The 144,179-nt window shown below is 37.6% G+C and overlaps 9 protein-coding genes across 14 annotated transcripts in view; 6 read left to right on the top strand and 3 right to left on the bottom strand.

The window, feature by feature from the left end:
* Positions 1-2,059: 2,059 nt before the first annotated feature.
* LOC125256985 (inter-alpha-trypsin inhibitor heavy chain H3-like) lies at positions 2,060-20,337 on the top strand. The gene is made up of 22 exons (XM_048173367.1): positions 2,060-2,218; positions 2,411-2,443; positions 3,418-3,441; positions 4,798-4,952; positions 5,094-5,198; positions 5,281-5,443; positions 6,048-6,158; positions 6,300-6,428; positions 9,089-9,205; positions 9,300-9,468; positions 12,266-12,391; positions 12,643-12,824; positions 13,523-13,711; positions 14,228-14,367; positions 14,547-14,704; positions 14,858-14,884; positions 15,198-15,254; positions 15,352-15,465; positions 17,095-17,296; positions 17,811-17,983; positions 19,498-19,609; positions 19,695-20,337. The coding sequence occupies exons 1-22, from the start codon at positions 2,099-2,101 to the stop codon at positions 19,831-19,833; spliced, it is 2,745 nt and encodes a 914-aa protein (XP_048029324.1). The 5' UTR covers positions 2,060-2,098; the 3' UTR covers positions 19,834-20,337.
* A 5,000-nt stretch (positions 20,338-25,337) lies between these two features.
* dnajc16l (DnaJ (Hsp40) homolog, subfamily C, member 16 like) lies at positions 25,338-40,042 on the top strand. 3 transcript variants are annotated; one of them, XM_048172303.1, is made up of 16 exons: positions 25,359-25,494; positions 25,977-26,085; positions 26,192-26,391; positions 26,585-26,651; positions 30,149-30,470; positions 30,852-31,036; positions 31,880-31,984; positions 32,068-32,226; positions 32,336-32,466; positions 32,558-32,735; positions 32,834-33,016; positions 33,187-33,263; positions 35,544-35,624; positions 35,725-35,814; positions 35,948-36,118; positions 38,670-40,042. In XM_048172303.1, exons 4-16 carry the CDS (start codon positions 26,622-26,624, stop codon positions 39,112-39,114), a joined length of 2,157 nt encoding a protein of 718 aa, XP_048028260.1. In that variant the 5' UTR covers positions 25,359-25,494; positions 25,977-26,085; positions 26,192-26,391; positions 26,585-26,621; the 3' UTR covers positions 39,115-40,042. The 3 variants fall into 3 exon arrangements, with proteins under 3 accessions (XP_048028259.1, XP_048028260.1, XP_048028261.1); XM_048172304.1 differs by having other exon boundaries at positions 25,977-26,050; XM_048172302.1 differs by lacking the exon at positions 25,977-26,085 and having other exon boundaries at positions 25,338-25,494.
* Positions 40,043-40,056: 14 nt separating this feature from the next.
* Positions 40,057-44,788, bottom strand: cdab (cytidine deaminase b). The gene is made up of 4 exons (XM_048172306.1): positions 44,547-44,788; positions 40,657-40,768; positions 40,467-40,524; positions 40,057-40,377 (listed from the first exon to the last, which is right to left on the bottom strand). Exons 1-4 carry the CDS (start codon positions 44,716-44,718, stop codon positions 40,240-40,242), a joined length of 480 nt encoding a protein of 159 aa, XP_048028263.1. The 5' UTR covers positions 44,719-44,788; the 3' UTR covers positions 40,057-40,239.
* A 262-nt stretch (positions 44,789-45,050) lies between these two features.
* si:dkey-33m11.8 (trypsin-3) lies at positions 45,051-52,639 on the bottom strand. The gene is given in 8 exon segments (XM_048172305.1): positions 45,051-45,559; positions 45,704-45,958; positions 51,061-51,183; positions 51,185-51,203; positions 51,340-51,419; positions 51,421-51,490; positions 51,666-51,729; positions 52,532-52,639. Coding segments are annotated over 7 exon segments (756 nt in total). The 5' UTR covers positions 51,719-51,729; positions 52,532-52,639; the 3' UTR covers positions 45,051-45,403.
* Positions 52,640-55,920: 3,281 nt separating this feature from the next.
* si:dkey-33m11.7 (trypsin) lies at positions 55,921-67,620 on the top strand. The gene is made up of 5 exons (XM_048173683.1): positions 55,921-55,969; positions 57,084-57,282; positions 58,465-58,606; positions 66,589-66,855; positions 66,939-67,620. Exons 1-5 carry the CDS (start codon positions 55,921-55,923, stop codon positions 67,131-67,133), a joined length of 852 nt encoding a protein of 283 aa, XP_048029640.1. The 3' UTR covers positions 67,134-67,620.
* A 6,911-nt stretch (positions 67,621-74,531) lies between these two features.
* Positions 74,532-76,471, top strand: camk2n1 (calcium/calmodulin dependent protein kinase II inhibitor 1). Its single transcript, XM_048173588.1, has 2 exons — positions 74,532-75,135; positions 75,472-76,471. The coding sequence occupies exons 1-2, from the start codon at positions 74,967-74,969 to the stop codon at positions 75,534-75,536; spliced, it is 234 nt and encodes a 77-aa protein (XP_048029545.1). The 5' UTR covers positions 74,532-74,966; the 3' UTR covers positions 75,537-76,471.
* Positions 76,472-90,450: 13,979 nt separating this feature from the next.
* ddx19b (DEAD-box helicase 19b) lies at positions 90,451-105,604 on the top strand. The gene is given in 13 exon segments (XM_048172480.1): positions 90,451-90,710; positions 90,915-90,969; positions 91,095-91,142; positions 91,267-91,402; positions 96,518-96,610; positions 96,699-96,801; positions 96,891-97,005; positions 97,479-97,656; positions 101,481-101,613; positions 101,615-101,719; positions 102,874-103,036; positions 103,140-103,331; positions 104,081-105,604. Coding segments are annotated over 13 exon segments (1,440 nt in total). The 5' UTR covers positions 90,451-90,653; the 3' UTR covers positions 104,143-105,604.
* Positions 105,605-109,423: 3,819 nt separating this feature from the next.
* On the bottom strand, positions 109,424-140,111 carry pusl1 (pseudouridine synthase like 1). The gene is given in 9 exon segments (XM_048173281.1): positions 109,424-109,492; positions 110,700-110,863; positions 111,019-111,073; positions 122,635-122,805; positions 126,836-126,864; positions 126,866-126,986; positions 133,994-134,181; positions 139,497-139,554; positions 139,658-140,111. Coding segments are annotated over 9 exon segments (867 nt in total). The 5' UTR covers positions 139,717-140,111; the 3' UTR covers positions 109,424-109,470.
* A 3,450-nt stretch (positions 140,112-143,561) lies between these two features.
* The window catches only part of acap3b (ArfGAP with coiled-coil, ankyrin repeat and PH domains 3b), a 117,843-nt gene continuing 117,225 nt past the window's right edge, over positions 143,562-144,179 (top strand). For all 4 annotated transcript variants that reach the window (XM_048171726.1, XM_048171727.1, XM_048171729.1 and 1 more), the window contains exon 1: positions 143,562-143,800. In XM_048171726.1, the coding sequence (XP_048027683.1) occupies positions 143,754-143,800 (47 nt within the window). In that variant the 5' untranslated portion in view covers positions 143,562-143,753. The remainder of the gene's footprint in view (positions 143,801-144,179) is intronic.

Raw genomic sequence — 144,179 nt, forward strand, 5'->3', positions numbered from 1 at the left:
TACCGATTCACATTAAATCAGGTATTCTCGGTACCTGAGAACACAAGAGGTATGTTAGATAAAGAGAGAGAGAGACATGCGACTCCTCCCCAGCAACACAGGGCAATGGCTAAATGTTCTGAAGTGTGGTTATAATTCAAAAAACTATATGCAAACTGAGACAACGCAATTTGCATTATGTCCATAAAAACTTGAAATCCAGTCCGTATATTATCTATGATCCGCGTTGTGAGCATTGTTAATCTCATCGCGGCATTCCGCTCAGAAACCGCTGTCATGTGCACTCCGCATGTTGTTATTACATAATGTCACAGTCATATTTCCATGCGTTGTTAGTGAAACTCCAGCTCTGACAGCATCATGGGGAAAATAAAACAACACTTTTGTGCTACTGTGCTGAGGAAACATACGGAACGTATCCGGACGCAATGAACAGCAGAGGTGAAGAACAGCACAAGAAACTTTCTTTCATGACATTTGAATTCTTCCCTGTTATGCGATCTCATGCAAACTACAGTGCACACATAACAGTTTATTTTGTCTGGTTTGTAAAATTTCTAAATAAATAAAAATGTTGAAATTGAGCTTATGTTTTTTTCACTGAAATAAATACTTAAATATTAAGTTCTGAGAAAAGGTACCGTTGGGTACCGGCACCGAATTTCAGGTACAGATACTGGTACCAGTATCGATTCAAATGTGAATGGTACCCAACCCTATCTACAACAGAAACAGCGTATGAGAATGACAGGGAAGAGAAGAAATTGTTGAATAAGGTATTTTTGCGCACAAAAAGTATTCTCGTCGCTTCATAACATTAAGGTTAAACCACTGCAGTCACGTGGACTATTTTAACGATGACTTTACTACCTTCTGGGTCTTGAAAGTGGTAATTAAATTGCTATGGAGGAGTCGGAGAGCTCTCGGATTTCATCAAAAATATCTTTATCTATAATTTGTGTTCTGAAGATGAATGAAGGTCTTACGGGTTTGGAATGACATAATTAATGACAGAAATTTCCTTTTTGGAGGAAATAACCTTTTAAGAGAACACCAACATGGCCACTAACTCTAAAGTGATGACTTCACTGTGCAAACGATCCAAAAAGAGTTGGCACGGGGCAACAAATGGCTGAAAAAGCAAGAAATTTTGAAAAGATTTAGCTGGGAGAACATCTAGCAACTAATTAAGTTAATTGATATCAGGTTTATTACATGATTAGCTATAAAAAGGATGTCTTAGAGAGGCAGAGTCTCTCAGAAATAAAGATGGGCAAAGCTGTGAAAGTGATTGTGGAATACTTCCAGAAACCACTGTCGGTAAACACAATCCGCCGTGCCATCTGCAGATGCCAACTAAAGCTCTATCATGCAAAAAGGAAGCCATATGTGAATATGGTCCAGAAGCGCCGTCGTGTCCTGTGGGCAAAGTCTCATTTAAAATGGACTGTTTCAAAGTGGAAAAGTGTTCTATGGTCAGACGAGTCCAAATTTGACATTCTTGTTGGAATTCACGCATACCGTGTCCTCCGGGCTAAAGAGGAGGGAGACCTTTCAGCATTTCATCAGTGTTCAGTTCAAAAGCCAGCATCTCTGATGGTATCGAGATGCATAAGTGCATATGGTATGGGCAGCTTGCATGTTTTGGAAGGCACTACGAATGCTGAAAGATATATAAAGGTTTTAGAGCATCATTAAATGAAAAATACATCAAAGACGACCACAAACTCTTCAGCAGCTGGAAACCTATATCAGGCAAGAATGGGACCAGACCTGTAACAGGCATCAAATTTGAAACGAGCTCATTTTGTGCATAAAATTGTAAAATTTCTCAGTTTAAACATTTATGTTATCTATGTTCTATTAAGAATAAAGTATTGGCTCATGTAATTTGAAAGTCTTTTAGTTTTCATTTTATTCAAATTTAAAAAATGTCCCAACTTTTCCCTAATTCGGGCTGTAATACAAAAATACCAAATGATCAATACTGCACTCAATTCAAGAATTTAGGAACAAAGATCACAACTTCCCCACTCCCACTCAGCTATTTGCTCTGGTACAAAGCATACACAAGGGTTCAGAGTGTTTAAAGTCCTGAATGCGATTGAGCAGACGGTGCACCATGTATGCAGGGTGGATATTTTGTGTGTTTGTGTGCGTATGTTTTACTTCAGGGTCTTTTGAGACGCTGGTCATCACAAAGGGCACTGAGCAATGGGTAGGTCTGCTTTTGTTAACCTAATGTATGTTTTATTGCACTAATGAAGTGCCTTATAATCATTAACACGTTAGCGATGATCAAAAACATTCTACAGTATGTCTTCAAAATCAATACAGTATCAAATATGGAAAAAAAGTTCAGCCGTCATAGTTTATCTGTACAGTAATGCATCCACTTATTCCCCTCCAGGACAGCGAAACCAGCATGACCAGGCTCTTAAAGGTATTGCAACGATGTTGCTACAAGACAAGTCTACTATGCCAATACATTACATACAACAGTGGTTCTCAACCAGGAGGCTGGGGCCAACTGGAAGGCCTCAGCAATCTTCATTTCAATTCATTTAATTTCATTTCAAATATATATTCAATCATGACAACTCTCAGAATTGTTTTAGTATGTCAATGTTTAGTCTGCTACGTACATTGCTGCCGCTGCTGCTACAGAGCAAATACAGACTTGCTATTGCCAATAGACACACAGACACGCTGCTTTGAACATGTAAGATATGCTGCTGCTGCATGAATAGGCATACATAAATCCTATAGCAGATATGGATGGAGCTGGGGCAGGTCAAGGTTTTCAGAGAAACTCTTTGGCCAGCTTACAGCAACACTAAACCAAAATGTTGAGCAAGCAATGGCTGCAGAATCAGCAGATGCCAATTAACTGGTTCTATGTAGTAAATGATGTGACTGCTAGCAGACTGCATGTAAAGGACCTATCAGCCTGCGCCCTCTAGAGTTTCATGACTAGATATAAAAAATAATTAAAATTTTACTGAAAAACTCCAAAAATGAATCAAGATGTAAATATAAATAATATTTTACACTATTTTTCATTAAAAAAAACACACACCAAATTAGAATCTTATAGAAATCACAAAATGTTTAATTAATGTAAAATATCAACAATGTCAATGTCAGTTTCTGTTCAAAAACAAGCAGCACTGAGATAATTACAGCAGAATACCAGATGAAATATCCAAGCCAATAATGAAAAGCCTTTGAGTACAAAAGTTTGAGAACCATTGATGTGCAGTATCATGTTACAGTAAGAATTAGGAAGGAGCCAAATAATTCACAATGCATGATGTAGGCTGTTTTTTGTGTTTAGCTTGACTATATAAATCTTTTACAACTACACACTGTATATTGTTGCCATACAAAATAAATTTTCCAATTGCCTCCTAACAGAAACGAAGTGTGAGCAGTGCTGAGGTGGGAACTTTTCATTATATCTCACACAAGTTTATCAAAACTTTGAAATGAATGTGAGAAGTTAATGAGTTATCATTACCTGATCTGACTCTTAAAAAAAATACTTTTGTTGGCTAATAATACAGTTAATTTATATAATTTAAAGAATTACATTTTATAACATGGTATTTAATTAATTTATTATTTAAACATTTAAATATATTTCAGTCATTAAAGGGTTAGTTCACCCAAAAATGAAAAAAAATCACTCACCCTCATGTCGTTCCAAACAGACTTTTGTTCATCTTCGGAACACAAATAAAGATATTTAAATGAAATCTGAGAGATTTCTGTCCCTCCATTGACAGTCTACGCAACTACCACTTTGACGCTTCAAAAAGTTCATAAAGAGAATGTAAAACTAATCCATATGAATTGAGATGTCTTCAAATTTTCTGAAGAGACTTGGTCACTTTTTATGATCAACAGATTGGATTTAGGCTTTTATTCACAAATGATGATCAGCAAAAATGAACAGAAGCTCAACCACACATGCTTGATGTGTGAGAATAACCTTGAGAACGAACCTCATTGGTTTCGCATGTCAAGCAAGCATTCTTGAGCTTCTGTTTACCACAACTGATGTGTGAGCTGATGAATGTTTATATGTGAATAAAAGCCTAAATTAAATCTGTTCAGCTTATAAAGCGATCGTGTCTCCTCAGAAAATTTGGACTAAAACACTCAATTCATAATTGACAATATTTTTATTGACTTTCTGAAGCGTCAAAGTGGTAGTTGTGTGTACTGTCAAAGAAGAGACAGAAATCTCTAAATTTTATTAAAAATGTTTTCATTTGTGTTACAAAGATGAATAAAAGTCTTATGGCTATGGAACGACATGAGAGTGAGTAAATGATGATAGCATTTTCTTTTTTGGGTGAACTAACCCTTTAATATCACTGTGTCCATGTTTCTGCATGCAATTTTACTGTGGTTATTCATAATATTTGACTTGACTAAAATTCATTTACAATAAAGGATATATTTGTCATATTTTGTAGTGTAGCTGACACTGACATCAACAAGCTCAACCTTTGTCCTGAAATGACCACAGTCTAAATAAATAGACATAATCGCGGTTGCAACATGTGTTTGCAGTTCTGTGATTTGTGGAGTTCAGCTAAATTTTGGAAAGGTTTTTTAAAAAGGACTCCTTAAACTAATTCAGAAATAAAATACTTTTGTTGTAAAAAGAAGTTTAAATAACAGTTGCCAAGCAATGTATACCAAAGATAAGTGACATTGTTGAAATGACAAAGTATATCACTCTTTCTTTTAATGCGTTTTTATTCTTCGTATTTATATTCTTTTCAGATAGAGATACAGAGCGTGAAGGTGGACTGTAAGGTGACATCACGTTTCGCCCACACTGTCATGACCACGAAAGCTCTCAATAAGGCCAACATCTCAAAGGAAGTGTCTTTTGAGGTGGAGTTACCAAAGACCTCCTTCATCACCAACTTCAGCATGTCAGTCTTTTCCCATTTGATTTAGTTAAAAATCCAAGCAACTCAGAATGAGCCAAAAGATCCAATGCATTTCAGTTTTATACATGTTTGCATTTTGAAAAATTATTGCTACATTATTGCTATAATTTTTGGGATTTTCAGGGAGATTGATGGCAAGACATATACAGGTGTGGTGAAGGAAAAAGAGAAGGCCAAGCAGCAGTATGAGAAGGCTGTGTCATCTGGTCAGACTGCTGGTTTAGTCAAGTGAGAAGAAGAAAACAGAAAGTCAATCTGAACTTGCTTGTTGCTCACATAATTCGAACTAACTGGTGTTCTGGTATTCCAGGGCTTCAGGTAGAAAAACTGAGAAGTTTTCTGTTTCGGTGAACATCGCAGCAGACAGCAGTGTCATATTTATTCTCACCCATGAGGAACTTCTTCAGCGAAAGTTTGGCAAATATGAGCTCATGATCAGAGTCAAACCCAAACAGCTGGTCCAGCACTTTGAGGTTCATTATTAACTAACTGCAGCAGATTTTAAAACAGCCATATAGTATACTTTTAAAAAATTACTTAGTCAGTAAGTGAACTGGTGGTATTTTAAAAGTAAAAATGTAAACTTAAAATCTTGATGTTGAAAAACTTTGAAAAATGTTGAAAGTCCATGGCCATGTTACTTGGCATTTACCTGCCTACAAATATGATTACGTAGATCTATTATGCATGGTATTGTCTTCCAATCTAACAATCAAAAACATCTTATAATGAACAATTTTACAGCATTTATTAGCTTTTGTTAATGTTGGGTAATAAAAATGTTCATGTTAGTTCACAGTTTACTAATGTTAACAAATACAACTTTTGATTTTAAAAATGTATTAGTAAATGCTGAGATTTACATTAAGATTAATAAATGATTGTTCGTTGTTAGTTCATGTTAACAAATGTAGTTAACTAGAGTTACAAATGAAACCGTACTGTAAAATGTTACCACAATTTTAGTAGTAATATTTCCTCTCTTAATATGAACACCTTGCATTTGACTGAATTCATAGTATGTAATTAATTAAATGCAAAAATAAATGAGTAATCAGTCCTGTCTCTCATTCACAGATTGTGGCAGATATCTATGAGCCTCAGGGAATTGCATTTGTGGACGCCTATGGTACATTCATGACCAACGAGCTGCTCCCTCTAGTGGAGAAAACTGTAACTGATAAGAAGGTGACTATTCAAAGATTTTCAGTGGATGGATGCCACATAGCATACAGCAAAATACTAATAAAATAATACTAAAAGAATCTCTATTAGACAATAATAATGGTAGTAATAATAATAATGATATCAATTTTAATCTTTGTTCAGGCCCATGTGTCTTTCTCTCCAACACTGGATCAACAGAGGAAATGCTCAGAGTGCGACGGCACACTCATTGATGGAGATTTCTTCATTAAGTATGATGTCAACCGTCCTCATGACATTGGTGACATTCAGGTCAGATATCTTTTTTCAAGACATGCATGAAAAAAAGTCAAAATGACAAATGACAATAACATCAAACAGTTAACACGCATGCTCTCATACAGTTAAGGTGTAGTAAGCGATTTCTGAGAAACAGGGCTCAAAAATTAACTTTTCTACTTGGTAGCACTGGTGCTCCCAACTTCAAAACGTTAGGAGCACCAGCAAAAATGTAGGAGCACTCACCAAAAATTAAGGAGCACAACAACAACAGTTTATATATTAAATAAATTAACAGAAAATTTCACATTCAGCTTTGCCAGTCCTGTCATTTCTTGTGCTTAGCACTCTCCCCATATTTATTCAAGCTCTCATACCTTAAAATGTGTAGATTCAGTGGCGAACGCAGTGTTACCTGCAAACTCTGTCCCACAGGCTTTACAGTGAATTATACTGTATGTATAATGTATAAGCATTATGGCTTTGTAAAAATATTGATTTCTCGATTTTAATCATTCTTATTTTTACGAGGCAATATCGATTCTTCAATCCCAAGAATCATTAGTCTAGTCTGTTTTCAGTTGATGAATGAACAGAACATGTAGCGCACCTCCCATCCAATAAATCACAATAATCTTTACGCTTGCTTTTATATGAAGCAAAGTCTCAGATTTCAAATCACGTCCATTATGAAATTCAAAAAATAAATACTGTTTTGGAACTGTTAAATGTGGCATGACAGATCACTGTAGTGCCTCAGTTAAAGAGAAGCGGCAGCACGAGCGCATGTGAACATCCTCTCCACCACTTTAATACCAGTTACAGCGTGAAATAAACATGAATAAACATCTGAAGGTATGTTGAAAGATACAGTACAACTTACCGAAATCCATATCATGTCTCGTGTAATAGCTCAATCAGTGTTTTAATCGTGGAAAGACGTCAATAAAACAGCTTGTAAACATGTCAGGTGAAATGTCACGTAACGTCACATTTACCTCAGAACAAATATATTCAGTGACCATTCAGAGAGAGAGCATTCTGATAAATATATGCACCGTTACATATTCATTATAATTTTAAATGTTCTTCAATATTTTATGCATGTTTGAATAAATCAGTTATGACAGCCACTATTTAAATGTTTATATTTAAAAAAAAAAAAAAAACTATTGGAGTTGAAATATGATTATGTAATTCTAAACTTTATTTATTATAAATAAAACATAATTTAGTGTAATTTAAGTGTTTATACTATAAATAAGTAAAATTTTAACCTTCAATATTATAGTAGCCTAATGTAGTACCAACTTTGCCAACAAAAATTTGTCATGTACTGTATCTGATATACATCCAAAATAATCGATATTGAATTGAACCGAAATCGGAATCGAAGCACACAAGCATGTGAATAGAAATCGAATCAAATCGTGAAAATTGTGTCAATACCCAGCCCTAATAGGCATTACATTCAGCCATTTTCATAGCGGAGCCACTCGAAGACTTTCAGCCACACTCTCCAAAAACTATAAGCCTTCTTTTCCACTGGTAGATCCACATTCACCACATGATCGCCATCACCAACTCCAGAAGTTACATCATCTGTAACTTTACACTGCTACAAAAGAAATCTCTCAGTGTTCTTTTCATCTTCTCTCTTCAGCTCCTTACATTTTGTGCAGTAGTTCTCTCCCCGTCATGTGACAACAGAGCGCAGTGAAAGCAATGATTGACAGCTAATATTAAGCAATCTAAAATCTGAATTAAAGTTAAGAATGTAAAGATGAAGTTTAATTGGTTATGTAACACTGGATAGAACGGTGGATCGGTCACTGTATGAACGTTTTGTAGAGAAATAAAAACAAGTTGCACCACAACAATCATTTGCTTCCAAATATATTTTGAAGTTGCACAGATAAAATTTTAAGCCTTGAGAAACACTGTTGATATTTGAAATCAACCCAAACACACCCCTCCCTTCATTCCTCCCCCAAAGTGCACAAACACACAATGCAAGAGTTGATGTTTCTTTAGCTGAAGCGAAGCAAAACAACGCTTCACAAAAAATAAAGTGAAGATGACGAATGAACAACAAGGAAGAACAAAAAATGAACATACAGTAGCCTACACTAGTATATACAAGCTAGAGATGACACAAAAAATGACACTTAAAACTGTCCTGTTACTACAGCTAACAACAGCATCTTGGTTCTGTGAAACACAGCAAAACCATTGTTACTCACAAACGGAACAGAAACAATGCAACCTCAGCGTCTGGAAAGCTTTTCTAACATTAATACGTGTCCTAAAGCTCTTACCTGATCATAACCCTTCTTTATCAAGTGATATTCCTCTGACCTTTTCTCTTTTGTAATGTCTCTCAGCCATCTCTCTTTCAACAGTCTTTCTTTAAATCTCCCTCTTGCTCTCTCTCTCTTCCCAAATTATGAGTGCTTACACCCCCTACTGCTGCTTGGCTACAAGTGTGTCGTGGCACTCGGTCCGATCGACTTTCAAGAACTTTTTTTTTTTGAAATTGCTTACTGCACCTTTAAAGTTTGAATCCTAATTATGTCATTAGTCCATTCTCCCTTCCATTTCCTTTACTCATTGTACTTTTCTTATAAATAAAAATGGCCACATATATATATATATATATATATATATATATATAATAAATGTATCATCTACAGATTGTGAATGGATACTTTGTGCATTTTTTTGCACCAGCCAGTCTTCCAAGAGTACCAAAGATGGTTGTTTTTGTGATAGACAACAGCGGCTCTATGGTGGGAAATAAAATGAGACAGGTGAGTTGATGTCAGGTAAATGAGAAAAAACTGTTTTCAATAGATTGTCAGTACTTGGGACAGTTAATTTGTCTGTGTTTGTTGCCGGAACAAGACCAAAGAGGCCCTAGTGACCATTCTGGGTGAACTCCCAGAGGACGACTACTTTGCGATCATCGTCTTTTCATCCACTTTCGTTGTATGGCGGCCACATTTAAGTAAAGCAACAAAGGAAAATGTGCATGCAGCCCAGGAATACGTCAAAACAATTGAAGTTATTGGTAGTAAGTAATATGAAATATACATGAAATTAAAATAATCACTGAACAAATTATAAACATGATTATTGGGTGCAAACCAAAACATTAAATAAAGCACAACAGTACAATGGACAGTGACACTCGGAGCCTTTTGAGGTTTAAAAGCAGAAATTGAAGCTTTTCTTTGTTAAAGCACATTAATTCTTCCTTTATAAATATGCTAAATGAATTGCAAAGGGGTAGAACTACTGTTTTAGGCAGATTACTTTAATAATTTGTCACCAATGTGGTTCATGTATTATGTAATTCATGTACATTCTCAATAATAACAGAGCTGTATTCATATTGAACCTGGATTATTGCTTTAATTTTGCTCTTCCATGTCATATTAACCTGTGGGAATGTCGATATATATGATGTGATGACATAGAATTTCATAATATTTATTTAAATTGGTGAAAGACTTCCTTAAGTTGTCAATGCACTGAGAACAGCAAAACTCACTCAATGAAATTTACCTTACATTAAAGGATATGTCAGTGTTGGCAAAATGGGCTTTCAATAAAACTTGGCTGTCTATGCAGTAGAAAAAAATTGAAATTTGTGCTACCTGATTAGAGAAAAAATAAAAATGGGTGTTGTCTTCACTTTTGCCAAATAGGTAGGAGAACGTCAACACCCATATTGCACTGGGCATGTTGCCATCCAAGGCCACTCCCACCAGTCTGCTATAGATAAGCTTGACCAGAGTCCAATACCGCCTTGCTTTAGTAGGAAATACTTCTTAGCAAACTTTTAGTCATAATGGTGTTGACTTGCATTGTTTCCGGGTGCAAGACTTTAAAGAGTAAACATTTAGCGGGAGTGAGTTACTTTCAGTTTCCACTTTCCAGTGAAGGATCCAGTGAGTTGTAGGCAGCGGCTAAAGCCTGCAAAGTATCGTAAATACGGAGAGAACTCCGCAATGAACAATCTGAAAAACCTGTTTGTAGTCAACATTTCAAACTGGATAGCAACAAACACAGTGTTTTCCCCTCCAAACGGAAAAACTAAAACTAAAAAGAAATTAACGTTTCATCAGTTCTGCGAAACCCCTCAAAGCAAAACACAGTCGCTGCTGCCATAGTGTTCCATTTTTATCATAATGCTGTTTAAAGAGTAGACAAAGCAAAACATGATACAATTTTCAATGATAAACCTACCCTTACAATGTTTTGTTAATAATAGGGATGTCCAGATCCGATCACGCGATCGGAAATCGGGCCCGATCACGTGGTTTCAGACTCGATCGGAATCGGACGTTACCTCCCTATCAGGACTCGGATATATATGTATTAGGGGTGCAACGGTTCTCGGTAAAAAAATCGAACCGTACGGTTCGGTACGCACTTGCACCGCGGTCCATCTCGAATGACGACGCATCTATTGGTTAATATGGTTTGTTTAAAATAGCAACGTGGAAAACAGACAGACAGGGTTCAGATAACTTATGTTTCAGTCGATGGATGCGCAAAACGTTACAACAACGATAATCAGAAAGCGTGGACAAAACAGTTACTCTTTGTAAACTGTTAACTGCGAGTGCCGTCTGCTCTAATGTCCAGTCATTTACGCCATCATCGCCGTTGATAGCGCGAGCGCAGGTGAGACCTGAACAGCACACGCTGCTATCTTTGTTTAAACTAACTCATTTAAGCCTTGCTGATTTAAACCTTCAAGAACAAAACGCGAAAGAGAGCTCGCGCGCTGTGAGAAGATTTGTGTGCGCTCATCCGAAGCGCGCACACGCTTATTTCAGTCAGCGCGCAAATACTGAGTTCTCTTTCAAGTCTTGCGCTTCAGCAGACAAATTCATACAAAAATTATGTCAACATGCCCGTCTTAGCGAGTCGGTTATGTCTTAAGTGAACGTATATTAGTCGAGAAAGAAAGGCGCATGTGTAACAGTATATGTACTGGATCGTGCATGTCTTATAGGGAAAAAAACTATTGCTGCTGCCTGTTTTTAATGTTAAATCAAACAACAAATAACAAAGAAATCACTCACTGCTCTTGACTGAATAGTTTTTGTAACTTCAATAATGATTAATCTTTGCATATTATCTTTACTGTATAAAATAAATAGTGATATTTTATATTAGATTACTTTATCCATTTTCTGTACGTGAAAACTACTGTTAGATACCTGAAAAACCTGAAAAGCACTGTTCCTGGATCCTGGATCTGTTTTTTCGCTCTTCTTTATTCTTTTTTATGTATTATAGCAGTATCGGATCGGGACTCGGTATCGGTAGATACTCAAAATCAAATGACTCGGACTCGAGGGCAAAAAAACGTGATTGGGACATCCCTAGTTAATAACCCTCTGTTGATCCGACCGTCCATGGGCAGGGATACAAAAATGTGGAAGTATAATCTGTAGTTTTCACAAAAGCCAAAAATCCGCCGGGTGATGCGTTTTGTGTCATCCAGCGGACTTTTACTGACAAATAAAAATGAATTTCTCGGTCCAGATAATGCGGAGAATGAGTAAACATTGTTCATTTACATACTGACACTGTAACAATGCTAAGCGGGTTGAAAATCTGCAGCTAAAAAGTGCTAGTCATTTTTTAGACCTGCAAACGCAAACATCCACACTGAAAATCTAGGTTTCAATGTAAAAAAGATAAAGACAAAAACGTTAGTTCCAGATTTAAAGTTATGACATAAAATAAAAATACACTTAATATTTTAAAAACAAAATATAGTTTGCACCCTTTCCACATCACTAATCAATTAGAAAATTGTGTGAGATTAGCACCTTTTGTTTTTGTCTCAGGTACAGAATTGCATGATGCTGTCATTCATGGTGTGGAGATGCTGTATGAAGAACAGCGTAACGGGACAGCCCCAAAGAATATGGTACTGATGATCATTTTGCTGACTGATGGGGCACCAAACACGTGTATGTATGCAAATACCATCAACCATTCACTATTTCCATGATTTTCCTTGAGGAACAACACTGACTAAGAGTACCCCTTAAGAAACATACAGTAAACAGCCCTAGTGTCATTTCCATTATCTATTCTGAGAACAACTCAAAAAAGCACGGCTCAAGAGCAGAATAGATTAACCAATCAGTTATTTGTAGTTGTTGTCATTTTTGTAACTTGTGATGGTAAATTTTATTCATAAATTTTACTCATTTTTTAGGGCCAAGAGGTCTTCCTGAGATCCAAGAGAGCATTCGTAATACAATTAATGGGACTATCACCCTGTTCAGTTTGGCCTTCGGTAACGATGCAGACTATGGATTTTTGGATACTTTGAGCAAGCAGAACAACGGCATAGTTCGCAGGATTTACGAGGACTCAGATGCTCCGCTTCAGCTAAAGGTATCAAAACTGAGGTCTTTGCAAAATATTGATTCTTTTTAAATGATTAAAGTATTTTTTTCATTTAATAGCTATCTTCATTCAAACAATCTCATAAATCGCTTTAAGAATGATAGAGTCCTAAAAACGTAAATAACGTCTTTCACACATTAGCAATACTTTCAGTTATGGAATATTTTAATATATTACCATTATTATTAGTAGTAGTAGTAGTAGTAGTAGTAGTAATAATAATAATAAATATGTTATTAATAAAAAATTTACATCAGATTTGCACAAGAAATTTAACCTTATATTTCGGTTATGTTGATTATTATTATTTCTGCTAAATAAATAGTATTTGAACTGCATATTTTGGACCATGTCATTATTTTGATATCTAATTATTTGTTTAACTAATTACTGTATTTTAATTAATTTGTAATTATTTTTGTAATATACCAAGTTAGAGGTTTCTTGAATAATTAACAGAATAGCAGATGATTTAAAAAAGTAAAATGAACATTATAACTAAAATATACCTATTAACTGGAATCTAATCAAAACCTTAGTATGAATAGTATGAAATGTACATCAATACCCAACCCTAGTAACAATACAGTATATTGTAATTGTAATTATACTTTAAATGTTGATTACTAGTAATGCTGACCTTCGAGAAAATACTACTAATGGTTTGCTAATGATTTGCTACCCAGGGATTTTATGAAGAAGTGTCAAGTCCTCTACTTTCAGAGGTGAATTTTCACTATCCGGACAACACTGTCAACTCATTGACAAGAAGCCATTTTAAACAGCTATTCAACGGCTCAGAGATCATGGTCGCTGGCCGACTTAACGACTTAAATGACATTAACGACTTTGCAATTGAAGTGTCCGCACAAGGGGTGAGTAAATAATCTATAGTTCCAATCACACATATACATAGTCCATAGCTTCAGTACTTTCTAAAAACTGTATAAATCTGTTATAAATGTGGACATTGGTTGTTGAATGTATATGAGCTTAAAAGCATAATATCTCCTTGCAAGTGTGGAAAAAAATGCCTTTCTGATGCAGATAATTAAGGGGGAGTGTGTAATTTCTGTGCCTCTAGAAAAACCATCTCAAAAGGGTTTTGAGAACACTACCCCTGTCAGCCATTGGTTGGACAAACAGATAGCTCCGCTCCAAACTCACACCACTGGTTGAGCCATTGTTGCTATGTCAGGCTTACTTAAAGTTGCTGCTGCATATTAAGCTGGATAGGAGAAAGTATTTTAACAACTGAAAAAAATTGCACACACTACCAATGAATCCAAAGATTGTAGCCACATTAATATCTATTATCTTAGTGAACATACATCATTATCAGTCATGAGCTAGTTTGGAGGACTAATCCTGCTTTGTATGTTTTGCAACAGTTTGAAAATAATTTTGAGTTGAAAGGTCAGGCGAATGCTCAGAAGTGGGATACCATATTTCCTGATGAAGAGTATATCTTTGGGGACTTCACTGAGCGTCTCTGGGCGTATCTGACCATCCAGGGGCTTCTGGATAAGAAGTCAGTTTGAGAAAACAAGTCCTCTTACATAGCTAACCCAATGTGACCTAAAATGACTAGTATAAATGTAATTTGACAGAATTATTTCCACTGATTTTAATTGGGTCTTACTTCATTCATTAATCTTTTAACAAGAAGATTTGAATCAAATCCAATAATACAAAAATATTTTCTAACAGAGACAAAGGTACACCAGAGGAGAAAGGAAATGCCACTGCTGATGCTTTGAGCCTTTCATTAAAGTACAACTTTGTTACACCGCTTACCTCCATGGTCGTCACTAAACCTGTAGATGTGGCCAAAAACGACACGTTCATTGCAGACAAGCTGACTGAAGGTATTACTAAACTGTCAAACAGAAGTTTGCAAAAAGTCATGGAAATGGTACATAAATCTCAGAGGAGAAGGCCATACATTTAAATACAAACTTGTTGCAGTGTTCTTGATGATTTTGTTAATATGACACTTTTTTCTCAACACTGATTCACAGAGGAACGAGGAAAAGCTGGAAGATATGGTAAGCCATTACACAAGAACTTATTAAATCTGGTTAAGACTGACATCACTATCACAGTTTCCGCTCGTTTCGATTCCAAACCACAATCACAGTGCAGCTGTACTACAGGAAAATCATGATCCTACACTTTATCTCCATAGCGAAATCTATGATTAATGATCCAGTGATTAATTTTTAATGAATAATTAAAATATTGGTGCCTGGGACACTGTGAGCATGGAGACTGTAGTGTGCTAACGCACTTTCTTTTATATTTGACATTATGTGAAACCAAGTGAACTATTCTGATGCATTTATTTTATCTTATTTGCAGGTTACTCAGCAATACCGGCCAGCTACTCCCATAAGAGCTATGCACCTACATATTATGGTAAATGTAATAAACATGCACTGGCCATGTGAAATGCAGGTAAGGATTCATAAGTCACATTAGCTGTGTTATTCTTACAATTTCTCAAATGTAACAGTTGATGGAGATCCACACTTCATTATTGAGCTGCCAGACCAGAATGATGCTCTGTGCTTCAACATTGATGACAAACCTGGAACCATCTTCAACCTGGTTAGAGACCCACTTACAGGTAAGAACAACTTGCTATGTTAGCAGAAATGTGCATTAACATTCCACAAGGGGCATAGTTCACAAGAACACAGGTTTTCTAAATGGTTCCCCCTCCTGGCATTATTGATTCATGTAAAATCTAACAGGTGTAAACTATTCAACATTTTTATTAGAATTGTGAAAAGCTGTCAGCTTTGCAAGCTCCATTCTTCAGCAAAATGGTGACAACAAAAACTCCAACATAACAGAAACTCTTCTAATTATCCAACATAACAGTACATTATACACTAACACGCCTTTCCCTTTACTCTAATCAAGTAACCCATGCAAAGCATGTTGGGACTGATTCATGTAGGTTTTTTTTGTTTTTTGTTGTTTTTTTGTCTTGCCCTCAATCCCTGTTTAAAACCGCTAGCACAGGGTTATATATTTTGTTGACTAGTGTACTTACATTATCCCAAATGTTTCCAACAATGTTTATATCCAGAGAAATCAGCTGTTTTAACCAGTGTAACATCCCTTCTCATTGCGTCGCCTGTCAATGACATCATATCCGTGTTACTTCCATAGAAACCATGGAAAAACCAAAGACGCTTTAATATATTGTGTTTTATTAGAAAGGTGAGCAACTGTTTGGATACCTTTATCGGCAGAAAACTAATCGTTGTTATATAGTTCAACACGGTTAGTCTTATTGTTTGAATTTCTTGTTTTCGTTATTTACCGCGAGTCACATGTTAGTTCCATGTATCAAGTGGCTAACAGCATAATCAGAATGAGCTTCATTTATAGTAACAGTAATACAACATTTTCTCCACCATACGTTTTAAAATTATTGTTTTGACCAGTTAACATCACTGTGTTACCCCACAATTTTAATTTGCCAAATAAACTGTATGAGTAACCTGTATGAGAAGTAATTCAGCACTCACAGCTGTTTCATTAGAATGAAATAGAATAATGTGAATTTATGACACAAAATACATCAGTAATACCCCCTTCATCAGTAATACCCCCTGTGACTTTTTAAAAGCTTTTACTTGTTAAACTCACAACTTTGCCACGAAATCTAGTGAGAAGCGTTCAAATTTGGTAATGAATTCTCTGTTATAAACCACAGATGTCAGAGAATGAATTTCAAGCACTTTTCAAGGATTTGCACACGCTTCACTCTTTTTCTAGCACTTCAAAGCTCTACATATTGTCCAATTTAAATGTTATTTTTAATGTAATTATCAAAAACATTATTTGTTCATCATTCAAAGATTGTCTTCTTTTGTAAAACTAAAATTTGGTGGCAAACACTTGATGGCAAACAAACACTTTTATTTAAAAAAAAAAAAAAAAAAATGAAATTACCATTATAGCCAGTAGATGGTGGCAGATGAGCACTTACTGCACTTCCATCAACATTAGGCTAGGGCAAACAAAGCGCACAAATTTGTATTAAAATCTTTATTTTTTGACGTTATATGAAATTTCAAAAAGTTTACAGGCTTTTGGACAATAAATCAGAGGCTTGAGCTCCCCAAAGTAGCTACTCACCAATGATAGTTTACAAGAAGACAATACGTCTGTTGTTATCTTCTGAGCTATTTTGAAGTTGAACATTTTAGTGTTTTTTATTTGGTTCCTTGGTGCTCTACAGGTATTGTGGTCAATGGCCAAACCATTGGCGATAAGAAGGTCATCCCTGGGGAAAAAGTAAACACCTATTTTGGGCGCTTTGGAATCGTTCACGAGAAGTTTGGTATCAGATTGATGGTGAGCACAAAAGAGATCTCAGTATCTGATGAGGGAAAACAAGCAAAATTCTTCTGGACTGATACTGCCACGGTTAAAGGGCCCAAGTAAGATGCAGGATCTTCAACGCTTCTCAATCGAAAGGCTGCATCCTAGTAAGGCTGCGTATCTCGGCTGTCATCAAGCTCAGTCAAAGAATTTGAAGGACCCTTAGAAGGCAGCCTTCGTTCTGCGTCCTTCATTCAGCTCATTTTTGAAGGATGCATCAAATGTATCATTCACATACTTAAATCACGCACAATCCTTTGCATACATATTTTAATAGTATTTTCGTGCCATGCCTGTGGGGGGCAGAAACATGTGTGGTGTAGCCATGCAGACTTACTTGACCATCTCATTCTAGTGTTTAATGCTGAGGAGGACTCTAGTCTACAAGTCTCCAAAGGACTGGACTAGGAAGGACACAGCCTCACTAGGATACATCCTTCCGTTTGAGAAGCACACATCATCTTTTCACTTCATTCATGTCAAGTCATTGTGAGCTAACTAAAATGTGTACTCTTCAAAAGGAATTGGAGAAAGACCAATCCTCCTGACACAACTTTGTCTTTCTTTCTCCAGCATGGATCTGCAGGTGATCAAAGATCGCAGTTTAACAGTGACTTTGAGGAACTCAGTCAAGTTTCTTATTATCCTGCACAAAGTCTGGCAGAAGCACCCGTATCATCAAGACTACCTCGGGTTCTACACTGTGGACAGTCACCTCTTTTCAAGCAATGTCCACGGCCTGCTTGGTAAAACATCTAAAGAACTTACTACAATATATATAGAACGAAAGAAAGAAAGATAAGGCACTAACAATGGAAGTGAAAGGTGGAAGATTTTGGAAGATTTAAATATATCGTGTCACAATATATCGCAATACAAAATTGCAACAATATGTATCTTGGATAGTGACAATATCTATTGTGTATAGTTCACCCAAAATGAAAATTACTGTGCGAGGAAAAAAAATCACGTTTACAGAGTTATAGTGTCAGTACTACATTAAACTACTTTAATGTTGAATATAACGTATAATAATGCAATGGGGGAATATTTATGTTATGTTACCAGTCTTATGTTACCAGTAAAAAGTGGCCTACATTATTTTAAATATATCTAGTCAGTGACAGAGTGCAAGCGTATTCATCTAAAATAAATCTGTGTTTCAGCTTCAGAATCATGAATATTTTTATTCTGTTGTCACCATCGTCCCGTGCAATGGGTTACCAACACCAAGTACAGGCCTATTCATTTCCACCCCCAATGCAATACCAAATTTAGCATTTTAATCAACAGTACATTTTTTGTTAATCTTTTACCATATGCCTTGGAGTATCGCAATAATATTGTATCGTGAGTTCAGTATCGTGATATGTATCGAATCTTGACATGTGGGTATCGTTACACACCCTTTGGTAACAAAGCTGTAAAATTGGATTTAACTTTACACAGAAAAGTTTTTTTCACACCAAAATAACAGGTTTACATCATGTGGCTATACTATTGAAACACTGAATATTTTTTAAAGGTGCAGTGTGTAAATTTTAGCGGCATCTAGCAGTGAGGTTGCGAACTGCAACCAACGGCTCAGCACCGTGCTCACCCCTCCCTTTTGAAGCACTTTAGAGAAGCTACGGTGACCGACACAAATACAAAGAAGGTGTTGTCTGAGACAGCAGATAGCCAGTCAAGCAATGAGGTTTCTTCTTACTTCTAACAAAGAACGATCTCTGCTTCTAATAAACCAGACGACTACTACTACTACTACATCTTCTTTGTGTGTATTCAATGCAGTGACGATGCTAGCTGCATCTAAAAACACCAATGAACATAGTGACGAAATGCGCTCTGTTGAGCAGTTTGTTCGTTTAGGGTTACTGTAAAAACATGCCAGCACAAAATGATGACTTGACATGGAGGGGACCTGTGGTGTATGGCTTATTCTAAGGTAATAAATACATAACAGTACATTATGTAAGGTCTTTATACACCACTCAAAACATATATATCATATTGCATTTCTGTCAATAGATCCTCCTAAATTTTACACACTGCACCTTTAACATTAATAAAATTGGCCCAAAAAAAAAAAGGATGGACAAGAGGAAATCAATTTCTGTGGCAACCGACATTATTCCACAAATGCTGTCAACTTAGCTTAACTTCTACTGAAACATAGTCTGAAACATACCTTTCTATAGTGCATTATCAAGCAACACAGTCTGTGACAGCTGCACTCTGATCTGTGTTCACGACTCTTTAGGTCAGTTCTACCATGGATTGGAGTTTGAAGTGGGTGAACCGTTTCCAGGAAAGGATCCAAACAAACCAGATGCCATCATGTTTGTGAAGGGACGAGAGCTTGTAGTTACCAGGTGAATTTAAGACACTGTACAGTTTCCACATGTATTGAACATGGAAGGGTCGATGTTATTACACTGCATTATTCTGTGTCAACAGGGGTTGGCAGAGAGATTTCAGACAAGATGTGAAGAACGGAGAACAAGTGCCCTGTTGGTTCATTCACAATAACGGCACCGGACTGCTTGATGGAGTTCACTCAGACTATATCGTCTCTGGCCTCTTCAAGACAATCTAACAATGAGCCTCTAAACCAGACAAAACGATGATTAACAACCGTTACCAAACAGATGATTTAAGAGCTCAAAAATGTCATCATCAAAATTATCAGGCCATCAGCCTTTAAATGTAACGTTAACAGATAATTTGTACTTGAAACTAGTGTTTCAAAATATTGATTTTTTCAATATATATCTGTAACGAAATACTCATAAATACTCATTTTTGATACACTAATACTGCCAGGTGAGCTTTCTCACTCTTTCTTCTCTCGGACAGCAAGTTGATACACACTGCAGTGTGTGTATTTTAAAGGACAAGTTTGCCAATTTTCAATCAGCTTTGTAGCAAAATCCATGCTGTGAGTTTAACAAGAGTTTGGGATATTTCACTTTTCTATTTTCACTTTGGCATTATTTCCAATATTTTGTGTTGATTTGTATTGTATCAAAGTTAGAAATTCCAGTATCATGACAACACTGAAATATGTGTAAATTAGAAAATAAAAGATTGAAATGTGAAATTTACTGCTCATTAAAGTGCCCCTATTATGCTTTTTTGAATATTACCTTTTATGCAGTATGTAATACAGTAATGTAAAAGTTCTGCAAAGTTTCAAATATCAAAGTGTACATGACAAATAAAGTTAATGTCTCCTAAAAGAAAAAAATCAAATCTAAACTAGAAAAAGTATTCCCTACGCTGTTTACGTTGTAGACGCAGTGCAGCGCTTCCAGGTTCTACGTCAGAACGCCGATTCATTATTGGCCGGCTCCTGCGCCAGCATCACATGCATGCGTCGAGGTGCTCATGTGAACAGTGTCGGCCAATAATGAGCGGGCATTCTGACGTACAACATGGAAGCGCTTCAATGCATCTACAACTAGGGTTGGGTAATGAACTATGTACTTTTAAGGGCACCGTCCGAATTATGTCGGTACTACCGAGTACCGATTCACATCAATCGGTACCTGAGAACACAAGAGGTATGTTAGATAAAGAGAGCGAGAGACATGCGACTCCTCCCCAGCAACACAGGGCAATGGCTAAACGTTCTGAAGTGCGGTTATAATTCAAAAAACTATATGCAAACTGAGACAACGCAATTTGCAATATGTCCATAAAAACTTGAAATGCGCTTACTCTGCGCTTACTCTTATTGTTAATCTCATCGTGGCATTCCGCTCAGAAACCGCTGTCATGCGCACTCCGCATGTTGTTATTACATAATATCACAGTCATATTTCCATGCGTTGTTAGTGAAACTCCAGGGGCCTGTACCATGATGGTAGTTGAACAAACTCAGGGTTATAGGATTAGTTTCGAGTTGACAAAACCAAACCACTCCTATCTGGCTTTGTTGGTACCATGATGCTGATCATCAACTTTCTCTGTCAACTCAGGCTTTGATCCTGAGTTTGTGGAGCGCGTGCACATGAATCTGTGACATCAGTGCCAAACAGCCAATCACATGCCTTGCAACAGAGATAAACTGTGATTCACTTCTCGCGAGAGAGCCAGCGTGATTCAAAACTCTTTTGCTGAAAATGAAGAATTTAAACGCATTTACACTAATGGAAAATACTTGTCTGTGAAAGAGGACAAATAAAAGAAATGATCTTTCTCTATCAGTGCAAGTGAAAGTTGTGAAGTTAGTTTATATAGTTGATCATATATAGCAATAGAGACTCAAATATACAAGTTCACATGTAGTCATATTTAAAGAGTATATTTACTTATTTATATTACATAAGATCTATATATATATTAATATTCATTGAAACTAAATGCTTACTAACAACTGTTAAACTAAACTTGTGTGCATGTAATGGATTAATAAAAATATAGATAATTATACAAATCATATATAAATCATAAAATAATTCTAAGTAATTATCATTAAAACCAGACAATTTTATCATTAAATATTTGTTTTTACTATATTGTGACATTTAATTTGGAGGAAGAGAAACTGAGGGATGGACTTTATTGTGTTGGGTGTGTCAGTGTCACTTAGCTTACGTCTGATTGGTCCAATTTCAGTTTGAGATCTCTAACCTAGAACATAACCTGCCCCGGAGCAGGTTAGCCATGGAGCGTAAGTTACTATGGCGATGAACACCGCTAAAAGCCAAGTCACTTTCATGGTACCTAAAACCCAGGATTGGCACAAACTAATCTGAAACTTACCTGGTTAGCCAGCTAATCCAGCTTCATGGTACAGGCCCCAGCTCTGACAGCATCGTGGGGAAACGAAACAACACTTAAAACAACACTTTTGTGCTACTGTGCTGAGGAAACATACGGCACGTGTCCGGACGCAATGAACAGCAGAGGTGAAGAACAGCGCAAGAAACTTTCTTTCATGACATTTGAATTCTTCCCTGTTATACGATCTCATGCAAACTACAGTGCACACATAACAGTTGATTTTGTCTGGTTTGTAAAATTTCTAAATAAATAAAAATGTTGAAATTGAGAGGTTTGGGCTTATTTTTTTCACTGAAATAAATACTTTTGTTATTTCACAGAGAGTAAAGTTCTGAAAAAAGGTACCGTTGGGTACCGGCACCGAATTTCAGGTACAGATACTGGTACCATTATCGATTCAAATGTGAATGGTACCCAACCCTATCTACAACAGAAACAGCGTATGAGAATGACAGGGAAGAGAAGAAATTGTTGAATAAGGTATTTTTGTTTTATTTTTGCGCACAAAAAGTATTCTCGTCGCTTCATAACATTAAGGTTAAACCACTGCAGTCACATGGACTACAGTATTTTAACGATGACTTTACTACCTTCTGGGTCTTGAAAGTGGTAATTAAATTGCTATGGAGGAGTCGGAGAGCTCTCGGATTTCATCAAAAATATCTTAATTTGTGTTCTGAAGATGAATGAAGGTCTTACGGGTTTGGAATGACATGAGGGCGAGTAATTAATGACAGAAATTTCATTTTTGGAGGATATAACCTTTTAAGAGAACACCAACATGGCCACTAACTCTAAAGTGATGACTACACTGTGGCAAAACGATCCAAAGAAAACTTGGTTTGAATGGTTTATACGAATCACTCCTTTCACAAACGTCAGATCTCATCCAGTAAACTTTTTCTTGGCCAAATTAATGAGCAGATGTTCATGTTAGAGAGTGCTTGAACTGTCTGTCGCCAATGGAACGATTCATTCTCTCAACCACATCTGGTTTACAAGCGTGTTAAATCACTGGCTCCCTGTGCTTATATTGACCACAGCTTCTCATTAGATAGTCATAATACTACACAGCCTACGATTTTAGAATTTTTAAATTCTTTGATTGATTAGTCTTTAAATGTCAAAATATTCCATGTACATTAATATGAACTGTGAAAATCTGTGCGCATAATAATCATGACAAAATAAATAAATAAAAGAAGAGACAGTGTGACATTTCACAACTACAATGCTCGAGAATTTGATTTGTTGAACAATGTTATAGTACAACTGGCACATGAAAATGCTGACCTTGTGTGTCAGAAAATATTTAAATATAATTTATTTATAGATAAAAATGATTATTGCCACTTACCTTCTCTTGGTGAAATGGAAATGGGTGGTCTTTTTTCACAATTTCGACAAAACTGAGAACGAAGGACAATCTTAAATCGTAGCCTATTTATCCAAGTCTGTAATGTTACTTCAGTTATTGTGAACTGTAAACGACGAGTGGAGCTATCTGAGGGTGGTTTGAGATGAAAAGATTTACATAAAAGTACAATAAATGAGTTCAGACTGAACTGTTCCTTGATATCCATCCCAGCAGTTGTATTTTGCTCCTTAGTTGCTGAGCGAATGATTCAATGACTCCTTTTCGCCGCCACTTGTATCCGGTTGTTAAGTCTGACGTCACACGGCAGCGCTTCCGGGTCCTAACGCTCTATCTCATACCACAAGAAAACAACAAATGGTGGTAATATACACACACGATGTGGTGTAATACTAGAAAAAAATATATCATTATAACCTTTATCTCCATACCAAAATTCCAGATGGCCAGACAATGATTCATCTTTTATAAATCGTTAAAATATTAATATCTGTGACGCTGTGAGCACGGAGACTGTTGTATAGACTGTAAGTATTTAAAATGTTTACGTTTTTAAAATGATTGATGTTTAAAATGAATAAATAGCGCTCATAAACGGCCGTTGATGGCATTCTCAAGTGAAACGAGTCGAGGCTTGGACCCGGAAACGGCGTTCCTTACGTCACGACTTAACAAGCGGATAGCGATGTAACAGGCAGAAAGAGTCAATGAAAATCCACACCATGTCCAAAAAGGCCTTTGATGTGGTCCGAAACCGGTCACGTATTACCTCCTTCACTATGTCCTAGTAGCAGGAGGTGTTTAAAACACAACTTTACTAAGCTTCGTAAACATTTCGACTGTTTTGTGTCAAACCTCTGAGTCGGAGAGCGCCGCTATCAAACTGGCCAAGTCACGTGATTTCAGCAAACATGAAATTTCGAAAGTTCGACGCTAGGGGGTGTTGATCTCAAGGTGAACCCACCAGTTTCTTAAACGTTTTACATTTACATTTAGTCATTTAGCAGACGCTTTTATCCAAAGCGACTTACAAATGAGAGTAGTAGAATCAATCAAATCAACATGAGAACAACAGTATGTAAGTTCTGTGTGAAGTCACAGTTATGTCAGTAAAGGGCTCGTGGCAAGGATTTTTTTTTTTTTTAATAAAATAAATACACAAATAGAAGAAGAATAGAAATCAAGGTAAGTGCTGCTATTACTGGGTCAAGTGCTGACGAAAAAGATACGTCTTTAGCATTTTTTTTAAAAATGGCTAAAGACTCAGTTTTAACTGATCTCTGATCAGTTTTATAATTATATACATTTAAGTGTCATGTCTAAATAGTTTTAAATATGATTATGTAGATTAAGTTTAACGGAAATACTTTCATGAAAACATTTGGTTTGTAAAAGTTCTCATCTTATTATGTTAAGACTGTGTTCTCGTTGCATTTACACGGATTTAAACAGCAGGTGCGATGTTCCGAGAGTTTCAAAACAGTTTTGCGAAGAAAAAACTCATTCCACTCATGCTTTGCTTACACTTGATACTTTCTTTGCTTTGCTTTTTTTTTTTTTTTTTTTTTTTTTTTGGCTGAGAAAATATTAAATCAAATTTTGATTTAAAACTAATAACAGTGAACTGGTATTAGCTGTAAAATAATACATTGAAGTAGCGTACTGTTATATTACTGTAATATTACTTTATGAGGATATTGCTCATAAACCATCTTTATCTCTTCCATCGAGGTTAATGTACTTTCATCATAAAGATATTGAAGATCATTTATTTTGTTCATCCTTTTCCCTCTCCCTCTCTAAACAAAAAAAAAAAACTGACCTCTTAAATAAAAAAAAAAATACATTCCTTTATTAAATATGATTTGAATAATATCAGAAATTAGATGTGTACTGTTAGAATGCGGTAGAAGAAAAAAAAAAGGATGAAATCTGTCGGACTTTTATCATAGAAAGTGTTTATCCAGAATCCTTCACTACCGGAAGTGCCGGGCAGGTGAAGGCTTTGGAAACGATCCACCCAATTCCATCAGGAGAACATGGATTGCTGCTAAATTGTGGATAAATACGATTAGAGCAAGAGTCGGGCCTTCGGTATTACCATTATTCTGGATTCACGTGTTTAATGAAGTGTTTGCATTACTGCTGTGATAGCGTCATTCCGCTGTAGGGCGTGCAGCTCGCGCCTCTGCTCACTGAATACATTAAGGGGAAATGATTTTTTCCCCAATATATCTGTGTTATCAGACGCTGACAGTGTATTTGTCTGCTGCAAATAGTTGCAGTCGTATGCATTTGAACTGCACTGATCATATGATCACACCACGCAGCTGATTTACTTGCATTGATCGTTTTGCTGTGCTGGTTCCCATAGAAACGATTAAATGTATTGTAATACTAGCATGAAAATGATAATAGAGATGTGTTTACTGTTTATTGATAGACTGACTGAGATTTTATTGTCACAGACGTGATCTCCACAAAAAAACATATTGTGTTGGCCAAAACAATGGTTTGACATCTTTTACGTTTTTGCTCTTGCATGACTTATTTTATGTTTCATAATTGTTTTACAGTTTACATTTAGTCTAAAACGCTGTATTGGCAGTTTAATGCTGTGACAACATGCCCCGCTATTGGATTCAATGAAGTGCGTGTTTTTTCCTGGGCAGTAACGATTGAAATGTTAAGTAGCCAAGATGATTTTAAGATTTGTGTCTATGAAGAATAGACTCATTTTTCCTGGAGTATAATGTGTGACAACTAGCCCCTGTCTCCTCTCTTTATTTAGCCTGTCAGTTCATAAACCAGAAGATGGGAGGCTGGAGTGTGTTTGTGACCGGCTGTGTGTGGGCGATTCTTCTCCTGGCTCTGTTTGGAGATTCACTTGGCATCTGCGCCCGAGTTTGATCCCTACAAAGTTCTTGGAGTGTCCAGACACGCCAGTCAGGCCGAAATCAAGAAAGTGTACAAGAGACTCGCAAGGGAATGGTGAGTGTTCATTGCGGCTCCCTGAATAAGAATATGTTTGCTGTGAATGTTTCATTTGTTCCATCCACCATGAGTAGCATTCCTTCTCTTTGACTCATAGTGTCCTGTAAAAGACATATTGTGTAATAATTTTGTAACTCATGAAGGTGTCTGAATGAAAACAGTCACATTTGTTTTTGTACTTTATTTATAGGCATCCAGACAAGAACAAAAGTCCAGGGGCAGAGGACATGTTTATCAAGATCACTAAATCTTATGAGGTATGATGATTGCATTGTGTATATATGAAATAATATAAAGTAAGAACAACAACACTCAGGGTTTTATTATTTTTGCCATTTTGTCCTAATATATATGTTTCTGTCCAAAGTTTGAGGTCCATAAGAAATTGTAATATTTTTGAAAGAAGTCTCTTATGCTCACCAAGGCTGATTAATTATTTTTTGTATTTAACACAGATTAAAATATTAATATTATTACAATTTTAAATAACTGTTTTCTATTTAATATATATATTTTTAAATGTAATTTTAATTAATGGTAAAGCTGAATTTTCAGCAAAAATTCTCCAGTTTTCAGTGTCACATGATCTTTCACAAATCATTCTAATATGCTGATTGGGTGCTTTTCTTATTAACATTTCTCATTATTATCAATGTTGAAAACAGTTGTGCTGCTTAATATTTTTGTGGAAACAGTGATACAGTTTTTCAGGATTCTTTGATGAACAAAAAGTTAGAGAAATGTTTTTTGTAAAATTATAAACGTCTTTTAATTTTTAATTAAAATGCATCTGTGCACTTGCTGAATAAAAGTATTAATTTCTTAAAAAAATCTTATTGAAACTTTTAAATGGTAGACATTTTATTTTATTTTACATTTATTTATACATACACATTTTTTACATATAATTATATTGCATTATACCAGTATTATGTTTCTTTTATTTTATTTTTATATTTCTTTTTATTTTATTTTTTATTTTATTTTTCCAAAGATTTTTTATATGCAATGTTTATCTGAAATTTATAGCATTTTTTTATTTAATTAATGTGGCAAATCAGTAGTGTTTTCTGTAGTGTTTGCACTAACAACACAACCAAAAGTAGTTCTTGAGGTTTTCTTCCTTTTTTACCTAAAATGTACACATAATTTAAAGGTGCTACAGAGGATGTTTTGTTTTATACATTTTTGCAATATTACTTGAAGTTGTCTTTACTAACTGATAAAAGACTATTTATTAGGTGCACTGAAAGGAATAATATTAATATACATCATCTGTGCACGAGGTAGGGCCTTAAAAACATCAGCCAATCGTTTACGCGATCATCGTGTAAACCAGGGGTCATCAACTATATTTGTCCAAGGGCCAGAATTTTTCACTGCAGACACTGTAAGGGCCAGATACTCGTAATATAAAATAAAATTCGAATTGTATCCTAATACTGTATGTTATTATTTGATATACTAATTCTAATTCCAAATTTATGTTATTTTTTACATATTACCTGTACTGTAGCAAGCCACCAGGGGCGATAGCGATATTTTAGGCTTCATATTTGTGAGGCTTTCAAGCTGTCCATCACTGTCACGCAATTGTGCGCAAATCCCAGGCAAGGAAAATTTTGACATTTGTGAAAAAATGAGCACGTGAAACAATAAAAGATGTTCAATGAGAGAACGCGTTTATCGTCATTCTTGACTGAAGGCAGGCTATGGCACAAGCTACTTTTCAGAAGGCTTTTTGTTTCGTTAGATTAAAAATAAAAAACGGTTCTCATTCCCCCTTGAATAAGGCCGGCGACACACTGGCTGCGTGAGCGACTCAGCTGCGTGGCGTGTCCGTTTTTATTTCGGCTCCCATATTTAACAGGTTGGAGTTTGCACACTGAGACACGCGTCTCAGGCGCGCTCGAGCCACGCAGAAAACGCGTGCATGCTAGAAATAGAACCGACGCGTGTTCCAGCAACGGGAGTGTTCTCTGGCTAGAGCGCAGAACAGCGGAGTTTGTGCATGTCTGAGCTTGTGTTTTGTTGCTTTGACATTGTGGAAAATAGAATAATAGACAAAATGTATTAGCATTTTTACCCGTTATTGTCAATCTAAATTAATCTCGTTTTTAATTTAACTTAATTTCGTTTTTCTTTGTTTACATTTCTGTGTCAATTTGTTAGTCAGAAAATTATTAGACTACCTTAAAAGTATTGCTTAATTTAACAGACCTGTGTGTGTGCGTTTTATATCACTAGTGCAGTGTCCGTTCTCGGAGCATAAGCCCTGCCCGTGTGAGGTGCGCCGCTTCCCGCTCGCGCTGCTCTAACTGTAGTTTACTAAAGTTTATTAATTCTGAATGTGTCGCGTCTCGCGTGTCCATCTATATTGCACCAAATGCGACACTGCACTCCCCTGTGAAGTCGATTGGATGAACGGTTCTCGAAATAATAAAAATGCAAACGGATATACAGACACAGATTCCTGCCTTTATTAGAGAGAAAAATATGTTCAGCCCCTCTCTCCGAAGCTTCGAATAGTCGATGTTCATCAAAAAATGGTATTCGGACCAGCCCTAAACTTTTTCCTCTTACAAGGCTATCCCTGAATTCAGTATTATTCTGGGGGCCGGATGGAAATCTCTGGCGGGCCGGATTTGGCCCGCGGGCCGCCAGTTGACGTTGCATGGTGTAAACGATTGGCCCTCTGGCTTGTCAATCACTGCCATGACGTTCCTTGTGAGAGACGAGCGCGGCTGCGCGCTCCAGTAACTTTCCACACTCCACAGGCGCTGCATGCAATGTTTTTTGTCAGGAGACAGGAGTAACAACTGCAGATTATGAGTTACCTGCGGTGAGTCCGACATAATGAATCCACTAACACGACGCAGCGAATGCCGGTGGTAAACACTCGTGTTCCAATACGCGTGGCACAAGTTTTAGGAGGCGTTCCCTTCGAAATGAGCTGTGAAGGAGGGGGGTTGTTCTTACGCATGCGCTCATTTCAAAAACTCAGTAACAGTCTTTGGATTCTCAGTGGACGAAAAGATCCTCTGTAGCACCTTTAAGCAGGAGATTACAAAACCTTAATTTTTTTGTGTTAAAGTCCCTTAAAACTCAACTTTAATCACCAAATTTACATATTTAAATGTTTTTGTTCCTGTGGAAAAAAATGTCTTCGTACCTTAAAATAGCTTGAATGTAACTGTACACCCTTGCTTCATTTAGTATATGCAGATCTATGAATATGCTAATTAGCCCCGCCTCCAGTCACTCGCATGAGCTCAGAGATCCACTCGGTCAAATTACTGAGGTAAACGCTGCACAATGGTATCGCTTTTTACAACGTCGGACACATAATGGTAATTAATATAATTAGCCTTTTGCTTTACTACATTATCAAACAGCTAATAATGTGCTGCACGACTCCCCTGCTTCAGAGCAGTCATAGTTAATGATAAGCTAAAGCCCGCCGGCACATTGACGTGATTGGTTACAAGATACTTTGTGACGTCACAAACACCGTTTTTGAAACTGTCTTTAGATCACTGCAGTTTTAAAGAGAAAATACTCAGCAATGGTGTTGACTGATGAATTTGCACATGGTTTGTCTTTAAAGCACATTAAAACACCACATAGACATATAAACAACATTAAAAACTTGATTTTCACCATAGGGGGACTGGTTTAAGATTCATGTAAACATTTAAAATATGCCTTCAGCAATAATCATGCATATTGAATTGTATACTTTTACTTTACATAGATTCTGTCCAATGAGGAACGAAGGGCAAACTACGACCGTTTTGGTCAAATGGACGAGAATCAAAACTTCGCACGAGCGCCCCAGGGATTCAGACACTTTCATGACAGTTTCTACTTCGATGAATCTTTCTTTCACTTTCCCCGGACCAGTCGAGATTTCACCGAGAGCAAGCACCTCCTTCACTACAACCAATACATGAATGAGGTGCTGCCAGATAGTTTCAAGAGGCCCTACCTGATCAAGATCACATCAGAGTGGTGCTTCACCTGCATTCACATTGAGCCCGTATGGAAGGACACTGTGCTGGAGCTGGAGCCATTAGGTAGGTTCTTCAGGATCGTCACCCTCACAGTTGATTCCAGTAGAGATGGATGACATTCTAATACACATGAAGGCTAATTCCTTGATTGCCAGCCATTACAGATTACAGTACTTTTCAGACAATCAATGAGCCATCATTCCACATGTTCAGTCTGAGAAAACAAGGGCCGACCAAAGCCAACAGATGTAGACAGCAGGAATAACGCACTGATCAGACACGCGTGTCTGTTGCCGTTGGTCAGCGTTCTGTCGGTGCAGTGTGAATTAGCCTTAAGAATGCATAGCACACAAGTATTGGGTAGAATAGTCCATTGTAGATGGTAATTTTTTCAATGAAATCACATCACGTATACTCAATATAATGTCTTGTTTTGATTTTAAGGGGTTGGTATTGGTGTGGTGGACATTGGATATGAAAGACAGTTGGCTAACCATCTTGGTGCCCACCGCACACCTTCCATACTTGGTGTAATCAATGGCAAAATCACTTTCTTCCACTACTCTGTGGTCAGGGAACACTTGAGACAGTTTGTGGAAAGTCTTCTGCCCCAGAAGCTAGTGGAGAAGGTAGGATTGTACTTTGTTCTATATTTTTAATTCTTAATACAAGCATTGGCTCTTGTTGCTACAAATATGGACTGTAAATATCCTTATCCCTCACTTTTAATTTATCATTTCCTTTTTCTTTCCTTTTTCCCTTCCCTTTCCTTTGCTTCCTTTTGTTCCTTTTTTTTCCCCTTCTATTTCATTTGCCTTTCCCTATTTCCTTTCCATTTCCCTTTTCCTTCCCTCTTTTTCTTTTCATGTACCTGTCCCCCTCTTCCCCTTTGAAACTTTTTTCTTTGACCCAATTTTCTTATCTTTTCCTCTTTTTTCTCAAATCTGTTTGTTCCATTTCCTTTTCTTTCATTTTCCCTTTCTCTTCCCTTTCTTTTCCCTTTCCTTCCTTTTCCTTTTGTCCCTTTTCTTTTCCTTTCTATTTCCTTTGCCATTTCCTTCCTTCTCATTTTCCTTTATTTTTCCCTTTTTCTATTTCCCTTTCCTTTTCCTATTCCTTTTTCATTTCCCATTCTCTTCCTTTTCCTCTCCATATCTCCTTTTTCCTTCCCTTTTTTACTTTTCCCTTCATGTTCCTTTTCCTCCCTTTCCCTTTCCTTTTCCTTTTCCTGTTCCTTTTCTATTCTCTTTCCCAACTTTCTTTCATCTCTTTGCACTTTCCTTTTTGCCTTGCTTTCTTTTCCTCCCTTTCCATTTCCCTTTTCTTCCCACTTTTCCTTAACTTTTTTCCTTTTCCCTTCCCTTTCTTTTCCCCTCCTTTTGTCTGTTTCCTTTCCTTGCTTTCCTGTTTTTATTTCTTCTCCTAAACCTCTATCCGTTCCATTTATTTCTTTTTCTATTCTTCTGTTTAAGGTGACGGATAACAGCTACCTCGAGTTTTTAAACAGTTGGCATGAGGAGAATAAACCAAGAGTAATAATGTTTGATGTAGCATCTAATATCCCTATTTTGTATAAGGTGAGTGTTTATTATATTGACTGTTCTTCTAAATCAATTTTCTTGACACCTTCTTGACACAAGTTATATACTCTTGTTCACAGCTCACTGCGTTTGCCTATAAAGACTACATGAGGTTTGGCTATGTGGATATGGGCCTGACCGAGACCTCCCAAGTTGTGCAGAGGTTCAACATCAACACATACGCTCCCACCATGCTCCTGTTCAAAGAGAATACAGAGAAACCGGCTGATGTTATACAGGTGAAGCCCTGCTGCCCATTTGCTAACAGCCAATCGCAAGCTTTCTCACAAACTATGTACCAGTTGTTGTTTTTGTGCTAGACAAGTCCTCTTCTGTTTTTATCCCTAGGCAAGAGGGATGAAAAAGCAAATAATTGATGAGTTTGTGTCCAACAATCGTTTTCTGCTGGTGCCGCGCCTGGTGAATCAGAAACTCTTTGATGAGCTGTGTCCAGTTAAACAGTTCCACCGTCGCAGGAAGTAAGAAATCTGACCTCTAATTGTAGTGTTATGTTGGTGGACTTATGACTCTGGGAAAACTTCATTATTTCCCTGTCTTTCTGATTGACAGATACTGTGTTCTTCTCGTTACTGGTGAAGGAGAGCAGTTTGTGTCAGTGAATGAGGCGTTCTTTGACTTTGCTTCCTCCAACACTAAAGAAGTTCTCAGGTTTGCCTATGTTTATCAGAGAAAACAGCAGACTCTCTGTGACACCCTGCTCAAAAAGGACGACACAACCCCTCCACAGGTCAGTGACATTAATGTGCTTATACGCACGTAGTAGGCCCGTTTAGTCACCTTGTTTGATGCCATATGAATGTCGAGTTTTTGTGCGTATGACTTCAGGTGATTCTTCTGGAGAGACGCAGCGCTTCCGGAAGGGTGTTGTATCGGACAGTGACGGGTGGATGGAATGGAAGTGATGATGATAAGCACCGTCTCCATGAGCAGCTTGAGCTCCTGCAAAGAGACCCCTCCTACCTTACCCATGATGCCATGCTGCCTGAACTAAACAATGAGTTTGCGTCTGTAAGTCATACAGAGTTAATGAGGGGATAAGATTGTCTTTGACTTTGCAGTTTTGAGATTTAAGTATTTTAATATTGCTTTTGAATATTGTTGAACTTCAAGATCTAATCGCTAGAAATGATGAGAGAAGATAATCAATGCAATAATATTTTTTTCTTTTTTTATTCCAGATGTTTCTGATTCAGTGGATAAACACTGCATATGATTACCTTTCTCAATTTTACTTTGATCTTCTGTACTCTAACTGGTGAGTACAATCGAAGAATTCACTGTCTTGTTTAGATGCAGTTTCTTACCTCTTTTCTAGGCAAACTTAAAGGGATAGTTTACCCAAAAATGAGAATTCTGTCATCATTTAATCACCCTCAAGTTGTTCCAAACCTGTATGAATTGCTTTCTTCTGATGAACACAAAAGAAGATATTTTTGTGTCTCTTCAGAAAATTTGGACTAAACAGCTCATATGGATTAGTTTTACGATCTATGAACTTCAGCGTCAAAGTGGTAGTTTACTCAGATTTGCCCAAGGTGCCCAAGAATGGTTTTTCACAAGATGTAATATAAGTCTAAGGTGTCTCCTGAATGTGTCTGTGAAGTTTCAGCTCAAAATACCCCATAGATTTTTTTTAATTAATTTTTTTAACTGCCTATTTTGGGGCATCATTAACTATGCACTGATTTTTTCAGCGCGCCGCCCCTTTAATTCGTGTGCTCCCTGCCACACGAGCTCTCGATTATATTACAGCACATTTACAAAGTTCACACAGCTAATATAACCCTCAAATGGATCATTACAAGATGTTCGTCATGCATGCTGCATGCATGCTTCGAATCATGTGAGTAAAGTATTTATTTTGATGTTTATATTTGATTCTCTATGAGTTTGAGGCTATGCTCTGTGGCTAACAGAGCATGTGGCTATTTAGATAGACAATTTACACATATCACTAAAAATATCATGCTATCATGGATCATATCAGTTATTATTGCTCCATCTGCCATTTTCGCTGTTGTTCTTGCTTACCTAGTCTGTTGATTCACCTGTGCAGATCCAGACGTTACTGGCTGCCCTTGTCTAATGCCTTTCATAATCTTGGGAACATGGGCTGGCATATGCAAATATTGGGGCGTACACCCCGACTGTTACGTAACAGTCGGTGTTATGTTGAGATCCGCGTGTTTTCCGGAAGTCTTTTAAACAAATGAGATTTACGTAAGAAAGAGAAAGCAATGGAGTTTGAAACTCAATGTATGTCTTTTCCATGTACTGAACTCTTGTTATTTAACTATGCCAAGGTAAATTCAAATTTTGAATCTAGGGCACCTTTAAAATATCTTCATTTGTGTTCCAAAGATGAACAAAAGTCTTGCGGGTGTTGAACGACATGAGGGTGAGCAATTAATGACAGAATTTTCATTTTGGGATGAACTAACCCTTTACGGGAATTTCTTGACTTAATTTTTTAGTAGAAGATTCAAGCATTTACTTGAAATGCAAATTGAAGACGCTTAACACAGGAAAAAAAGTGAAGTTATACATTGCATGCAAAAATGTTTTTAAATACAAATGTTACAACAAATAAGAGCAGACTCAACTAACTGATTGACATTTTTCTAGTCGACTGGTATTCGTGGGGGTATGGGGGTGGAGTTGTCATCGCCTATAGAGAGAATTTCATGTTAAGTTAAATGTCATGCAGTAAACGCAGTACTAATTTAGCTTCTGCACAAACAGATAATCGCCTAACAACAGCAGCCATGTAAAGTGGCTAAAGTTAGGCTACTACATACATGTTTCAAATGATTAGCCATGTTTGAGATAGTTGAATAACAGGCAAACTCCCGCCATCTGCGGGAGCGTCAAAGTAACCGACAACCAATCAGAATGTAGAAGTCCTCTGCTTGAGAGGATTCCAGAGAACGCAGAGAACAAATTGCTTAGCTGAAGAAAATAATGATAAATGTCATTAGGCTTAAATATATTGTGCATACAGCTGTATATTTATAATAGTAAATATATAGGACATACAGCAATGCCATTTCAGACATAGCATGCAAACAGTGTCAGACACCTTGGTCCACTCATCATTTTTCTTATTTATGCCCCTGTACACATACAGGGACACATGTCGTATATTATTGGGAAATGCCGCCAATGGTAATTATCCACCTCTCCTCCATTTTACTTGGGAACTAAGGTTTGGTCTGAACCAAAGTTTACACGACTGTGTTCTCTGGAATCCTTTCAAGCAGAGGACCTCTACATTCCGATTGGTTACCGCCGAACCGCGTCATAGCTTATTATCATAAAGCTGACCTGACTTTAACTCTTCCTCGATGCCCACAATGTCCAAGATGTGCAGCAGTGTGAACGCACAGTAACGTTTGGTCGATTATTAGGGGGCAGCCCTGCTATTTTCATTGTTTTTTAAATTGAATTAAGTCATTTATTAGTTGTTGCAGCCCTCCTATTTTTTTTTTTATAAATGAGAAACTCAAGAGCTTACATCTAGTTCTTCTTCCCCCAGGCGTGAGATGATGCCCGTACTGTCTCTGATCTTCTCCGCTCTTTTCATCCTCTTTGGCACTGTAATCATTCAGGCTTTCAGGTAGGACTTCAGATTTGGTTAGTTATATCCCAGTGCCTTTTGTAAAGACATATATATTATGTTTGTTTATTTATTTATTTATTTTTTTTTGGATGAATAGTGACTCTGGGGAAGACAAACCAGCCAAACAAAAGGCCACTGATTCACCAAAGACAGCGGAGAGCTCTCCAGGACCAGAGAGCACTTCAAGGTGAAACTGCTTGTTTGAGAATGGCAAAATTGCACAGTGACATTACATAACAGCATGTTAAATATAGATTTTGAGATCACAGATGTGTTTAGCTGCTCAGACAAATCGCTAAGAGTTGGTTTTCCTGTTACAGTCGTCCACCTAAGAAGAATTTTGTGGAGGTGACGGAGCTGACGGACATCACCTACATGAGTAACCTAGTCAGGTTAAAGCCTGGTCACATCAACGTAGTGCTGATCCTCACTGATGCTTCTAAGCAAGTGCTGCTCAGAAAGTTTGCCAAAGAAGTATATTCATTCTCAGGGTGAGGCCTGTGTATGTATGTGTGTGTGTGTGTTTGAGAGAATGCTAAAACCAATTTCTGGAGATCAACCTTCTTGCAGAGTTTATGTTGGGATCCATTCAACACTAACTTCCCAACTTGATGTTTAGCACATCTGCAGAATGAATGCTAGCATTTGTCATCATCTCTCGAGCTTTAGACAACTGAGCTGAAGTTCGAAAATCAAAGTCACAACATAGGAATATTCCAAATCTGAATTTGAATTTGAATTCAGCATTAATTTCTGACCCTGCTCTTGCACACTTTGACTGTATTTTTTTTAATTAAGGGCTGCACACTAGAAAAATCTCTGCAGCATTTGACGAGTAGGAATGCATAGGGTCCGATTTGAAGGTGTAGAAATAGCCAGGGCTGTATTTCCCAAAAGCATCATAGGCCTTAGTAGATCTTGGAGAACATTGGTGTCAGTGGTTTCTACAGTCTACTTAGGCTTGCGATGTTGTTGGGAAATACAGCACAGGTCATTTTGAAATCACTTGGATTTTGAAAAATTACGACTGGACCCATTATTCCAAAATTTAAATTTGTCAACGTATGACCAATCAAAAGGTGCATTACTTTTGCATTTTTCCTCTGCAACGCACAGATACCATCGTAATTATGGATTTGCAGCATTCACTAAAGTATCATAAACTATAGGTCTTTGCAAGGTTGATCAATTATAGTCATGCTCCTGCAAGATTTGTATCTTGCTCCCACAAAGTTTTATATTTTGTCCCGCTCCCATCCACATCTTTCACACTTCGTACCACTTTCAGCCCTCAGGGTGAGGTTTACATTACACCCCCTCTCCTGTATGATTTTGTCTCGTTCCAGTACCAAAGGCAGTTTTTTACAATACCCCCTTTCCGACACATATACACACACACACAATGGTTTAGACCTCACATTGTTGTCTTTGTAATCTCTCAACCAGTGTTTAAACCGCAGAAAGACATCAATAAAACAGCTTGAGAATAATATCTCACATAGCGTTACATTTACCTCAGGCAAGTCATTTAGTGTCCACAGCATGTTAGTTCACTAACTCTAGAGGGGAGCATTTTATTAAATATAAGCACTATATTAGCTTATATATTCATTATATTTACTTTATCTATTGGTAATGTCTTATTTAATATATGTTTAAATACATTTGTCATGAAAACAAGTTAGGAAAGTAACTGTATAAATGATTATATTTCAAAAATGAATTGGAGTATTGGATTTTTTATTTTTATTATTTGAATGTAGATTACTATATCTAAAAAATAAGTAGCAACTGAATTTTATAGTTTAGGCTCTGTTGTTAATTTTATGTTTAGTTTTCTCTCCCCTGCTGTACTGAACCCATACCGAACCGTGACTTCAATACCGAGGTATGTACCAAACCGTCACGTTTGTGTACCGTTACCCCTAATACTTCCCTCCTGTATTCAGCATTCCTGTTCCGCACTCTGTTGCATCGGGTCCAACAGATCCTGTGATAGTCTCACGGGATTGCAGACCTCAACCATAAACCCTAGTTAAGTAGTTAGGCATCCCGGACAAAATCTGAAATTTTGTTTCAATTACCCATTAAAAATTGACATTAAAAATATTTCAGTCATACTTTGATCCGAACAACTCTTCCAAACAACAATTCTTCCACCTCCACTTGAAATAACCAATGAAACATCATTTAGATATATCAAATTACACTTGTTACTTTACAAGTCAGATGTCTGACCTTGAGTGTCATTCCAGTGGTCATTTTCAAGTACAAAATTGGAGAATTCCAATTTCCAGTCATGCTGCATTTCAGACAACTTAACCTGGAATTCTCTTAGCTCCACTTGGAACAACCAATAGAATGACATTTAGAAATTGTCAAATGATGCTACCCACTTCACAAAATCAATGTCCAAACTTGAGTAGCGTTCCAGTGGTCGATTTTCAAGTACAGCCCAAAGTATACTTCATTGTTTACGCATATGCGAGGGTCAGTGTACAGTGCGTGATGCAAATTTTGTCATCAGAAGAGTATGCACAGGTCGCACATGCACATTGTTTTTGCAATAATTAGTTTATCCACAAGGTGGCAACCGTGCCCTTGAGTAACCTGCATAAACAGAACATACCGGAACGCATGCAAGCTACAGCAACAATCGAGGCCTACGTAGATGAGAGATTGTGTGAAGAGGTTATAAAGTACCCTCATTTGTACAACTCTAGCATGAATAAATACAAATATATTTACATTGTTTGTAACTCGTGGCAGGAGATTGCTCTAAACTGTGCATGAGCAACGCCTGTGTATACGTACGAGACGAATAAGGTATACTTTTTGCAAGGTTGTGCGTTCGACAGGGCTTAAAAAGTCTGGAAAGTCCAAGTCTTTTCCAAGTCTAGAAAGTAGCAATAAATACATTACATGGAACTAAATGCTGAAAGAAAGTAGATCTCCAGAATCTGTATTAAGCACCCCTACTCTAAACCTTAATTATTTGCAACAAACAAATCCAAAGAAAACTATCCCTACTTCCTCCCGCAGGTCACAGACTCTTCACTACTCCTTTTTAAACGTGGACAAGCACAGTCAATGGATGGATTCACTCATGGAGTCGGCTCCTGATGCCAGGCCGTCAGACTGCTTGGACGAAGAGGAAGAGGAGGAGGACACCACCTCCAACAAATCAGACTACACTGGACACGTCCTGGCGCTCAACGGCCACAAGAAGTACTTCTGCTTATTCAGACCTGTGTTTACAGGGGAGGAAGCCGAATGTAGCAGGTGGTCCGACGAGGACGCGGCGACGGCCGGGCCAAGCAAAGCCTCGAGGTCCCGGTCAAGTTCCCGACAGAAGGCCACCACTCTGGAGATCCACCACAAACTGGACCGGCTGGGTCTGTGGATGGAGAGGCTTATGGAGGGAACTCTACCAAGACACTATGTTCCGGCCTGGCCCGGTCTGGACACTATAACGCCACAGAAATAAGACTCCCGTTGGTCTTCAGGCCTATTGCAGGAGGCATGCTGTAGTGACGTGAAAGATGTTGAATTCTAGCTTTCAGCATCTTCTCTATCCAAATTACTTGGTTATTTTGTAAGATATTAAGTTATTCTGTTAAACGCACTGGTTATGAGTAGAGGTGTTCTTCGTTTAGAGCACCATGTGCTCGTCTGCTGCTTTAGGGGCAAAACTCCTTTCCATCTGCAACGTACACTGTCTTTTTGCTAGTATGGTTGTTTCATTACTGTATGGAGGCCAATATCCAGATAAAGCCACTTTGTGTAGCTTCCAACAGGGCTAATGTGTCTCAACACGGCTGGGTATATGGCGGCTACGGCCCAACCTTATGATTTTGTCCAGGGCCCTGTGAATTCAAGCGATGGCCCTGGCTTCAGAAGCAGTTTGTAGTAAGGTAACCTTTCTGCCTTTTTTCCAGTCACTATTTGGATTATAGAAATTAGAAATTGTGTGTATGTTTGTGTGTGGGGGAAAGGTTTAGTCAACCCATTCTCCTTATGCAAAATCTCTAACTAAAAATTTACTAAACTGTGGTGCATGAAAGGTCACTATGTTATGTTTTGAAAACTTGAGAAGATGCTTAGGTTTTACTGCCATTTGTGCATGTGCTGCCTTTCCTCAAACCGCATACTTTAATTTCATTTGTTTCATGTTTTGCACTTTGATGACTTGCTTAGGATTCTTTAATTCATAAACTTAATAATATTTAAATAGAGGTTCTAACTGTATCTGAAATATCATAACCAGTTGAATCAGGTTAAGAATGTCTCTAGATCAACAGTTGGCATTTTCTTTTAAGAAAATGACTTCTTTTTTATGTTGCACTTTTTTGTGGTTAATTTGCATATCATGTGCATTGTTTAAAAATAATAATAAAGTTTGTACTGTAGCAACATGGGTACACTCCTATTTGTAACTGTATTCACTGTATTTATTCAAAAATAATAATTTCAAACTTTAATGTATATACATTACAAATGTACATTCAGCATTCCCTAATACATTATTAAACACCATTAATCCTCTTTCTAACTACACAGTAAAACTCTCATGTACAAAGACTTTTTTTTTTTTTTTCGAGTCGTCAGCTCCTCAAAACTCATTCCGTATATTCACTTTTTTCATTCTCAAGTCCTCGGGACCAAAAGACGCAGGCAGCAGTTCCTCAACGGTCATCTCCACATAGGAACCATCCGGTTTGGACAAATACACGTCCCAGTTTGCACCAAACTAGGTGAAAACAAAAATAACACGTTTAATGAAATCTGAGTAAGCTGCTTGTTTAATTGATGTGAAATACTTTGGTAAATGACACTTGCCTCCCTCATGAACTGCCTGCAGCCTCCACAGGGGGAAATGAAGTGCTCACACATATCACTGAAAGAGCAGAAGACACTTACACTAATGCTGTATATTATACTAAGAGAGTCATCTTCCAAATATGGTTACAAATGTTATAGCACTTCTATGCAGCCACTAGAGGGCCTGCTGAATACAGAAGAAGTTTACCTCGCAATAGCAATGGCTTTGAAATCCCTGTAGCCCTCTGATACAGCTTTTGAGATGGCAATTCTCTCAGCACAGATTCCCAAGTTGAAGCATGCGTTTTCCACATTACAGCCTTAATAAAATTTCATAATTGATTTCAGTTATTATTAACATACTGTGGCCCCTGTTTAAAACTGTATGAATCCAAGAGTCCAAATATGTTACATCACACTGTAAACAGACATGACAAATAAACGTGATATAAGGTACATCTTGTATGTGTTTTGTACAGAGTGTTATTTCTATTGGCTGGTCAGAAAGGGGGCCTGTCAGATCAGGGGCCAAGGTTTTTATTTACTTTCTGTGACGACAACAACGTCCTCTCACTGTGTTGCTGCACATGGTCATTAAACAACACTAAAAGTGCTGTTTCACAGCAGTTCAAGGCTGTGAGAGAGCGATCAACTGTAATACTTAATTGTATTAACGGATTAGTTCACTTTCAAATTAAAATTTCCTGATAATTTACTCACCCCCATGTCATCCAAGATGTCCATGTCTTTCTTTCTTCAGTCGAAAAGAAATTAAGGTTTTTGATGTAAACATTCCAGGATTTTTCTCCATATAGTGGACTTCAATGGCCTCCAAATGGTTGAAGGTCAAAATGACAGTTTCAGTGCAGCTTCAAAGCGTTCTACACGATCCCAGACGAGGAATAAGAGTCTTATCTAGAGAAACCATCGCTCATTTTCTAAAAAAATTTATACATTTTAACCATAAATGCTTTAACCATAAAATTTTATACATTTTGACCATTATGCTCATCTTCAACTAGCTCTCTTCTTCTCTATTAGAATTATTAGTGTTATTAATATTAGTGTGGACACTGCTAAGTGTATTACTGCCCTCCACAGGTCAAAGTTTGAACTAAATTGTCTTATTCAATATGCTAGTGCAAGTATATAACAATTAGTTCAAACTTTGACCTGTGGAGGGCAGTAATACACTTAGCAGCGTCTACACTGCTGGAATTCTAATAGAGAAGAAGAAGAGAGCTAGTTCAAGATGAGCATTTATGGTTAAACCGTATATACATTTTTATTTTTATTTTCAGAAAATGAGTGATGGTTTCTCTAGATAAGACCCTTATTCTCATCTGGTATCGTTTAAAGCCCTTTGAAGCTGCAATGAAACTGTAATTTTGACCTTCAACCGTCTGGAGGCCATTGAAGTCCACTATAAAGAGATATATCCTGGAATGTTTTCATCAAAAACCTTAATTTCTTTTCAACTGAAGAGAGAAAGACATGAACATCTTGGATGACATGGGGGTGAGTAAATTATCAGGAAATTTTAATTTTCCTTTCAGAGTTTCTTTAGTTAGTGAGAGCATTAGCCTTTTGAGACCAACAGAAATCAACATCCGGAACATGTATGCTAAATAACCGTGCACTCAATTTTAAATTACTCTAAAAACTGACAATATTTTTGATCATACAGCACAATTTAATACGTCACTCAGTCATTATCATATGGGGACATGGTGATGGAAAAAAATAATTTCAGTGCTTTTGCATTTGTTCACAAAATGTTTGCATTCTCTCGCAAAAATATTGTGTTTCCCCCGTTACGTTTGCTTGCAAAAGCATTGAAATGGAAGCTGTGTTCGAAATCGCCCTCTATATACCTCAATCACTATTCACTACATAACTCCACTAATATAGTCCACTTAAATTAATGAATGAAATCGACTTTGAAAGGTAAATTCGGACACTGAGTGTGCAGAAGGCCTTGCCGCTTTTTCATAGTTTGAACTAAAGGGTTAGTTCACCCAAAAATGAAAATTCTGTCATTAATTACTCACCCTTATATCATTCCAGAACCTCAGAACACAAATTAAGAAATTTGATGAAATCCAGGAGCTCCATAGACAGCGATATAATTACCACTTTCAAGGCCCAGAAAAGTAGTAAAAAATTTTAAAATAGTCAACATGACTACAGTGGTTCAACCTAAATTTTATGACGCTACGAGAATACTTTATTCGTCTCTTCCCTGTCATTCTCCTATGCTTTTTACATTCAGCGCTCATCAGAATGCCAAGTCATTATTGGCCGGCTCCTGCGGCAGCATCACACGCATGCGTCGTGCTGCTCACATGAACAGCGTCGGCCAATAGTGAGTTGGCGTTCTGACGTAGAACCTGGAAGCTCTGAATGTAAACAGCGTAGGAGAATGACAGGGAAGAGACAAATCACAAGTCATTATTTTTTTGTTTTTGCTCACAAAAAGCATTCTAGCTTCATAATATTAAGGTTGAACCACTGTAGTCACATGGGTAATTATAATGATGTTTTACTACTTTTCTGGGCCTTGAATGTGGTAATTATGTTGCTCTTGGATTTCATCAAAAATATCTTAATTTGTGTTCCGAAAATGAACAAAGGTCTTACGGGTTTAGAATGACATGAGGGTGAGTAATTAATGACAGAAATTTCATTTTTAGGTGAACTAATCAATTAAAAATGAATTTACACCTGTATGATATGACGCTGTACCCACGGTACAGTTTGGTAAATGATGGATGGATTAGCTACATAACTCCATCTCTTCAAGATGTGGGAATTCATTCGGCACGACCATCACACAGTGCATTATGGGTACTCTAGCAGAGTCGGTTGTACACTCGTTATTGCAGTGAATTGAATGAGTGCACTCGATAACATCCACTGTGGTATTTCGACATCACTACAACTGGCTGTCCCTCAAATAGTGCCGTATTTAAGGGTATAGGGGCGATTTCGGACATAGCCATTTCACGAGTTCACATATATACATATAATTAGATAGAGAAAGTAATGCGTATTTGGCGTGCTGTCCAGGGGGAGGGCTCCGAGCTCGGAATTTTGGCCCGAACCCAGAGTACTCCCCCCGGATGTGGTTATGAGCGGTAGAATGTAGATGCGAGGAGATGGGGTGGTGGAGGGATGCTGATAAACTGTCAATCGAACGTTGGTAAGTCTGCAGTATATATACCTCCGTTGGTTGATTAGCTGAATGCTTTCCTCCGGTGATAATTAGTCTAATTATCTGCACCTGCTCCTCCCGAATTTTGTTAATGAAACATCATATATTTTTTCCAGCCACCTCATATTATTTCTACGGAGCCCCTAAAGAGATATGATGAAGAAGAAGAAAATATGAAATGGGAGGAAAATTTTCATTTTGCGTTCCCCCAAGAAACTTTGCATTTCAATCACAAAGAACACAAGGTTTTGCAAGCGAATGCAAAGGTTCTTGGGGGAACGAAAAACATTTTGCGTGAGAACACAAGTTCTTATTTTTTCTCCTATCTTATAATTTTTCCCACCACCATGTCCCCTGATGGCCTTTGCGAACAGTCTCTTCAGGGGATGAGAGCGAATGCAAAAAAGCATTGAAAATTTTCCTCCCATTTCATTTTTTTCCCATCTTTGTGCCTCTTTACTGCCTAAAAATCTTCAGAACCCCCATGCAGACATGACATCATAGGCCTATAGTTTAATTTCACCTGCATAATATCTTAAAGGATCCGCCAAGAAAAAATATTCCATTACAATGTAGGCTACAAAACAATCAGAATCAGTCCTCTGAGGTATTGTTTACTACAATCAATAACTGAGGGGCTAGACAGCAAAAATTAGGAAATATCTGACCGCTGAATGTCGCAATTGACCAATCAAATTCAAGAACTGGGTAATATTGACTCAAATAAAACGTGTGTATTAGGTTTCATTCACGTGTCAGTGTTATCTGCCATTAGCTGTCCTTCTCTTGCCATGTAATGGTAAAAAAAACATAAAAATACACAACCAGCACTGGTCTGATATTTGTACAACTTAATGACTTTTATATTTCAGGCATTCCCTCACCTGTGAAAACCGTCCCGTCGTGTGTCAGGAGTGCCGCCCCGACTCGGAACTTGCTGTAGGGGCAGTAGGCAAACTTCTTGGCCTCTAGAGACTTCCGAATCAACTCTTTTATTTCCAACAAGTGCCCATTCAACCCATTAATAAGCTCATGTCTCATCTTTTGGTCTCCCATGTTGCTATGCTGTGTATGTATAGTCTTTCTGTGGCTCAGCAGACTTGATTGTGAGTTTGTTTTCCCAGATCCGACATCCAATCCCCTTTTCCCAGATTTCCCACCTCCCTGATTTTCTGTGTTTGATGTGTGTGATGCTGTCATGCTGAAATGTTATGTAATTTCCACTGAGAGTCGACAGCAACCTTTCCCTTAGCCACACCGAGAGACAGTGAGGATGAGGTATAAAGGTCACTGCGCAATAATACAGTGACATTCCCAATGGAATAACGATGAAAAAGCATTGGCTTTTTACAACAGACTGCAGGAGATAAATAGGCCAACAGTGATAGTAAGCTGAGAAAATACTTGATTTATTTATTTTATGGTTCCCTGCCTTGAAATAACATTTAAAAATAGAATAAAAAGAATTTAAGTAACCATTTAAGTTTGTTGGAATTTGATTTTGCGCCAATACAATCATGAAATTAACCACAGTTTAACCATAAATGAAAGTCTCTGATATCCAAAACCTGTTCTATTTTGTTCATTCATAAATTGAGCCGTTTTCAAACAACAAATAAAACAAATAAAACAACTTTTAATGCTGGTATTCATCTTATCTAATAGACATTGACCGGTGTACTCAGTATACTTGGTCTTTTTGATGGCGTGGCAGTTCAACAACCTTTGGAAAAAGAACATTCTAGCTGTTGTCATTGTCGATTATCCAGTTGATCCAGGAGATGTAGTTGCGGACTTTGGTGTAGACTCCTGGGAAATAAGGGTTGGCACAGCTGATGCCCCAGGACACGATCCCCTCAAAATAACCGTTACAGATGAGAGGCCCACCAGAGTCGCCCTGCAGCCAAACACAGCAGGATGTCACCACAGATCACACAGTGTTAAGCATTATACAAAGCTGTTTGTTTTAGCGAAAATGTATTTTGTATGCGTATTCTCCTCCTTTCTCTCAGAGAGAAAAACCCCTACTGCTCGGATTCACCTGGCAGGAGTCTTTGCCGCCCAGTGGGGAGCCGGCGCACACCATGTTGTCTGTGATTCGGTAGTAGTAGTAGTATTGACACTGAGGGATGATCTGGACATCCACAGCACGCAAGACGGGGGACAGGTAATAACTGTAGACCTGAGTGACGCCCCAGCCGCTCACCGTGCAAATTGTGCCCCCTGTTATAGGAGCGAGTGAGGTTGGCAGCATGGCTGGCTGAACGTTGGCATTGAGCTCTGCGGGCTTCTCCAACTGATGCACAGATCCAAATGAAAATGAAAATTGCATATTTAAAGGATTAGTTCACTTTAAAATTAAAATTACCCCAAGATTTACTCACTCTCAAGTCATCCTAGGTGTATATGACTCTCTTCTTTCAGATGAACACAACTGGAAGTTATATTAATAAATATCCTGACGCATCTGAGCTTTATAATGGCAGTGAACGGGACCAATGAGTTTGAAGCTCAAGAAGGTGCTTCCATCCATCATAAACGTACTCCACACGGCTCCGGGGGGTTAACAAAGGCTTTCTGAAGCGAAGCGATGCATTTGTGTAAAAAAAATATCCATATTTCACACGTTATAAAGTAAAATATCTAGCTTCTGCTAGACCGCTTTCTGTATTCAACTTACAAAAAAAGTGTAAAACTCTTGCAGTTTAAAACGCTACGTCCTCCTATGCCTTCCATGTTCAACTTACGAAATAAGTTGAATATGGAAGTTGAATATTTTACTTTATAACTTGTTAAATATGGATATTTTTCTTACACAAATGCATCGCATCGCTTCAGAAGGCCTTTATTTACGGAGCCCCGCACATGACATGCAAAAAATGCGCATGATTTATAAATCGAGGGAACAAAATAGTAAATCGTGCACACGTTTTAGTAAATCGAGGGAGCGAAATAGTAAATCGTGCGCACGTTGTAGTAAATCGAGGGAGCGAAATAGTAAATCGTGCGCACGTTTTAGTAAATCGAGAGAACGAAATAGTAAATCGTGCGCACGTTTTAGTAAATTGAGAGAACGAAATAGTAAATCGTGCGCACGTTTTAGTAAATCGAGGGAGCGAAATAGTAAATCGTGTGCACGTTTTAGTAAATCGAGGGAGCGAAATAGTAAATCGTGGGAGCGAAATAGTAAATCGTGCGCACGTTTTAGTAAATCGATAGAACAAAATATAGTAAATCGTGAGCACATTTTAGTAAATTGAGAGAACGAAATAGTAAATCGTGCGCACGTGTTAGTAAATCGAGAGAACGAAATAGTAAATCGTGCGCACGTTTTAGTAAATCGAGGGAGCGAAATAGTAAATCGTGCGCACGTTTTAGTAAATCGAGGGAGCGAAATAGTAAATCGTGCGCACGTTTTAGTAAATCGAGAGAACGAAATAGTAAATCGTGCGCACGTTTAGTAAATCGAGGGAGCGAAATAGTAAATCGTGCGCACGTTTTAGTAAATTGAGAGAACGAAATAGTAAATCGTGCGCATGTTGTAGTAAATCGAGGGAGCGAAATAGTAAATCGTGTGCACGTTTTAGTAAATCGAGGAGCGAAATAGTAAATCGTGGGAGCGAAATAGTAAATCGTGCGCACGTTTTAGTAAATCGATAGAACGAAATATAGTAAATCGTGAGCACATTTTAGTAAATTGAGAGAACGAAATAGTAAATCGTGCGCACGTTTTAGTAAATCGAGGGAACGAAATAGTAAATTGTGCGCATGTTTTAGTAAATCGAGGGAACGAAATAGTAAATGTGCGCACATTTTAGTAAATCGATAGAACGAAATATAGTAAATCGTGTGCACGTTTTAGTAAATCAAGGGAACGAAATAATAAATCGTGCGCACGTTTTAGTAAATCGAGAGAACGAAATAGTAAATCGTGCGCACGTTTTAGTAAATCGAGGGAACGAAATAGTAAATCGTGCGCACGTTTTAGTAAATCGAGGGAACGAAATAGTAAATCGTGCGCACGTTTTAGTAAATCGATAGAACGAAATATAGTAAATCGTGTGCACGTTTTAGTAAATCAAGGGAATGAAATAGTAAATCGTGTGCACGTTTTAGTAAATCGAGAGAACGAAATATAGTAAATCATGAGCACATTTTAGTAAATCGAGGGAACGAAATAGTAAATCGTGCGCACGTTTTAGTAAATCGAGAGAACGAAATAGTAAATCATGCACACGTTTTAGTAAATCGATAGAACGAAATATAGTAAATCGTGAGCACGTTTTAGTAAATCGAGGGAACGAAATAGTAAATCGTGCGCACGTTTTAGTAAATCAAGGGAACGAAATAGTAAATCATGCACATGTTTTAGTAAATCGATAGAACGAAATATAGTAAATCGTGAGCACGTTTTAGTAAATCGAGGGAACTAAATAGTAAATCATGGGAACTAAATAGTAAATCATGCACACGTTTTAGTAAATCGAGGGAACGAAATAGTAAATCGTGCGCACGTTTTAGTAAATCAAGGGAACGAAATAGTAAATCATGCACACGTTTTAGTAAATCGATAGAACGAAATATAGTAAATCGTGAGCACGTTTTAGTAAATCGAGGGAACGAAATAGTAAATCGTGCACACGTTTTAGTAAATCGAGGGAACGAAATAGTAAATCGTGCGCACGTTTTAGTAAATCGAGAGAACGAAATAGTAAATCGTGCGCACGTTTTAGTAAATCGAGGGAACGAAATAGTAAATCATGCACACGTTTTAGTAAATCGATAGAACGAAATATAGTAAATCGTGCGCACGTTTTAGTAAACCGAGAGAACGAAATAGTAAATCATGTGCACGTTTTAGTAAATCGAGGGAATGAAATAGTAAATCGTGCGCACGTTTTAGTAAATCGAGAGAAAGAAATAGTAAATCGTGCGCATGTTTTAGTAAATCGAGGGAACGAATTAATAAATCGCACGCACGATTTAGCCGACTTAGCCTTTTTTCCTGCATGTCCGGGGCTCCATATTTATTAACCGCTGGAGCCGTGTGGACTACGATTATAATGGATGGATGCACTTTCTTGAGCTTCATACTCGTTGGTCCCATTCACTGCCATTATAAAACTTGGATGCATAAGGATATTTATTAATATAACTCAGATTGTGTTCATCAGAAAGAAGAAAGTCATATATCTAGGATGGCTTGAGGGTGAGTAAATCTTGGGGTAATTTTCATTTTAAAGTGAACTAATCCTTTAACACCTACAAACATATAACATATAATAATAATAAATGTTTCTTGAGCAGCAAATCAGCATATTAGAATGATTTCTGAAGGATCATGTGACACTGAAGACTGGAGTAATGATGCTGAAAATTCAGCTTTGCATCACAGGAATAAATTAAATTTTTAAATATATTACAGTTTTTCTCCATTGGTTTGGCTCATTTCTTGAAACAGAAATTACATTCTCAAAACTCTAAGATCATTTGGCAAAACAGTCTTACAGTTCAGCACAACACTATAGCTCACTTGCAAAAGCTCGTATCCCAAAACTGTTCACTCATGCTTCAAAACTAAATTCCTTTCCCATATAAAGAGTCAGTGCCACAGAAATGGCAAAGATCCTTCTCAATTGCTTTGGCTCATTTCTTGAAAGAGACTGGATATTCTCAACAAAGTAACGTGGATGGTTCGGCACAACACCATGGTTCACCTGCAAAAGCTCATACCTCTCCTAAAACAGTTCACTCATGTGTCAAAACTAAATTTCCTTCTCATTTAAACAGTCAGTGCCCCCAAAATGCTTCGTCCCTTTGGCATTGCGAGTCAAAATGTTTAGATGTTTTGTCACTATAGCAGAGGACCATTGAAATATCCCTCATGTCCACCTTTCAGTCTTAGCCCAGTCCTTCATTGACAATGTTTACTGTACTGTAGTGTACTTTTTGTCTAGCTAACAGAATACAATTGTAGATAAAACTGAAAAAAGAAATAGGATTTTAGGGTAAGAGTAGCCTCCAAGGTTTGACATCACACATTGCACTCATACTGCCAAGGAAATTGTAACCATTATCATTCACACAAAAAAGAAAATCTATACAGCATAATATACTGTAATATAAACACACAAACAAAAAACAATGAAAATTATATGTAGCCTACAGTGCTGTAAATAAAGCTGGAGTTTCACAACTAACAGTTCTTCACTGGTCGCTCGTTTCCTTCCAATGCCATTATTCTCTACAAATGCGTAAAACAAGAAAACATCAAATCAGTCATACAGAAGAGTTTACAGACCAGGAATGTTCTATGTTCTCCACAAGTTCAATATACTACTGGCCATACTCCAGTGGTTCCAAACCTGGGGTACATGTACCCCTATGCAGAGGCACTACAGGGGGTATTTGACAGAAAGGGGAGGGGGAAAATTATCAATGACTAGACTTACTGAAATGTTACAGAAAAACCCACAGTATTAGATAGATTTACATGGGAGGCACTAATTGCAGCTCTTTGACCCTTTTTCTTATTGTATGTTATATTCTTCAAAATAAGGATTATAATGATAATTGCATCATACAGTAAGCTGCAGTTTTTAGGTAAAATGTTGAAGTCAGATAAATCAAATACTTTCATACCTGGATTACCTGGATACACCAATCAGGTAAAGTGGGTACTGAAGCCAAAAAAGGTTGGGAACAACTGCTTAATTGTAAAAAAGTTAGAATGATGGACAACCAGTAACTGACTTGTTACATATTAGTCAAGTTCTAGTTTCACCTGACTGTCAATTGCTTTGAAAAAATTTATCAAATTTTCCAAGGATTCATATATGGTATTCATGGTATTATGTTCTTGACTAATTTTGACAATTGAACGGACTATTGTGCATGTGATGACTCATACAATGAAATGACACTGACACGTTTTGGAGCGAACGACCTTTAGACTGAGAATCAACAATCAGTTTAGATCAACAAGATCTATTCACTTGGAAATTGTGCTAAATGTAGGCTACCTGTACTTAATCATTTGCAAAGATGTACTGAGACATTGAGACATGTACTTAGACATTTGCAATTTGATGAATTGAATGAGAAAATCAGTTCTGTTGTGGTTTGGAGGTTTGTCCATGTTGTTTTGAGAATGTAATTTCTGTTTCAAGAAATGAGCCAAACCAATGGAGAAAAACTGTAAATTAGAAAACAATTAGTAATAGTAGTGTGTGTGTGTGTGTGTGTGTGTATATATATATATATATATATATATATATATCATATATATTATCCCCAGGCTTATATATGATATTATCCAAACAAGTAACCCAAACCAATGATTAGGATAAACAAACAGACTTTTGCAGTATTTTTTTAAAAGATGCTTAATGAACTTACTTTCAAGAGCATAATGTCACTGTCAAATGTCCTGTAATTGTACATGTAATACACCAGGACTCTGGACACATTGAACACCTGCTCAAAGCCCTCTTTTTTGGAGAGGTCATGTTCACTCAGAACCAACTTTGATTAAATAGCTCCTGCGAACAGATAAGACAGCATAACCCAACAATATCACATCAAGTAAATGAGTTGTAGATGTGCTGTAGCATGTTTAGTGTGTTTAGTTCCTTATCTAACTTGTCAATAAAGGTGAATTGTGATTGAAATACTCACGGCCTCCAGCAGTGGGCAGCAGTAACCACCCACTGCTTGTGTATGAGTGTTCCTCCGCAGTAATGATAGTTGTTGTACTGGCACAGAGGCCTGGTACTTTATGGAATAGGGCTCAACCTCCTGTCCTCCAATGATTCTCTGCTGCAGTGAAGCCTGTGGATGAGGAGAATAATGCTAAAGTGAGACCTCATGTGTGCAAGAGAAACACTAAATGTGACCATCGACGTCTTTCGATAATGTATGCGCAGAAAGCAGCATCCTGTTACATATGCATTAGTATATTTAGATGAGACCGCTGTGAGTTACTCAGGTAATGCAGTGCTTTACCGTGAAGCGTCGAGATGATGAGGAGCAAGGTGTATTCAAGGCATTTCTTCATGTTTGAGGGGTCTAAAACACAAGAGGACGTTTGGAGATCGGAAACAAATACAAATGAAGCACAATGCAGCTGTTGTATGGAAAAAGCATCACGTTTTACAGAATGTCAAAGCAAATGTCAAAAAATGATAAACTAAAAGGTTTAGTTCAGGTTGTCTAAACTGGTTTAGCTCATCTCTGAGCCTGGCTAAGGTGTGGTTTAGCTGGTTTAACTAAACTTTTTTAACAATTCATAAAACTCTCTTTCAAAGCAGAAAAGTAATTAAAGAGTAAACATTTTCATTCAATCAATCATCATTTTAAAATGTCTAGAACTGTTAATATGACATTATGTGTGATATAGGCACTCATTTTATTTAGCAAGGATGCATTAAATTGATCAAAAGTTGACAGTAAAGGCATTTCTATTTAAATAAATGCTGTTCTTTTGAACTTTGTGAATCCTGAACAAAATGTATCACGGTTTTCAGAAATGTTTCTTGAGCAAGCAAATCAGCACACTGAAGACTGGAGTAATGATGCTGAAAACTGACATGAATAAATTACATTTTAACATATATTCAAATAGAAAACCCGTTATTTTAAATTGTAACAATATTCCACAATATTACTGTTTTTACTTTATTTTTAATTAAATAAATGCAGTCTTGGTGAGCAGAAGAGACTTCTTATGCATAAAAGACTTCAAGAACATTCAAAAAAAGACATCAATACCAACCCCAACTTTTGAATGGTATAATATATGACAGATATATATATATGATATTCATGACGTTTCCTTCCTAAAACAGAAATGGACAGCATAAAAACTCACCCCGAGCACCGAAAGCTCAATCCTGAGCAGCTAAATCCCACTAACTTCCTCCCACACTACCTCATGTGAATATTGTCTTTGCTTTTATAGTGTAACCACATCTGTCCCTTAGGTTTATGGTCTTGTTTGTACACTAACTATTCTCGAGAACAAAAACAGTAACACAGCAGGACTTGGGCTGACCCAAAAGCTCTCAGTATCTGTGATCGCCTCCTCTTGTTTGATGCTATCACGTCTAAGACCTTGCTTTTAATTCATACACATTGTGCTGCTCTCTAAGGGGAAATCAAATATCTATAGAATCTCTCATTTGACAAAATGGTTTGTCAGAGAATAGGATATCAGGTGACGGCAAAATTGGGTGGAAAGGGCAATAGGGTGGTGGTAACTAAAGCATCTGCGAACAAGGTCTTTCCAATATCCCTTGACTGTATAAATGCACGTCTGTATCCTCAGGGGAGAAGCTCCACCTAGAAGGGAGAGTTTGCCATTTATCTGAAGTCCCTCCTTGGATGTAATAATATGTATTCTGATAGTGCCTCATGAGATTTGATCAGAAAAATAATGTTGATTTCTCTCCTCTCATTGTGTGAAAGCCTAATGAGATACCAAATATGAAATTCTTATTATTGGTGCTACATTCTCTTTTATTGCACGTAACACATAACCTGTTCAGAGCATGTTATTGTTACTCTCTTTCCCTTGAGATGCGTAGTTACAGAAACATGGTGTGTATTTCTGAAACAAAATGCTCTTGTCGGGGACTGTGTGCACTGCATCCTAAATAAAAACCGAACGAAAATAGACATCTGCATGGGTAAATCTTTCGCCCTCATGCGACATTCCTGTTTGCATGGATTCCCATTGAAAGACTGGATCACGACAGACGACAGAAAATTTGCAGAACAACGATAAATGTGATTGCTACTTTAGACTCTCATATGTAGACTGAAATGTAAGTTAAGACCCTTGCCCCTGGTTTCAAAGCTTAAGCTAGTCCTAGACTAAAATGCATGTTTCAGCTGTTTTAACTGAAAGCAACTTGCATTAGCATATCTTAAAGGGTTAGTTCACCCAAAAATGAAAATTCTGTCATTTATTACTTACCCTCATGCCGTTCCACACCCGTAAGACCTTCGATAATCTTTAGAACACAAATTAAGATATTTTAGTTGAAATCCGATGGCTCAGTGAGGCCTGCATAGGAAGCAATGACACTTCCTCTCTCAAGATCCATAAAGGTACTAAAAACATATTTAAATCAGTTCATGTGAGTACAGTGGTTCAATATTAATATTATAAAGCGACGAGAATATTTTTGGAGCGCCAAAAAAACAAAATAACGACTTATAAAGTGATGGCCGATTTCAAAACACTGCTTCAGGAAGATTCGGAGCATAAATGAATCAGTGTATCGAATCTGCGGTTCGGAGCGCCAAAGTCACGTGATTTCAGCCGTTGGCAGTTTGACACGCGATCTGAATCATGATTCGACACACTGATTCATCTGTGCTCCGATGCTTCATGAAGCAGTGTTTTGAAATCGGCCATCACTAAATAAGTCGTTATTTTGTTTTTTTGGCGCTTCAAAAATATTCTCATCGCTTTATAATATTAATATTTACCCAAAAATGAAAATTCTGTCATTAATTACTCCCCCTCATGTCGTTCCACACCCGTAAGACCTTCGTTCATCTTCAGAACACAAATTAAGATATTTTTGATAATATCCGATGGCTCAGTGAGGCCTGCATCGGCAGCAATAACACTCCCTTTTTCAATGCCCAGAAAGCTACTAAAAACATGTTTAAAACAGTTCATGTGAGTACAGTGTTTCAACCTTAATGTTATGAAGTGACAAAAAAACAAAATAACGACTTTATTCAGCAATATCTAGTAATGGGTGATTTCAAAACACTGCTTCATGAAGCTTCAAAGCTTTACGAATCATTTGTTTCAAATCAGTGCTTCAGAGCGCCAAAATCACATGATTTCAGTAAACGAGGCTTCCTTACGTCATCAGTGTTTTGAAACTTCAATAGTTCACGTGACTTTGGCAGTTTGATACATGCTCCGAACCACTGATTTGAAACGAAAGATTCATAAAGCTTCATGAAGCAGTGTTTTAATATCGCTCATCATTAGATATTGTTGAATAAAGTCGTTATTTAGTTTTTTTGCGCACAAAAAGTATTCTCGTCGCTTCATAACATTAAGGTTGAACCACTGTAGTCACATGAACTGTTTTAAATATGTTTTTTGTAGCTTTTTGGGTATTTGAAAGTGTTAATTATCTTGCTCTCAATACAGGCCTCACTGAGCCATCAGATTTTATCAAAAATATCAGAATTTGTGTTCCAAAGATGAACGAATGTCGTACGGGTGTGGAACGACATGAGAGTGAGTATTTAATGACAGAAATTTCATTTTTGGGTGAACTAACCCTTTTAATGTCCTAATTGAACTAAGTCTTAATCCTGGCTTAATTTAAGTCCTGTCTGTGAAACCAGGACTTAAAGTTGTAGTGATTAAGGGATTAACAACCAAACACTGTAGTTGAAGACTGGAAGAGTTGGTTTGTGTTGTCGACATGTCTAGAAGACGCTGTTTTCTGCTCTGTGAATCCACGTTGACACGCTTTCAAAGGATGAGGCCTTGTGCTGGAACTTCTATGGTAAAACCTACACCATCGTTACTGTTGGTATAATCACTGTGTATCAAGTGCTGATGAAGACCTGGAGCTGAAACTCAGATATGGTTATAGGTGTTTCGTTTCCAACACGCGCTGTAAACAGTCGACCAAACAAAGCAGACTAGGCCATCTCGTCTGACCAATCAGAGTAGACCAATCACAACAGACTGGGCCGCCTGACCAATCAGAGCAGAGTAGGCTCTTAGAAAGGAGGGGTTTAGAGAGACTGTAACTTTGAACAAACCATTTTCAGACTCTTTGAGAAATGAGGTGATGTACAATGTATATTATGAGAAAAAGTGTTATCTTTATAATTATCCGGGCCTTTAGATTATTATTATTTGAGGCCTAAAGGATTGGATTCATGACATTAGCAACACATTTGCATTTTTAACAAGGGTCTGACTAATTATCACATACAGAGTTGGGGAGATTTACCAGACGTGTTTGAACTCGTCTTAATACATGTCCATTATTCTGTGATCCAGTGAGTCCACATTATGTGTTAGGAGAAGGTTAGAAAGGGCAACGTTGCTGAAAGCCCAACAATGTTTGAATTATAGTCCCCCATGAAAACTGAAATCAGAACTTGGGAAACCTGAGGAACAGTGTTGATGTGATCCCCTCACCCTATGTGGAGGGGTTTGGTAGATATAGAGTAGCCGTGTCCATAGCGCTTCGCGAGCTCACATTAGCCATGGCCATCCTGCTCTTTCTGGTTCTGTTGAAAGTCGTCCCAGCCAACTGTAAGTACTGAACACTATCAGGAGCTGACCTTCTTCTTTTTGCCTGCAGCTTTAGGTTTCTAACAAGGCAATATTATGACTCTTACAGTGTTTAAACTTAACTTTTACTATTTTAGCATTTAGGTCAATGACATGATGCTCATTTTTGTTTCGAATTGAATACAGCTTTGTTATGATAAGCATGTTTTTACTTTCTGAATTAAATTTCACTTTGATACAGGGGGCATTAAGTAAACAATGTCAGGCTGATAGAGTGACCTAATATTACAATAAAAAGGGTCTCTCTAAATAATGACATTTTTGATATATAGGAGGCAATATTTCCTAGAAAAACAAAACTGCTTCACTGCTTATTAATATATGGCATACTTTTGTAATATTGGAGGATCATGTGACACTGAGAACTGAAGTAATGAAGCTGAAAATCAAATCAAAGGAATAAATTACATTTTAAAATGTAATTTAAAATTTTAAATTGCAATAATATTTCACAATATTACTGATTTTACTGTATGTTTGATCAATAATGCAGCCTTGATGAGCAGAAGAGACTTCTTTCAAAAACATCAAGGTCTTAAGTCTCTTAAAATATCAGATAATTTTACGTTTTTATATATAAAGGACAAACATCTTATATTTTAAGAGAAGTATTTAAGTATAAAATATATTTAAATTTTTTAATTTTTTTTTTTTTTTTTAAATGAAAAAAAATAATGCTTTTGTTTAAGGAAATAGTTTGTACGTTACACCACATGACATCATTAGAGTCATTAATAATTAAATACAATTAAACTTTTTTTTGAAAATGGTATAAAAGATTTTCAAAATTACATTTTTTTCTTTTCTTTATCATTCTTGACCCATTTGATATGCATTCATGCATCTTATCAAATTCTGACTGTTTGAATCAAACATCTTACATCATAAACCAACATTAGATGACTTATTAGACTTCATAGAATATCAGGCTGTATATCCTTTCTTGGAACGAAACTTGACCTTTGTTTAACAGGGATACACAGGGTGTCAAGCTTGATTTTGTCAGCTGTCAATTTGAACTCGATGTAAATGAGATTAGAGTTTTATTTCATTGTCCTTTCGCTGTCACCTTGAGTTCTGTGCTATTTTAAATCTTTGTTGTATTGTTTTCCAGGTCTGGACTTTGTTCAGGGGCGCATTGTTGGTGGATATACCCCCTCGCCAAATTCGATCAAATACATAGTGTCGTTACAGAGCTCAAAAGGACAGCACTTCTGTGGAGGATCTCTGGTCCATAAGTACTGGGTGCTTACAGCCGCACATTGCAATATTGGGTGCGTGATTTTTCACCTTTTCTTTAAACAGATTCTCTGCCTAAACAGGCTGTTTATGAGACTTACAGGATGTGTAACAGCAGAGCTGATGGCCAAGTCTGTGGGTGAGTTGAAATGCACAGTAAAGCAGACAGGCAGGATGTGCGGTAACCTTGACCCGTCATCACTGTGTGGTACTTAATGAATGCTGGCTTATCTGCTGCTTGGCACGACTGAGCCTGCTAACAGGGAGAAATACTGTCATTCAACTCATGTCCTCTACAAAGAGTCACTGTGTATAACAAGTCATGTCAAGAAATCAGATTTCAAGCATATGTCTGGTATCTGTTTTATAGCTATAATGTTGCTTTAGTATGCAGTGGTTTTATTACCTATATAACTTATTACCTCAAAACATTTAACTAACTTGATTTTCTTAAATTAGTAGAACTTAAAATTTTTGTGACAAGTGGGGCGGGACCGAGAGCCTTGGAAGTGGAGCAATCCCACAGTTCCTTGCAGCCCAACCACAACACTGTTAGCCCGGATAAGTTGAATTTACTTAAAAAATTTGAGGAAACTAAAAAAATTAAGTAATGATTAAGTAATGTGAACTCGCCCAACTCATCATAATGTTAATTACATACAGTTAATTTACATAAGCATCACATTCAGATCTTGGTTAAATGTTAGATAGCAAATAACACATGCTATTATAACTATCAAAGAGACTGTCATTATATACTTGCATGTATATAATCAAACAACATACAGTACATATGGTCTTAAAAGTTTTGCAGTCCATCCACAACCTAACCATGGGCTCTCTTCACTACAAGGGTAACCCTAAAACTAACATAACAGAACCCCCTGTAAATCCCAACATAACACAACACAAAACACTAACGTATGTCTCCCTATGTTATATATCTTGTGCCAAAACACAAAATAACACTTTATTTCAGCATTTATTTATACAGTCTAACTGCTGGGAATTAGAAATCTGCTGCAACTCAACTCAATCATATTAAGTTTAGCTTACTACAATGACATTTTGAGTTCACGCAACTTTTTTCTGTTAAGTACAATGAACTTTCATTGTTATTTGAGTGAAACAAACTAATTTCATTTAATTAATTTCACTGTTCAGTTTTACAGTGTGTTTTTCAGAGGGTCGCGACTGTATTTTTGCTTGTCTTTAAGGAAGGATCAGATGATGGTGGTGGCTGGAGACTATACTCTGGGTGTTTATGAGGGGACAGAGCAGTACTCCAAGCCTCGGTCGCTCATCCTGCACCCTCTGTACAACAGGAGCACCAATAATGCAGATATTATGCTCATAAAGGTACATTCTCTTTGCCTCTGTATTGAATACATCACTCTTAAGTGAATGCATTTATGAGAGTAGAGTTACTCGACACTCAAATGAGAACAAAACTCAAATTTGCTTTGTAATGGACAAATTTTGCAACATCGACACTGTTATTGAACTGGATTGAATCAAATTGTACTGACTCGAGCTGAATAACGACACTATCATCTTTTGTAGAGCTGCTTGTTGCTGAACTAACTGTAATGAATCAACACTGAACTGACTTGAGCTGAATAATGACACTTGTCTTGAAGAGCTGCTTTACAGCAGAATTTGAGGTTACACTTTATTTTAAGGTGACGTATTAATTATCTACATGTACTTACTGTAGAGTTACAGTTATGGTCTGGTTTAGGGTTAGTTACTTGCAATTAGAAATAATTTACTGTTATTACTATAGTAAGGACATGTAGTAACGTGTAACTATGCCACCTTAAAATAAAGTGTTACTGAATTTGTCCCATATTTGATGATGTTTACATCATTAATTTGATTATTTTCCTGTTTATTACTGTGAAGCTCGTTTGCAACAATCTGTATTGTATGAAGTGCTATATAAATTAAGGTGACTTGGCTTGAATCTGTTACGTGAAATAAGGATAGATGCAATCGCAAGTCAGAAAATCTCATTTATTGAGCTTCACACCAGGTAAACAAAAGCAACAGGTAACCAGCAGCAGGGAGACGGCGACACAGGGACTTTGATGGGCCTGAAGTGAAGACGGAAGTGCCAGAAAGTCCAAGTGCTAGATGATCGTGCTGGGGTCCGTGGTAGTGAGTGAAGACGTGAAGAATCCAACGAAGAACAACAACTGGAACATGAACACGAAGACTCTTAATCCAATGGAAGCACACACGAAGAAACAGCAGGACATAAACCGGAGACTCCAAGCAACGATCTGACAAACATGAAACGAAAGACAAGGCGTTATATAGGCTGACAGAGATAGGAAACAGCTGCCGCTGATCACACAATCAGCGGCGACGCCCACATGAAACAATTAACGTGACAGCACAACGTAAACACAGACGACAGAATGAGACTGCGGATCTACAACCGTGACAGTACCCCCCCTCCTAGGAACGCCTCTCGGCGTTCCCAGGAGCACCTACCTGTCGATTGTAATCATCGATAAGGGAGTGATCCAGGATGTCCCTAGCAGGAACCCAACTTCTCTCCTCCGGACCGTAACCTTCCCAGTCCACCAAGTACTGAAATCCGCATCCCCTCCTTCTCGAGTCCAAAATACGATTCACCGAATAAGTGGGTTCCCCCATCTACGAGACGCGGCGGTGGAGGAACCGGGGTAGGCGGGTTAATGTGTGAATGAAACACAGGTTTGATTTTAGACACGTGGAAGGCGGGATGAATTCTCCTGTACGCCGGAGGAAGTTTGAGTCGGACTGCCACCGGATTAATGATCTTGGTGACAGGAAACGGGCCAATGAATTTGGGAGCAAGCTTATTAGAGACGGAGCGGAGAGGAATGTTCTTGGTAGAAAGCCACACTTTTTGACCCACGCCGTATACGGGAGGCTTCGACCGGTGGCGATCAGTCTTAGCCTTGGTGCGCGCCCCACTTGGAGAAGAGTCTCGCGGGCTCTAGTCCAAGTGCGGTGACACCTCTGGACAAAGGCGTGAGCGGAGGGGACCGCAACTTCGGATTCCAGACTGGGAAAAATAGGTGGCTGGTAACCTAAACTACATTCGAACGGTGAGAGGCCCGTAGAAGACACTGGTAATGAGTTATGAGCGTACTCAATCATAGAGAGTTGCTGACTCCAGGAGGAAGGATTCTTGGAAACCAAACATCGCAACATTCTCTCTAAATCTTGGTTGGCTCCCTTGGTTTGACCATTGGTCTGGGGATGGAACCCAGATGAAAGACTAACGGTCGCCCCCAGCAACTTACAAAACTCTTGCCAAAATTTGGACACAAATTGGGGCCCCCTGTCGGAGACCACATCCATCGGGAGGCCATGTAACCGAAAGACGTGATCTACGACAGTTACCGCTGTCTCCTTAGCAGAGGGTAATTTAGGCAAAGGGATGAAATGAGTCGCCTTCGAGAACCGGTCCACTACGGTCAAAACAACCGTGTTCCCCTGGGAGGGTGGGAGGGTGGTGACAAAATCTAGCGCAATGTGGGACCAGGGTCTCGAAGGGACAGACAGCGGTTGGAGCAACCCATCTGGGGGACGATTGGAAGTCTTACCAGTGGCACAAATCGCGCAAGCCAAAACAAAACTGCGAATGTCACGAGCCATAGCAGGCCACCAGAATCGTTGCTTGACCAAAAAACTGGTTCGATTAACCCCTGGGTGACAGGCTACGTTGGAACAATGCCCCCATTTGATAACACTGGACCTTAACCTCTCCGGCACAAATAAACGATTCGGTGGGCATCCGGGCGGAGGCGTTACCCCTTCTAAGGCCGACTTGACCTTCGATTCGACCTCCCATGTCAGAGTGGAGACCACTAATGTCTCAGGAAGAATACACTCGGGAGTAGACGGGCGTTCGGAAGGATCAAAAATACGAGAAAGAGAATCGGGTTTGATGTTTTTAGAACCCGGGCGGTACGAGAGAGAAAAATCAAAACGTCCGAAAAAAAGTGCCCACTGAGCCTGCCTGGAGTTTAGTCTTTTAGCCGTTCTGATATACTCTAAGTTCTTATGATCAGTCCAAACGATGAAAGGTACCCCCGAACCCTCCAACCAATGACGCCATTCTTCCAACGCTAACTTGACTGCCAGCAACTCTTTGTTACCAATGTCATAATTGCGTTCGGCCGGAGATAAACGATGAGAAAAAAATGCGCAGGGATGGATCTTATCGTCTGAGGGAGAACGCTGGGACAGAACTGCACCTACCCCCACCTCTGACCCATCGACCTCCACCACGAACTGACGTAAAGGATCAGGGGCTATGAGGATGGGAGCCGAAACAAAGTGACTTTTGAGTTTGGCGAATGCAGCCTCAGCTGCATCGGACCACCTGAACGCCGTTCTGGGGGAGGTCAAGGCGGTCAGAGGTGCGGCTAGTTGGCTGAAGTTGCAAATGAACCGCCGGTAAAAATTGGCGAAGCCCAGAAACCTCTGTAGGGCCTTACGGGAATCTGGGTTTGGCCAATCCACCACAGCCTTAACCTTGTCAGGATCCATGCAAATTCCCTCAGACGAGACGATGTACCCTAGGAAGGAAACAGACTGTGCATGAAAATCGCATTTCTCCGCCTTGACAAAAAGCCCATTCTCTAGCAGCCGCTGAAGCACTCGCCTGACGTGTTGAACATGTTCCTGGAGAGACGAGGAGAAAATCAATATGTCGTCCAGGTAGACATATATGAACTGGTCTACCATGTCTCTCAACACATCATTGACGAGTGCCTGGAAGACCGCCGGGGAGTTGGAAAGCCCGAAGGGCATGACCAAGTATTCAAAGTGCCCCCTGGGGGTGTTAAAGGCGGTCTTCCATTCATCCCCCTCCCTGATGCGGACCAAATGATAAGCGTTCCTTAAATCCAACTTTGTGAAAATGGATGCTCCCTGCAACCTCTCGAAAGCTGAAGACATCAACGGTAAAGGATAGGTATTCTTCACCGTGATGTTATTCAACCCTCGGTAATCAATGCAAGGTTGCAAGGAACCATCCTTCTTTCCAACAAAAAAGAACCCCGCCCCGCTGGAGAAGAGGAAGGGCGAATGAACTTAGCTGCTAGAGAATCAGAAATGTATTTCTCCATGGCCTCCCTCTCGGGAACAGACAGAGAGTAAAGTTTGCCTTTAGGCGGAGACTTACCGGGAACTAAATCTATGGCACAGTCATAGGGACGATGCGGAGGAAGAGAAGCAGCTCGGCACTTACTGAACACTTCCTTCAGGTCCAGATACTCCGTGGGCACGTTTGACAGATCCGCTGCCTTTTCCTGTAATACAGAGACAGAAGAACAAGCAGACACAAGACAAGACTCATGACACTGAGTGCTCCATCCCAACACGGAGTGCTGCCGCCAATCCACCCTAGGGTTGTGTTGTGTGAGCCAGGGATGTCCAAGTACAATGGGGGCCAGAGGGGAGTCCATGAGGAGAAATGATGGATTCTGTGTGATTACCGGAGGTGATAAGAGTAACAGAGTCGGTGGTGAAGGAAATGTTGGGAAGGTCTTGTCCATTGAGTGCGTTGACGGAAATCTGCCGGGTGAGAGGGATGATGGGCAGATGAAACCTTTGCGCGAACTGTGTGTCAATGAAATTGCCCTCCGCTCCGGAATCCAGTAAAGCTTGACAGTCCAGTGAGTGAGTGGCCCATCTCAGTCTTACCGGAAGGAGAGTGGATGGTGAGGACTTTTCGGCGGAGACCCCACCCGATAGTAGCCTCAGTTTTACTATCGGGCTCGATCTTTTACTGGACACGAGTTCAGGAAATGTCCAGCCCCTCCGCAGTAAATACAAAGTCCTTGGGATCTCCGCCTCTCTCTCTCCTCCCGGGAAAGCCGAGCCCTCCCTACCTGCATGGGTTCTGGATCGTAGGTGGGACCGACCGTGTCACCTGCGTAGACTCCTCGTGCTTCTGCACCCCGAAGTCCGAGGTCAGGACGAGGAAGATTCTCCAATCGATTGAGGCGGGTATCCACCCGTAGGGCCAGATCAATCAGACCATTAAGACTCTGAGGTAAATCCAAGACGTAAATCTCTCATTGGACACGGTCGGCCAACCCATGCAGGAAGACGTCCCACTGCGCCTCCTCGTTCCATTTGCAATCAGCCGCCAGCGTCCGAAACTCTATGGAGTAATCTGCCACCGTGCGGTTTCCTTGTCTCAGTCCCGTGAGACGTCGGGCTGCATCTCTCCCCGTGACCGCACGGTCAAACACCCACTTCATTTCGGCGGCGAGTGCTTGGAACGAGGCACAGCATGGGTCCTGGTTCTCCCACACCGCCGTTCCCCACAGTGCAGCCTGCCCGGTGAGCAGCGTGAGGATGAACGCCACCTTAGACTCCTCCCTCTCGAAGGTGCGTGGCTGAAGGGAAAAATACAATGAACATTTGTTCAGGAACGCTCTGCAAAAGTTAGGCTCACCAGCATAGGTCTGCGGCGTGGGAAGGCGTGGCTCCGGCTGATCTCCTTGCGCCGGTGATGGAGGAGGAACAGGCGGTGTGGGTGGCGCAGCGGGACTGCGGAGTTGTTGCAGCTGTTGGGAGAGCTCAGACACCTGTGTCACCAACGCCTGTACGGCGCGCCCGGTGGAAGAAATGCTCTCCTGCTGCTGGTCCATGCGAGCAATACTATGGTTGATGAACTCCGTCAAGGCCGCTGTACTTGCTGCATCCATGTTGATGGTCAGATCGTTCTGTTACGTGAAATAAGGATAGATGCAATCGCAAGTCAGAAATCTCATTTATTGAGCTTCACACCAGGTAAACAAAAGCAACAGGTAACCAGCAGCAGGGAGACGGCGACACAGGGACTTTGATGGGCCTGAAGTGAAGACGGAAGTGCCAGAAAGTCCAAGTGCTAGATGATCGTGCTGGGGTCCGTGGTAGTGAGTGAAGACGTGAAGAATCCAACGAAGAACAACAACTGGAACATGAACACGAAGACTCTTAATCCAATGGAAGCACAACGTAAACACAGACGATAGAATGAGACTGCGGATCTACAACCGTGACAGAATCTGATTGGTCAGTTATGGCATTGTGAATATATATATTATTTTTTATTTGTTTTTTATTTTAATAGTCATAATAATTATACAACAGTTAGTTCTGGTCCTTGAATTTGTCTAAGAGGCTTTTTTCATATGAGCTTTTCCACAAGTGCTCATATGAGTCCAACAGCACTGGGACTGTTTGTTTCTCTCCGCTTGTCTGTGTTTGCATGTTGCATTTGGTGGTGGGGATATTTCAGATGTTTTTTCACCAAGTTCCACTAGCAGGTGGCCACAGGTGACGTCATTGAGACATTAACTGAGGCTGAGTGTGAAATCGCAGAGTAGGTAATTCTTTAAAATAAGTAATTACTTTGTGTCCAATAAAAAAGTGAGTTCTATAAACTATGAATATGTGTAGTGTGAATGAGATCTGGACATTCTCTACATTCGTTACTAACCCCTCCTGTTCGAACCACCTGCTCTTAGTGGGACTCGAACCCGGGTCCACTGGCATGGGAGTCAGCACTCTAACAAAGAGGCTAAAGACCATAGTCTCTAATGTCAATTGCACCTCTTAAGATCAGGGGAGTGAGGTTTACATGCACAGTTCTTACCGGCCTACGTCCGTTACATAGGCATCAGTTACGTCGCTTCTCTGTCATTCACAAATCATCTCCAGTGGCCTCATGGGATACAATCAGTATGTTTAGAATCTTGGCAAAAGAGGTAGTGTCACAGTCACCGTCTCATCCCGTTTGTTTTGATTGTCATGTGCTTTTTCAGTTCTCAGTTCCCGCCACTCATCATTCACCATGGACACTAATCACCCTCACAGCTGTTTGTCATTTACATTGTGTATTTAAGTTCCTTCCTGCCTTCAGTTTATTGTCCGGTATTGTTAGTGTTACATGTGTTTGTTGTCGCCTGTTCTTCCATTCCTTGAGATTAAACTTCATTGTGTTACTTGTATCTACTGTCTTCATCTTCCTTGGAGCCAACCCGTAGCAAGTAGGTCATCCAGGTACTTTTTTCATCTACTGTTTTATGAATGCTGTGAATTTAGACATACTACTTTTTCACATATTGTTTTTCACCTACGGAAGTATGCGATTTTGGGTGCAGAATCTTGATTCATCGCATCATCCATTCAACCAATTTGTTCAAAATCACTGATTCATTCAGGAATAAAACTGGCTGCATTTGAATATGTCTACTTTATGTGAAAAGAGTATTATTTCCAAATTTGTAGTATTAATAAAACATTAAGCAAAAACTACCCAGATGACCTCTTACTTCCATTGAGATTCTGAAGGAGCATCTGATAGACACTTTACTATCCCATGAGGCCACGGAGGTGAGATTTGAATGTGAAGCAACACAACTGATGCTGTGAGGTTACATAACAATGGCAACATGAAGAATCTATTACGTCTAGATCATATTCATACAACACTCATTCATATTATATAAAACATACTTTTTTTAAGGGTTGTGAAGTAAGAATTAAGTCATAAGAAGTAACTACTCACAGAGTACGCAATTTCTTTAAAATCGGCATGAAATGGAAGTCTTTTCTCCCCTATTGTGACATATATATATATATATATATATATATATATATATATATATATATATATACAAGTGAAATGGCTTCTCAAACCAGAAAAAATGTAGGGCGGGGCTTGATTTTGTCCATGGGGAATTGATTTTGATGGATGGATGGTTTGCTATTAGCCGATCTCATGTGAGTGACAGATTGTCCCGCCCTCGTGCCAGTAAAAACATCAGAGAAGAGAAGAGATCTCGCTGAACGAGGGAGGGGAAGTTATTTTGATTAAAGATTACGAGGTACATGAATTAAAAAAAATAATGATGTGCACAGATAAATCATTTATAGTAATATTCAATTTAAAAAGATACATTTTGATTTCATGGTGACTTTAAGAAACTTTAAGAGTCACTGAATTATTCACTTAACCAAATTGTTCAAAATAACAGATTCATTCAGGAATTAAATGCCACTATTGCTGTGTGTTGCGGACAAATACTGTAGATGTATTCTGCTTCAACATTGTTTGGAAAGATATTCTTTGACAGATCAAAAATAGATATTATGTCTAAAATCTTACTTAATGTTGAGTTCTTGTTTAATGAATTGAAAAAAGTTCAATATTTACATTACTACCAAGCTGGTCACCTTTGTTATGCTTTCTGATATATGGTAAACAGTTTGACGGTGTAAGTTGTGCTTTTATACCAACTCTGATCTGTATATCGGTCTCTGGATGTGGGTTTTTTCAGCTTAGTGCGCCTATAGAGCTGAACAGGTACGTGTCGCTCGCCCCACTCCCCAAACAGAACACAGGGCTGTTGGCGGGCAGGATGTGCCGGGTGTCTGGATGGGGCTCCACCAGCCACAGTGGAGGTCTGAACCCTCTCACCCTGCGTACGGTCAAACTCCCCATCGTCTCCAACTCCAAGTGCAACAGCAGTGACTCCTTCAGTGGAAACATCACAACAAACATGATCTGCGCGGGGTCCAGAATGGGAGGAAAAGATGCGTGTAAGGTACTTGCTATAACGACCAGCTGACGTACTTCATTATCCATGATTCAATGCTTTACAGAGATGTTGGCATTGTGATGTTCCAGGGGGACTCCGGAGGGCCGCTGGTGTGTGATGGACGTGTCTACGGCCTGGTCTCTTGGGGAAATGGCTGTGGAGATCCAAGGTTTCCAGGGGTGTATACGGCCGTGTCCCGGTTCCGCCGGTGGATTGACCAGACCATATACAGCCCATACTCACGGTGCCTTAAGTCAGCTGGTCTTTTCAGCAGGGAAGACTAGACTTCCGTGTATTTGCATTCATGCAATGTGAAAACAATATTCTTTAATTATAGGCACCTTTATCCCTGTCGACTTTTTGAAAATAAAGTCTCCTAAAACATGCATCACATTCTCACTATAGGTTAATCTGTTCCACAATTTTTTGTCATAAACATTTCCTCTATATCTGAAATTAGTGTTTTTACAGCTTTCTGGAAATTATATTTTAACTTTTTTTTTTTTTTAGAATATTGTCTTGCTAAAACTAAATTCTAGCATTCATGTATCCTTAATACCTATATAGTTTTTGCATAATTTGACAAAATAACAGCTTGCTTGGAAATGATGAACAATAGATGCACACAGTTTATAAATTTTAATTATCTTGGATTTTCATTCTTTATTAGAGAAAGAATTGTTAATTGCAGTGGTAATGCTGGAACTGCATTAATTTTTATTGAAAAATATTTATAATTAATTTACACACACAATATATATATACAGTACAGTTCAAAAGTTTGGAACCACTAAGATTTTTAATGTTTTTAAAAGAAGTTTCGTCTGCTCACCAAGGCTACATTTATTTAATTAAAAATACAGTAAAAAACAGTAATATTGTGAAATATTATTACAATTTAAAATAACTGTTTTCTATTTGAATATATTTCACAAAGTAATTTATTCCTGTGATGGCAAAGCTGAATTTTCAGCATCATTACTCCAGTCTTCAGTGTCACATGATCCTTCAGAAATCATTCTAATATGCTGATCTGCTGCTCAAGAAACATTTAATGTGTACAATTGTACAAAATATTTGTGTACAATATTTTTTTTCAGGATTATTTGATGAATAGAAAGTTCAAAAGAACAGTGTTTATCTGAAATCTAATCTTTTGTAACATTATAAATGTCTTTACTGCCACTTTTGATTGATTTAATGCATCCTTGCTGAATAAAAGTATTTATTTCTTTAATTTCTTTTCAAAAAAATAAAAATAAAAATTCTTACTGACCCCAAACTTTTGAACGGTAGTGTATAATGCTACAGAAGCTTTGTATTTCAGATAAATGCTGTTCTTTTGAACTTTCTATTCATCAAGGAATCCTGAAAAAAAAAGTACACAACTGTTTTCAACATTGAAAATAATCATAAATGTTTCTTGAGCAGCAAATCAGCATATTAGAATGATTTCTGAAGGATCACGTGACACTGAAGACTGGAGTAACGATGCTGAAAATTCAGCTTTGCATCACAGGAATAAATTACTTTATCAAATATATTTAAATAGTACACAGTTATTTTAAATTGTAATAATATTTCACAATATTACTGTTTTTACTGTATTTTTAATTAAATAAATGTAGCCTTGGTGAGCAGACGAAACTTCTTTTAAAAACATTAAAAATCTTAGTGGTTCCAAACTTTTGAACTGTACTGTATATATATATATATATATATATATATATATATATATATATATATATATATATATATTGATATAGTTTGGTTTTTTTTTACTGTTTGTTCAGTTTAAAACATGTAATAATTAATGTTTTTTTAATGGATTTACAAATTTTAATATTGAACGAATAGGGCTGGGACAAGAGTCAAATAAATCATTACATAAAAGGCATTTGGAAAAAAAAAACTTTATATTCATCAAATAATCCTAAATAAAACATATCACAATTTCCACAAAAGTATTAAGCAGCAAAACTGTTTTCAACATTGATAATAATCAGAAATGTTTCTTTGGCAGTAAATGAAAATTAAATTAGAATGATTTCTGAAGGATCATGTGACACTGAAGACTGGAGTAATGATGCTGAAAATTCAGCTTTGATCAGTAATAAATTACATTTTATACAATATATTCAAATACAAAACAGTAATTGATGTAACGGTAATTTAACTTGTAATAATATTTCACTGTATTTTTGATAAAACACTCAAAAAAATAATTGTTGGATTTTCTTAAAAAAGCAGTGTCATGTAGTTTCACACAGCTATATTGAGTAATTTGTACAAATAACAATTTAGTTGTATGAACAAAAGAAATTCAAGTAAAGCTGACAAAGTTTATTTGAATAAATACAAATCATTTGAATTTGTCACTGTTACATAATATTTATATGTGCAGTTTACTTAATACATAAGATGAACACATTTATTATTTTAATTTATATATATTAACTATTTGCTCTACAAAATGCACTCAAATATGACTCATCGAACAAACTCAATTTAATTGAGAGCAGAAATTTCAATGTCCAACATAACAACATCTTTCCCTTTACTGAAAAACACATAAAATAACTTTTTAATCCCTAAATTTACTCTCCTAATGCAAAGCATGCTGGGAACTATGGATCCACTGCCCAGTTATGTCAACATTAATTTGTGCGTTTCACTCAGCAATGTTAAGTTGACTGAACAAACACTTAAGTAAAGCTGACAATACTCATTTTTAGTAGAAACAACTCAAGTTAAATTAAGTTCATGTAGTTACATGAGTTTTTAAGTAATGTGAACAAGAATTGTTTGAGTGAAACTAAAAACATTTTTTGAGTGAATAAATGGTGCTTTAGTGAGCAGAGACTTCTTTCAAAAACAATAACAAATCTTACCAACCCCAAACTTTTAAATAGTAGTATAAAGTTGAAAAAACACTCATAAGTGGAAGCGAATTAATCTAAATGTAATGCGAATGCCTCTTAAAACTACTACAAGCACAGTTCCTATCATTATAAGTGTTGTAAAAAAACTTAGACAGTGATGTTGTGAAAACTGATCAGTACCTTTGAATATCAGTTAGTCCCTCTTTAAAATGCTTATTTGCTTGGGAATTATCCCAGAAGGTTTCACCAAAGGATATTAAATGCAGAAAAATTGCCTTTGTTTAGCTCAAATGTTGTGAACAGGAAGCTATAAAAGGTTTTGACGTTGTACTGTACACGCAACAAAGGATGTTTGCACATTTAATAGGACCGGGTGTGTCCGCAATTTCTCTTCTCTGGAGGTTGCATTAGTTCCAGGAGCTTTTGGTTTCACTGCCTGCACATGACACCACATGTAAGATGATCACTGCATGACAGGCCCCATGTGAACCACACACAATCATTCACAGCAGTTATCTGTGTATCATATGAATGCATTCAAATGCTCAGTTTCATAATAATAACTTTTATGGAGCTGGGGGCATCATTCATTACTTACATAATTAAAAACAATAGGTAACATTAAGCGTAAAGGTTAAACCAACCAACAATAAGGTCATATGGGAAGAGTGATGTTATTGAAGGGGCTGCTAACATGTTTGGCATAAAATGAATAGTGTTTCATGGGAAATAACGTGCAGAACAGCACGTTCCCACAGGGGAAAGCATATGCCACACAAAAATGAGCAAATACTAAAGAACAATGGGTAATTTCACGTGTCAGACTCCATCTGATAAAATATTCAGTATGTGCAGAACTTGTGACTGATGTGATAATTATTGAATATGACTTTTTCTTATAAGCTGAGCGATATTAATTTTATTATGTGCAATGTACCATAAAAATATTTTGGGTCTACGGTTGTGATGTTTTTTTTTTTTTTATCATTATAAAGTTATTTGAAATCTTTCTGTGATGGACTGGCCATCTGTCCAGGGTGCTTTCCTCTGCTTTTGGCCTAGGAAACTGGGATAGGCTCCAGCCCTATGACTTAAAAGGTTGTATAAGGAATAAAGAGAGAAGATAGAGAGATATTTAAAATCTTAATGTGGTTATTGAGGTTTACAACGGTAACACTTCATTTCGATAGTCCACTTTAGACATTCTAACTACAAGTAACTTTACTACTACATTTATAAATACATTAGAGTATTAGTTGACTGTCTGCTTAAAGTGTTAATTCACCCAAAAATGAAAATTCGGTAACACTTTAGAATACTGGTCCTTCATTAATGAATAACTACACAGGAACAAATAAGTAATGCATTATTAACACTCTAGTAAACTACTATTAACTAACAAGAAACTCTAATTAATGAATTAGTAAGTAATAGTGCTCAGTTGAACATGGCAGTTCATTATTAACTACTGTTTTTTCATACCTCCCAGAGAACTACTACTATATACAGGTTCATAATTAATGTGAATAATGCATAATGTATAATTAATTCTTAAGAAAAGGTCATGGTTACCCACTAGTAATGACTGAAGTATTACCAAATACTTAAGAAGGAATTACTAATTATTTGGATCAGTATTCTGAAGTGAGAAACATGATAACTCTCTAATAACTGCTGGAGTCATTGTAAACCTTTGAGGTTTTTGTACAGTTTTGTACAGTAATTCCTTATGTTATATTTAGTAACACTTAAGTAATTACTAATGGGTTACCACGATCTTCACTTTAGAATACTGATCCAAATAATTAGTGGTTCCTTTAGAATGATGTAGTAGCACTTGAGTCATTACTATCCAATACTTTACAAAAACCTCAAAAGTTTACAATGACTCCAGCAGTTACTAGAGAGTTGTTATGTTTCTCACTTCTGAATACTGATCCAAATAATTAGTAATTCCTTCTGAAAGATTTGATAATACTTCAGTCATTACTAGTGGGTTAGTGGGTTACCATTATCTTCACTTTAGAATTAATTATACATTATGCATTATTCACATTAATTATGAACCTGTAGTTCTTAGTAGTTCTCTGGGAGGTATGAAAAACAGTAGTTCCTGATTAGCTAATAGTGAACTACCACATTCAACTGAAGCACTATTATTTACTAATTCAGTAATCAGAGTTTCTTGTTAGTTAATAGCAGTTACTAGAATGTTAATAATGTATTACTCATTTGTTCTTGTGTAGTTATTCATTAATGAAGGATCAGTATTCTAAAGAGTATTCACCCTCATGTCGTTCCACACCCATAACACCTTCATTCATCTTCAGAACACAAATTAAGATATTTTTGCTAAAATCTGATGGCTCAGTGAGGCCTTCATTGCCAACACTTTCAATGCCCAGAAAGCTACTAAAGACATATTTAAAACAGTTCATGTGACCACAGTGGTTCAACTTTTTGTGCACCACAAAAACAAAATAACGACTTTATTCAGCAATATCTAGTGATGGTTGATTTCAAAACACTGCTTCATGAAGCTTCAAAGCTTTACAAATCTTTTGTTTCGATTCAGTGGTTCAGAGCACCAAAATCACATGATTTCAGTAAACGAGGGTTCGTTACATCATAAGTTTTTTGAAACTTCAATAGTTTACATGACTTTGATACACGCTCCGAACCACTGATTCGAAACAAAAGATTCGTAAAGCTTCGGAGCTTCATGAAGCAGTGTTTTGAAATCGCCCATCACTAGATAAAGTCGTTATTTTGTTTTTGAAGATGTTCATCAAGGTCTTACGGGTGTGGAACGACATGAGGGTGAGTAATTAATGACAGAATTTTCATTTTTATGTAACCTAAAACACTTTAATATCTGCTAACACTTTATTTTGATGCTTCCCAACAGACATTATACTGACTATAAGTAACTTTCTAACTACATGTCAACTTATTCTACTAACCCTAACAGTCTACTAATACCCTGAGAGTTAGTTGACATGTAGTTACTGCAGTACTAAGGATATTGCAGTATTTCTTCTAAATGATTTATCCATGTACATCAATATTGTTTTTAAATGAATGTGCCTCGTAATCTTTAATCAAAGTAACTTCCCTTCCCTCTTGCTGCGTCATCTCTTCTGTTCTCTGATGATGTGTTTACTGGCATGAGGGCGGGGCAACCTGTCACTCACATCAGATCCACCAATACCACAACCATCCAATCAATTCCCCTTGAACAAAATCAAGTCCCTACATTTTTCGTGTTCGAGAAGGCGTTTCACTTACAATAGGGAAGAAAAGACTAGCGCAACTTCCGTTTCATGCCGACTTTAAAAGGGAATATGAGATGCATCCTGCATCTTTTGATATTGATGTCAGACTGCGATTCCAGTCACAATCTAAGAACCAGTTGAGAATCACAGCTGTAGTCTGTCAACACATCATTTCCAAGCACACTAAGCCTGCCTTCTTCATCTTTCCTCTTGATATTGAACTGTCTGAAGCCTAAGCATTCAAATGACCTCTCTGGAAAGAAATAGGCTGGTTTTTGAAAACCGAGACGAAGCACCAACTGAACTGAACTGTGTTCACCATTTCAGCTATTCAGATCAGACAGAACAGAACAAAATGGCCTCTCATTCACAGATGGGAGGAAGCAGTGCATCTCGCTTCCATCCTGCTGGATGGATATTTCTGCAGTGGTCTGACAATGAAGCTGCTCAATCCTGGAAAGGTTATGACTGTGCCCAGTGCAGAAGATTATACTCTCAAAATCTTGGACAGAGGAACAAACCCCCTCAGCTCATATCCAGATTGTGCCAGTATGACTGCAGCATCATTCCAGCTTCTGATATTACAAAATAAAAACCTATGCACAGAGGGGAAAAAACATCCCATATTGCTTTCTCTCGTGATTTGCAGACGTTTTAATATTATATTCTGTTTATTCAGGCTTTGACCGAAAAGCATGTAATAAGGATGAAATAAGAACAGGCTCTTTTTACAACTAAGATATGAGGTCTTATAAAATGTAGATGGCTCGCAATGTTATTAAACGGAGTCATTTAATCCCACTGGTGATTGATTTACACAATCATGTGCCTTAACCCTTTAACGGATTTCTTAACATTTTGGTAGCAGATTGAAAGTGTGAAACACTGTGAATCAGGCCTATCAGTTTCACAGATAGATAGATAGATAGAATAGATAGATAGATAGATAGATAGATAGATAGATAGATAGATAGAAAGACAGACATACAGATAGATAGATAGATAGACAGACAGACAGACAGACAGAAAGACAGACAGACAGACAGACATATAGATAGATAGATAGATAGATAGATAGATAGATAGATAGATAGATAGATAGATAGATAGATAGATAGATAGATAGATAGATAGATAGATAGATAGATAGTTATTTTTCACTGGATTTTTTTCTCTAATCTTGGTGGCTCTTGACTCTATTCTGAGGGAGTTTTTTGTCCATGATATATTAAGTTTTTGTTTTTGCAATATTGTTATTCTATTCAAAATTCATTCATAAAAACATTATATTTGGGAAACATATGTTTAAAAACTTGATGATGATGATTTTGGTATTCAAGGTGAGAGTTATTTGATGGCATGACATTTTTAGAGTCATTATTACATCAGCAATTTTGAAAAGATCATTTTATATAAACTTTGTCTCAAAATGTAAAATCAACATAGAAATATTCTAGTAAACTAGAATGAAATAATAAAAGATCATCTTTATTTGTCAGTGACACGTTGGAGGCATCTTGTTCCATGGACAAATAGCTTGGAAATTTCCCAAGATTAACATTGGCGATAGCTGCACTGAAAGAGCTGGAGAGGAAGCCCGCGCCTCAGTGACGTTCATTCTCCATCAGGGATCTTTGTTTTGCATCGCTTCCCAATTTGCATTTGTTTCTCAGGTTTTCCATACGACGCTCCAGCCGCCGAAAAGCCCCGAGCGCGCAAAGGCGCATTCCTCCGCGAGCGTCCACTCACATTTCGAGAATTCCAACATTGGGAAATTTGGAATAGTTGAAGCGGGCGCGAGCTGAAAGGAGGAAATTACATGTATTCGCCCCGCGTCCCAGACATCCACTCGCGGAGACACGTGCGATAGAGGTAAACAGCCGAGAGATTCGCTCGACAAAATTCACCTCGCGCTATCGATTCAGCTGAACATACAGTAGCCGCGGTTAGTTCATACAGCATGTCGGATGTATTACCGTATAACGAGGATAAAATGACTCATTATGGCAACGACGGGGACGAGGAACACCTTTCCTTCACCTGCCGCCTTCAAGACACCAACAACTTTTTCGGTGGCAACCAGAATAAACGACCACCAAAGCTCGGGCAGATCGGGAGAAGCAAAAGAGGTAACGGACAAAGCCTTTGTTTATTACACAAACAAATGGCGCAGATGATGCGAAATTCCATGTTGCGCTTCTCGATTATGCCTTTACGCACGAAATGTGGCGAAAATGATGCGTCAGATGATTTCACGTGCAGTATAATCAGTTTTCTGGCGCTTAAACGCTTCGGTTCTCGATAGACAGCGATTCTGATACAGTGATGTATTGCGCCATTTCTGTTGTATTAAAATTCATGGCAACATGGAATCTCCATCTTTGTGCCAGTGCATAGCGTGAGACAATAGCTGATCTGTGAGTTGGTCTCTCATCATCAACCCTTGTGTCTCTGTTCACTAACAGTCATTGAAGAAGAAAACGATGGCGAAGCACTGGACAAGAGCACAGAGAAATCCTCGTCGGCGTGAACGGACCCAAAGACTCTTAACCTCTCTGATGTGTTTATCCAAAGACATTGTGAAGAGGCTCTCTCTCCCATCTGGCGACAAGCACTCCACACATTCTCCTCTCCCTAACTCCATTGTCCAGGGTTTACAGTGTGACGGGGCAGCGGACTGACCCGGTGGTCCGGAAGAATGGCCCAGGGGGGGCTTGAAGGAATACTGTGTTTTCCAAACTATACTCCGAGATATGTGCAATGACAGGGTTCGGTCTCATTAAAGAGATCGGGCTCTACTTCTTTCTTTCTTTTTGATTCTAATGAAGCAATTCGATAGACTGAGCAAATGGTACCATTAACATCAAACCAGTATCTTCCCGCTTAACCCAGTAGCCTACTGGTGGTGTTAATGGTATACTAGCAATGTCAACCTCTTCTTCCACAGTGGACCTCCAAAGAGGTTTCACTATGTATGTAAAAAAAAAAAAAAAAAAAAAAAAGAGAAGCTATTTATTAAATCTTTGGATACATATTTTGCAGTGTTGAAGGTTGAGCAAACGTTTTATATAGTAGACCGATGACGAGAAGTGACTTTTGCTTTGGATAAATGTTTTGTATGTAGCTTAACTGTGATTCTCGTGATCTGCTTCGTTTCATTTCATTCACTTGTTCAATCTGGAATGTCAGTTTCAAGACAGTAACCTTATTATCGTAAAGTATATTTACTGTAGATGTGCCAAATTATCCTGAGAGAAACATATATTTCTGTGCTTTCTTCACGTGCACAGGTTTATTAATATTCGGTGGTCATGTTTACAGGGCTCTTTCATACTTGTGATGTATTCTAGTCATGCATGACGAACCTCAAGACCTTAAGAACGTCTTCTTGAATATAACGTATTTATCTCACAAAACATTTCTACAAAATATCTGTTATAATAAAGATTTTGAGAAACATTCAAAGAGACACCCTTTTTTTCCCCCCTGACACATATCTAATGCTCCGTTTAGCACACTGAAATTTGTGCGTGTGCACAAATCCAGGGGACGTGACATTTCCGCCTCTGTCACAAGCTTTAAATGATTCATGGTTTGGGATTAGCATTGTCAAAGCGCACCATCTAAAAATCCAGTCCGCTGAGATCGGGAGGAATCACGTGGCGTGTCAGAGCAAATATTATCTGCAAACTGTACGAGTGAGTTTCCCAGAGCTTCTCCTGCCAGTCTGGAGGTAACGCTGTTAAAAACACTGGCTGGATGGGCTGCCATGGCAACTGATTCACCTCCCCTGAAATTTCCATTGTGTCCACTAGGGAAACCACAGCAGAGGATCTGACAATGTGGATGAATATTACATCAGTCCACATGAATTGTTTGGCTGCATTAAGTTGTTTTGTATGTGGCACGATTTAAAAAAAAAAGTAAGTTACCTGGTTGCCTTAAAATTTTGAGTTCATTGAAATTAAAAAATAGAGTCAATACAATGAAGGCGATTGGTTTAATCGACAGAAACTCAAAATATTATGTTATCTGAACTACATTAACTAGTTGATTTGACAAAAGAAAATCATTTATGCACTGGCCGAAACAAGTGCCTATTCAGCACTATATGCCAAAATTATAAACCATCCTAAAAAGGCATTCCAAGACAGCTGGAGATAAAGAGACAGTTCCTCAAAAGCAAACAGCAGTCTGAGGTTCTGCTATGAATTGGCGTGTTCAGATTATGACATCATCATGCGTTCAAAAAAAATGTCCCAAGCACCAGGGAACACCATAGCATGAGGATCTCAGCTGAATAACGTTAGCTCACGTCAGAACGCATTATGTAATTCACAAGGGATGTTGGCAGTGTGCGGTGGCACAGTCTGCTGGTGCTGTTTTTGGTAGAGACATGCAAATAATCTGGCTCCTGCTGCAATTTGCATTTGGCTTCTATGTTTTGCTTTTGTTTCAACGGGGGCTTCGGCTTTAGGTTTCATGGGAGCGCCCCGGCTGAAGACAGTATGACTGCAGAGGGCTACATGATCAGAACAGGGAAATTTTGTGGTGGGATTGGAAATGAACTACGGAAGGTTTCTGGAATTCCAAGACTCGGTTGCTGTAATTAGTCGAGCATGAAAATAACTATTTGGAATGTTTGTTTTGCTGACGTAGTTTTTTCTGAGGCTGAAACCGAATTCTCTTTTTTTTTTTCATGCTAATGGAAGTATTTTATTTACCTTGTTTGTTGTCCATTGCCGTGGTGCTGACCAGTGCTAATCAGTCAGTGTCTAACCACTACAGTCAAAGTCCTCAAAATAAAATAATGAAATTAATAAATAATTTATTAAAACAATAATTTAATAAACCAACTCATTTGGAAATAATTAAATGAATAAATGATAAAATAAGTGAATAATTGCACTTAATTTCACACACACATATACAGATATATATACAGTGCTCAGTGTAAATGAGTACACCCCCTTTGAAAAGTAACATTTTAAACTATATCTCAATGAACACAAAAACAATTTCCAAAATGTTGACAAGACTAAGTTTAATATCTATTTATATAACATCTGTTTAACTTATAACATGAAAGTAAGCTTAATAATATAACTTAGATTACACATTTGTCAGTTTTACTCAAATTAGGGTGATGCAAAAATGAGTACACCCCACTACAAAAACTACTACATCTAGTACTTTGTATGGCCTCCATGATTTTTAATGACAGCACCGAGTCTTCTAGGCATGGAATGAACAAGTTGGCGACATTTTGCAACATCTATCTTTTCCATTCTTCAAGAATGACCTCTTTTAGAGACTGGATGATGGATGGAGAGGGATGCTCAACTTGTCTCTTCCCCATAGGTGTTCAATTGGGTTCAGATCAGGAGCCACTGAATCACTTTCACCCTGTTCTTCTTCTTCAGAAATCCAACAGTGGCCTAAGATGTGTGTTTAGGATCACTGTCATGTTGGAAAAGTGCATGACGACCAAGGGCATGGAGTGATGATAGCATCTTCTCTTTCAGTATAGAGCAGTACATCTGTGAATTCATGATGCCATCAATGAAGTGCAGATCTTCAACACCAGCAGCACTCATGCAGCCCCACATAAGGACACTGACACCACCATGTTTCACTGTAGGCACCATGCATTTTTCCTTGTATTCCTCACTTTTGTGACGCCATACAGTTTTTGAAGCCATCAGTTCCAAAAACATTTATCTCGGTCCCATCACTCCAGAGTATAGAGTCCCAGTAGTCTTCATCTTTGTCAGCATGGGCCCTGGCAAACTCTAGGCGGGCTTTTTAGTGCCTGGGCTTTAGGAGAGGCTTCTTTCGTGGACGGCACCCATGCATGCCATTCCTCTGCAGTGTACGGCGTATTGTGTCACGGGAAATAGTCACCCCAGTTTGGCTTTCTACTACTTTAGATAATTGCAGTGAACTTGCATGCTGATTTTCTTCAACCCTTCTCATCAGAAGACGCTCCTGTCGAGGTGTTAACTTCCATGGACGACCTGGAGGTCTCTGTGAGATGGTTGCAGTTCCTTCCTTCTTAAATTTTTGTACCACTTTTGCTGCAGTATTCTGACTGATAAGTAAAGCTTTGCTGATCTTCTTGTAGCCTTCACCTTTCTGGTGTAAAGAAATTTTTTTCTTTCTCAGGTCTTGTGACATTTCTCTTCCATGTGGTGCCATTGCTGACAGCATGAAATGGGAAGGGGTTTTAACACCCTTTTATAGTCAACTGTCTGCTGGACACCTGTGTAATGAATAATTAGACTCACATGTGGTTGAATTCTTGTTAAATTAGACATTTGTAGTCTAACATTTAGCTTTGCTTCAGAGACTTTCAGTGGGGTGTATTCATTTTTGCATCACCCTAATTTGAGTAAAACTGAAAATTTTGTTCTCTAAGTTATATTATTAACCTTACTTTCATGTTATAAGTTGAACAGATGTAATATATGGAAATTGTTTTTGTGTTCATTGAAATATTGTTTAAAATGTTACTTTTCAATAGGGGTGTACTCATTTACGCTGAGCGCTGAATGTGTATGTGTGTGTGGTACATATATGCTGTTTTAACCATTTCATGTTTTAACCATTTCATAATATTACCTAATACTGCATTTACATCATTGTTATATCATTAAATCATACAGTATATCATACTTGTTAAATGATTGACGTCATTAGAAGTGTGCAGTCTGTCACACTTCTCTTATCAAACTGATCAAGACGATCTGCTGGTTTTAACTGTAGATCAGTGATACTGGAAGTTGCAGTGGATTGTTTAGAGGATGGTTGTTATTTTGTTGGGAGTCTGAGTCAGAGAGGCTCACTCAGTATGTACACCATGAACACCAGAAGGCTACATACAGTGTTGGCTGACTGGACTGTTTCCATGGTTACCATTACAGGTTTTTGCTCTCTTTGCTACTGCAAAGTCGTCAGTGGGAAGTGTACGAGAATGTTTCAGAGAGTGATTTTTGGTGCAGAGGCTTCAAAAGAAAGCATTCGGATGGCTTTGTAACAATTGAAGTACGCAGTTTTTTCGAATATGAATAAAGCCCTCTGTGGAAATCTTTCGGCCTTGGCAACCGGCAGTCTCTGGAAATGAAAATATGATGGCTAATATGATGTAACGGAGCTACAGCTGCTAATTAAAATATCAAAAATCATACTGCGTTCCACTGATTGGCTTTCCGTGGAGGATGATGTAACCCTATAGTTCAGAGGTTCTGAGGGAAACAATTTCAAATGCACCAGCTAAACGCACACCATTAACATACAGAAGCAGAAGCAAAGCCTCTCGATAGGAGAGGTCACTTCACAAGCTATTACATGGAGATCGTTTTCAGGATGGAACAGAGTGGCTGCTTTGTCTCTGGGTGGCATGGAACGACTGTGTAAAAGCCCTGGGCAACATGGCTGGTAACTGTGTAAGTCAAGCTCTTGAATAAAATATGTTGGCCCAGATGGAAATCCACCATTGGTCACTGGATTAGACCAACAAGTCTAAAAGACTTTGTCCCAAACAAACTGTTAGGACATTGATTAATTCACGTCCTGATGGCAGGATTTGAAATAAAGCACCTGAAGCATTAAAACTTCATTTAGGATGGTGAATCAAAGCACAAAGCCCCTTCTAATGTATTACTTCCCCTCATATTGAGTTCTTCAAATAAAAAAACATTTCAGATTATCATGTTTATACTGTAGATAAGGTAAATCTAAAAGCCAATCATTCCCGTACATCTTTTTTTTCCAGATGAAAGGGCACCAAATAGCTATTGAGTATCAGTAGGCCTATTATAAAGAAACTAATGTATTATTAAGAATGTAATAAGGCAGTACTGGGAACATGTTATTGGAGAATGATTGCCTGTCTACAAACACAATAAAGTACTCACCTTTGGTCATTCCAGTCAGAGTTCTGTACACGATGTTTGCCTCACTTACACTGGCAAAACGAGTCAATGTCTGCATATCAATGTTCTTTTTGCAGTTTTATTCAACTAGCACGGCTGTTAGACATGTTTTTGCGGAGCCCGGTGATGGAAAAATATGAGATGGGAGGAATTATATTTGGATGTATGTGTTGGCTGTTTATATAGTGGTAGTGCCAAGTTAAGGCCTGTTCACACCAAGAACGATAATTATAAAGATAACTATATTAGCGTCCACACCAATGCACAATAACTTTCGTGATTATTATGAGATTGCGCAGCGGTTATGTCATCTGTCACTTTAATTGCTCAAGCTCAGCAAAGCAGGACGGATTCTGATTGGCTGTCAGTATTTCTATCGTTCATCAGCTGTAAAAGATTTCTGTGAAAGCGATGCAACGATATCTTTCCTATGTGTCATTATCATTGTAGACATCCATATTCTCATAGAATTGGCCCTTCTCCAGGAGTTTGATTGACAGGCGATCTAACCAGTCATAACGCAGAATCCGCCATTTTGTCTGACAAAGCAGTCAGGGGAGTTAGCAGATTAACGTAGGTGGACTTCAACTTGAAAAATGGTGTGTACTGATGTTTTTTTCGTGATTGAAACAACATTCCTTATGATGTTCATTCATGTTTATTTGATGCTATAAATGAACTAGTAGGAAGAGATGATCGGTTCACGAGCCGCCTGAACTGATCTGTCACAAGCCACAAAACGGTATTTATTGTTTAAATTTCTTTAAAAATGCCAAAATTTGAAATTTGAGACATTGTTTCATATTAAAAGTAACCTGCTCTGTCTTGTCTGTCGACGCGTTGTCAGTGTCCTCTTTGCTCCGCGATGTATTTTTCACTACGTGAGAACATGATGTGTGGCGAGATATCGGCATGGCTTGTCGGACGTAGTAACAGTAACTAAGGGGGCGGGTTTTTGCGAACGGTCAATTAGAACGATTAGTAATCTTTATTATAGTTGTTGTAGACATGAAAGAGTTAATGGGTTTTTGCTTATGTCACGTGATAATGGTGGGGGGGTCACGGGATTTTGTAGGAACGGGAATATTATGCTGCGTCCCAATTCACCAACTTATACTATGCCCTAAAAGTGTACTGTTTTTGTGATTCAATAAGTACATACTTTTGAGTGTGTAGCAGAAGATTAGGCAAGCTTTGGGACATACTACTTGCGTCTGTCACCATTTAAACTGCCCTGTCAATCATCTTGTCACAGTTAAAATCCTCCACATTCAATTTAATTTAATTTCCTACCATTTCCGAGAGAAATGTATGTTGATCTGCCAGTCGTGGGTCTTTCATGCTCTCCTCATGTGTTTGCAATTTGCATAATGATGCATTTAAAAGTTGTTACTTTTGACTAAAGTTGACTAACGCATCTTTACATAAGTTTACAATGTTGTTGCAGATGAAATATAATGTGGATAACATTAACTAAATATCTATTCACCAGGTTAGATACTGACTATTAACAAAGTCCCTTTCAGGTAAGTCATTTCACTCAGCGGCCATCTTTGAAACGCCTCTCCGGCAGCTATTCTCCAAAGCTCCTCACCAAGCTTAAGATTAAAAAATTGAAATCACCAATGAAATGTGACAACTGTATTATAAATGTGGTTTCTTATGCTTAAATACAGATTTTTCAGACTGGAGCAGCCAATGCGCAGTCCTAAGCGTGCGTCTCAGAATAGTTTCTATAGCAACCGAAGCTTCTAAGGGCAGCTGCAGTGATGCGATGACTTTACCAAACAGCAATTGGCTCTTTTATTTAAAAGGCGGTACTTATTCCGCCATATTGCATGCTGCACTTTCTTCCATTCATAGTAATACGAGTGCACCGTTTTTAAAATACTCATTTCAACATACTTTGATTTGGGACATACTAATTCTAATTTTGAATACTATTTAGGACGGCTAGCATGCGAATTGGGATGCAGCATTAGTCACCTGTTCACTGATTGAAGATAGGGAGATGGGGTGAGCAGGGATGATGTTTTTTTTGTTGTTGTTGACCACAAAACCTTATAACATCAAGAAATATCAGTCTGTGCAATAAAGGAAAGCAATCAAAGTCTCTGTCTTAGTCTTTCAGCGGCTTTTAGCAAGGACAGCTTAGCTATAATTGTTTATCGTTAAAGTTACCGTCCTTGTTGTGAAAGGGTCTTTCATGTGCGAACACACCATCTACGGGGAGATGATGGATTCCACCAAATCATTTTTATCTTTATCCACACAATAATAATCTTTTACATTGTAATCCTTTTATTTTTAATATTTGGCATGTTTGTGTGCTGCTGCGCGTTCCTGTGTGTGTAACAGCAGAGTGTACACGTGTTGTGCACCCACCTCAAGGCGCATATTACTAACACATTTTTGTTGGTCAATGGCGCAGTCGTTTTCAGTTGCCTCAAAATAGCAACACGCCAACAATGCGCCTGAACACACCTCGTTTTCAGATCAGCACACCCATGGGTGCACAGATGGGCGTGAGTGCATTTGCTATTTAAACAATGTGGTGCAGGACATGAAAATGATAACTGCCTCAGGCTGAAACTAGCAAAAAACACTTGCATCGCGCCTGGCGCCGCATTGCACCAGGTGTATGATAGGGCACTATCTGTTGAGGTAAATTCACATCTAAATATGTGGGGGGAAACATCACTTGTGACAAAAGTAATGGACACCACCTGCAGTTGTATTGTTGCATTCATACCATGTCTTAATTACCGTAATTTCAAGAAGACAACACATGACGTTCTGCTCGGAGCTGTTCATGCCCTTGGACTTAGAATTATGCATTTCTATGGCAACACTATCAATGCCTAAATGAACCTGCAGTGGTCAGGTGGTATACGTCAGTGCTTTCAGAAATTTCCCAGTTTACAAGTTGTAATTACGAATTCTATGAGGGCGTGAACACTTTGTTGGAACACAAGTTGGAATCTCGTAAATAGGACATGGCATGAGTGCACCTTATGTTTCAGTTACTCAGATAAGCGAATTGATATACAGCACAACTATGAACATACATGTAGGCGAATATCAGGAATTATCTGTATAAACAAATAAAAAATCTATAAAGTTATAAACAAATATAAAACATTCCATGTTATCTTAGGTTGTTTTAACAAGTTTGTTTGCCCATATAATCTTTAGGGTATTAGGTTAGCTAATTTGGCTTGCTGTCCACAGAGGAGGGGCTCGATGAAGCATCTTCAACTCGAGCTCTGATACACCCCCCCAGTGAATAAATATAGGATGTGATTACATAGGGCAAGGTACCTGAGATGAAGGTGGAGTTTGGGGAGGTGGAGGGATGCTGAAATAGCTGAGACTGAAGAGAGGTAAGCAGCTGCTTATATACTCTGGCTGTTGATTGGAAGATTAGATGGGCTCGCTCCTCCCTAAATTACGTTTAGGAACTTCACTTAATGTGGATGTCACCGTGGAAAATGGTTGAGCATGTCAGCTTGCTAGGAAGAAAAGGTGAAAATAGTAACTTAAAGATTGTGTATTGCTGTTGTAGCGTATGTTCAGTTTTCTGTTCCTGTTTTACCTGCATGAGTTCTTATTTAGTTTCCTTGATTGTTAATTAGCCCCTCACACCTCTTTCTGTTCAGTTTGATTACGTTCCCCATGTATTTAAGCCCTATGTTTCATTCCGTTCCTTTGTCCGGTATCGTTGGTGTTTATGTGGTTGTGTATCTTTACTCCTTGTTGATTAAAGACTGTGGATATTCCTTTCATTGTGCACTTCATTACAGCCACATCCATGACAGCTGTATTGCATATACATGTTGTCAACTGTATCTGAGAACAGATATATTTTTGGTGAACTGAATACTGTGTCTGTAGTGAAGGTGCATTTTGTAATCTTTCTATCTTTAGTTGCCATGGACACTTGCAAAGTTCGTCATTATGAATAGCAAAGATGAAAAGACAAGGTTTTCCCTCTTTCCTACAGTTCCGAATACTTTTGGGAGGAAAAAGATGCCTCGCGACACAAACTGATGTAATCTTCAGACACAAGCAGAGCAGCCCTCAGTCAGCCTATTCAACAAGAGAACAAACCAGAATCAATTACTCATTAAACTAACAAGAGATCCAGACCATAATTAAAAGCTGACGGTCACAGTCTTGATAGTGAAACAGTGAAATAGCCAATAATCAATATGAGAGCTTGTATGTGTAGATCCAGATAAATAAATAAAATGACATATTTTTAAAATTGCATCACAGTAATAACGCTGCATAAACTTGGTTTCAATTATTAGATGATCAGTGGTTTCCATTTATTTGAGTGAAAAAAATATTAAATTTTAAATAAAATTTACATTTTTTGTGCTTTTTAGTAATATTTTACAACAATGTTAGCAATAAATGTTTAAATACAGTAAATGGAGTGAATAAATAGCCTATATTTTTGTTTCTCATGAAATGTTTGAACACATAATTACACTGAAGAAATGAATTTTGCTGCTTGTTCAAATTACTTGATTAAAATGAGCTAAAGCAACACAACACAATTGTCCTACTTTGATTGTGTTCAATCCTCTTTACTTGTAAAAGTTTACTTAATCTGTTTGTGTTGGGATTACATGAATAATTTGTGTTGCATTAACTGAAACTGTGCTTGTTAGTTACCAGCATGCTTTGCATATGACTGAATCAAGAGAGAGTAAATGTTGAAATTAAGTGTTATTTTGTGTTTTTGAGCAAGATGAGAAAAGGGGAGACTTGATAATGTGTAATCGTGTTTAATGTTCAATTATGTTGTAATTATTAGAACCATTTCAATTACAATTATATTGTGGAGAAGAGTGGAGCATTTGCTTAGGCTGTGGACTGCACAGCTCCTGTCATGACTGCTTTGTTGAGGCAGCATTAAATTCTTAGCATTTAAAATGATAATGTGTGCTAATATTAACTAAAAGTTTGTTACTAGCTAGTACAGTCCTAAAATTTGTCTCATTTTGTACTTTTCTTCTGTCACTGAGAACTGTCTGTCTGTGAGAATGTTTCAGAGGTGTGGGGCAGCATCTACAGGCAACACAGAGAATTACTGATATCAAAACTTGCTCTTGTATTGTAACATTTGGGAGACGGATCTAAAGAACACACTGTAATTTAAATTTAAATATAAAATAAAATATTAAAATAGTGAATTTTCATATTGCACTTATGGATTTGTTTAGGTAGCTCTAGCATATACAATTATAGAATTACATGTTGTATTGCATTCAGAGGAGATGTTGTATTGACAAGAGACTTTGTGAGGGAGATGGCTGAAAGGACAAATGTTTGATTACTACACTCAGAAAGTGATAGTGACATGTGAGGGCCAAGCATGGTAACCCATACTTGGAATGTTTTCTCTGCTTTTTAACCCTTCCAGGTTAGTGCACACACAATAGGAGTGGTGAGTATTGAACACACACACACACACACACCATGACCATGAGCAGTAGGCAGCCATTTTGCGGATGGGGGTTGGGTGCCTTGCTCAAGGGAACCTCAGTAATTTCCTGCTATTGAGAATCAAACCCGCAACCTTCAGGTTACCAGTCTGACTCTCTAACCATTAGGCCACAACTTCCCCCAAAGGGGGGGTATACTGCTATTTCATGCATTCTGACTTATTTACACTGTTAAAGAGTTGCATTCTCATGCTAAACCTGGCCAAAGTTTCAAAGTGTTGGATGTATGACGGAGTATTTCTGTGCCAAATACACTCCTTCCAGATTTGGATAAGTTTTGGAAAGTTTTTTCCGAGTATGGCCCTTTATTACGTAATAAAGGGTGGAACTCCTTGTATGGGCACTTCTCCCTGATAAGCGTGCACACACACATCACCCAGACAAGAGCAAGAGCACGCCCATCAACGCGCTTCGTTTGGGTTATGGAAGCCAAGAGATTTTTCAACAATGTTTTTGGTTGTTAGGAAAAAATGAAAATGAAAATTCTTTATTCATTAATTACTCACCCTAATGTCGTTCCACACCCGTAAGACCTTCGTTCATCTTCAGAACACAAATTAAGATATTTTTGATGAAATCCGATGGCTCTGTGAGGCCTGCATAGGGAGCAATGACATTTCCTCTCTCAAGATTCATAAAGGTACTAAAAACATATTTAAATCAGTTCATGTGAGTTCAGTGGTTCAATATTAATATAAAGTGACGAGAATATTTTTGGTGCGCCAAAAAAAACAAAATAACGACTTATTTAGTGATGGCCGATTTCAAAACACTGCTTCAGGAAGCTTCGGAGCGTTATGAATCAGCATGTCGAATCAGCTGTTCGCAGTGGCGGCTGGCCAATAGAGGGCGCTAGGGCGCCGCCCTCCCTGAACCACACACGCAAAATAATAATCATATAAATTATTTAAATGTATATTTGTATGATGTAATATATTAGAAAATCATCTGTGGAAAATATTTTTTTTCACAATCACCATATGTCCTCTCTGTGTGCACCACTCAATTTCAGCTGAGGGGCAATCGAGAAATCGCCCAAAGGAGGCGGGTCTTTGTAGAATTTAGTCAAATACCTATTCAATATATAAATATATTCAAGATGTGACATAAAATTTAGCCAATCAGCGTCCTCAATTCTTATCTGCAATGGGCGATTTTTTTGTCGCCCCCAAACTGCTCAAATGAGGGCTTGGCCAGTAGTGGCGCGATTCAATGCATTCTCTTTGGGTTCCGGGAGGGCTCGCACTAACGTGCTTTCGTCATCATACGTAACCTTAACTTGTGCTGCGATTGGTGGACACAAACATACTTCTATTAATATTTTTTTTTTATGCTGAAGTGACATCCAGTAATTTCCTCAGTGCATTATTTACACTTCACAGATATATTCTCCATCTGCAAATGTTAGAAAGTCGAGAAAATATTTCCATTTTGCAGTCAGTCGTGGACGAGCCTTCAGCAAGCACAACCTTTCGTGGACGAGCGCCGCTGCGCGCATGCGCGCCAAACAGACGGAGTTCAATATGAGTAAAACACATTTTGCTAAAAATATTTGTAGTTGAAAATTCGTTTTTGTTGGCGAACATAATTATGCCATATGTAGAATTTTGAAAATACAACTAAGTGTATTTGTACGATAGCAGTAACTGTGTAAAGTGACTGTTGTAGGGTATTTAAATAGACTGTTTAGTGTATTTAACTTCTGCTTTAAAAAACATTTTGTTTTTAGATTGTAAAGTTACAATTTTAGAATATAGCCTAGGCCTAATGTGATTTGATCCCTTTTTTGCACATAATATAGCATGTACTACACAGTTACATTCATGTTTGTTTTTATAGCCTTCAATATGAACATTGTTTCTAGGACAATATTGGGCAGGATGTAATTTTTTTTTTTAAATTAAATACAGAATTTTTTTTTTAGATCCCAGCCCTATGGCATGCTTTAAATAATGAATTTTCCATGTTTTAGATAAGCGGTAATGATACATTATTATATCACTTGTTAAATGATTATTTAACAATTAGCCTATTCATTCCTGCATTTCTAAAACAAAAAATGTTTGCGCCCCACCAAAAATTTTTTGCACCAGCCGCCACTGGCTGTTCGGAGGTTGTGTTTCTATACACAGCAAAATCCCCAGAGTTAAATCAACTCTGCTCAGAGTACATATGGTCCCTCTCTAAGTAGTGTTAAAATAACATTGAAGCAGAGTTAAAGTAATGAGATAATTAAGCAGTTAATAAGGCTGTGACTTAAGTCACTTGTAGTTCTTGTGTTTTTTCTTATTTCTTCAGTGATTCTGCTTGTTAACAGCAGGTGTTCATCACTAATGCACAATCATTACTTAATTGCTTAATTATCTCATTAAATTTAACTCTGCTTCAGTGTTATTTTAACACTATTTAGAGAGGGACCATATGTACTCTGAGCAGAGTTGATTTAACTCTGGAGATTTTGCTGTGTAGAAGCTTCTAACGGCTGCTGCAGTGGCTCAGTGACTTTACCAATCAGTGATTGGCTCTTATTTAGAAGGCGGGACTTATTCAAAACAATACGAGTGACGCGTCTTGTGTTATTCTATAGTCTTTGACGGACCCTAAAACATGTCAAAACTCCACAAAGTACAACAAGCGTATCGATGAGAACACTAGTTTGAACAACATACACACTGGGGCATTTGACTTTTATCACATTTTTGACATTGCTTGCAATTGTAATGCAACAAGCCGGTCTACAGGACATAGATTAAGCCTTAAATAAAAGGGTTATTGAGCTGTTTCTGTCATTTACAATAAAAGATCCCACACAGTGACAGGAAATAAAAATGAATAAAAAATCATTTACAATAAATCATTAATCATTTATAATAAATACTGCATTTTTTATTAGAAAAAAAAAAAGAATTGTCCATTTTGATTTCATAGTGACTTTAAAGGTACAATATGTAATAATTTTGTCCACTACAGGTCGCTAGATGCCTATTCAAAAGAAAGGCATAGCTTGATGACGCCATGTTTGAGCGTGGAATCTTGGGACATGTGGTCGCCATCTCAACGGACGGTGCAAAAGAATCGGGATAGTACTCGGGAAGAAATCATGTTCATGGATGAGATTATTAATGTTACTGTAGTATGAAGTAGAGTGTTGTGGGAGCTGAATGAGGCCGCTGGAGCGATTGTGCAACACACGCCTCACGAGCAGCGGAACTTTTATTATGACACAGTCGCCGATGCCGCTTCCGCTTTTCCAGTCATGAGTATGAGGTAACGCAGCTCTGTTTATCATATTAGATACATTTGAGAGTGTTGAAAATAACGTTACTCTGTGCGTTCGCTTGGTGGCTGCTGTGAGACACTTGTTTGAGACACACTGCAGTAAGAAAGATCGATTTTAGAATATCATATTAAATACTGGATGGCTTGTATTGATAAATGGCATGCAATTAATTTTAAAACGTATTGTATGATGGAATTTTGTATTACTGTTAATAAAAATAAAGCTGCATCTGATTATGCTATGTTAGCTACTTGACAAAATAGTGTTTTTCTCTGAGGCATGGTAAAGCATGGTACTCGCAAAAAATCAAGAAAATTGATTTAAACAATAAGATTAAACGTGTTGAGATATAACAACAATTCGTTTTCTGTCTAGAAACATATCAAAACAGTTGTTCCCTTGTCTATTAAAACGTGTAATATTTTAAGGCGTCTTTGGTGTTTCCATGGTTTCTACAAAATAAAACCGGAAACCGAGGGTAAGGCGGGTGTGACGCAATTGACAGACGACTCCTCTCCTCACACGTCCCGGAGCCTTGGTTAAAATTGCAATTTTCTCACCATTTTCAAATAATTAGAAACATTTGGGATATTGTAAGTACTCAAGTGAACAAAATATATAACACTGGCCTAGTGGTTTTTGGAAATTTTACTGCCTAAATATTACATATTACACCTTTAACCGTACAAGCGGAACGTTTAATAGGAACCAAGTACACACGAGCCAGTTTCCGCCCGGAGGTGTGAGTGTCGCACCCCATAAGAAGCAAGTACCGCCACACGCCATTGTATGAATTTGTTGCTTTCAATACTTTTCGTTTAATTTTATAAAGGATTTATATAGGTAGATTTAACAGTCCACTGTTAAATCATTAGCTCCCGCTTTTAAGAAAAAACATTTTATTTACAAGTAAGGACATGGCAACAGATTCGTGGGCCCAGGCTGTCGATGAACAAGAAGCCGCAGCGGAGTCGGTGGGTTTAAACCTCAAACTGACAGACTAATGATAAGAAACTGAATACTTTAATCGAAGATTTTACGAAGCACAATAATTCACTCGGTTCCTTAACATTGACGTTATATTTTTGATCATTCAACTTTATATCTGTTGTGTCGCAGTAACAGTTCAAAGCTTGCTAACTTGCTATTCTAAAAAGTCATATCACTTTCATTTACAGATAAGCACCTTGCAAATAAATGAAAAAGATGAAAAGCCGAAAGCTGAAGCAAATGGTGAGAATATTTAAAGTCTTGTATACATTAAGTGAGATTTGTATTAATTTTTTTGTGTGTATTGCGGTTGCTGATTCCTATGATGAATGTTGTTGTTGAATTCCACCTTTTCCTTTATTAATAAGGGGCAAAGACAGAAGGAAATGGCAATAAGACAGAGGAGGATGATAAAGGTGAGGATTTACGACATAGACACGTCTCATAGCCACAGTCTGTTTTCACAATCTGAGTTCAGTCTGGTTTGAGTATGTATGTATTCTCTGCATGAGAGTTGACTGAAACTGATCTGAATTGCAGAGGACAAGGCAGCACAGTCACTGCTGAATAAATTGATCCGCAGTAATCTAGTCAACACGACCAATCAAGTTGAAGTCCTCCAGAGGGATCCGAGCTCTCCGCTATACTCCGTCAAGTCATTTGAAGAGCTACGATTGTGAGTTTCACAGTTTTTACACCTTCCTGATTGTATTATAGCAGTGTTTCTCAACCCTGGTCCTGGAGGACCCCCAACACTGCACATTTTGAAAGTCTCCTCTGTCTGACATACTCATTTCAGGTAGTGGAGTTTCTTCTAATGAGCTGATGAGTTGAATCAGGTGTGTTTAATTAGGGAGAAAGACAAAACCTGCAGTGTTGGGGGTCCTTCAGGACCAGGGTTGAGAAACACTGTATTATAGCTTTAATGTGTGTCAGACTCAGTTAATATAATAACTATATATAATATTTATTGAACAACTAAGATATTTTTGGAAAAACACAGGTCTACTCTAAGGGTGTGTACACACTTGTAGTTCGCCTCTCTTGATTATTTTGGTCCGGTCCAAAAACAGAAAATTGATACATTTTAGGGATACTAATGGTTAATTGACGATCGATTAAAGGGTTCACCCAAAAATGAAATTCTGTTATTAATTACTCACACCTGTAAGACCTTCATTCATCTTTAGAACACAAATTAAGATATTTTTGATGAAATCCGAGAGCTCTCGGTCTCCTCCATAGACAGCAATTTAAAGGGTTAACTTACCCAAAAATGAATTTGTCATTAATTACTCACCCTCATGTCGTTCCAGACCTTCATAAGACCTTTGTTCATCTTCGAAATACAAATTAAGATATTTTTGATGAAATCCAAGTTGTTGTTTTTTTATCCCCATAGAAAGCACTGTAATTACCAAATTCAAGGTCCAGAAAGGTAGAAAAGACTAGGGCTGCACTATTAATAAATAAAGAAAAAAAATCACAATATCTATTCATATACACATGCGATCTTTCTAAATGATGGTGATTCCCTTGCATGTATTTCCCTATGTTCAGATCATGCTGCTTAATTACTTTACAACAATCCAAGATGCTATATCAGTCAAATTTCACAATCACACTCACACAGTGTAAAACAAAACACTTATTAATTCACCAATCAGGTCAGAGATTAGCGAATGATTCAGTCATAAATCCCGATCACTTCTTTCCTCTTTCTCATTTACTGCGTTACGCTGTTACTCACATCCTTGTTTCCTTTTGTTTTGAAAAGCTGAGGTAAATTATCCATTGTTGCTTTCAGTACGGCTATAAAAGGCATAGAAAATTATATTTCAAACTCACATTAGATGCATTTAACATTAAATAAAGCACATAAACAGTACCTGAGATTATCATTGTCTTACTTTGTGTTGTTGTTCCAGCCGTGACGTCGAAGAAAAATAGAAAACGTTTCTAAAATAGAATCGTGTCGCGCTGGCGCGTCTTGTTAGGACATGGTGTAAGGTAACGCCACCAATCTCTACACCCACCTCAAACGTCACCACAAAATACAGTACGAGTTAGCCATGAAAGACAAGGGAGCCTCAGCCACGCATACAAATACTAGCCGAAATAAATAATAAATAAATAAAATAGAGACTATTTTTTGTAGTTGTTACTTTTAAGTCTTTTTGTTACTTTATTATAAATGAACGTCTTGTGTAAACAACACTACTTTTTTCTGCAATAAATGTTTTGGTTGAAAATTTGAGAATCGTGTGAGAGAGAGGATCTCAATTAGCCTGGTAATACCAGACTCTGCTACTTCACTTTGCTTCGTAGACAGAGTCTGGAATGGCATAATAGAGAAGTTTTTTCTCTCTCGCTAGGGGACGCTTGTCTGAAGTTTAAAATCATTGGTTACCCGTAAGCCAATCAGATACGTTTAGTTATGACGTATGTTATCCGCCTGTACAGCCGCATCGAAGCACAGACATCATGCATCGAACTCAAATCTATGATTGAACTTCCACTGTAAACCTGTTGTAAACACATGATGATGTGAGCGAAATACCGGAGTGAACATGGCTGTAAACGACTTTTGCAGATTATGCGAAGTTAATGCATCCCGAAGTTTGCATCCCGTGTCTCGTTTCCCATTTCCGCGGTCGTTTCGATTTTCGATTTCTCTAACCTACAATGTAAAACTCGGCGCTTAGCATCTACGTCACGGCTCTCAGCCCGCCCTCTGTTCGTTGATTGGCCCGGCTGTTTCCAGACCGGTGGCAAACACAAAGCTCTGACGCTGTATCAGACTGAGTACAGAAGCGAAATGAAATTGAGCGGAAGTAGGAAGTCTGACGTAGTCAGGCTAGATCTCAATTCCCATGGAGAAAAATCGTGATTCACATTTTAGCATGAATCGTGCAGCCCTAGAAAAGACATCTTTAAAATAGTCCAACATGACTACAAGTGGTTCAACCTTAATGTTAGATGAGACGAGAATACTTTTTGTGCGCAAAAACAAAACAAAAATAACGACTTTATTCAATGATTTCTTTCTCTACCCTGTCAGTCTCCTACGCAGTTGACGCAATGCAGCACTTCTGTGTTTACGTCTGAACGCAGGCTCAACATTGGCCGACGTTGTTCACATGAGCAGCACGACACGTGTGTGTGTGTGATGGTGAAGCAGGAGCCGGCCAATAATGAGCCAGCGTTCTTTGTAGAACACAGAAGCGCTGAACTGCGTTCACTACGTCAACTGCGTAGGAGACTGACAGGGTAGAGAAGAAATTGTTGAATAAACTCCTTATATTTTTGTTTTTGTGCACAAAACATATTTTCGTCACTTCATAAAATTAAGGTTGAACCACTGCAGTCACGTGGACTATTTTAACTATGTCTTTAGTACCTTTCTGGACCTTGACAGTGGTGGTTGAATTGCTGTCTATGGAGGAGTCAGACAGAAGAGACCAAAACCATGCACATACTCCAAATGGTTCAAGAACAGCATGCAGTTTACTTTGGGTTAGGGCTGGGCGATATATCGCATGCGATTCTCACGCGCATTTCGTCAGTAAAGCCGGTTCCCTGATTACCGCTAAATTGCCATCACCTGCTTTCAAATGGAGCGCCTTTTAATAGACAGAGCCGTAGTTCACGGACAAGCCACGCAAAATCGCGTTCAGTATCGAAGATGAATCGACTTCGCGCGCGTGAGAATCGCATGCGATATATCGCCCAGCCCTGCTTTGGGTATTATGCCTTTATGCCTTTATGCGTTTTAGGCTAATGGATGTTGCGCTGCCGGGAAAAGCAAAACCAAATACCGGCACGTGAAAAAAATATATTGAAATATAATACAGTGAAAAAATAATAAAAATAAATGATAATTCATTCCTGTCACTTAATTTCTTTTGTCCATGTTTCATTAATTTGTTCCCTCGTTAAATTAAAACTTAAGGTTACTACAATCATGGCCATAATTTAACTAAGTTGAACTGAATTCTTAATTCGTGGCCACAATCTATCTTCCCCTGTGAAAATGGACGGTAAGATTGTATGGATTTGGGTAAAAGAAACAAGATTAAATATCCAGTGGAATACCTCACGGAATATTGTTAAATTCATGAAAATTCCAGTGAGCATCCCACAAAACAGAACACACAGGCGCTTATGACTTAATTCAAATTTTCGGGTTCACGTACCTCTCTGATTCAACATGAATCCAAATGTTCCATGGTTGTGATGTAACATTTGCCTGCTAACCATTTAGTTCTCTTGTAAACAAAACTTTGTACTTCACTTGTATCAAAAGTATTCACATAAAAACAAATCATATGTGCATAAATGTGTTTTGTTGTACCACAGCTGGTGGTAGCAGTTAGTCACGCTGACCAGTATGACCAGTACAGCACCTATGCACCGTAGTTACGTTTTTGAACATTTTACTTTAGTTGACAATAATGTTAATTGCAAGATTTGTGTTTTAAAATACAATACAACAAAGAGCACCATTTATCAAATGATCATAATCACACTGATTCGTTTTATAATCCCACTAGCCTTTTATTCACATGTAAACTAAAAAAAAAACCTTTTCATTCGGATGAGAAAGCTGGTGTTTTGAGCATTTGCACATACTGTCATACTGGTGACTGTCATTGCAGTATACGCATCTTGCAATATTAAGGTTAATGATTAATCGATAACATTTATTGTTAATTAAAACAACAATCGTTCATGGGAATGATCGTAAATTGAAATCCCTAATACATTTAATCCTGATTCGCATTACACCATGCCTAAAGATACAAAAAAAGACTTGATGTATATTTTGCGATTAAAGGCAGGAACACACCAAGCTGACTGTTGGCCGGCAGGCAGTTTTCTCAGTGTGTTCTGCACCGTCGGCTGAAGTTGGTCCTCGTCTGCTTTTTTTGGGCCGATGCGACGTTGAATTGGTGTCGGAGCTCATCGGTCCGTAGGGCCATCTGATCATTCTGATTGGCTGTTCAGCTGCTGCCACCTGCTGGTACGGAAAGGCATTTCATCTTATGCAGGCGCAGAACGGACGTGCTACTTGGCCGTCGGCTGTCGAGTGTCAGTTTGGTGTGTCAGGGCAACTTTGGACCCAGACCTTGCAGACGTGAGCCAACCCCACAGTCTGCTTTCGTCGCCATTCATTCGTCGGCATCGGCTTGGTGTGTTCCTGCCTTAACATCCAAAGCAATGCTGTGCTCGGTTAAATTTGCGTACATATGATCGTATTTTTACCAGCTGAGAATTCATGAAGAGCTTAGAAAATTGTGTAAAGGACAGAGTCAAAATTGGCCGATCGGCTGCAAGATGATTGTGTTTCCAATGCCTGTACTGTACTGTAATAGGCAATGTAACTCCTGTGATAAGAACCAGGTATACTCGGGCATTCTGTCCTTTTTAGGGTTCACATCTTGTGACATCACGTCATGTTTTTAGTTTGTTTTGATGTCTTTGGTACGTGTTGTTCATATTTCAGTCAAACCTCACCAGAGTTTGCTTGAAAGAGGACAGAAACCCACTTTTTCAGGGTTCTCAGTCCACTTGTTGGTGCACAGCAGGGTTTCGGATGACAGTGTTCACACTGGTTCAAATGAATCGCACTAACAGAGTAATTACATCAGAGTTTGTTTTATTCAAATCAAACCAAACCTTCCAAGTGTGAACACACCCTAACATCTATGGGTGGTGCGTTTGTCTTGTTTGGCCTGCCCGTTCAATTTATTATTGTATTTTTAATGTTTCCCTTGCTTCTGTTTCCCAGGAAACCTCAGCTGTTGCAAGGAGTGTATGCCATGGGTTTCAACAGACCCTCCAAAATCCAGGAGACCGCATTGCCCATGATGCTTGCAGAACCGTAAGTTCTTCATTTAATCTCTCTTCCTTCCATGTAAATCCATCCTAATGAGAGCAGAGATTGAACACAACACATTCATCTCCTCCAGTCCACAGAATCTCATCGCTCAGTCTCAGTCAGGCACGGGTAAAACGGCTGCCTTTGTGCTGGCAATGTTAAGTCACGTGGACCCTGAAAACAAATGGCCTCAGGTATGAAATGCAACAGAATCCGTGGATGAAATGCATGCAAATAATTGCGCTGTTTTAGTGTTAATGTCACTGTGTTTCTCTTTGCCCAGTGTCTGTGTGTGTCCCCCACATATGAGCTGGCCCTGCAGACCGGCAAGGTCATTGAGCAGATGGGGAAATTTTACCCTGAAGTCCAACTAGTGTATGCCATCAGAGGAAACAAATGTAAGTGCTTTTATTTTAGGAATTAAGGTTTTCTTCATGACTCTTTAATAACACATTATCTGGATTATGTACACTACTGCATATTTTCTACAAATCATTGTCCTACAAGGATTTTGCGCTCACAAGTCCTCAATGTAAAAGTAATATTATTTAAAAAAAGTTATGCAAATGTTTCCCCCTCAAAAAAACGCCCCATTCACTCCATGATTCATTCTTTCCAAATATATTCAAGTCATTTAGCTGAAAAGTCCTGTATCTTTTATATATATATATATATATATATATATATATATATATATATATATATATAATATATTGCATTTTTCTTCAATATCATGCAGCCCTACTCCATGATGTCACTGTCAAAGGATAACTACATATTTATTACTTTAGATTAGCATGTAATGGTTGATATTGGCAGGTGTGACTGTGTAATTGTGCATGTTGTTGGGCCGTGTGTTTGTTTGGTCCAGTGGAGCGGGGAACAAAACTACAGGAACAGATCGTGATTGGCACGCCTGGTACTGTTTTGGATTGGTGCCAAAAGCTTAAATTCATCGACCCCAAGAAGATCAAGGTTTTTGTCCTGGATGAGGCTGATGTCATGATTGCTACACAGGGCCATCAAGACCAGAGCATTCGTATCCAGAGGTACGTGATTTCCCTCCAGCACGTTGCAGGAGCAGAGGAAGCAGTGCCACATTGTTGTCGGCGCTGGGTCTATTTTTGCTGCGCGGCTAACGCTCAATTAAAGTGAAAGTACACTTTTGGTAAACAAACAAAATAAATGATTTCACACAAAAAGTGCTCAAATTGTACAGAATAAGCATGTCTAGTGTGTTTTAACAAGAATTTGAGTATGTCAGAAAAGAAAATTAAGAATCAAAAATATTTATAGAACATTTAAAGGTGCTAAAGAGGATGTTTTGTTTTATACATTTTTGCAATATTACTTGAAACTGTCTTTACTAACTGATAAAAGACTATTTATTAGGTGCACTGAAAGGAAGATGTAGTATTAATATACTACATCTGTGCACGAGGTAGGGCCTTAAAAATATCAGCCAATCGCGTAAACGATTGGCCCTCTGGCTTGTCAATCACTGCCATTACGTTCCATGTGAGACGTGCGCGGATTGGCCCTCTGGCTTGTCAATCACTGCCATTACATTCCATGTGAGACGTGCGCGGATTGGCTGTCTGGCTTGTCAGTCACTGCCGTGACGTTCCTTGTGTGAGACGTGCGTGGCTGTGCGCTCCAGTAACTTTCCACACTCTACAGGCGCCTGCATGCAATGTTTTTGTCAGGAGACAGGAGTAACAACTGCAGATTATGAGTTACCTGCAGTGAGTCCGACATAATGAATCCACTAACACGATACAGCGAATGCCGGTGGTAAACACTCGTGTTCCAATATTTGTGCACGAGTTTTGGGAGGCGTTCCTTCGAAATGAGCTGTGAAGGAGGGGGCTGTTCTTACGCATGCGCTCATTTAAAAAATTCACTAACAGTCTTTGGTTTCTCTGTCGACGAAAAGATCCTCTTTAGCACCTTTAAGCATTTAACTGGTATAATTATTCAGTTTGGTTTGAAGTATGGTGTATTATAAAAAAACTAAAGAAAACTAGCCAGAAAATATGATACATAAATAAAAAAATTTTTTTTTAGTTACAGAGACAGGTAGGCTATATAGGCAGCGATACCCAAATCAAACACAAGTTTGTGGTCTTTTTTTCGCCGAGTTTGCCATCTTGTAAACGTGTACACGCGGCAGATGTAAACCCAAAGCTTACCTCATTCATGTGCAGAAATATGACACAAGGCTTCTTGATTGTTTGTTTTATTTACGTTTACATGAGAATGTTGTACACCTCCCCATGTTAATAAACTTTCAAGACTACCAAGTTTATAAATGACCAACTTATAAATACATATTTATTGCTGTCTTTGTAAAGAAATGCTCACTTTGTTGCTTGGAGCCGCTGCTGTGGCGCTGTACAAACGCTTCCAGTGTGAATACTCGTGCGTCTCTGTAGTTTTGTAGCGCTCATGCACCGCTCACACATGCGGTGTGAAATCGGCGTGAGACCACACTGACTTTCTTCAACCCTCTACGCACACTTCAGCAATATAATCACCATTGGCTGATAAGATTGAACTGACGTACTGAAATCAAAACGCAAAAGTCTAAAATGATGAATAATTCCAAAAGAACATCATTATGCTAACGCATTGTGCATTAAGCCTGTGTATTCCGTCCAGTCAAATGGTCGTGTTCTAGTGTAAAGCAATTAAAGTGTTAGAAACATTCTTAGCTTCTACTTTAGTCACTGGTGAGTGAAATCTAACAATTTATTAGCCAATGGCTAATGACATTTAGTTGCAAATGCAGGTGATTTACTCACAATACATTTTATTTTCAGCCAATTTGTAATTTTTAAAGATGATGTATGCTGTTTCTGTGATACTAGTGGCATCTAGCACAATCACAAAAACAATATTTTCAAACAACTTTGCAAATGTCCCTTAAACTCATCATGACCTTTCACGCATCACGCCTCTTCCAACTCAAACATCAGCATGTCTCAACAGGCTACTTCCAATAAAAGGTCCAAATATCAGGAATACTTTTAGCTGTGTTGCTACACGTCATGAGTAAGCAACTGAGTAACTAATGCTGTATAGAGTGAACACGACCATCCAACGTATCTGCACCGGATGCATTTTTTGACATGATGTGCCACAACTGTTTGAGTCTGTCTACACTGGACACATCAAAGTAAACTCTATAAACGGATACATTTGTTTTATCTGAATGGGTGCATGATGACGATGATGTTGAAGTGTCCATTGTAGTGCGTTGCCCCCCAATGCCCGTTTGCTTTGACGTGTTTGACTTGTTTGATCTGTGAAGGTCTAAATGCAGTGAATTTTGGCTCGCACTAAACCTGAATGTCTTTTCCCATATATCATGTCAGTCATTTCTCACAGTAGCTAAACACCCTCTGGCTCCACTTGCTACGGTAGCCACTCCCCAAACTTGCTATCCACCTTACGGTGTTTTGAATTATGGCTGGCACTTCCGGTTTGGGCAACTTCCATTCAAAACAAATTAAATTAATCAATTCAAATCATAAGGTTGCAAATAAAGCTTATCTGTCAGTTTGACTGAATGATCTGTCAATTTTCCTTTGTTTTATTTTCAGACGTCATGAGAATAATGTAACGCTTGGTGTTTTAACGTGACGAGCTCTTTTCAGTCGCTGCATTCTTTTCTTCATGATTTTTTTTCCCCTTTGCATTCTGCTATAATAGTATGAAAAAGGACAACATACTGCACATTTGTGGTCTGTTCTCCCAATTTAATTTACGATTATCCCATTAATAATTAAATGGAATGCACAAAGAATCTCAATTTTTTTTTTTCCTCAAATCCTTGTGTCTCTTTCTAGGTTTGTTTTCACGGGTAAATAAAATATTATCTGTCAAAATAATGGAAAATACTTTGTAATCGTATCTCGCAATGCTGAAGTTAATGAACATTTTTGACTGAGGCAACGTATGTTACATAATACAGATATGTATATATTATATATGTTATTGCTGTGGAAAGAATCGTGCTTTTGGGGTTATTCGTGGTCTGTTGAAAGTACCTTGTTGATGCTTTTACACTTTTAAATGTACTTTTTAATGTTCGATGGTTGAAGGGTGAGCAGAAGATTGTCATCTCATTGTACCCAGTTTGAAAAAACCCATTGCATTCATAGAGCGAGCCTTTCACTGATTGTAACAGAAGTTACACCCATAATTTGCCCAAAGCATCCTGGGTAGTGCTGCTAATTTAGCGATTTTTGTCACTAGATTTAGCGACTTCCCTGCCCCTTTTTGAGGGTTTTTTTTTTTTTTTTTTTTTTTTTTTCCAAAAGCCTAGTGACAAATCAAGTAACTTCTTAAACAAACCTTATCTAGTTTCCACGACTCGCCAGTATGACGTCATCTAGCAACATTTAGCGACCAGTTTTAGCTACTTCCAGCTGAAAGCAATTGGCAGCACTGGTCAGGGGGCGTAGGAATAAGGTGGATTGGTTGAAAGAGATTGATGGATCGGAGTGGGCTGCTTTCAGTGTTTATATGGTGCCTTGGAGGCTCAGTGTTTACACTTTTGGGGAGATAAACCCATGATTGGCATACTAATAGTCAATGAACAATAAACTGGGTAAAAAGAATGTATTTTTACATTTTATTTTTTACAAATGTCACCTTTTTAATTCATAGTATTTCATAAGGTGCCTGACTTCTGGTCTCCGCTGTAAATATTATTTAACAGATTGAATTTGTCAACTAAGGATGTTATTTTTCCTATATATATTTTTCATTTTCTACACTTTATCTTCCAATTGTTCAGAGCATTAGATAAGAAATTTGTCTTTTAAACTGCATTAAGTGTTATAACCTTTTGTTTTTATTTTTATAGGATGCTTCCTAAAACTTGCCAGATGCTCCTGTTCTCTGCTACATTTGAAGAAACTGTGTGGAATTTTGCGAAGAGGATCGTTCCCGACCCCAACATCATTAAACTTAAGCGTGAAGAGGAGACTCTGGACACCTATCAAGCAGTACTATGTCATCTGCAACAGCAAGGAGGAGAAATTCCAGGCTTTGTGCAACATCTACGGAGCCATTACTATCGCACAGGCCATGATCTTCTGCCACGTAAGTACAATATCATTTGCAGATATTGAGGCTTTAAAGCACAGAAAGCAGGCCTAACTAAAGTACTACATAGTAGGGGTGTGACGAGATTTCTCGTCGAGGCGAAAAGTAGTCTCGTGATGTTGCCATGACAGTGTTAGGATGATTAGGAAAGAATATGCCACCGCTACGTTTACATTACGCCTCCACTGTCGTTTTGCTTTGTATTTAAATCATTTAATTCAGTTGGATAACAGTCGTCGCCGCTCCATATTTACAGAGTACGCGCGATCGCTGAAAGTAAACGCGAGCGCGCATTCAAACATTGAAAGCGGCTCCCTGATGAATACAAATATCTCTCAATATGAAAGCTATTTTAGGCTGGGCAGTGTAGTTGTAACCGTCTCTTAGCTCTGTATCAAAGAAAAATTTGGTCTTATTTGCACTTTGAATATTGAGAGAGTGCGATTATGGTTGCACATATTGTAAAGTTTTACCATAAAAATGAATAACAGTTTTCTCTTAATCTTATTAAGCGCAAACAATAAGGTTTCATTTGTTAACATTAGTTAATGCACTGTGAACTATCATGAACTGACAATGAATGACTATGTTTATTAACTAACATAAACAAAGATTAATAAATACTGTAGCACATATATTGCTCATTGTTAGTTGATGTTGATTAATACATTAATGTTAATAAATGAGACCTTATTGTAAAGTGTTAACATTTTCATTTATACTGTTTTTATTTTGTGGAAAAGAGTTCAGTTAGGAGGTCAAAAGTTGTAGAAGCTCATAAATCATGTACAGTAAGGTCTGAAGAGACTGAAATCATACAGAAGAGAAGTCAGTCAGTTGAGTTTGTCAAAACCTTTTACAGTACTTGAGTATTGTTGTCTTTTACTGCATATGATAATTCATACTCAGAAAGGAGAACTGAAATGACATTCATTACAAGATGATTAGTTAAAACATTTCAAATACACCTGCAGAATATTTTTTTCTAGTCATGTATTTCGCCATTGAGGATTTCTTAAAAATGGTGTGTAAAATCTTGTCTCGTCTCGTGAACTCAATCTCGAGTCTCGTCTCGTCTCGTGAGATACCGGTCTCGTCACACCCCTACTACATAGTATTTCCGAGTTTAACCATGTGATTTGCCATCACAGACCAGGAAAACAGCCGGATGGCTGGCAGGAGAACTGTCCAGAGAAGGCCACCAGGTGGCGCTGCTCAGCGGAGAGATGCAGGTGGAACAGAGGGCAGCGGTCATCGAACGTTTCCGTGATGGCAAGGAGAAAGTCCTTGTTACCACTAATGTCTGTGCTAGAGGTGAATGTCGTTTTACCCATTATACAATGCCTAGCTCATCTTTAGTTCAAGTTTAGCAGATTTTGCCTAATTTCTTCTTTTCCCAACATTTTTTTTCTACTAGGTATTGACGTGGAGCAAGTTTCAGTTGTCATCAACTTCGATCTGCCAGTGGACAAGGATGGCAACCCTGACAATGAAACATATTTGCACAGAATCGGGCGTACTGGGAGATTCGGCAAGAGGGGGTTGGCGATCAACATGGTGGACAGCAGGTTTAGCATGAACATCCTCAACCGCATCCAGGAGCACTTCAGTAAGTCGAACCTTCATTTCCCATGAGTAACAAATCCAAGAAACGTCCAGGACTAAGTGTTATCGGCAGAGTCTGGGACATTCGGTTGATGTCCCTCACTTTGTAAAATACAAAAATCATGTTTTTAATAATTCATAATGGTTAGTCCAACTGTGTATGAGGCAAGCCAGTGGAATAAATTAAAATAGTACTTGTTTTTGAAAGTATAGCCAAAAGACATTCTACACATTAACACAAGCCCGATATCATAGTCCCTTACTAACCTGACGTTGTATCCAATTTTTTTGTAAATATTTTCTTTATGAAATAAATACGTGTTTTAATATTAATATAACAGTATCGATTAACAAAAATGAGCTGCAAAGTTGTTGTTTTTAGAAGCTGTTAAGCAAGGACACATTACATTGATCAGAAGTGACAGATGATTTATTGTATTATAAAAGATTTCTATGTCAAATAAATGCTGTTCTTTTGAACCAAAAATCACTTGTTCCCCCCCCCCCCCCCCCCAACATTGATTATGATAAATGTTTCTTGAGCACCAAATCAGTATTTTAGAATGATTTCAGCTTTGCCATCACATGAATAAAATACATTTTTAAAATATATTCAAATAGAAAAGTTTGCATTCATATTCATTTGTATGCTGATAAAACTTACCATTTGCCCCAGGACCTTTCCATTCATGAATTTATATCCGTGCTTTTATATATTGCCATGTTCTCATGGTTGACTTCTTTTTATTACAGATAAGAAAATCGAGAAGCTGGACACAGATGATTTGGATGAAATTGAGAAAATCGCTAACTGAGCGGCCGTCTTTGTTCTTCTAATAGGACTCTGCTCACGCTACATTTTAATTCAGAGGCTGGAATCAGAGCTGTGCCAGAGAGGATGTTTACATGTGCAGCAGTTTTATCTCAGATGGTGTTTTTAATTGTTTCACTCTTTGTACTTCTTAATAAAGTCTGAATGTGTAGTCTTAACGTCACGTGTAGGAGAATGCTACAGCAGCGATCTGGGATTGACACATGGAATATGCCTTTCAATATTAACAATTTCATCATGCACCTTTTAAATTGACTTTTAAACAGCTTGCCTTCACACCAAGTGTGCAAGAAATTACATTGACTGTTATATTGATTTTTAATAGGGGATTCCAAACCAAGGACTCATTTGCTGATGGATTTTTTTTTTTTTTTAATTTGTTTGCTTTAAAATTAAAGTATGCATGGTTCTATATGTCATGAAAGATTTTCGGTCAAGTATATTTGTGTTTTATGAAACTGGGTGCAGCTACATTTGATTTTGTGACACTCCAAACTAGGAGTGAAAATGCAGGGTTTATTTAATAATATGAGAGATTGCTGTTATTGTGTTGTTCATCAATACTCAATACCTCACGAAGTAAAACATTTCTACTGAAAGGATGCTGGCTGTTATTGGCTTTGAATTAAAAAGAAATAGTTGCCAAAGTCCTTTTATTAGTATAAAAATCATGTAAAAGCCAAAGATTTGTGCCTCCATTGGATTCGTCAGTACTCGATTTAACGTGGAATAATGCAAAATGGTCTATTCGTTGTATTGAAATAATGCCATGTATATTTAATAAGTACAAAGAGTGAAATAGTATATTCAACAGATGCAGTGTAATGAAAGCAGATATGTCATGGCAGAAGCGTTATTTGTGTCCCCAGTAACAGACTGTACTGAATTGTAAAAACGATCAGGTTTAAGTACACAAATGCAACTGAATTTGTAACCGCAGAAGGCTGTGCCACATTCCCATTTGCAGCCGCCTTAAAAATGTAAAAGGCAGATGTGAACGCATCTACAATCTCACTGTATTCTTCAGGGTATCCATAGCAAATGATTATTTTATATTATGGAACATTTTAATTCAACCACTCTAAACTCAACCGACACTGCACTCAGCTCCATTATATATGCATTATATACGTATAGTTTATTCATTGGCATAAGGTTGGGGTAAAGTGTGTCAGTCGAACCCTATCTTTGAAGGGAAGACGTTTAGATGATGAAATACTGGATCAATCAATACATCTTCTGATGCCTTGTTCATTTGTCTGTTTGGTTCAAGCTGTCAATCATACCTGTTACAATGATGTTAAATAGAGGATTTTATTTTTTTGGCATTTGTTCTTGTAAACGTTGATGTGAAGTCTATGATTAAATGAAAGGACTGTGTAGAAAACCATAATTGATCTGGTGTTGCATCAGATAATAAATGGACATGTCTATTATCAAACACATTCCTGCATAATCATTGCTACACTTTTTTTTAAAGTAACTGAAATACCCATAATGCTTGAGGACAATTAATTGATGATGTTTCCAACCTCATCACCATGAGGCTGGTCATAGTGATTTGTGTCGTTCACCTCAATGAAGATGTTTTTGTAACATTAATTTAGCATCATTTGTCATTCTGTCTGTTATTACATGAAAAATGTTTCTAAGATATTTTTGGTTTTCAACAAACATGCACTTACAGCTGACAAATCAGCCATTTGAAATTATTAATTTCCATATTTCACCTTAACTGAATGTTGATGACAAAAAAGTATGTATCGCTTTGAAAGTTTAGGAACTCTGTGTGTTTGGAGCAGATCAGTGACTGTCTGGATGTTACAGGATGAGGAATGCTTGCTGCAGATCTTGATAAAACTGTTTAACAAATCCAGCAACACTCGGGTTTGCTGCATTTGTGCTGATACTGATGTCTGAATGATGTGTGGTAGAATAAAAATATCAATCTAAGCATCTCTGACTTTTTGTAATTTGTTTTATATATATATATATATATATATATATATATATATATATATATATATATATATATATAAAGGATAACATTTGTTATATATTCATAACATAGAGCCATAAAGATATATTGAAGAAGAAAATAAACTGTTTTGGTTGCCATCAACTTTGTATGAACAAAAAAAATACAGAGACATTTCTCAAATTATCTTTTATGTTCCACAGAAGAAAGTCAGTCATATAGGTTTGACACAACATGAGGTAGAGTAAATGATGACATTATTTAAATGTAGAGTAAATTATGACATAATTTTCCTTTTTGTGTGAACGTACCATTTAATACCCATTTAAAACACATTAATCTCATGGCATTATTTAATTGTAATTGCAGTGTAAATGCATTGATGCCTCTGAGCTGCAATAAATGGTCTGTAAAAATATCAATATATCAATACAAATACCCAATCAGATGCAACTTATGAAAAAAAACAAAAAACAATTTTGGCAATTTTGAAAGCCAAATTTGATGCAATATATATATACATACACACACACACACACACACACTGATTAGGCATAACATTATGACCACTAACAGGTAAAGTGATTATTCAGCAAGTGAACATTTTGTCCTCAAAGTTGATGTGTTAGAAGCAGGAAAAATGGGCACGAGTAAAGATTTGAGTGAGTTTGACAAGGACCAGATTGTGATGGCTAGACGACTGGGTCAGAGCATCTCCAAAACTGCAGCTCTTGTGGGGTGTTCCCGGTCTGCAGTGGTCAGTATTTATCAAAAGTGCTCCAAGGAAGGAACAGTGGTGAACCGGCGACAGGGTCATGGGCGGCACATTGGGAGTGAAGGCTGGCCCATGTGGTCCGATCCAACACATGAGCTACTGTAGCTCAAATTGTTGTTAATGCTGGTTCTGATAGAAAGGTGTCAGAATACACAGAGCATCTCAGTTTGTTGTGTATGGGGCTGCATAGCTGCAGACCAGTCAGGGTGCCCATGCTGACCCCTGTCCACCGCCGAAAGCACCTGGCCTGGTCTGATGAATCACCTTTTCTTTTACATCATGTGGATGACCAGGTGCATGTGCGTCGCTTACCTGGGGAACACATGGCACCAGGATGCACTCTGGGAAGAAGGCAAGCCGGCGGAGGCAGTGCGATGCTTTGGGCAATGTTCTGCTGGGAAACCTTGGGTCCTGCCATCCATGTGGATGTTACTTTGACACGTACCACCTACCTAAGCATTGTTGCAGACCATGTGCAGCCTTTCATGGAAACGGTATTTCCTGGTGGCTGTGGCCTCTTTCAGCAGGATAATGTGTCCTGCCACAAAGCAAAAATGGTTCAGGAATGGTTTGAGGAGCACAACAACAAGTTTGAGGTGTTGACTTGGCCTCCAAATTCCCCAGATCTCAATCCAATGGAGCTTCTGTGGGATGTGCTGAACAAACAAGTCCGATCCATGGAGGCTCCACCTCACAACTTACAGGACTTAAAGGATCTGCTGCTAACATCTTGGTGTCAGATACCACAGCACACCTTCAGGGGTCTAGTGGAGTCCATGCCTTGACGGGTCAGGGCTGTTTTGGCATCAAAAGGGGGACCAACACAATATTAGGAAGGTGGTCATAATGTTATGCCTGATCGGTGTATACAGTATCTCACAGAAGTGATTACACCCCTCACATTTTTGTAAATATTTTATTATATCTTTTCATGTGGCAACACTGAAGAAATGACACTTTGCTACAATGTAAAGTAGTGAGTGTACAGCTTGTATTACAGTGTAAATTAGCTGTCCCCTCAAAATAAATCAACACACAGCCATTAATGTCTAAACCACTGGTCACAAAAGTGAGTACACCCCTAAGTGAAAATGTCCCCAAATTGGGCCCAAATAGCCATTTTCTCTCCCCGGTGTCATGTGACTCATTAGTGTTACAAGGTCTCAGGTGTGAATGGGGAGCAGGTGTGTTAAATTTGGTGTTATCGCTCTCACTCTCTCATACTGGTCACTGGAAGTTCAACATGGCACCTCATGGCAAAGAACCCTCTGAGGATCAGAAAAAAAGAATTGTTGCTCTACATAAAGATGGCGTAGGCTATAAGAAGATTGCCAAGACCCTGAAACTGAGCTGAGACCAAGACCATACAGTGGTTTAACAGGACAGGTTCCACTCAGAACAGGCCTCGCCATGGTCGACCAAAGAAGTTGAGTGCGCGTGCTCAGCGTCATATCCAGAGGTTGTGTTTGGGAAATAGACGTATGAGTGCTGCCAGCATTGCTGCAGAGGTTGAAGGGGTGGGGGGTCAGCCAGTCAGTGCTCAGACCATATGCCGCACACTGCATGGTTGTCGTCCCAGAAGGAAGCCTCTTCTAAAGATGATGCGCAAGAAAGGCCACAAACAGTTTGCTGAAGACAAGCAGGCTAAGGACATGGATTACTGGATGAGATCAAGATAAACTTATTTGGTTCAGATGGTGTCAAGCGTGTGTGGCGGCAACCAGGTGAGGAGAACAAAGACAAGTGTGTCTTGCCTACAGTCAAGCATGGTGGTGGGAGTGTCATGGTCTGGGCCTGCATGAGTGCTGCCGGCACTGGGAGCTACAGTTCATTGAGGGAACCATGAATGCCAACATGTACTGTGACATACTGAAGCAGAGCATGATCCCCTGCCTTCGGAGACTGGGCCGCAGGGCAGTGTTCCAACATGATAATGACCCCAAACACACCTCCAAGACGATCACTGCCTTGCTAAAGAAGCTGAGGGTAAAAGTGATGGACTGGCCAAGCATGTCTCCAGACCTAAACCCTATTGAGGGTGAACTCCATGCCCAAGAGGGTTAAGGCAGTGCTGGAAAATAATGGTGGCCACACAAAATATTGACACTTTGAGCCCAATATGGACATTTTCACTTAGGGGTGTACTCACTTTTGTGACCAGTAGTTTAGACATTAATGGCTGTGTGTTGAGTTATTTTGAGGGGACAGCAAATTTACACTGTAATACAAGCTGTACACTCACTACTTTCACATTGTAGCAAAGTGTCATTTCTTCAGTGTACTCACTTCTGTGAGATACTGTATATATATATATATATATATATATATATATATATATGTGTGTGTGTGTGTGTGTGTGTGTGTGTGTGTGTGTGTGTTTCATATCTTTCCATCACTCACATCATATATGTTTCACTTCAGTCCCTTCATCCAGGAATGTATAACTATGTATGTATGTATAACTTTAACAGGTTTTAAACAGGCAAGTGTTGGAGAAAAGTAATAAAAACAATCCTTTAATACTTTTATTAATTTTTTAAAAAATTTAAATAATTATATTACAGTTCAGCCAGCCAAGATCTGTAAGAAAAAAAGTATACACACATTTAATACTGATGTACTTTACTGTCCCTTAGCAGGACAACATATTTCCCACTGTACAATACAGGATCTTGTGGAGGAAATTGAATACTGTCAGAATGCGTGTGGTGCATACTGCACGCTATACACTGTATACTGTTTAAAAATAGTACTAAATATATTAATATTATACTACTATTTATATATGATATATAAAAAAGCATGCAACAATATACACTTCAAACAGCAGTATGCTACACTGGTCACATGACATCATGTTGCATGTTTAATTTAGAGAGTGCAGTCCACATATCTTCACTGAATAAAATAAAAACATTATTTCGCATTTTTAATTCAATTTTATGTAAAAATGTCTTAACTTTCTTCAGTTTGATCAAATCATGAGTCACAAAAGATATTGAAAAGAGATTAAAAAAAGTGCATTAGTGACCATTGACTTTTTCAACACCCTTGGTTCCAGAAGTATTTTTCCCATAGGGATTTAAAAAAAACTTTGTTAATAAGCAGTGAAACAAGCCAATCATCTACTAGGTGAATCATAGCATTACAAAGTATTCTGACAAAAAGATGCAGAAAAACAAAACTATTAATTTAAATTTGTTGATTATATCTAGATAAACAATATATTTTAAGTTTATTGCAAAATGTGAATATATGTACAAATACTTAAATATTTTGAGAGTGTATCAACTCATTTATCTAATTTGCAGTGCTTCATGGGAGTGGGCGGAGCTAAAAAGCTCTTTTGGCACAATTTACTTTGTGCCTAATTTACTCTCTGATTGGTGGAATTTTCTCTACAGCATCATGAGTAATGTAGTTTTTTTACCACGGATTCCAAAGTTAAACATGATTATTTTAAAAATAAGTTGAAATATTGCTGGATGGTGGCTTCAACAGAAGTAAATACCATTGAATAACATCAAGTTACAAGTAAAAAAGAAAAATGGAGACACAAAGCAAACGTCATCCTTTCTATGGAGAAAATGAATGGAGCTTTCCAGAACCTGACTGTTGCACTCTAATTCAGGTCAATTCGAGAGGAATCTGTGCAGTGTGCACTGGTTGAATAGTTCCCGGTAGTCTAAAATTTGCATACTAAGCTCAATTTACATATATACATACTACACAAAGAATGAGTAGTGTGGTTGTCCAAACATTATATATGTATAATGCCAGTTCTTACCCTGTTTCTCTGTACTGTACATTGGTCAGAAACAGGCCGTGGGCTGGGGCGGTCAGGTTATTTGGGAATGCCAATGAATCACGTGCCTTTAGAAGCTCTTGAATCTGACTAACAGACAGTCTACCCTGACCAACAGCAACCAGCGCCCCAGTCATCCTCCGCACCTGTGAGAGGAAACGTCACATTTTTCATCATCAGACACATTCTTTCAAACTGGTTAAATAAAATAGTGCAGACTCACACATTTAACACTAGGAGGCAGACATCCCATAAAGCAACATAACCATCGTGTTCATAGGGAAACAAAGCCTGTACTTACTTGTCTGTATAAAAAAGACCTACTTTTAAAGGTGAGCTCCCAGAACTGAATATCTCTGAAAGAAAACAGACAAAAATAAAAAAGGACCTATTATGTTTTGCATTTTCAACTTTCTTTGGTGTGTAATGTTGCTGTTTCATTATGAAAAAGGTCTGTGATTTTACAAAGCACAAAATCCTTCTTATATATCAGTAAGCTCTTTCACTTTAAGCTTTTTTAAACCACTCTATCTACATATGGCTGAACAACAGATTCATGGGTGAAGACTAAAGACGTGACCTCTTTTGGGTTGTCTCCCTCACTCAAGGAATTATTTCTGTCTAGTTGGTACAGTATTTCTCCCATTTAATGTGACTGCTATTTTGCTAAGCTGCCTGCATTAAATAAACAACTGGAGATGCAGCAGGAGCACTGGAGCGGTCAGGCTAGATAACATCTCAAGCAGAGCAGCCAATATTTACTGCTGGAGAGGTTAAATGTTACATACTGCCTTTTTTAACAGGGAAAAAAAAAATGATGGTGGAAAAATCACGATGAGATTTGTTTGGAATGACTTCATAGAAATGCTGAATGAGATCGTCTGGCTCTCATTTAATCACGGCTTTGAATGAACAAACAGGCAGCGTGCGTTACATGAACAGAGATAAGCATACGACACCAACGCAAACCTCAAAGGAAGCACATGTGAGTCTAATATATAAGCTTGCATTTCTAGAACAAGGACTGTGCTCAGTAGAATAAAAGCTAACTGATTACTGTACTGCACTACATTTTAAAATGATGTATGTGAAACAGTATGCAATGATAAACATGGCATCACATTTTAAAGAATTTCCATTGACTTTTCCAGTTGTGTGATGACTGAACGATTTAAAAAATTACACTCATAAAAAATGAGTTCAGAACTGAAATTAACTGAATAACGCCCACCTATAATCTGCACTGGCTGAAAATGAACCACGTCTTCTTTAATACTGTAGTTGTAGCTGAGGCCTGGAAGTAGGGATGGGAGAAAACAAGCTTTTCAAAGCTTTGAATCAACTGAACCAATTGCTTTGCAAAATGACTTACTGGGCCCTATCATACACCCGGCGCAATCCGGCACCAGGCGCGACGCAAGTGTTCTTTGCTAGTTTTGGCCTGACGCAGTTATCATTTTCACGTTCTGCGCCACATTGTTTAAATAGCAAATGCATTTGCACCAATTTGTGTGGCCATGGGTGTGCTGGTCTGGAAACGAGGTGTGTTCAGGTGCATTGTTGGCATGTTGCTATTTTGAGACAACTGAAAACGACTGCGAATACTATGTACTATGGTACTATACATAGGTACTATGCACCTATAGGCGGGTGCATAACGCGCGTACACTCTGCTTGTTACACACACAGGGATGCGCAGCAGCACACAAACATGCCAAATATTAAAAATAAAAGGAAATGTAAAAGATTATTATTGTGTGCATAAAGATAAAAATGCTTTGGTGGAATCCGGCTTGTCCCGTAGATGGTCTGCTCGCACGGTTTAACCTCGCGCACGAGCAGATCCGTTTCCTCGCTAGAGAAGCTTTCAGTTTTTCCGCTTGCAAATTCCGCCATGTAAAAAAACACTGCAAATATTTTATTTAAAGTATAATCTATCTGATGCAATTAATTAATCATCTAATACCATTAAATATTAAGTGTCTGTATAATATGTATTTTATCAATTTTCAGGGGTTGTTTTATGGATGGTTCAGCTATTAACTAATAACTATTAACTAAGTTTTTAACTACTATTATTCCTTTTAATTCTACAAATACCTTATAAAAACATCTACAAATGTATAAAACTAATCAGAGATCAGATAACAGACACTTAAAACACTTAATACTCATGTGATAGACACTTGTTCAATGATTCGCCGCTGGAGGGCGATCTCAGTCAATCCGCATGATTCATGGGTTCACAGAGATCGCCTCCAGTGGTGAACCATTGAGATTTTGAAACGTTTCGAAACAGTTATGACGTAACAAACCCTCGTTTACTGAAATCACAAGACTTTAACGGTTTGAAACACGCTTCAAACCACTGCTTTGAAACAAAAGATTCGTAAAGGTTTCGAAGCTTCATGAAGCAGTGTTTTGAAAGCGCTCATCACTACCTGGAAGAGTTTAGTTCGTGTTGTCGACATGTTTTCTGAGCTGTGAATCCACCTTTGCTGCACTTCTAAAGGATGAGGACTGGCTCGAATTGATACAGCAAAACCGACATCATTGCCGTATACAAGTGCCGAAGAAGCTGAAATTCAGATATGATAATGGGTGTTTGGTTTCCGACACACTTAAGCAGTTGACCAATCACAACAGCCTAGTCTGACCAATCAGAGCAGAGGAAGCTCTTGCAAAGGAGGGTTTTAGAGAGACCGAATCCTTTATCAAACAGTTTCAAACACTGTGAGAAATGCTGATGCTGTAATGGATATTATGAGAAAATTTATTTTTTATTTATTTATTTATTTTTTTTTTTACCTTCGGATGCATGTAAACCTATTATAGGAGGCTAAATGGCCCGTGTGAACAAGCCAGACCTTGACCACTTGATTTTAATTAAACATATAAACATATCTTGTTTCACACACAATAAACCTTTTATGGTTACCTTATTAGCTTATCGTCTTTGCCTTATAATCAATCTGCACAATGAATCGACTTTCAACGGCTATGTGATTCTTTTAATGCCATTCAATATAACCCTATTGTAGAGGAATAACTTCTGATTTCATTAACTTAGTGACTGTACAAACATTTCATTTCCAATGATTTTCTAAAAAGGCGCACCTGGACATCTAAGCTTATTTGCTATCCATTTAGTAATTAATTAATCTTCATATGACATCACAGATGTATCTAACGACCACATGTGGTTATATTCATGATGTTTCTATATTCATGATGCTCATCTGAAACAAATGGATATGGCATTAAATTTATAGATTTATAAATGTATAGTTTAACTGCATCACTTTTAAGTTACTGTGTCTTCATTTACTGGTTTAATTTAGGATCTAGCTGTCAGGAGAACTACCGGATTCTGACTTTTTCTTGTAGCTGTGATCAGACTGAAATATTAATAAACATTTTCTCTCTCTCTCTCTCACTCTCTCTCACACACACACACACACACACACACACACACACACACACACACACAGAGCTATAAATGAAGAGGCTTTCATAAGCGCTTAAAACTTTTAAAAGGTAAAGTTAATTTAAAAACTTTCTTCAGAGTACCAAAAAGGAGATATTTTAAAGACACCACATGATGCTATTTTAAAAGGTTATTATTTTGTTTACTGGGTATAACAGAACATGTTAACAAGATTTCATGTTCAAAACACATTATTTTTCTCACATACTGTACATTATTGGAGTACCTTTCCTCCCAGTCTGTCTGAAACGCTCTGATTAGGTTCCAGTTTCTAAAACCCGAATTCTGGAAAAGTTGGGACGTTTTTTTAAATTTGAATAAAATGAAAACTAAAAGACTTTCAAATCACATGAGCCATTATTTTATTCACAATAGAACATAGATAACATAACAAATGTTACAATTCTATGCGCAAAATTCATTTCAAATTTGATGCCTGCTACAGGTCTCAAAATAGTTGGGACAGGGGCATGTTTACCATGGTGTAGCATCTCCTCTTCTTTTCAAAACAGTTTGGAGACGTCTGGGCATCGAGGTAATCCAGCTGCTGAAGAGTTTGTGGTCGTTTGAGACTTATTTTTCATTTAATGATGCGCCAAATGTTCTCTATAGGTGAAAGATCTGGACTGCAGGCAGGCCAATTCAGCACCCGGACTCTTCTACGACAAAGCCATGCTGTTGCAATAGCTGCAGTATGTGCTTTTGCATTGTCCTGCTGAAATACACAAGGCCTTCTGAAATAGATGTTGTCTGGAAAGCTTTATATACCTTTCAGCATTCATAGTGCCATCCAAAACATGCAAGCTGCCCATACCGTATGCGCTTATGCACCCCCATATCATCAGAGATGCTGGCTTTTGAACTGAACACTGATGAAATGCTGGAAGGTCTCCCTCCTCTTTAGCCCAGAGGACACGGCGTCTGTGATTTCCAACAAGAATGTCAAATTTGGACTCGTCTGACCATAGAACACTTTTCCACTTTAAAACAGTCCATTTTAAATGAGCCTTGGCCCACAGGACACAACGGCGCTTCTGGACCTTGTTCACATATGGCTTCCTTTTTGCATGATAGAGCTTTAGTTGGCATCTGCAGATGGCACGGCGGATTGTGTTTACCAGACAGTGGTTTCTGGAAGTGTTCCTGGGCCCATTTAGTAATGTCATCAACACAATCATGCCGATGAGTGATGCAGTGTCGTCTGAGGGCCCTGAAGACCACAGGCATCCAATAAAGGTCTTCAACCTTGTCCCTTACACACAGAAGATTTCTCCAGTTTCTCTGAATCTTTTGATGATGTTATGCACTGTAGATGATGAGATTATGCAATGCCTTTGCAATTTGACATTAAAGAACATTGTTTTCCACAATCTTTTTGCGCACTCTTTCACAGATTGGAGAGCCTCTGCCCATCTTTACTTCTGAGAGACTCTGCCTCTCTAAGACATCCCTTTTATAGCTAATCATGTTACAGACCTGATATCAATTAACTTAATTAATTTGCTAGATGTTCTCCCAGCTGAATCTTTTCAAAATTTCTTGCTTTTTCAGCCAATTTGTTGCCCCTGTGCCAACTTTTTTGAAGACCTGTAACAGGCATCAAATTTGAAATGAGCTCATTTAGTGAATAAAAGTGTAAACATTTCTCTGTTTAAACATTTGTTATGTTATCTATGTTTTATTGTGAATAAAATATTGGCTCATGCGATTTAAAAATAGTCTTTTAGTTTTACTTTTTTTCAAATTTAAAAAACGTCCCAACATTTCTGGGATTCAGGTTGTACAAAGCCCCCCCCCATCCGAAAAGCCCAGAATGCTCTGATTGGCCAGCTGACCAAGTGCGTTGTGATTGGCCAAGCACCTCAAGAATGTGTTGGAAATGTAATGCCCCTTACAATAATCGTGAGCTTCAGCTTCCAAGGCTTCTAAAGAAATTGTAAACACAAACTGTTAATAATGTCATTGGTTTTACCAGATCAGTTTGAGCCCAAAGTCAGATTCCAAAAATAAGGATTGATCAAGCAAATCAGTCGGAAACCCACATCGGAACGCCATGACATGGCGACAACACTACAATTCACTAAAGTCTGGTCTTCTCTCTTTGCGTATGCCTTTGGCTGGGTATTATTCTAAAATTTCACATTGTCACGTTTAGCGGAAGTAATATATAGACTTCTATCAAGGGGTTTTAGGCAGGTCTGGATCAGTGCTCTCTTAGATCGAATAAATCCCATTTGTGGGAGACTTTGTAACTTTGCAGATCTTACACATGCACAAAAAACATCATGGTCTCTTTAAAGTGTTCACACTGTTGTTAATGACATGGCATACAATGACAAAATTGTCCTTTTTTTGAAGAACTGTCCCATTAAAAGCAGCTAAAGTCTATCTTTTGAGAGAAAAAACACTTCTGTGTGCATTTCTTGGGCTGTGCAGCAAAATGCCTTGATCTGGATTTAATGCAGTCATTCAGTTACATATATAAGTGACATATGAGTGTGTGAGTGTGTGTGTAGATGATAAAAGCAGTTGATTCCCTGCAGATCTTGACATTGGTGTGAAACAGAGCAGATGGTGTGTGTGTGTCCTGACTGCTTTCTCCCAGCTGAGAGCTGCACGTGAGGAACCCAAAATGACCCGCCGAAGGGATTCCAGTGTGAGCTGGTTTTAAACATATGTGAGCAAATGGCTTCTGAGGGGGACAGCGATAATCTTTTTGGTTCTGTATGCAGGAGTAGTTTTATAGATAAAACAGATTGTGATTGTCTTAAAAACAAGAAGGAAAAATCTACCAATGGTGTGAGTTTGGGCAGGGCTATTTGTTTGCACCGCCTCAAATCCAACTGCTGATATTTATTCTAGGGCTGGGAAAATACATTCGATTCTTCAATTTGCAATACAAAGAATCTGGAGCGGTTCTAATACTTTCCGATGTATCGCTATTCTCGCTCAAATCAATTCTGAGCTTAGTTTTTAACAGCAGATGGCACTACGTGAATTAGAAACAGATGTTCTCTGCTTTCTTCCAATTACTTTACACACACCACTTAAACCTAAAATAATAATTCATTATGTTGGAAAAGGTTGAAGTGAATTACAAGGGAGTTTGCAGTGGGCTGTGTTTACATTATTCTCACATTCTGAGCCGAGGTGCAAGTATTTTAAACCACTTACATGACTCAGCCGAATGCATGATCGCTCTCCAGCACTCTTCTTTGTGAGCGTTTGAGTGTGCGGTTAAAACTAGCCTTGAGAGCCATCTACTGTTAAATCTAAGCTCAGAATCGATTCAAGAGAGAAAATATCAGAATTGATCCAGAATCATTGTATCACGAATCAATGTATTTTCTGAGCCCTAGTTTTTTCAATGTACTTCTTGCTTATTTTCTGTAGTAAATGACAACATGCCACAGATGTTGCCCACAGATATTAATCAACTCAAACCAGAATATTCCTTTAAATTGTGGCAAACTACGTAGGGATGCACCGATCTGCCTTTTTCGCTTCCGATACCGATACCGATACCTGGGATTCAGTATCGGCTGATACCGATCCGATATTCAAGTAATAAGAAAAGTGCTAAATTACCTAATAAACTGTATGGCTCACTTAGGGCATGACGGTCGGCATGACAACCGCGCCACAGCGGGTAGTGTGGCGTGTATATAATATATAATCTCAAAGGTCGCGTTAACCGTTAAAATTTTCCGTCAGTGATGGAAAAAATCTGCAGCCTGTCCATAATTTTCACAGATTACTGAGGCTGATGTAGCTTGTAACTGTAATTCTCACCCCTGTCCAGTAGGTGGTGAGTGTGCTCCAGTGTGGCAGCAGAGCGCGAGTTCAGTCTCCAGAATAAAATGAAAACGATGCATTTGATTACACACACCCAGTTTGTCCATTTTATTATATATTATAATACTTATGCTTACATAATTAAGTTTCTAATCCGTTTTGTTTTAAATAGTTTGTTTTATTTTTCTTGCTGCTGACTAGTTTATGGTCAACGAATGGCTTTTCTGAGGTATAACGTTACGTGACATTGTTTACAACACTGATTTAACTGACGTGATACAGATTTCGGTAAGCTACTGCAACTTTCAACATATTTTTTGATTTTCATTCATGTTTATTTCCTTCTGTAAAGTAGTAAAGAGGAAGAGATGATCGCGTTCACTCACGATACTCAAAAAGCGTTCAAGTTGAAAACTGAAAAGTAACGCAGACTTTGTTTAACTTATGAACGGCTCTCATGCAGAGCGGCACAAAGCGCTTATGCGCATCCCGTGTGCAGAATGATGCGCTTGAAGCATCATGGAGTCACAGCGCTCCGCAGTGAAAAGTTCAAAGCACAAAATGAAGACATATTGATGCGTATTGTATTACCGGTATCATTATCTACAGATTAAGTATAATAATAGAAACATTGATACATCTTGCAGAGAGTTTCATTGTGTTGACTGTCGTAACCGAACGCGACACGCAGTCTGAATGCTAAATGGAGAATGACTGACAGCCGCAGCAGAGGCAGGCATTTACGTGAACTTTAATTTAACGACTTAAATATTTATCTGTTCCTCAAATAAACTTATGGAATGGCTTCAGAACACTTGGAATATAGTGCACAGAAACTTTATGGTGCTTTTTAATGTTTTTGTGCCTTTTGTGGAGCTTAACAATAACACAGAATAGTACACGCACAGTATCGGATTTGGATCGGTCCCGTCCGGCCGATACCTGATCCAGCAAAAATGGCAATATCGGAGCGGATACCGATCTGAATATCGGATCGGTGCATCCCTAAAACTACGGTTCAAAAGTTTGGTGAAGTTATTTAATGTTTTTAAAAGTAGTCTGTTTTGCTTACAGAGGCTGCATTTATTTGATCCAAAATACAGTAAAAACAGTAATACTGTGAAATATTATTTCAATTTAAAATAGCTGTTTCCTATGTGAGTATATTGTAAAATGTAATTTATTCCTATGATCAAAGCTGAATTTTCAGCATCATTACTCCAGTCTTCAGTCATATGATCCTTCAGAAATCAATCTAATATGCTGATTTGCCGCTTTCTTTTTTATTACCAATGCTGAAAACAGTTGTGCTGCCTATTTTTTTTTTTTTTTTGAAAACAGGATTTTGTTCAGGATTCTTTGATGTTGATTGAATAGATAGTTCAAAAGAACAGCATTTATTTAAAATAGACATTTTTGTACTATTGTAAATGTCTATACTGTCACTTTTGATCAATGTAATGCATCATTGCTGAAAAACAAATATATATATATATATATATATATATATATATATATATATATATATATATACACACAGTCAAGAGTTTGGAAACATTACTATTTTTAATGTTTTTGAACATTTTGAAGTCTCTTATGCTCATTAAGGCTGCATTTATTTCATAATAAACAGAAAAAAATAAAAATATTGTGAAAAATTTATTTAAAATTATGGTTTTCTATTTTAATATACTTTAAAATATAATTTATTTATGTGATGCAAAGCTGAATTTTCAGCATCATTATATTACTCCAGTCTTCAGTGTCACATGATCCTGCAGAAATCATTCTAATATACTGATTTGATACTCAGTTATTATCAATGTTGAAAACAGTTGTGCTGCTTAATATTTTTTTGGAACCTGTGATACTTTTTTCAGGATTCATTGATGAATAAAAGGTTAATTCAAACTACAACATGATTTACAAAGATTTTTTTAGAAATCATAATTCAAAGTTTATTTGAATTAAAGCATTTATTAAAAAAAAAAATATTTTCTAACAATATAAATCTTATAAATAAAATATTAATTTCTTTCAAAAAAAAAAGAAAGAAGAAAATGTATTTATTTATTTATTATTATTATTTTTTTTACTTTTTATTCATCAAAGAATCCTGAAAAAGTATCACAGGTTATAAAATAATATTAAGCAAGCACAACTGTTTCCAACATTGATAATAAATCAGCATATTAGAGTGATTTCTGAAGGATCATGTGACACTTAAGACTGGAGTAATGATGCTGAAAATTCAGCTTTGATCAGAGGAATAAATTATATTTTAAAGTATATTAAAATAGAAAACCATAATTTTAAATTGTAATAATATTTCACAATATTGTTGTTTTTTCTGTATTTATTATGAAATAAATGCAGCCTTAATGAGCATAAGAGACTTCCTTCAAAAACATGTTTCCAAACTTTTGACTGGTAGTGTGTGTATATATATATATATATATATATATATATATATATATATATATATATATATATATATATATATATATATAGTCAAACCAAAATGTATTCAGACACCTTGAACATTTCATTCATTAAAGGTGCCCTAGAATCAAAAATTGAATTTACCTTGGCATAGTTGAATAACAAGAGTTCAGTACATGGAAATGACATACAGTGAGTCTCAAACACCATTGTTTCCTCCTTCTTATATAAATCTCATTTGTTTAAAAGACCTCCGAAGAACAGGCGAATCTCATAACACCGACTGTTACGTAACAGTTATATTAGCTTATATTAGGGTTATATTAGCTGTGTGAACTTTGTAAATGCACTGTATTATAGTCGAGAGCTTGGGGGGCAGGGAGCGCGAGATTTAAAGGGGCCGCAGCCTGAATCGGTGCATAGTTAATTATGCCCCAAAATAGGCAGTTAAAAAAAATAATTAAAAAAAAATCTATGGTGTATGTTGAGATGAAACTTCACAGACACATTCAGGAGACACCTTAGACTTATATTACATCTTGTGAAAGTACGTTCTAGGGCATCTTTAATACAGTTTATTCACTATAGTCTAAAAGTCTAAAAAGGTAATAAAATATGACAAGATCTCAGAGTGTAACTGTGTCAGAAAAAAATAATCTTAATTTTGTCAGATAACACTTTAAGTAAAACATGGTCAAGTCAAAGTGTCTGAATAATTTTTGGTTACAAATTTGGTTACTGGTAGTCCACTGTATGAATAATTTTTAAATAAACTATAGTGTCCTGTATCCACTTGTAAAAAAAATATAAAAGATTATATCTAGTGTCTGAATAATTTTTTATTTGACTGTATATATATATATATATATATATATATATATATATATATATATATATATATATATATATATATATATATGAAATGCAGTCAATTATCGCAAATAATCAAATACTGAATGCCTCTTTTTGTATTTGCCCAAAACAGTTTTGTGACTAAAATGTTTTCTTTAGTACACTGATCTGAGCTGAAGGAGTACAGTAAGGATATTATGAAAATGTTCTTCACTGTATCTGACAGGCTACAGTCTGTGTCTGTCCCTCAGCTCATTACAGCAAGAGTGAGCAGCCAGTCTGCTTTTGTCAGCATCGTGCTTTAGTCCATCATCTGTTGCCTAGCAACAGTCTCATCTCACATGCCTAACTCAAGAGCCGACTGATGAAAGACCAGCTTCAAAGACTGGCCATCCTCTGTTGTATGAAGCGGCTTTGCCTTTTTTATACTGTGTTGAGCATTTCTAACACACAATATTTAACAATGTAAACATTGCTTTAGCTTGGAACCGATAATGACCAGTGGTTGAAGAACATGTTACTGACTATATAAAATCATAATTGGGGTTATTAATGCACAAATTAATTAGGTCTAGGAGGGTTTATGGCTGAAGAATAAATTTGCATTAGCGACTATTGGCAGCATGTTGTAATTTCCGATCCACTAACCGTGGATTAGATGACCTTTAGCCTTAATGTTCAGCTATATTATCTTTCTAGGAAATCAGAAGCTATTCATGTGCTTCAGTGCTAAATGACATTTCCACATCTGCACAATTAATCCCTCTACACATGCTTTTGAAAAGTGGCTATTAAAATAAAACACCAAGATTTCAACTGCATTACCCAAATGACAGAATTAAATCTGGCAAATTGTGAGAATGCACTTAATTGCATTTTGGGAACACTGGAATATATTATTGGCTTGTGGCAGACCATTATATTGACCATTATATATCAGTTCTAAAATCTACTGACAGCCTTGCCAGCTGATAATATATATATGTATATATATATTTATTGGTATATATTAAGTAAAATAAACATGATGAAAGGCAAGATTGTCAGTGAATAATGAATTAAAAATTCTATTTAGTATCATATGTTTTTAGACGACAATAGGGATATTGTGCACAGCAAGATATTTGGGCATTTTATCATGGTGCCTTTTTTTCAGCAGCACTGTATGGAAAATAGCAGTGTGAACAAAGTCTAAGTCTCAGGTTTGGAAAGACTTGTTGCCTTATTTATTGTTATTGAAAATCAGTCAACCAGTATTGTTTTCATCACAGCACCAACCAAACTAAGCTTCCTCCAATCTCTTGCTTTGCAGCTCTTTAGCTGGGCAGAAGAGAGTCCTACCTGTGAAAGTGCCTCTGACAGAACGAGACCCCGGGCTCCAGCTGGGCCGACTCTAGGGTCTTCACTGGGTTCTTAAAGGGGGTCTCTGAGTTCAAGGCACGGAAGGTGCTGAAGTCATGGGTTCCTATCAGCAGCGCAGAAGCCTCTTGCATTGCATCGATATTTAGCCTCCTGTGGGAGAATGATGTGATGGACAGCATCAAATTCTGTTTTATTACAGACTGTTTGGTGACTGCGATCAACAATATTTTATTACTGCATTTAATTATTTCAGAAAATTAGTTTCTCAGGACTGGGCGTTATAGATACTGATGATATATCACTATATAATAGACTTCAGTTCAAAGGTTTGGGTTCAGTAAGACTTTTTAATGTATGTGAAAGATAAAGTTAATGTCTCTAAAACTCAGCAAAGCTACATTTACTTGATCCAAAATACAGTAAAAGAGTAATAATGTGAAATATTGCTGAAAAATTAAATAATTTTCTTTTTGAATATATTTTGAAATGTAATATATTCCTGTGATCAAAGCTGAATTTTCAGCATCATTACTCCAGTCTTCAGTGTCACATGAGCCTTCAGAAATCATTCTAATATGCTGATTTACTGCTCAAAAAACATTTTTTTTTGTCAATATTAAAAACAGTTGTGCTGCTTCATACGCATTCTGCGTACGGTCATCCGCCGGAAGCTAGCTATTTTAATTTATAAAGTTTTAAATATGGATATTTTTCATACAAAAACACACCCCTTTGCTTCAAAAGGCCATTTTTAACCCTCTCGAGTTGTATGGATTCTTGTTTATTTTATGGATGGATGCATTTTTTTTTTTTTTTTTTTTTTTTTTAAATTTGGGTTCCCATTCACAACTATTATAAACCTTGGAGGACTAAGGATATTTTTAAATACATCTCCGATTGTGTTTGTTTGAAAAAAGATAGTCATATAGACCTTATGTGCCAGAGAAACAAGTGCGTCGCCATCTTTATAAAATTGTCTTTGAACTTCCGTTTTTGCGGCAGCCCTATACATTTCTATGGCATCGCTGTCAAAGAATAATTAGCTGGTGAAGTGGATTTACTTGTTGTAGAGTTAATGAAGGTTATCATGAGCATTATTATGTTTAAAGCAGATGTCTTAACAAATGTCAGTAGACCGGGAAGATTTTAAAACGAGCAGTTCATTCATAAATACTTAAGATCGCTGTGGAAATACAAACCGGAAGTCAAAAGACAACGAGCGCAGCGCTGAAAAGGGGCGGAGCTACATAAGGTCTATACACCTAGGATGGCTTGAGGGTGAGTAAATCATGGGATAATTTTCATTTTTGGGTAAACTATCCCTTTAAGAGACTAAGTACAACCCTTTTGGACCATGCGCCTGGTGCACCGACCATTTTTCCGTCGTTAAACTACCAAAAGTGGATTTGGACACGCCCTAAATGCACCTGTGCCGTGTGCAGCAGATCATCCCTGCGTTCCATTAGAAAGGGCTCATCCCTATGCCCTAATCCCCTCAAAGGGTTTACCCTCCGGAGTGAGAGCTTCGAAGGGATGAAGGGTGTAGGGGTCAAAAAAACTCCTCTTTGGAACGCACTTCTGCGTCATCTTAACGAGACAATCGAGGAGGAGTAGATTGTGCAAGCTGCGCCTATGTTTAACGTTAGTTTATTTATTTATTTATTTTAGGTCTATCACATGTAGGCTATATTGTATCTATGTATTTTAAACATTTGAATGGACTGATTAAGGGAGCTGTACAGTATTTTTGTTGAAGTACAATGTCGTTTTGACCATAATAATGTACCAAATCTAACTCGTATAAATATTACAGTTTATAGTTAAAATCGAACTCTGAGCCTCATGTACCCATTCTGTGACGTCAAACAACTTCCCTGTGCAAAGGATCATGGGGGCCCGAAGTGTCCATCAGTTGTATCCTTCAAAATCCTTCATTCCGAAGAGCCCTTTGAAGTGGCCAGTTTTGAGCACTTCGGTTTGGAACGACCCTTCAACATGGTGGCCATGATTATTTTCACTCTGAAGTATCCCGTTTGGAATGCACCGCATGTTCTTAGATCGTTAAAATATTGCCCAATGACTCATTTAGACATTTACCGCCACCTACTGGCAGATTTAGTTTCTTATTTAGAGCATCATTTCATAAAAAAAAAAAAAAAAAAAAAAAAAAATCATATTTACGGGATAGTTTCAAAAATGAAAATTTACATTTACTCGCCCTCATCTCATTTCCAAACTGTATGACTTTCTTTTGTGGAACATAAAAGAAGATATTTTGAAGAATGTTGGTAACCAAACTGTTTTGGTTTATAAATCTATCTAAATATCAATTCATTAGTAGCTTCTGGAAAAGCAAAAAAAAAAAATTAGCCGTTGTAGCAGAGATGCTATTAAAACATCTCGGTCTTAATGTTCTTGTGTTCACGAGTAACAAGATCACAAAAAAGTCTCAAGGCAAAGTCTTCAGGAAACTTCATTGTCAATAAACAAAAAAACATAAAAATCATCAAACTGGCCAGTTACAATGTTGCTTAAAGGTGCCCTAGATTCAAAAATTGAATTTATCTTGGCATAGTTAAATAACAAGAGTTCAGTACATGGAAAAGACATACAGTGAGTCTCAAACCCCATTGTTTCCTCCTTCTTATATAAATCTAATTTGTTTAAAAGACCTCTGAAGAACAGGCGAATCTCAACATAACTGTTACGTAACAGTCGGGATCATTAATATGTACGCCTCCAATATTTGCATATGCCAGCCCATGATCGAGGCATTACACAAGGGCAGCCAGTATTAACATCTGGATCTGTGCACAGCTGAATCATCAGACTAGGTAAGCAAGCAAGGACAATAGCAAAAAATTGCAGATGGAGCAATAATAACTGACATGATTCATGATAACATGATATTTTTAGTGATATTTGTAAATTACCTTTCTAAATGTTTCGTTAGCATGTTGCTAATGTACTGTTAAATGTGATTAAAGTTACCATCGTTTTTTACTGTATTCACGGAGACAAGAGCCGCCGCTACTTTCATTTTTAAACACTTGCAGTCTGTATAATGCATAAACACAACTTCATTCTTTATAAATCTCTCCAACAGTGTAGCATTAGCCGTTAGCCACGGAGCATAGCCTCAAACTCATTCAGAATCAATGTAAACATCAAAATAAAAACTGTATTTACGCGAATAGACATGCTGCATGATGAACACTTTGTAAAGATCCATTTTGAGGGTTATATTAGCTGTTTGAACTTTTTTTTATGTTGTTTAAGGCAAGCGCAAGCTCCGTGGGCGTGGAGCACGAGAATTAAAGGGCCACACACCCTGAATCGGCTCATTTCTAATTATGCCCCAAAATAGGCAGTTAAAAAAATGAATAAAAAAAAATCTATGGGGTATTTTGAGCTGAAACTTCACAGACACATTCAGGGGACACCTTAGACTTATATTACATCTTTTAAAAAAAAGGTTCTAGGGCACCTTTAATGCTTGTATTTCCAGCAAAAGCAGCTTAAATATATCATTATTATTCGATATATATCACCAAGCCCTAGCTGAGAGGGGTAAATATTCTCAGTTTTTCAAATCTCAAATTCTCAAGACATTAAATTAAAAGACACACAGGTCAAAGAACGTTCAGATGAGCACAACCTCGACAGACATCCATTTTAAAGGACTTAATCAAGTTTACATGTCAGGAATGGCAGTTCTTATGAATGAGATGGAAAGCCAGATGGGATGTGTGTGTTCAGGCGACAGTGGGTGTTGTTCTGCGTCACTACGAGCCTGAAGCTTATCTTGGCCTACTTTCTCGCTAAAAAAGAAGACAGTGGAAAAAATAGCATTAATGTTCACGCGTCACCCTTGGAGACGAGCCTCTCGCTCCGACGTGGGCTTCAAAAAGACATCTGAGGCATGCACTGCTGAAACAATGCATACTTTCCTCATCTGCATTCGTGTTTGGTTTCAGTGTTGGCCTAGATAACCGGTAATCATTCACTTGCCCTTACGATGGGTCTTGTTTGTGACTGTGTATAATTCATGTGCAGTTTTTTCCACTGCATATTTCCTATTGCTCTTTGAGAGGATTTAGCTTCTGTGACATGGGCGTAGTGATGCGGTTTAAAACAGAGGCCCTCTGAGCACGTGCAGAAGAGCGGGGGTGGCACTCACGTGTCTCGTAATGCCCAGCAAAGATCCTCTCTCCGTTACTGGCATTTCTGTGTGATGTCTGAGACCCAAAGCAAAGCGGTACACATATGTCCGTGATATGGCCTGATAGCGTGCGTGGAAGTCGCTGTGGACACGGTAAGCCCTGGTGATTCTGGGAAAAAAAAGACAGAAAAACAGACACTGATTCAAAATCTGGTAATGCAAAAGCTTGTGTTTGTTTTGCAAACTCACCAGCCAATTTCCACTGAAAAAGATTCAAGTTAGTCCAGAGTAATCAAGACATTGAAGGAAATATCCTGAGAAAAACAATAGTCTCTTGAAATTCAAATGCATCTTGATGTAATAACAAACAAATCTGGTTTATACTCGTGGTTGAGGACAGAACACAATAGCAACACGGAAATATGTTTCTTCATCTACTCAACACGACATATTCAAGTAAAGCAAAATTTGATGTACTGCTTAAATAATTTAATGGTCTTTGCCAAAAATTTCCCATAGACACAGAGTTCTCAACTTTTTTGACTCCAAGCATCAAAGACAACATTTGAAGGACCCTCAAGATATTTATGACACTTCTGCTACAATGTCAAAACTGCCTATTTTCAAATTTTTATCAAGCTAGGAGTGGAAAAAATGTTAAAATAATTAAATTTGTCATTTAAATAAAATTTTGTAAACCCATTAACTTAAAAAAAAAAAAAAAAAATTATTTACACACACACACACACACATATATATATATATATATATATATATATATATATATTTATTTATTTATTTATTTAACTATTTGTTTTGACACTTGTTTTGATGCAGATGCAAGCTCCAGGCCGTCACACTCATGTACCCACAGAGAACAGCTTCATCTCGGCCAGTCCTTCAGGTATTTGCCGCTGACTCTTATGTAGGCAGTGGTTAAAAATATAATTAATTTAGTGTATATCAAACAGGCAATCTCTGGTCTTATTAATCTATTACTTGTTCCAGTGCAAAACAATTTGGGTTAAGGGGAAAATTTAATTTCATACCTTTATATTTAGGCTATATTTAACTTAAATCCTGTACTAGAGCACTACTTTTGTTCGTTTGACTAAATTGTTTGTTTGTGTTTTTTATTTATTTGATTGTTTATTGTTTGCTTATGTTTATGTCTTTTATAATGGCTATTATTATTGTTAATTTAAATATTGTTGTTCAATAAATATCATTTTATATAATATGCCATATTTGCACGGTTATGAGTGTGATATTGCTCATATAAATTCATAAAAAATTTAAATGTATTTAAGATTTTATAAACGCGATATCACACTTGTAGCCATGCAACATGGCTGTATATCAACACGCTGTGATTGATTGCGGCCTCGTGCCTATGGCCGAATCACAGCCGTGATGATATACAGCCATATCGCACGGCTATGAGTGTGATATTGCTCATATAAATTCATAAAAAATTTAAATGTATTTAAGATTTTATTCATTTCCATGACTTTTCCAGGTCTAGAAATCACACTTAAAATTCACTCATACAGTATGACTATCGGAGATCATGCAAGATCTGGTTCTTGAATAAAAATTTAAGTTGTTAAAAGGATAAATTAAATAATATATAAGATTTTAAGCCATTCTGCGGCCCCCTTGGAAGTATGCTGAGGCCCTCTAGTTGGTCCTGGCTCCCTTTACTGAGAACCACTGCCATAGATATACTTTGACGAAAGAACCAAACCATTTCTAGAAACCTGATTATCACAGCAACCACTTAGCAACGCACTAAAAACCTCTCAGAACACCTTAGAAACCGCACAGCCTTGAGAACCGCCCATATCAACACCCTAGTAGCAGGACAGCAAGTTTTGCACAGGCAAACACCTCACATTTTCTTCAGAACACATTCAAATCTAGTTTACATATTCAATGTCATTTACATATTTATAGTAATTAGTTGAATCACAGTGAAACATACAACATCTGTAAAGTTTGTACGATGCTAGATACGGCTCCAAACACTGTCACCTGCTGTGATGGTGGTCTTCATCTGACTAAGTGCTCTTATGGATTAAACTGGTGGTCTTGAATCCCCATGAGTTCTTTGTTGACTCACAAAAAGCTTCAACTCTTCATTAAACATTCATGCATTAAAGTCCCATGAGGCCTTTTGAGAGGACCAGTCTCACCATCAGACCTCCCAAAACACGTGACAGAGGGCTTCATTACTATTCATGAGAAGACTGTATGGATATTCTGTGAGTATACTGGTGAGTTTAATGGTAATGTGACAAATCGACAAAACGATCAAGTTCAAAAGTCACGGAACCTGTTGACATTCAACACACTTACTGTGATGAGGTCATATGAGTCGAATGAAGATTGTTTATGTTATGTTATGTTATGTTATGTTATGTTATCAGAAATGGGACTTTTACACAGAACTGTTAATAGATGTGGGATAAACTGCTACTGTTCTGCTAACCACGTTACAAAAATTTTAGCAAAATTAGACTAATGATGCCCTTTCTGTAAATAAAAATACAAATATATATATTTGTATCAGAATTTATAAAAAATTTAAGAAATTACATCAGTATCAAAACATGTGATATTAATGAAGGTGATATTTCACATACTGGAACTGATTTTCAGATGCATATTTTACTTTTGTGAGAACATATTTTTATAAAGAAATAATTTAATTAATTGAAATTATCAGTAAAGTGCCAAACCTATAATTATATATAATTATGCATAATTAAATTATAGGAATTTAATAGAAACATTTGTACATATATTGTACAAAGATTCCAAAAAAAAATAAAGGTTTTTTTTTACCCCCGCATTTTAAATATCCGGGACAATTTGGTCTCGTTTTGTGGCAATTTTGTGAAATCATGTGCTTTAAATAAAATAAGGCCGAATAAACTGGAGAAATCTCTGTGCGTAAGGAGCCCTCAAACGACACTGCATCATCATCAGCATCACTGTGTCAATGACATTACTAAATGGCCCAGGAACACTTCCAAAAACCACTGTCGGTAAACACAATCCACCGTACCATCTGCAGATGCCAACTAAAGCTCTATCATGCAAAAAGGAAGCCATATGTGAACACTGTCCAGAAGCGCTGTTCGTGTCCTGTGGGCCAAGGCTCACTTAAAATGGACTGTTTTAAAGTGGAAAAGTATTCTATGGTCAGACGAGTCCAAATTTGATATTCTTGTTGAAAATCACGGGCGCCGTGTCCTCCGGGGGGAGAGGAGGGAGACCTTCCAGCCTGTTATCAGCGTTCAAGTTCAAAAGCCAGCATCTCTGATGGTATGGGGGTGCATAAGTGCATACGGTATGGGCAGCTTGCATGTTTTGGAAGGCACTATGAATGCTGAAAGATATATAAAGGTTTTAGAGAAACATTAAACGAAAAATACGTCACAAACTCTTCAGCAGCTGGAAACCTATATCAGGCAAGTATGGGAATTTCAGCAAAAGAGCTGAGCATAAGAGACTTTTGAGACTTTCATTAGCGATCATTAAAGGGTTAGTTCACCCAAAAATGAAAATTATGTGATTAATGACTAAGATATTTTAGATTTAGTCCAAGAGCTTTCTGTCCCTCCATTGAAAATGTATGTACGGTGCACTGTCCATGTCCAGAAAGGTAATAAAAACATTATCAATTCAATGGAAAGGATTCCGGAAGAGAATACAATGCTGAATAAAGTCGTAGTTTTTGTTATTTTTGGACCAAAATGTATTTTCGATGCTTCAAAAAATTCTAACTAACCCACTGATGTCACATGGACTACTTTGATGATGTTTTTATTACCTTTCATTTTTGGGTGAACTAACCCTTTAAGTGTCTATGTGGATTCAGTTTCAGTGATCAGTGAGTTGTAAACACAGAAAGAACACAGCTGCCAGCAGCATCTCCGGCTAAAAGCACCATTACACTGGCCGCATCTCTGCAGGGTTGCTGGGACATTTTAGGGGCAATTTCCACCAGTTTGCTCCTCCACTCACAACACCAAATAAAGAAGATGACATGCTCAGGCTCCCAGAGGAGTCTGTCAGTGGGTATTAATGATTTACCAGCGGTCGCTAATCGCTGCTAACAGGAACATGGAATAAAACACAAACCGACCTGACATGAGCACTGTGTGCCCTCAGTTTTAAATAGTTTTTGTTACATAAGGCAAACTGTAAAATGAAAATAGCACTGAAGCAGTTACTAAATTAATAAACTCCTTTAGCATTCAAAGACAATCCCAGGCATCAGTGCATGATGAGCATTAATGACATACTGCAGAGACAGAGCTTGATGTGAACTGTTCCTGAGCTTCCCCAACTCACAACAACTAAAATATTCATCACTGCTCATCCCACCTGCCAACTACACAAACTTATACAATTTGGATTGAAATAGCAAATAAAAAAATTTGAATTTAAAGGGTTAATTCACCCAAAAATGAAAATTCTGTTATTATTTACTCACCCTCATGTTGTTCCAAACCCATAAGCCTTCCATTTAATTCTTAAAACAAATTAAGATCTTTTAATGAAATTTGAGAGATTTTTTGTTCCCTCCTTTGACAGTCTACTCAACTACCACTTTGACGCATCAAAAAAATCTCCTTCAGAAAATTTGGACTAAACTGCTCAATTCATATGGATTAGTTTTACGATATCTTAATGAACTTTTTGAAGCTGTCAATGGAGGGACAGAAATCTCTTAGATTTAATTAAAAATATCTTATTTTGTGTTTCAAAGATGAACAGAAGTCATACGGGTGTAGAACAACATGAGGGTGAGTAATTAATGACAGAATTCTCTTTTTTGATTGAACTAACCCTTTAAAAAAGTAGAGAATTCAAAGAAATTAAATTCAACTAATGTGATTTTTTTTTTTAAATAACAATACATTGAATTTTTCAGTATGAATTACACATCAACATCATACACTACTGTTATCATACACTACTGGTCAAAAGTTTGGAGTCTGTAAGATTTTTTTATGATTAAAGTCTTTTAAGCTTATCAATCCTGCATTTATTTGATAAAATACAGTAAGAACAGTAATATTGTGAAATATTATTACAAATTTAAAATAACTAAATAAAATGGTAATTTATTCCAGTGATGCAAAGCTGAATTTTCAGCATCATTACTCCAGTCTTCAGTGTCACATGATCCTTCAGAAATCATTCTAAAACATTTCTTATTATTATCAATGTTGAAAACAGTTGTGCTGCTTCGTTTTTTTGTGGAAACTGTGATATATGCATATACTGTGTACATATATACATAACATATATATTTTTTAACAATGTAATGAATTCTTTAACAACATAAATGTCTTTACTGTCACTTTTGATCGATTTAATGGGCCCTTGCTGAATACCTTGTATGTAAATCTTATATTTAATAAATGAAGCATGACAGAATAACACTTAATATCCCAGAAAGCTCTAATTTACACAGAAAGATCTCAGTGTTGACGATGAAAAATAACATAATATTTTTGAATTGAAATTCCAGAAGAGGGCGGAGCTTTAACAGCTTGTGCTTCGGTTGCTCAACAACAACAAAGCTGGAGAATCTCACGCAGCCAAACTGAGGATTGTCAGTAACGGTGTTCAGCCTTACATTGTTCAAACCGGAGTCGACACTGATGGAGAGACTCAGGAAGAAGTTACAACTTTTAGAATGAAACTGGACGTTTCTGAATGGTTAGTGGATAAATTTATGTCGTTTCTGTGGAGTTGATTTAACTCATCGACTAGCATGTGCCGTCATGTTAATCTTTTGTGCAAATCCAGCGTTGAACTGACCCTCGTTTGTGAAGCAGTCCGGCGTAAAATGACGGCATGGCAACCTTTGTGCATGTTCTCGGAGGCGGGGTTTATGTAAATTTTAGGGCTAGTGATATCATTAACCTGAGAAGAAGCTCGTTGTAGTTCCTACCAACCGTTTGTTGTATTTCTTAAGCAAAGAATTCTTTAAAAGAAAATATCTCTCTTTGCATTGAACTTTGAGCGTTGTAACTTTGCAGATGTTGTTTATGCAGCAACATTACACACTAACTAAAGTTAACAAAGTGAAATCATGATCAACCACCCCTTTAAGGGATTCACTTGGTCACTAACTTCAAAGCAACATATCAGCACACTAAAGAAGTCAAGGTGACTTTGTAAAAGCAATTTACAGAACATTTAATACAAGGATGGTCTGCCTAGAGCAACATGGGATTATATCCCTTTCACAATAGCGACTGGGGATCCTAGTAATTCCCATGAATTCCCCCTTCAGGGGTTTGAATCTCCAGATAACTGGCCCTGATCTTTCACATCTAAGCAACCTCCAAAGACTACAGCAGATCTGAATTAGCTATGTTTTGACCTGTCTGACTCTACACAGAGTGTGACATTGTTTAAAAGCCTTTTAAAAGAAACACTTTGAGAAGTTAATGCTTTATTGCTCCCTTAGAGGGACTTTGACTGAAATATGAACGCAACACAGAATGAAAACATCTAAACGAAACAAAAACAGGACGTGATGTCACAAGATGCGACGATAAAAGGACAGAATGCTTAAGCATACCTGGTTTTTCCTCATCATCAACGCCATATTCTTGCAGCAGATCTTTGTTTGTGTGCGTATAAAGAGGAATTCATGACTTCTCAGCTAGTAGAAATACCATCACATGTACGCACGTAAAACGAGCGCATTGTTTTGGATGTTTGGTAAGTTCAGTCGCAAATTGTACATCATGAAATCTGTCTAATCAGGTTGTAATCTTACCCTTATATTCCTTTAATTTTGTATCTTTATGTTCAGTGTTAAAAATGAGTGTGTGAACTCTAAGCAAACCAGGACTAAATGTCTCATTTTCTTTTTCAGTACGGGCCAAACCAACCAAGAGAAATGTGAACACACCCTAAATCTGTTTGTCTGAGCAAACCTGTTTAAAACATTCTGTAGTTTTGCAATGCTTTCTATTTAAATATATGACAATATGTAGTGTTCAGGTCAGAAATCATTCTAATATGCCGATTTGGTGCTCAAGAACATTCTTATTATTATCAATGTCGAAAACAGCTGTGCTGCTTAATATTTTAGTGGAAACTGTGATATAAACATAAAACATACAGCTCTTTAAATCCCACCTTATAGGTTCTGCTTTCAAGTGGAAGTTTAAGGCATCCACCAGGGTTTGCTCCAGCAGTGGTGGTTTGTCTGCTCTCCGCTGGATATCCACATGTGCAGAGTTACACAAGGCATGCACACCAGTGTCTGTTCTACTGGAGATGGACACTGACACCTCATTGACCGGCTTTAGCTTTCGCACCGCATTCTACACAGAAAAAAAACAAAACAAACAGCAGCAATGAAATTCATGGTATTCAGACACTTAATATTCAGTAATATTTTTGATGCGACTGCACTGACAGTATTGGATGAGAAGCAAAACTTGAACAATAATAACGCCCATTGTTTTCTGCACAGCTGGTTTGACTGTTTCATAACTGACGAATTTCATTAATGAACTAAACTGAGTTGAATAACGACACTATCGTCTTCTGTAGAGCTGCTTATAGCTGTACTGAACTCATTTCATAATTGATGAACTTTACAGTTATTGAACTGAACTGAATCAACACTGAACTGACTTGAGCTGAATAATGGCCTTGTCCCAAAAGGCACACTTCATGTGCACTTGCAGTCTTGTAAATTTACAATGGCTGCTGCGTGCGTGTGTCAGTTAAGTCCACGAGACCGTAGGGTGTCCCATTTGACATTTCAGAAGGGTGCTCGTGAGCGCCCCCTTTGCGGCCGTTATGCACCCTCGATGCGCACTTTTGCCCGCACTAAAGCAAGACCCGCAGCAGACTTCTTCCCTGACAGTCAAAGCGGCATTACATCCCAAAAGTGCAGACTCGTAGGAAGACCGTGAGTGTTTAGGCTGCCATTTGGGACAGAGCTAATGACACTGTTGTCTTATTAGAGCTGCTTTACAGCAGAATTTGATTTTACTTCTATATGATGAAGTTTGCATCACTGGATCATTATATTGCAGTTTATTCCTGTTGTAAAGCTGCTTTGAAACAATATTGTATAGATCTTTTCTTATGTACTGTAGCCCCGCCCCTTTTGAGCGTGGCACTCGTTTGTCTTCCGGTTTGTATTTCCACAGCATGAAGGTAAGATCTTACGGATTTATAAATTAGGGCTGGGTACCGAACTCTGTACTTTTAAGGGCACCGACCAAATTACGTCAGTACTACAGAGTAACGATGCACATTAAATCAAATTAAATGCACATTAAATTGGTGCCAAATTTCGGTACCTGAGAACGCAACTGGGCACAAGAGTAAGGTACATTATAGAAAGAGAGAGAGAGAGAGAGAGAGAGAGAGAGAGACACCATGCAACGTTACCCCTGCAACTTGTTCAATCACAACACACAGGGCAATGGCTAAACGTTCTGAAGTGTGGTTACATAAACATTATCTTCTTATATAAAAAATACATGTAAATGTACAAAATTAAATACTTAAATAATGGCATAAAATTAACAAATCAGATGGACCTGTAACAAGATAACAATAATAAATGTATTAACATTGAGGGGACAGTTCACTCAAAAATGAAAATTCTGTCATCATTTACTCACTCTCAAGTTGTTTTAAACTTGACTGAGTTTCTTTCTTCTGTTAAACATAAAAACTATTTTGAAGAATGTGGGTAACCAAATAGTGGGTGGTCCCCAATGACTTCCATAGTATAATTTTCCTACTAGGAAGTCAGTGGGGCCCATCGATTGTTTGGTTACCCACATTCTTCAAAATATCTTCTTTTATGCTCAGTGCAAGGAAGAAATTAATACAAGTTTGGAACAGCATGAGAGTGAGTAAATAATGAGAGAAACTTCATTTTTGGATGAACTATCCCTTTAAGGGCAGCATGTTTACTATTAGGCTGCTGTCTTTTAAAGGTGCCCTAGAATCAGAATTTGAATTTACCTCGGCATAGTTGAATAACAAGAGTTCAGTACATGGAAGAGACATACACTGAGTTTCAAACCCCATTGTTTCCTCCTTCTTATGTAAATCTCATTTGTTTAAAAGACTTCCGGAAAACACTCGGATCTCAACATAACACCGACTGTTACGTAACAGTCGGGATCATTAATATGTATGACCCCAATATTTGCATAATGCCAGCCCATTCGACGCATTAGACAAGGAAAGGCAGTATTAATGGCTGGATCTGTGCACAGACAAGGTAAGCAAGCAAGAACAACAGTGAAAAATGGCAGATGGAGCAATAATAACTGACATGATCCATGATATCATGATATTTTTAGTGATATTTGTAAATTGTCTTTCTAAATGTTTCATTAGCATGTTGCTAATATACTGTTAAATGTGGTTAAAGTTACCATCGTTTCTTACTGTATTCACGGAGACGAGAGTCGTTGCTATTTTCATTTTTAAACACGTGCAGTCTGTATAATGCATAAACACAACTTCATTCTTTATAAATCTCTCAAACAGTGTGTAATGTTAGCTTTAGCCACAGAGCATAGCCTCAAACTCACACAGAATCAAACGTAACCATCTAAATAAATACTTTACTCACATAATTCGAAGCATGCATACAGCATGCATGACGAACATCTTGTAAAGATCCATTTGAGGGTTATATTAGCTGTGTGAACTTTGTTTATGCGATGCATATATAGTCGAGAGCTCGTGGGGCAGAGGGAGCGCATCTCTTAAAGGGGCCGTGCTGAAAAAATCAGTGCATAGTTAATGATGCCCCAAAATAGGCAGTTAAAAAAATTAATTAAAAAAAAATCTATGGGGTATTTTGAGCTGAAACTTCACAGACACATTCAGGAGACACCTAGGACTTATATTACATCTTGTAAAAAAAAAAAACAATCTAGGCACCTTTAAGACCTCCTCGCATCTAACATACAAACACACGTCTGATTTTTCTCTTAACTTGATTACTTTCACTTTAGACATAATCAACTGTGTTTATGCAAACCTTGTGTGTATTTAGCGCAATCAGACACGAAAGATAAAGTCCAGTAATCAGGCGCTGTTTGACAGGCCTTTAGTGTGTGCACGCTTCGGGTGTACCCGCTCAGAAAAAGTGCATGTCAGAACAGCATGTGAATTAAATGTTTAACTGGCAAGGCTTTAAAGCACATGCAAATAAATGAACTTTTGTGATTGTGAATAAGTGCAGTGTCCCTGTGAGTGTTAACTCTTCCGCTGCATATAATATATAATGCCAATGTACGTCAAGTACAGTATTGGGATGGAGGCGCCAGAACTGCAGCTGATAGAATGTGTGCAGTAAAAATCAAGCTGTCATTTAATGCGCTCTTGGGGGCCCCCTGGTGGCCACGGGGGCCCTAAGCAGCCGCTTAGTTCGCTTTTGCCTTGAGCCTGGCTCTGCTAGCAGGCTAATGTTAGCATTTCCCAGATCACCTACTGCACCTTAATGTTTTATTTTTTCAAATTTCTTCAAAAAGGTTTTACTTCCTGGTTTATATAATATTCTGAATCCCATATTCTCAATGTTTTCAGCCATTTAAAGGTGCCATTCGAACTTTTTTTTTACAAGATGTAATATAAGTCTAAGGTGTCCCCTGAATGTGTCTGTGAAGTTGCAGCTCAAAATACCCCATAGATTTTTTTAATTAATTTTTTTAACTGCCTATTTTGAGGCATAATTAGAAATGCGCCGATTCATGCTGCGGCCCCTTTAAATCGCGCGCTCTCCGCCCCCCTCGCGAGATCTCGACTCTATCATTGCATAAACAAAGTCCACACAGCTAATATAACCCTCAAAATGGATCTTTACAAAGTGTTTCGTCATGCAGCATGTCTAATCGCGTAAGTACAGTGTTTATTTGGATGTTTACAATTGATTCTGAATGAGTTTGATAGTGCTCCGTGGCTAACGGCTAATGCTACACTGTTGGAGAGATTTATAAAGAATGAAGACGTGTTTATGAATTATACAGACTGCAAGTGTTTAAAAGATGAAAATAAGCGACGGCTCTTGTCTCCTGTGAATACAGTAAGAAATGATGGTAACTTTAACCACATTTAATAGTACATTAGCAACATGCTAACGAAACATTTAGAAAGACAATTTACAAATATCACTAAAAATATCATGTTATCATGGATCATGTCAGTTATTATCGCTCCATCTGCCATTTTTCGCTATTGTTCTTGCTTGCTTACCTAGTCTGATGATTCAGCTGTGCACAGATCCAGACGTTAATACTGGCTGCCCTTTTCTAATGCCTCAATCATGGGCTGGCATATGCAAATATTGGGGTCATACATATTAATGATCCCGACTGTTACAGTCTGTGTTATGTTGAGATTCGCCTGTTTTTCTGAGGTCTTTTAAACAAATGAGATTTACATAAGAAGGAGGAATCAATGGAGTTTGAGACTCACTGTATGTCATTTCCATGTACTGAACTCTTGTTATTCAACTATGCCGAGGTAAATTCAATTTTCAATTCGATGGCACCTTTAAACAATTATAAAGAGAATTGATCAAGCTACAGATATAGCATAACTTAAAGGATTAGTTCACTTTCAAATTAAAATTTCCTGATAATTTACTCACCCCCATGTCATCCAAGATGTTCATGTCTTTCTTCAGTCGAAAAGAAATTAAGGATCAAAGTTTGAACTAAATGTTATATACTTGCACTAGCATATTGTATATGACAATTTAGTTCAAACTTTGACCTGTGGAGGGCAGTAATACACTTAGCAGCGTCTACACTGCTGGAATTCTAATAGAGAAAAAGAAGAGAGCTAGTTCAAGATGAGCATTTATGGTTAAAACGTATAAAATCTTATTTATTTTTTTAGAAAATGAGTGATGGTTTCTCTAGATAAGACCCTTATTTCTCGTCTGGGATCGTGTAGAACGCTTTGAAGCTGCAATGAAACTGTAATTTTGACCTTCAACCGTTTGGAGGCCATTGAAGTCCACTATATGGAGAAAAATCCTGGAATGTTTTCATCAAAAACCTTAATTTCTTTTCGACTGAAGAAAGAAGGACATGAACATCTTGGATGACATGGGGGTGGGTAAATCATCAGGAAATTTTAATTCTGAAGTGAACTAATCCTTTAAACTTTGTCAGATGTTTCCGATCTCTTCTAAAAATCTTTCATTAGTAACATTATAATTCAAGGCATGCTAATCTGAATGTCCTTTACACACATAAAATATGATTGTGGTTCTGTAAATGCAGATTAAAAACTGTGTTGATTCCAGTTTGCATAAGTATAACACTGTCAATGTGTGTAAATTAAAGAGCTATCTCTCCTTCCAAATGAACTGCATCACACAGGGATTTTACCTCTAAATATTTCCAAAAGAAATGCAATTTAATGAGCAGACATATTGTTTTGAGGATGGCAGATGTTTTGAGACAAGCACCAGAATGCAGATGAGGGTTTGATTTTGAGGGTTTGAATGCAAAATGGTTTGATTTCAGTGACAAACTTATTAAATGCATGTTCTTAACGAAACAAGAATAAAAAAATAACAAAACAAACAAAAAAGAAACATTTGAGACAGTTAACTGTTTTTGATTGTCAGGCAGAGACTGACCTCTAAATGATTCTCAACCCCCTCTACAGCTTGATCGGCTGGTGTTTTCATCACGCCACTGAGGACAGAATGACAAGCAGACATGTAATTATGCATGTGGTGTTATTACAGTTCAATTGAGGAAGAAGCGTGACTGTGCTTGTCATGGAGAGGAGACAGACCTGTATTTAGTCCCTGCGTATTGGAAAAATATTAAATAACGTGCGGTGGAGTGTTGCATGTTTCCAGGATATATTCGTTTAGTTTGTCAGTACGAGGCGTTAATAGGATTAAAAAAGCAGCAACGGATGTATCACACATAAGTCAATAGATAAATATTAATTAACATGTCGTATATCCCAAATAATGCACACACAAAACTAGTCATGTTAAAAATTAGAGCCATGTGTGAGCGCCTCAAAGGAAAACTCAGCTGCTGTCTGACGTTTAGAAGCCGAAGCGATGCCTGTTTAAAAAAAGGCGTTGAACTGCCAAATTCACTCAAAACACAGATATTTTCAGTCTTTAGACCTGTTTACCTTACAACGAGTATTTATTTGTATTCAATTTTCGGATTGGTTTGAAAATAGTTATTTTGCAGGTGTTGTAAATTTATAGGCGGTATCGGAGGACGACAAAAAACCTTTCAAAAAAATCCGCGGGAGCAGCAGGGACAAACCTGACGTAGCATTTTTTAAAACATTGTTTTAAAAGATTTTACACAGATATGGACACTAAATATGAGTTTTGCGGAATTTTGAAGCAGACCTTTGATCTTTTATTTTTTCATATGTATTTCTAGTACAATATTTTGGAATGATATGGAAGATTCTTAATTATGGATAGCATTAATAAAATAATATTTTTATTATTATTGCAAAGCATGCATTGTATTAAGCTCTTGATATGTTTATTAGGTCAATAATAAATGATTTAATATCACACAAACACACACAATGTTTAATATTTTTTGTACAATAAACCTATCAAGATATAACCTCTTGAAATAATGGTTTGATTTGAGTGGCAACATTTTAAACACATTTTCTTACCAGTCGCATGGAAAAACTCTGAGACAGTCAAACATAGCAACTGTTTGAATGTCAGGTTGTCATATTTGAAATAATGGTAAACACATTTCAGTAGGTTTCACATGTTAACATTAGTTAACAACATTAGTTAACATGAATTAACAATGAACACTTCCGCAGTAAGTTAATGTTTCATTTAACATATAATACTACTAAATTTTAATATATGATACTTTCATTTTTATGTGAAAGGTTGTATCTGTTAGCATTAGTTAATGCACTGTGAACTAAATGAACAATTGTATTTGTTATTAAGATTAAAGGAAGCCTACTACACTATGTAACTTTTTTCTTTTAAAAATTTATATAATGAATCCTGAATTACTAGAGTACGCCTATAATAAGTTTTTGTAATGGGCCTATTTTAGACCGGGCGGGACGGCAACCGCTGCAGAAGTAGTACCTGCTGTGTGACACGTCATAGACATAAACAGAGAAGTAGCTCCGGCTACAGTGTTCTTCTGTAAGATGCATGCAGTTTTATTTATTAACCGCTAGAGCATCAAAAGTTACATAGTGTACCTTTAATAAATGCTGTAAAAATTAGATAGATAAAATTAGATAAAATTAGAAGATATTGCTTATTGTTAGTTCTAATTAACTAATATTAACTAATGGGACCTTTCTGTAAAGTGTTGCTGAAATAAAAATAATTAAAATATTTTATTGATGGAAAAAAAATATTGGGTGACCTTAGAAGATATGACCTTATAAGGATGACCTTATAAGGAAAGTTAAAGGGATAGTTCACCCTAATATGAAAATGTAGTCATAAATTACTCACCCTGGTGTCGATCTAATGCCCTTCTTTCTTTTATAGGCCACAAAAGGAGATTTTTTTTAAAAAAAAGAGGGTAATTGCAGTGAATAACAACTAGCATGAAGGTTTTTTTGTTTTTTTAAAGGTATCAAAAAAAAAACCGATATTCTAAGTGTTGTGGGGGTATGCGATATATTATAATACATAATATATTATTTAACAAAATTCTTGACCTCGGCCACTGTTCTTCTCTGCACGGCTGCATGATGTGCACGTTCGTTCGTGAGACTCTATTAGCACCGCAGTTCACTCTGTGTCACTCAGAAAAAAGCACACAAATTGTGAGAAATAAAAATTAACAAAAATGCACCATGAAATACAACCCACGTTCTTCTCTGAGGTGAATATATCCATTGTGTTCGTCGTAACAAGAAGTCATTCTGACTGTCATCAGAGAGTCTGGAGATATTTACCTCAGTGAAGAAAGTACATGGATACTTTTTTGTGATTTATAGGCATTGTATTTCATGTCGCATTTTTATTAATCTTGAGTTCTCACAAATTGTGCGCTTTTTCTGGGCGAGACAGAGTGATCTGTGGCATTAATAGAGTCTCACAAATGAATGCACACATCGTGCACAGAAGATCAATGGCCAAGGTCAAGAATTTCATAAAATAATAAAATAAAATAATAAATTTTGGTTTGTTTTTCACTAAACCCTATCGTATACCCCAGGAACACTTGGAATATATGACACATGTCGCATGGGATCATTCTGTGATACTTTTACATCTTTTTTTTTAAAAAAAACTTGATGCTGAGCACTATTCAATGCCATTATATGGACTAGCATTCTCCTTAGCATTCTCTTATTCTCCTTTTGTGGTCCATAAAAGAAAGAAGGGCATACTACATTAGAACAACACCAGGGCGAGTAGCCTAAATGATGACTTAGAGCCAGTCCACACGGAGACGCGTTTAGCTGTATACGTAAAAAAATTGTATCGTATCAGCTTTTCATCCAGACGGATCCGGCGTTTTGGGAGCCTGAAACCGCTATTTTTTGAAACTGGGTCCCAGAGTGGATAAATCTGAAAACGACACCCTTGCGTTTTCGTGTGTGCAGCCAATCGGTATATTTTGTGAAACGATGGTCATCACACCACGTCTCAACCCTAGTCAGACGCTGCTACGTCACGTAACAGCAACAACACAGAGGTGTAAAGTATTTGAGTAAATGTAATTAGTTACTTTACTTGAGTATCTTTTTGGCTACTTTGTAGTTGTACTGAGTATCAAAGATATTGGCAACTTTTACTCTCTACTTGACTACATTTCTGAACAAGTAAATGTACTTTTTACTCCACTACATTAAATACATCAATTTTACTTAACATTGTTTTATTTATCTGCTATATTGACAAGACCGTTTTGAAGGATATTGGTTTGCTTATGACCTTTTTGTGCACTTGAGCTCAACTGAGACTTAAGAGTTTGTTGATGTTTAAAAGGTTGTTGTGTCGACCTTGATTTATTGCAACATTGAGTTGTTCAGTTTTATTTTGATTTTAGAAAATAAACTTGATTTCTCATCTTACAAATCAATTGTTTCTTATTTTCACTGGCATGTCTCAGTGCATCTCTGAGCCTACATTCAGCATGAGTAAAATACTTAAGTACTGTTAAAATCAGATACTTTTACTCAAGTCGTATTGGAATTGGTTACTTCTAACTTGTAGTGGAGTCATTTTCGATGTAAATTATCACTACTTTTACTTAAGTATGGTTTTCAGGTACTCTATACACCTCTGCAACAACACCAACAACGGCGGACTACATGTTTGTGTTCGTGCCGCAGAAGCTACTGAACCTATTAGCTTTACTAAAGTAAAGATTTATTTCTAAGCTTTACTAAAGTTTGTGTGCAAGTCAGCGTACAAGGTTTTTTGCGCATGCTCCAAGTCTTATTCTCCATTTTTAGTGTATCTCTGTGGCAGAATTATAGCGTACATACTGATCTGGAATGTGTAAACTACATCATTTTGAGTCGGTTTCAGTGTGTATTTCTTGAAACTACATATTTTTTGGGGGGGGGGAAAGCTCTGGCTTTGTGTGGCCTTATTTTTCATTTTAAGGTAAACTATCCCTTTAAAAACACAGTCAAACCAAATATTCCAAATGTGTACACCAAGTAAAAATGTGGGATATTTGAAAGACGCTCCCTTAAAATCTTTTACCGCATCTTTGACGACGGTCCCTTAGCTCGCACAGTGCTGAAACTGATCCACACAAGATCTGTAACAGTGTGTCACAGTGTCACTGTTTTACCGGGGAAAGGGGTATACTTGCGTTTCACATTCAGGCTTGTTACAGTCACCGGCAATGCTGTGTTACATTTTTAACTGAAAGACGGAATAACTGCAAATATGACGGTGGATTTTGAGGAATGTATTAAAGATTCACCCCGTTTCAGGTAAGAACACACTCATGTTCCACAGCTGACGCCTGTTTGCATGTGAACGTTCAGATTGTCTTTAAACACACACACACACACACACACACACACACAGTTCATAACATCGATTCTCCTCTGACGTGTTTATGGTCAGTTGAGGGTTAATTGTAAAATACAAAAGATCCAACGGGATTTTTTTGTTTGAGGATGTGGGTTTATTTTGAAATACGACGAGTCTTAAAAGCAGGCATTGCTTTTATGTTCTGCTTATAACAATGTGGTTATACATGTTCACCTATTGTGCCTCAAAACAATCATATGCAGCTTTTTAGGGCATCACAGGCGCGTGCTTTAGTGTTGGGCATCACAGGCGCCCAAAAACGCTGTCTCGGTCGGC

This window comes from Megalobrama amblycephala, linkage group LG21 (genome assembly GCF_018812025.1).
Source record: "Megalobrama amblycephala isolate DHTTF-2021 linkage group LG21, ASM1881202v1, whole genome shotgun sequence".
NCBI classification, from domain to species: Eukaryota; Metazoa; Chordata; class Actinopteri; order Cypriniformes; family Xenocyprididae; genus Megalobrama; species Megalobrama amblycephala.

Bases quoted from the DNA above. Each gene is read 5' to 3' on its own strand.
- LOC125256985 (XM_048173367.1), top strand. From the start codon at position 2,099: ATGCGATTGAGCAGACGGTGCACCATGTATGCAGGGTGGATATTTTGT. The intron at 12,392-12,642 runs GTATGTATGCAA...CTCATTTTTTAG, and splicing joins TGATGGGGCACCAAACACGT to GGCCAAGAGGTCTTCCTGAG. The intron at 15,255-15,351 runs GTAAATGTAATA...CAAATGTAACAG, and splicing joins CTATGCACCTACATATTATG to TTGATGGAGATCCACACTTC.
- dnajc16l (XM_048172302.1), top strand. From the start codon at position 26,622: ATGTTTATCAAGATCACTAAATCTTATGAG. The intron at 32,467-32,557 runs GTAAGAAATCTG...TCTGATTGACAG, and splicing joins CAGTTCCACCGTCGCAGGAA to ATACTGTGTTCTTCTCGTTA. The intron at 35,625-35,724 runs GTAGGACTTCAG...TTGGATGAATAG, and splicing joins GTAATCATTCAGGCTTTCAG to TGACTCTGGGGAAGACAAAC.
- cdab (XM_048172306.1), bottom strand. From the start codon at position 44,718: ATGGGAGACCAAAAGATGAGACATGAGCTTATTAATGGGTTGAATGGG. The intron at 40,769-44,546 runs GTGAGGGAATGC...AATTTTATTAAG, and splicing joins CGACGGGACGGTTTTCACAG to GCTGTAATGTGGAAAACGCA. The intron at 40,378-40,466 runs GCAAGTGTCATT...GTTTTCACCTAG, and splicing joins GCAGGCAGTTCATGAGGGAG to TTTGGTGCAAACTGGGACGT.
- si:dkey-33m11.7 (XM_048173683.1), top strand. From the start codon at position 55,921: ATGGCCATCCTGCTCTTTCTGGTTCTGTTGAAAGTCGTCCCAGCCAAC. The intron at 57,283-58,464 runs GTGCGTGATTTT...CTTGTCTTTAAG, and splicing joins GCCGCACATTGCAATATTGG to GAAGGATCAGATGATGGTGG. The intron at 66,856-66,938 runs GTACTTGCTATA...GTGATGTTCCAG, and splicing joins GAGGAAAAGATGCGTGTAAG to GGGGACTCCGGAGGGCCGCT.
- camk2n1 (XM_048173588.1), top strand. From the start codon at position 74,967: ATGTCGGATGTATTACCGTATAACGAGGATAAAATGACTCATTATGGC. The intron at 75,136-75,471 runs GTAACGGACAAA...GTTCACTAACAG, and splicing joins GATCGGGAGAAGCAAAAGAG to TCATTGAAGAAGAAAACGAT.